The sequence below is a fragment of the Pinus tabuliformis genome, chromosome 3_2 (genome assembly GCF_031772625.1).
Source record: "Pinus tabuliformis cultivar Carrire ecotype Pingquan chromosome 3_2, CPIR1, whole genome shotgun sequence".
Lineage (NCBI taxonomy): Eukaryota > Viridiplantae > Streptophyta > Pinopsida > Pinales > Pinaceae > Pinus > Pinus tabuliformis.
Genome location: NC_142302.1, coordinates 444576544 through 444720722, shown reverse-complemented (window position 1 = coordinate 444720722; position 144179 = coordinate 444576544). Strand labels below are relative to the sequence as shown.

Below are 144179 nucleotides of genomic sequence, written 5' to 3'. Positions count from 1 at the left end.
AAAGCTCATGAGGAGTTTGAGTGCTATTCACCCGAATATTTGTCTTGTTGAGAATAACAACTGCAGCAAATGCAGCTTCACCCCAGAAGGTTGCGGGAGTTCCAGACTCATCAAGCATAGCATGAGCCATTTGTTGAACCGTTATGTTCATCCTTTCTACCACTCCATTTTGTTGAGGAGTCCTAGCTGTAGAAAATTCCCTTCTTATTCCATGTTCTTCACAGAAGTCGAAAAATTCCTTCGAGGTAAACTCCCCACCTCTATCATAACTGAGGCATTTGATTTTGTGATCTGATTCGTTCTCCACCAAGGCTTTGAATGATTTGAACTTTTCAAAGGCTTCATCTTTGTGCTTCATAAGTCCTATCCAACACATCCTGGAAAAGTCATCAATGAATAATATGAAATATTCTTCTCCTCGAGGTGACCTTTTCCTAGATGGGCCACATACATCAGTATGGACAAGTTCAAGTGGCCTGCTAGCTGATCCTTCCTTCTCAGGGAAGTTAGTTCTGGTTTTCTTACCAAATTGACATGATTTGCATATTGTATTGTCTGGAATTCTGATGTCTGGAAGACCACGAACTGCCTGGTACTTGCATGCTTTCCTTATCTGTGAAAATCTTAGATGCCCCAACCTCCAGTGCCATAACCAGTGTTCATCATTTTTGCTCAAATAGCATTGTTGTTGTCCTTCTTCAAATATGTATAAATTATTTGGAGTTCTTATGCCTTTGATCACTGTTTTTCCTGTATCAAGATCACGAACACTACATCCATTTGATCGAAATATTACCTCAGTTCCTTGGTCGCACATCTGACTGACACTCAGTAGATTATGCTTCAAGCCATCAACATACAAAACATTTCCAGCTTTGACTTTTTCTTTCAACTGAACAGTGCATTTTCCTTTTATGACTGCAGGGGTATCATTTCCAAAAGAAACTTTCTTTCCTTTTTCTAAAGCACTATATGATTGAAGTTTTTCTTTATCACCTGTCATATGCTTCGAACATCCACTGTCGATGTACCATTAATTTTCCTGTCCTTCTACATATAAAGCTATCCCACATCTTTCTGGTTGCGGTTCCTTCATTCTCCATGTTCTGGCACTTGAGGTTTGTTCCTTCTGAGTTGTCTTCCGAAACCTGCTCCAACATTCAGAATCTTCATGACCGAAGTTATTACAAATAGAACATTCAATTTCATTTTCAAGGGCGGAAAAATTGTTATAGGTCCTTTTCGTGATTCCAGTCATACTTCTTTGTTTTTGAACTTTGTTTTTGAGCTTCTCTAGTCATGATTGTCTTATATGCAACACATTGAGCTACTTTGTGGCCAAAGTTATGGCAAGAGAAACATTGGCCATTGAAGAAACTTCTGTGATCAACCAAATGATTGTAATTTCTATTGACATCCATTCTTGAGGCAAATTGAGAAGGTTTTACCTGAGGCTGGTTGTAGCTTCTGTTTGTCCTTAAAGTAGATTTCCCTCGATTTACCTGATAATCTTTGTTCATTCTTGAGGTAAATTGTCCCTGATTTACCTGATGATTTCTATTAGGCCTTTGCTCGCTCCTCCTTGCTGCATTAAGATAACTTTTGGAGGTGGATGCTTGAGATGCTTCTCCATTATATCCTAGACCTGTCTTGATTAGTGGAGAACGCTGCACATTGATAATCTCATCCAAAGTTTCAGATCCTTTAACAAATTTAAGATTAAGAACTTTTGTTTTCTCAATCTCTTTTCTAAGACCAACAATTTCACATTCTAACTTTTCATGAAGTTTTTCTTTTTCAGCAAGTTGGAATTGAAGAGTATCAGTGATCACATTCTTTTCTTCTAAGCATATTTTGAGTCTAGAAATTTCTTCATAAAGACCTTCTTCATCTATAGCATCCACAAAATCATCATCTTCAAAAGCCATTAAGAGTCTATAATTGTTACCTTGTTCATCTTCGTCACTATTTGAAAGTCCATCACTGTCTTCATGAGTGTAGTAACTTTTCTTAGTTACATTCTGTTTCTTGTTCCATCTAACAGGTTCCTTCCCCTTGTCAATCTTATCCTTATGAGGACATTTGGCAGCATAGTGACCGACTCTTCCACAAGCAAAGCATTTGAAAGGTAACTTACCTCGGAATCTTCCAACACCCCGTTGAAGGTTCTTGACAAAATTTGATTCTTCTTCTTCTTCTGACACGTGTCCTGACTCATAGTAGTCTCCTTTTCCTGAAGCCTTGAAGGCAGCTTCTCTCCTGTCTGATGGTCCTCCTTTCCTCATTTCATAAGCAGTTAGAATTTTGTGCAGTTGTGACATGGTAAGGTTTCGTAGATTCTCCTTTTCTTCTATTGCAGAAACTTTAGATTCAAACCTAGGGGACAAAGATCTTAGAACTTTTTCAACCACAACAACCTCTTTTATTTCTTCACCCAAGTTTTTCATACAATTAACAATCTCATCTACACGAAGGAAATAGTTAGCCACACTTTCATCATTGTGCATTCTGAGATTTTCATACTGAATTCTGAGGGTTTGAAGTTTTGCTCGTTTTACCTGTTCATCTCCTTCATAGCTTAGAACAATCTTGTCCCATATTTCTTTTGCGGATTTACACTACATAACCTTGACGAATTCTGATTTAGATAGACATCCTAATAGGGTATTGACAGCCTTTGCATTTGTTTCATATTTATTCTTCTCAGTTGGGTCTGTAGGAGTTGTTGATGGAAAGGAGTACCCTGTATCTATGATATCCCATACTTCTGTACAAAGAGATTGAAGATAGGCAGTAACTCTTACCTTCCAATATACAAAGTTTGTCCCATCAAAAATTAGTGGCCTGATAGATGCTTCTCTCTCGTAGTTGCTCATGATGATGGATCTTCCTTCAAGCGATCAAGATTCTTCAGAAGGACCTGCTGTGATACCAATTGTTGGAAATAATACTGAGAGGGGGGGTGAATCAGTATTATCAAATTCTTTTCAATATATCTTCCAGATTTATACTTTAATTTATTCTTCAGATATTGATCATTAATTTGTATGTCAGTACCATATAATAATGAGAAAGAACAAGAAAAATAGATAGTCACACCAAAGAACACCAGATATAAGGTGGAAACCCAATGTGGGTGAAAACCACCTGCTGCAATATGTCTCTATCTTCTTTCAATTAGAAACTTCTTTTACAATGATTTTGTACTGGTGCAGTCCTTTACCAGTACGTAGGTTGCAACCTGCTGAGAGCTACAACCCTCTCTCGTTTTCCAGTCTCTCCTGGAAGGGAGCTACAACCCCCTTAGCTCTTGTAGGTGCTGACCTACTTCTTTTCTTCCAAGGACCACGTTTCATAAATTTTCAAACTGGATCCATGAACATCAAATAATCATCAAGTACATGTGAATCAACCAATCTCCTTTTACAATCACCCAATGAATCAACCAATAACTTCTCATAATGCAGTAACCAGAAAAGCAATACCAGTAATCTAAACCCAGAACTCTGCAGCAATAGATAAAAGGCAGCCAACAAATATTTCAAGAAAATTCTGCAACTTCACCAATAGAAACCTGCGAATATCCGCAGTTCTTCTGTGTCTAGGTTGCGCAACTCCACACCTGCACTGTCTATCCGACAACGTACCTCCGCATCTGATTCGTCTTCTGCACTGCGTACCTCCGCACCTGCGCCTTCTGCTACGCTGCGTACCTCCGCACCTGCGCCTTCTGCTGCACTGCACACCCCCGCACCTGCGCCTTCTGCTGCACTGCGTACCTCCGCACCTGCGCCTTCTGCTGCGCTGCGTACCCCCGCACTGTGCCTTCTACTGCGTTGTGTACCCCCGCACTGCGCCTTCTGCTGTGCTGCGTACCTCCACACTTCGCCTTCTACTGTGCTGCGTATCTCTGCACCTGCATTATGGATCGCCTGCGGACCTCCGAATAGAGCCAAAGAATCAGTCCTCCAATGTGCCACAGACAGTCAGATCCACAGATCTGATCATGCGCCAAAGAGATCACGACCTATCAATAGGTCCGCCTTACAGTTTACAGTTTTCACCTTGATTTAGATCTAGCTTTTCAAACCGATCACCCAAAATTTCAGATCTTAAGATATTCAATTTTCACAAGTGTCTAGCCAAGTGATCTCCTTTCCTTTTTATAGGCAAGCCCTTACTCAAACCATGGAACAAAACCATAGAAAACCAATACAAGGGACCCAAAACCAGGGTTCAATAATTTAGATGCTATACCACGGACCAAAACCACAGGATCATGTACGTCGGACTAAATACCATGGACCAATCATAAAAATTCCCACGTGCGCGTGCTTCTCTGCATTTAAGTGAGTGAATTTGACACCCGCACCTTTTGATCAGAGAACCTGCGGGTATACCCGCACTTCTTCTTCGGGGCACCTGCGGGTCCGCAGCTTTTCTTAGGCTCACCTGCGGGTATCTCTTTTTCTATGATTTTGAGAGATTTGCCACTTGATTGAGTTGCCATCAAGTACAACACCTGTGCCATAGCGCCAAACCTGGATCATAATGCCAACATACAGTTTCTACTACATTTATGGAAACAATTCAAAAGCTATATGGAAACCCAAAGATTATTGTAAGTGACAGAGATCCCATTTTCACTGGAAAATTTTGGACAGAATTATTTTCTTGTCTCGGTACTCAGTTAGCTCATAGTTCATCTTATCATCCTCAATATGATGGGCAAACTAAGATAGTAAACAAATGTTTGGAAGGATATCTTCGTTGCTTTGTATCTGATAAACAAAGGTCAAATGGTTGCCTCTGGCTGAATGGTGGTATAACACTTCCTTCCATACAACAACAAAAATGACCCCATTTATGGCACTTTATGGATATCAGCCACCATCCATCACATCATATTTAAGAGAAAATTCTAAGGTTCAAGCAGTGCAACATCACATTGAGCATCAACAACAAGTCCTCCAACTCTTAAAGGATAACCTCGTGTTGGTGCAAAATAGAATGAAACAACAGGCAGATCAACATCGCAGCGAAAGAAGTTTTGATGTAGATGATTGGGTATTCCTACGGTTACAACCATATAAACAAATGTCCCTCAAGCAAGCTAAGAAGGGTAATAAATTATCACCAAAGTATTATGGTCCGTATAAGGTGTTGCAAAAGATTGGTACTATGGCATACAAATTGGAGCTTCCTGCAGCTTCTTGAGTGCACCCAGTTTTCCATGTTTCATGTTTAAAGAAGCTTATAGGCGACAAGTTCCCAGTTCAAAAAATATTGCCAGAACTTGACGAGGAAGGAAAAATTATATTGGAACCAGAAGCAGTCACAGAAACAAGAACTCGATAGCTATGAAATCGATCAATTTCGGAGTATCTCATCAAGTTGAAGAACTTATCCGCTGAAGATTCCACATGGGAGGATGAGAATTTTATACAAAAGCATCCAGAACTACTCAAGCATTGAGGACAACACTTTTTTGAAGGAGAGGGGCATGTTAGGTCCCTATAATACTAGTGATTACCCCATTACTATTGTAGTTGTATCCCTTATTAATATTGTTGTGCCCCTGTTGTCCCCATATTGTTATTACAGTGCCACATAGAATCCCTTTATTGTTATTTTTGTGCCTTTATATTATTATTGTTAGGTCAGCTGGGCTATATTGTGACTCCTTAGACTCCTATAAATAGAAAGGAGGTTTTGTCATTTGAATCATCAAGGAATCATTCATTTGTCTAATGTAAAGGAGGTTACCCCCTCGAAGAGGCTGAATTCTAGGCATTGATCTATCTTTTCTATCTTTTTGTGAGTTGGTTTCATAACAACACGTTGGGCCCTTCATACAACAACTGGTTAATAAAGGAAAGCAAGGACATGAATGTGGACACGTGGGAGACCGTAGCTCAAGATTTAAGGTAGAGCAGTTGCGAAGGAGTAATCATTTCTGAGTTCGAGGAGGAACGTCTCAGAACGATCATGTGGGATCACCACCCAAATCAAGAGGCAATGAATATCAATTCATTTGCAAGGTGTGCAATGAATTCGCAGAGCATTAAAAATGAGGGACATCTCGCGCTTGTCATTTTGAAGCTAAATTTGGCTATAAGAGCTAGGATGTGGAGAGCTCATACTATGTGGTTTTCCATTCAATCTCGTCGTGCTAAAGAAATGGCCTCCCCATCAGGAAATTGGGTCGAAGGCCCTATGAGGATATATACCGAGGGTTTAAGCATGAAGTCGAGGATATGATATCTCAAATTAGAGGGAAAATCATTTCTGAGGCACAATCTCATTTCACATTGGTCTCGAGCCATTTGGAGGGCCTAGAGAAGGATGTTGAGAATGTGCAGGTGGTTGTGGAAGTAAGATTAATGAAAATGGAGAACCTAGGCATGAAAGTGGAGAATTCAGAGGATAAGGTGGAGAATGTGATTGTTTCGGTGCTGAAAGAAGTATTCGGCCTCGGTGATAGTGGTGACCATGACTTGGCACTTGGTGAGAGAGGACTCTCCCTCAAGAACTTGCTGAATGGTTGGAGACACAATAGGAGAATGAGTAGCTAGAAGCAACGGAAGCAGGCTAGCAAGAGGAAGCAGACATGGAAGACATGGAAAGAACTAGACAACATAAAGCAGAAGGATCTGGGGTTATTGTCTTTTGTCTATGATGATGGATGAAGTGTTTATCCAAACGTTTCATCTCTACATCACACAATTCTCTCCATAAATTGTGTCTGCACTATATATAATTGTGTTGAGAGGCTTTTTGGGAAAAACTGCGATGGCGAGGGTTTCTGCGAGGGCCTATGCGATCGAGCTCCGCGATGGTGCTGGCTCGAGCAATAACGGAGAGATGGCCCGCATGAAGCAGACAGCCTGGAAGTCGACTGGTGAGAAGGCACCGTGGAAGCAGCTTGCAACGAAGGTTGCGCCGAAGTCTGTCCCAGCGACGGGAGGAGTAAAGAAGCCTCACAGATTCAGGTTCAGCACCGTTGCCCTCCGTGAGATCCGAAAGTACCAGAAGAACACTGAGCTATTCCCCTTCCAGTGCCTGGTGAGGGTGATTGCCCAGGATCTCAAGACCAATCTGAGGGTTCAAACTGTTGTCGTCTTTCTGCAATCGGAGGAGAGGAGCTTCCGAGGGCTAGATCGAAGCTTTCTCGCAGCAGGGCGATTAGATCTTGGGCCTCGGGCAATGCTAAAGCCTAGATCTGGAAACAAATCTATCTTTTTTGCCGCAGATTCCTCTTGCCATAGATTAGCCGCAGATGGGTTCCTCAAGGCAAGGCAGATCCACAACTATTTTCATGAGATCAAGGTTCTACACAGATCTGATGCAGATCTGGATGGGCCGGATCTGGAAAGTATCGAAGCCACTTCAGTGGAAAGGGAAGACCACAAAACTGGCCCCTGGACGCAGATCGCCAGCTATGATGAGATAACTCCCAAGCGTTTTCAAATTTTCATTAGAACACCCATGGGGAATACAACACTGACCTGGGTTTACGCTACAGACAGTGTAATAGATTTGAAAAACAACATTGCCGATCAGATCGGCTACTCGGCTGACAAGCAACACTTATTAGCAGGGGGCAGATCGCTACAGGACTCCAGATCCATAAAGGATTACAAAGTCAAACCAGGATCTACAATCATTCTCAATATGAGACTAAGAGGAGGTGCAGCAACAAGCAAATCAACAGAAGGAGGAAGCGGATCCAAATCAAATCACAACCCAGATCTACACCAGCAGCACAGAAGTGAAGGAACATCTTACAAGAATATTTTACAAGGAGGGAAAGCTTCTCCAACAATTCCAAAGCAGGTTGGATCATAACCAAGTCCATACATAGTGGAGCAAATGCAGCAAACTCCAGAACTAACAATCGATACAGCAGAAGCAGAAAAGGTATGTAGCAGCTATGAGAAGCTAGCCATCATATGTCGTTTTAACGGATTTTGGCCCAAACCCTTGGATCTGTTTCACTGGATATTCACAAAATGGTCTATGGACTGTGAGATCCACCTCTGTTCCAAAGGGTTTTTTATAGTTAAATTCCAATCATCAGAAGTTAGAGATCTTGTGATTCAGGAAGGACCTTGGTTCTGGGGATCTTCGGGTCTCTTTATAACTCCATGGTTCCCGGAATTTGATGCAAATACTTTCGTTGTATCTAAAATGCCTGTATGGGTACGTCTTCATAATCTCCCTATCCATTTCTGGGACCAAAAAATACTTGCAAGCATAGGGAACGCCATAGGCAGATATATCAAAATGGATACACAAAGAATAGATGAAAGAATTTTTACTTTTGCACGCATATGTGTGGAAGTAGATCTCAGTAAAGGATTACCGAGAAACATTAAACTAAAACACAAAGATCGCAGCTGGATGCAGTCATTAGATTATGAAAATACAGCTTTCAGGTGCAGAAAATGTCGGCAAACTGGACATCTCCAAAATGCATGTCCAGAATACAAAAAGAACAGTCGCAGAAAGAAGAAAACCGGCAATCAACAAAAGGGATGGAAAATTATACATTCAGATTCGGACGAGGAGGAAGAATATGAAGAGGAAGAACCAGTTCCAAATGAAACAGAAACTCAGAAGACTCCTACACAAGAGCCCATGGAATCACAATCCGGAAAGAATTCAAATCCAATGGAAATAAGTGGAACCAAAAGGCAGCATTCATCAGACACCTCTGATTCAGACAAGGAAAACCCCCGACCCGGCGATGAAAATCCACTTCAAATTGTTCCCATAATTCCGTCCCAAGGAGAATGGCGAAAGGTCGAGAAGAAAAAGGGGAGGAAGTCATGATCCCCCCAAATGTCAGCGCCTTTGTTCTCGCTGTGGTCTTTTTCACTTGAAGTTTTGTCTTTATTTTTTTTTATGTGTTTATCACCTTTGACAGACACTGGCCCGAAATTTCCTCATATGAGGAGGCCGTGTATCTGCTTAGTGGTGAATGTTCTCATCCAGTGAGCTCTATGATCAGCAAGTTATAGAGCAAATCGAATGCCTTAGCATATACTTGTAACTTTTTATCCTAGTAATAAAAAGTTCGCTTTTTTCTTTGGAAAAAATTGTGTTGAGAGGCACATTTTACAACACAATATGAGGGTGATATGTGATTTCGTTCGTGTTCAAAATGGAGTTCACACATATCCTTTTAATCCTTGGTATTATTTGGGCACCTGATATTATTAATCCATGGTTTTATTTGGAAATGTAGTATTATTAATCCATGGTATGAATAATCCATGGAGTAACTTTCTATTTTTGGGCATGTCGTATTGATAAGCCATAATATTGAAAATCCATGGCAAATTTTATTTACAACCAAGAATGTTATTTATAACCTTTTTCACTAGAATCCGACAACACAATTTCAACCAAGAATGTGATTCTTTTGTTGGTTAAAATACATTTTTTGAATGCATAAATGGATTCAATGCCCTAAAAAACCCCTAAGGCACTAGAATTCTATAGATTAAACAACTTAAACTCAAGTTTTTAAAAATCTCTCCAGATTTTGATTAAAATTAATGAGAAAATAATGTCATGAAAAAGGGCATTTCAGCTATAAGTTAGACTACGCCTATACAAATTAAGAATCTCCATGCTAAAGTGGCGTAAATCTCTATGGATAAGAATCTTTTTCCATGTTTTTGTGAATGTGTGTGCGTGTGTGTGTGTTAAAATAAAGTTATAATGTAATTTTTTTAATTTTAACAATGTGAAATGTATTGTGAGGTAGATTTGATCTCTCTCAACACATGATAAATCCATAATTAGATGGATCTAAAATGGTTATATTTCAACCAGTGTTAGCTATAAAAAAACACTAAAGACTTCAAGTCAACACACTTCCCTACATATATTTCTTATAAAGCTACACAATCCTCCCCAATAAAAACATTAAATTTCACTTAGTTGAATGCAATCAAGAATTTAAGAAATCCACTTTCATATAAAGATATAGTTGCATTTGAGATCAAGATTAATGGTAAAGATCAAGCTTCTTTGAAATTTTGAGTTAAATTTTACTGAATTTTAAACAACTAATTTAGTATATTTAAAATTTTTAAATAATTTTTGAATAGTTGATTACTTTGTAATATTATTATTAAATTAAGTTAGTTATATAAATTAGTATCAAAGCACTTATCTCATAATACATCTCATTTTGCCAACATTAAAAAAAATATATAAAAATTAACTAAATTAATTTAACTTATTATTATTACTAAATATAAAACGATAAATATATAAGTTAAACATATATACATTTAAAAAAAACATGTAACAAGGTTCTTATACATAAAAGTTCACACTACTTTATCATGGAGATTCTTAATATGAAATATACTTGATTGCAATACTATGGGCCAATACCATGGCTTACTAATACAATATGCCAAAAAAATGACATATGTTCATATGGTATTTATTTTAATTAATAAATTTAATTAAAAGTGCAAAAAAGGCATAACTAGTTTTGAAATTAATCTCAACCTTTGATTGGTGACTACTAGTAAGGATATTCTATAATAACTCTTTGTATTGACTAATTGTAAATATAAACCTAACATTAATATGGTTGTGTTGAGTGAACATATCTTTATTATTTAGAAATCTACATGTTAAAGAATCAAATAAAGAAAATATCTTAATATATATATATATATCAAATTAATTGATATTATTTTTTATTAAAGTTAAATTAGAGAGACTAAAAAAAATAATGTAATTATACACTCACATCTTGTAATCAAAGTAAAACAAATCAATAATTCAAACTAATTTTTATTAATTAACTCTTTGTATTAACTAATTGTAAATACAAACATAACATAATGTTAATATGGTTGTGTTGAGTTAACATATCTTTATTAGATCCTAAAAATTAGTAACTATATATAAATAAAACTTTTTTAATAAAATTAGGAAAGAAATGCTCACAAGATTCTAAAAACTAATAACTAATTATCATAATAGTTATTATTTCTATCCTTAAAATATTTGAAAACGAAAATATTTGAGTGAGGTTTATATAATTCGAGTCATGATTGCTACCACATAACATTTTAGGTGACAAAAAGTCAATAATTTTTAAAATATAGAAAATTTGCAGCCAATAAATCTATGGCCAACTTATTTAATATCTTCATAATGATCCAACTCATATAATCCCTTTAATGGTGTCCCAAACCTATGCTCAAGTAGTCGAAAACTATAGATGTACCATGAGGCACTATTTACATGCCCTCAAAGACCCCTTCACCAATAATAAATTTGGGTTTTCCTTTGCTTCATAGTTTTTGGGTTAGTTTATTTAGTTAGTATGTAGCTGACAGTTAGGTTTCAATGGCCTCTAGTGCCCAATGTCTGTGTGAATATAACTACATTTTTCTTTATTGTTGTTCTTGTGCAAGAAGGTTGCGTTGGGTTTGGAATCCCTACTTGTTGCTCTCCTTCGCATGCATTTTCATGACTGTTTTGTAAAGGTAAGCTTGCGTTGGGTTTGGAATCCCTACCCGCTGGTCTCCTTCACATGCATTTTCATGATTTTTTTGTAAAGGTAAGCTTACAGTTCTCTAGTCTCATCTAAATAGAAGGTGTATAAATTCAATGTCACAACATTTAATGTCTATGCACTCGGACATTCCAAGCACTATATTGATGCAATTGTAGACAATCCAGACAAAGCTTTGATAAGGTTCCTTAGTCTCCACATACACTTACCAAAGCTTGGGAAAACCAAAATCCAATGTTTAAAATACTCGTGATTAATACAATGTTCTTGTGACCAAAGTGATGTTTCACTTCTTGAATTCCCTAGATTTTAATTTTTTTTCTCAAAATTACAAGTAGATGGTAGGCATTTGCACAGGGTTTGGATAACTTGTTTCAATTAAGAATTATGATGAATTTTAGTTGAAAGTTTAAAATGAATTAACTAGTTTTGTGATGTTGCAGGATGGATTTTATAAAATCAAGAACAAACTCGAGAGAAATTCAAGATAACTAGATGTCTTCATAAAATAAAACATTGGAAGATAATATTTTATGTCAGTTAGAGCAACTCGTAGATAATATTTTATGTTAGTTAAGACTACCATTTCTGAAACTTGGAGATTTTGTATATATTTTTTTAGTTTTTTTGGAAGTTAGAAATGCATAGAAAATATGAAATGGATTTAGCTTGACTACACATCTGGTAGAGAATAGCATTTCATTCATCCACATAGCAAGAAATACATTCCATAGCTTCACATTTTCAACACAGAATTCTAAATTAAAGATTATGGATATGGTTGAATGGTAATGAAAATTCTCTGCCTTCGCTAACATGATACACAAGCGTTTTTAATATATAAAAATCTAAAACTCCATCATTATGCCTCCAAAACCCAAACCAATATCTTCTCTTGCAGTTCCTCTGATAACAACAAGCCACCTGGGCACTTGCTTACTCTCTCCATTTCTGTCAACTCTTAATCCCCCAGTGTGACAGAGTAAAGAAAGCAGGTTCGCAGATTATAATGCAGAGGAAGAAGGCGCGAGGTGTGATTTCAAATAAAGTGAGTTACTTCCAAAGATGATGACAACTAGCTTGACAAGATCTGAGATTTTATAGTGCACCTTGAATACCTCGTCAAAATAATGTTAAGTGAAAGTAAGAGAAATGTACTGCCTTTATATTTAAATTAATTCTCAGATGCTAGTCTCACATGAATTGGTCGAGGTTTTTTATTATATGGTTTAATGTATTTTTTAAAGTAATATTGTTTTATTAGTGTGTAATAAAATAATTTTATCTAATTAAAAATAATAAATATAAATTTGGTTTATTTTTGGTAAATATAATTATTAATGTATTATTTAAATTTTGTATATTTGAATATATTTTTTATTATTTTTAACATAATAATTTTATTTGATTTGAAATAATAAATATAAGAAAGTGAATTGATGTTATGTATATTTTTTTAAATAAATTTATTATGTTTATATGTATATTTATTTTGGAACACAGTTTTCATAATTTTAATTTAATTATTTATAATTATTAGATGAGTGGTAGGTTGTAATCTCCATGAAATATTTTAAAAAGCATAGCCTAGTTAATAGAAGAAATTAATTTTTTTTTGGGGGGAGAGGGGACATTTTTTTGTCACTTTTTTCGTCATGAGTTTAAGTTGTTTAATCTACAAGATTCAATTGCAACAACAAGAGCTTGTTAAGGCACTAAATCAATTAATGCAATAAAAAATGTATTTTAAATAACAAAAAATTACAATTTTGCATGAAATTGTATCTAGTAAAAAGAATCATTTTGTCTATTCATTAGACTACACCATATTAAAATATTCTTAATAATAACCACAAATTAGAGATTAAAGTTTATATCAAAGCCTCATAATTTCAACATAGAATTCTAGATTAAAGGTTTTGGATATGGTTGAATAGTATTGAACATTCTCTACCTTCACTTACATGATACACAAGAGTCTTTATGATGTATATATAAAAATCCAAAACTCCATCGTTACTCCTCCAAAACCCAAAGAAGGAAGGTTTTTATTTTGATTCATTAATATTTGCTCAAAATATATTGTATAATATATATGTTATTTTTATCTTTCTAAAATAGTATTCAATTTTGTAATCAAGATCAATATTGTTTATTGATAAAATATATTGTATTAATATGAACATAATTTTTGTTTTTATATAGAGTTCTGATTCACTACTTGAGCAATGAAAGAATTTCAACAAACCAATTTTTTAATCAATTAATTTATTCACTTCACATCTCAATTTTAAGACTATAAGATTAGATTTGTCTATTAATCACTATTAATTTAACATTAACCAATGTAATTTATAATGGTTTATAAAAATTTTCTCAAACATAATTTCTAAGTTTAGTGGCAGGGACTATGCTGCCCTATAACACTTGTTGAATATTGCAATCACATCCAATCTATGCATGTAATTAGACTATAAGTTGGATAGTTCAATATCTATAAAATTTTCATATATCATTTGTGAATTTAAACGAACTATTGGAACATCACAACTTTAATTCCATTTATTATGTCTAAATGTTTATAGATATAAATTTAGAGGATTTATGTCAATTGTGAAATTTCTTATAGAAATTTTATGAATCTTCGTAATGCCAATAATAAATGTTTCAATGTTTTTAAAATTTGGGTTCATAATAATTTTCAATAACTTCAAAATATAATAATAAATTGAAAATACATAAATACAAAGACAATTAACTCTTACATTTTCTAATTCTTATGTTTTAGAGGCTAAACATACAATCCTTGTTGAAAAATGGTCTTTGTAAAAAATGTTAGATTCACAATAAAATTTGCATATCATTAACCACCTCTCTTAAACATAAAATTCTTATTAAAAAAAACCCTAGATGTGAATAGAGAAGTTATTTTTATTTTTTATTTTATTTTTTTATTATTTCCAAAAGGAAATCCATAGACCTTTAAGTTATGGATTTCAACTGTTGATTGCAACTTCAAACCACAAACTTTCTCTTGGCATATAATATCATCGTAAGACTTGCTTACAGGAGTCAAAATCGCAAGCCCCATTCCTTGATGATCGACTACCTCAGCTTGGATATCTAGAGCTTCAATTAATGAGAAGAAACCCTCAGTGAAATAAACTTCCTTTGATCACCTCACTTTTTGTCCTTGGATTGGTAACTCAGTTGAGATTTGTTGAATCAATCAGTATGTGACACCTCTGGTACTTGTTCCCCTGATTCTGTAATGTAAAAATGTCATGGCCTAAATAATGGGACCATAAATCCATGATCTAAGAAGGAAGAAAAAAGATGAACCCACATGGGATTAGTTAGCACCTTAAATTTATGCTAAAAATAATGAAAAATAAAAGAAAAGGAAGAGTCCAAGAGGAATATGAAGATATCCCTAGGGAAATAATAAAAAGAAGAATGCACAGCAATATGGGGTTGGACCTCTTATTGGTGGAGCTAATGATATGAGGTGAGGGAATGGGATTTCCCTGAGAGAAAGAAGTGTAATCAAGAGAGAAAGAGGAAATGGAATTAAATGGCTGTTGTGGACTGATAAACTACTCATGGGGTACCTGACACAACTGAAAAACATTTAAACCACTCAGGGTGCTTTCCAGGGTTGATAAACCACATGTAGAAGGGCATGTGTTGTGGGTTGATAAACCACTCAGGGAGTGCTTGAAGCAACTGATAAACCACCCTGGGCTTTTTCTTGGGGTTGATAAAGCACTCTTAGAGTGCTTGACCCAACATATAAACCACCCTTACCATGGATTCTATTGTGCTTGACTAGTTGATAAACTACCCATTGTCATAATTTTCCATCTTTTGTGTCATGTAGAAGGCTTTCTACACAAGGTTGTCGAGAAAGAAATTATCCTTAGAACATGGATCTAGCTTGGGGATGACTGATGTAAGTAACTCTGGCTACAATAGGTTTATGGTTGGGTGGAAAATTGAAGTACCGTCTTCAATTGTCTTTGTTTTCTGAATTGTAAATGAAAGGATTTGAGTTGAGAGTCGTGAATCTAAAGAAAAATCTCTATAAAATATTGCATGAGCTTGTCTGGCTAAATTTCTTGAATATTTTATGATTATGTTTATGAGCCTTTTCCATGAAATTGTGTGGTTCATGCCTCGAATTTTTGTCCTTAAGAATGAAATGTGTGTAGGCTTGTAATAATGTTGCTTATGTGCATGTATTTATGTTTTATACCTAGAATAGGGTTGTAAATAGGGATTCCTTGTTATGTTGTGGAATGCTAATTTTTTGGCGGCTTCTTAGCACTGCATACTTCCTGCCTACTTTTATAAGATTACTATGCTTATTTGTTTCTAAGAGGAAACATGTAGATCTCAGAGCTAAGCTCGATTTGTTCTCAGCATAACATTGAGGACCTCAGGGATTGTAGAACTCCAAGAGGCTGAATGTGAAAGTCCCTAGCATGTATGGACAAGTCCCTAAACCATGCCTTGTATTCCTGCCATCAATAACCTTGAGATGGTAATTTTGCGGGAAGCTTAGGACGGATATCACCGTGTGTGCTTCATAGGACCCCAAGGGCAAGAGTCAGACTCTGTCACAGGTCCAAATTCTTATAGAACTACCATGGCCAAGCCATGGTTAAGCTCTTCATAATCGTCTCTAAGCGACTTTTGCGATCCACGTATCAGGAAGAACCACTATGGCCAGATCAATTATAACTAACTATGCACATGAGAGGGTTTCATTATTCTAATTATAGCCCACATGCTATTCATTATAGTGGAAAACTATGCACAAGAGGATTCTATAAGTGGTGCCTTATCACTAACTAGATCTCTCCCTTTTTCTCTCATGACCACAATGCAAGACCAGGAGCAGAAGCACGCATGAGCAACGACTAAGAGTAAGTGGGGATAATAATGAATCAGATAGAACCTGAGATGACGTAAGCTTGGAGGGGTTGCATACTGGAAGCCCACACAAGACATACGAGAGGAATGCACGGGCTGATGAGGACCGAACTAGTGTGGAGTGGGATCATGGAAAGGAGACTGTGCATTGGCCGATGGTGGAGCCCATTACACGTAAGCTTGGAGATCCTTGATCTTGGAAGTCAACAAGAAGCCATGCGATAGGGGGATTCTGGATGACAACACTGGGTTGTCGTGGCAAGGGCGGGACTACAGGAGTAGTTAAGCGAGGATGTAAGTTGATAGACCAATTAGGAGCTATAGTCATGTAAGAGGAGAGGCCCACCAAGGCACATAATCCCAAGCCAAGTGGTGTTGAGAGGCCGATTAGGACCGCCACATGGATGCCACATGGCGGAAGGGTGACTTGGCGCCTTCTGATTCATTTGAACTCAATTAGCTATGAATTTTTTATTCAAAGATCAGATTGAAGCAAGTTTTTATATCATCAGAATCATATTGATGAGACAAACACAACAATAATGATAAATCAAGGTTTTAAGTTAGTTGAAAAGATCGAAAATTTCAAACCTAATATCCATAACAACACTTTGGATCTTGGGTCAACACAATGACCACCTCCTTTTAACTAGTGCTTTGGTAAGGGTTAGGAAGGGGTGTGTTAAATAGTTTTACGTGGGTTGTCAAAACCTAGAGCTAGAAAACTACTAATGTTTACATGACATGAGATGATGATTGTTGTAAATCCTATGGAAATTTATGCCTTTAAATATGTTACATTAGAGAATAATACCATGGAAAAAACCATGGGTTGAGAATACGATGGGAAAAACCATGGGTTATCACAACCTAGAGCTAAAAAAATTATTAAGGGTAAATTGAATAATTTGCCTCAATTTTATTTTAATTATTAATTTCATTTTTAATTTAATTTTGTTTTAATTTATTTTTACTTTTATGTAATGACCAAGTCAAAATGTTTAAGAGAATAAGACATGCCATTACAACATGAAGTTTATGCCTTTAAATAGGCTACATTAGAGAAGAATACCATAGGAAAAACCATGGTTTAAAAATACCATGGGAAAAACCATGGGTTGTCACAACTTGGAGCAAAAAAACTATAAATTGACTAATTTACCTCCTTTTTTTTAGTTAATACTTTGTATTACTCAGAAAACAATTTTACATGGGTATCAAGTTTAATCATTAAGGGTAAAAAAACACCTCATTATGTTGTCATTGATACCTAGAGACACAAAAAATCCCATGACCATATTACATAAAGATTAAGGCTAGAGATGGCCTACCTTTCTATCAAACTATTCTAGACATGGATACAAACATAATCTCCCACGGATGGGCATCAACTACAATTATCAAACAAACAAAAGCCCATCAAAAATTCACATGAGTCCTTACAGAAAACACCGCGGCTATCGCGTAGGTAGGAAATTAGAGACTGAAGTACCATGTCCATTCATATCCAAACACTAAATATTGCCAAAAGAAGTGACAAGAGCCCAACGAAGCGGGCCCAGAACCACGATAGGCATCCAAGATAAACATAGGTTCCACATCCAACCATTACGAAATAAAAAAAGTTGCAAAGGAAATAAAAAATTGCCCAACGAAGAAGGTTAGAGCCATCACGTAAAATGCAGTGCCACAACCAACTTATGCCAACACATCTTGTAAACCAAAAGGATGACAAGTCCCCTGCGTAAAAAAAACGAGAACCACTAGGAAATCACCATACTGCACCACCCACCATTCATTCTCATTGGTCATTTTCCAAAGACAAAATATTTGTTGGAACCCTTGCAATGGAACCAAAAGGATCCATCAAGTCCCCACCATCCAAATCACAAGAAATATGGCTCTCCACATGTGCCAGGCAAGAATCAATCCTATCCAAGCAAAACCTTATCCTCTTGATATCCTCTAGGGAAGCAAAAATATTATATTTCTCCACTTGCTTATCCCTCAATACTAGGCCCAACAAGGTCTTCATTTGCCAATGAAGAGCCACAGAGTTTAGGTACTACTTCCTCCTTCCCCTGGTGTGCCCAATGTTTAAAAGCCAAGCTAACATGTCCTCCAAAAGCTTAGAATCTAAAAGGGATTTTCTTTCCTCCGCTACTTTGGACTCAAGCTCATATATTTCCTTACGAGTATCAGGTGGAACTGCATTAAAGTATGTGGTCATTGAGTCATGGGAAAAGAGTCTTGCCCCTCACTACCCTGGATGAGCCCTGCAACCTCCTCCCCTTCTACTCCTCATTCTTTGTCTTGATGGCATCCCAAAGACTCATGGAGGATACTTATTGACACTACAATGATTGCCTCTACCTACAAAAGAACAATATGATAGAATTGACCCACGTCCTATAAGACCAAGGAATTAGCAGACCAAATCATCACAAAAACACCAGACATATGACTTAGCCTTAGTAGAGGACCCACTAAATAAGGCAGAGGACGAGTCTTCCTCAACCAAGACCCATTTACCCTTGACCATAAAACAAGAAAAGAACAACACTAAGACCATAATACCTCGACACCTAGGAGAGCGCAATCAGACACCAAGTTCATTCAGAGAATGCTTATCTTGCCAAGAAAATAACCCAACATAGGAGGACCCTCAAAATGATCTCTAGATAAGACTTGTAAACCCCACCTTAAATCGAGAAAGGAGGTACCAAGACAAACCTTGATGCCAAATTAAACATGCACTCCAAATGAAATCCCCATACCAAAGAAGAAAATACACACTCAAAGATTTGAACTGTAGACACATATACGTAGATCCATTGAGACACCTAAAGAGGGGAACCAAGAAAAGTCGAGATATGATCTGGGAAGTTGTGTTGCACTTGAAATTTGATGACCCCAACATATTCCATGGAGCACAATCCTCTAGCAGCCACGAACGAAACCAGGCTTCCTGGACATCCCGAGCAATCACCCACCATTTTCACTGGCCAACATGAATTACTTGTCAACCTTCAAGACCCACCACTACACACAACACCAAAATTATCACATCTAATTGAATAGAAGAAACACACCATGAGGTTGAGGACCTAACCTCGGGTCCACTTCACTCATTGCAAACTATCTTGTTTCCCATCGAATACCTTATATAAACCAAACATCAACTGTAGCATTGCATGCCCATGCATGCAAGGGTAGGTTGTGTCCTCCTTCTTAAATGGTTGTTGTGTACTCGAGGGTGGTGGGTGCAATGCCCAAGGCCCTTATTCCATCTACCATTACACCTCCATCGGGGACTAATTTACCTCAATTTTATTTTAATTATTAATTTCATTTTTTATTTTTATTTAATTTGACTGACTCCAAATGTTAATGACATGACATTACAACATCTATTCCATACTAGGTTAGAGAGCCCTCTTGATGCAAAAGTTCATTAATATCAATTCAAACCAAAATAAATGAATCCTTGGAAAAACAAAATGTGTTGTACTTGCCTACATTGATATATAGAAATGGATTACAACTAATCTTGCATTCTATAATAGATTTCCTCAAACCTTTAAACGGACTTCATCATAACAAATACACTAGGCAAATATTATGGAAAAAAAACCATGGGTTGTCAAAATGTGGAACCAAAAAGACCATAATTTTACTTTATTTTATTTTTATTTTACCAAGTCAAAATCTTTACATAACATAACAAGACATTACAACATCTCTTCCATAGTGGGCTATACAATAATTAGCTATGAAAAAATCAAATTCTCCATTATTAATTATGGAAAATTTCTTTATAGAAAAATCAAAACTTTTTGTTACTTTGTGGAAAAATAATTTGTTTATGTTAAAATTCATTATTATCTTAAAAATTTATAGTTGTAGATTAACTTTCCAATTTTAAGAGTTGGAAAGCGGAGTAAGGCGAGTAAATGATGGTTAAAAAGGTGATTTGGGGTTAAATACCCAACAAGTTAAACCATTGATCACAAGTAAACGTTTCGATGCAAATCATGGATTTATGCCTATTAGAGTTTATCGATCATTTAATTTATATGGCTATGCTAGTTTTAACTTAAATTGAAAAATAAAAATGGTAGAACCATATTTGAGATAAATATCAACCCTTTATTTAAAAACATTCCATAGATATTTCGTGGAGGTTAATTTTTTATCATCTACCTAATAACTAACACAATAATATAAAAAATAATCAATGGATATTTTGTGGAGTTTAAATTTTTATCATCTACCTAATAACTAACACAATAATATAAATTAACTGGTTGGTAAATGCAAATAGTCATCAATCCAAAATAAGTGTTGCATGACAACTTAGTTCATGCCACTCAAGTTACAAATTTATTTTTTTTCTTCAGAAAAATTGCAAATTGATATATGAAGTGGAAAATTAATTTCCTACTAAGGGACAAAGACTGCATAAATTTTGGTGGGTAGTAACTATGTTTACACATTTACATTTTCACTCCTACTTATTAAAGTGCTAAAGAACACATAAATAATGGTGGGTAGTAAGTCTATATTTATTTACATCTTGTTCATGTCCACTTTTTATGCAAACACTTGCTTAAATTATTGTGGGTAGTAATTGATGGTAAATATGTTATATACATGAGCGTGAACTATGAAACTTAAGAATCATGGTACAAATATCTAAAAATCATGACATAAATATTGTAAATGTATTAAGAAATTATGACAAAAAAAATTGAGGTAGTTATCCACATGGCATTGTATTGTGCAAAGGTTGTAATAAAACCTTCATTTTTATTTTTTTTCATAGGGCGGGAAAACCTATAATAACTCAATTGTCAAACCAGTAATGAGGACAACCATCTCTCACTGCTATGTTGTGAATGCAGCCTGACTCATCACCACCATTCAAGGAAAACCACACACCTAGAATGACTCATCACCGTCATTCAAGGAAAACCACACTACCTAGAATAACCCATTGCTGGTCTGAAAGGGGGCAAGCTTTCACTCCTGCTAGATGCTTCTGGGTCTTGGGTTGTTAACATGTTTCCTTAGGGAGGAAGACGATCTCTTAGCCTAAAACCTTCATATAATGGTTTAATCAAATATTTAAAATATTTTTTTTAATAATATTGATAAATAAATATTTGTTTTTCAAAGTTAAACATTATAATGTGCATTGGTTGATGTTAAACTAATAATGGTCAATAGACAAATTGAATGCTAGAGTCGTGCTTTGGCAGGGACTAATAAGCACCAAAACACTTACTTATTATACATTTTACATTGCTAAAACTAAAAAAACCATAAAAGCTAACCAAATTGTAACTTTATTTTAAATTATTATTAATTTTAAAAAATAATTAATATATAAGTTAAACATATATACATTTTTTTTGTGAATCATATTTTCTAGTAATTTCCAAAAGGTTTTACATACAACACCAAAAAACTAGTGATCTCACTCTGATCGGGTTTGTCAACCATCGATAATTGATCATTACAAAATATCCAAAATAAACTAAGGGCTACTGCCCATATCCGAGAAGGCTAAAAATGCAAAAAAACCTGCAAAATACATAGCACCCTAGTCACCATGGCTAGCCATCGAAAGTGATGAACGCCAGATTATCAGGCCTTGTCCCTAAGGGGGGAGTAGGGCAATATAGGAAATCTACATGTTGCTCCAGATGAGTCAGCCATGCTTCCAACTTGTCTAGTTTTTCTGATAGTAGATTCTATCCATGCCATACCACAACCACACGCTCAAGAAGGTGGCATTAGAAATATTGCAGCTCTTGGAGTGTTGTCATGACAGCCTCATGTTCTTTCGGGCGACCTTTATCCTGAGCTTCCAACATTGCTTGAACATAATGCATTGATATCTTGGAAGAGGTCGCACGATGAGGAGGACCCCCATGCCCATCCCCAACAAAGCTCTTGCTGCCACCCTTGCCGCTACGATAGGTTGTTCCACCGCCACAACCATGACCCCATGAGAATGTCTACCTCCTCCACAACCACGACCAACCTTCACACCCCCATGTCGAACATTTCCCTGACAGCTAGGCAGAGTAGGGGTGGCTTTGACCCAACGCGAGGACTTCGGAGCCAACTTCACCTTTGCTCCAGCCTCACCAGCTCCACCAAAGAACCAACATACATGAATACAGACAATTAAACTTCAACCCCTCGAATCCACGTCGAACCTCACATGGAGTGCATTGAGCCTTCAACTAGACGACCTGTAACCACATTAAGAGGAGTAGCAGGGAGATTTCCTTTCTCGAACTGCCAGTGGCTTTCAAATTCACAATTTATCCCTAACCGGACTTCACTCCACCAATTATGCATCTGTGCACCAGACACCTAGCCTCCACAACTTCCACCATAAACAATATTTCCCCCATTTCTAGAGATCCCAAGCCAGCTCAGAGCACTGACAAACCTGGGGTTGTCGTTTCTTTACCGTGACCAGGAGGAAGAGCTCCTTAACCTGCCAAAGTTCATTAGGCAACCCAAACACTAACACAATAACCTTCCAAACTAAAAATTTAAGCAAAGGAGAGACAATTCTCTAGAACACTGAACAAGCCAAAACTCAATATGCAAATGCGAATATTGAGCCTAAAAACTGGTAATACCCCCAAAGAACCCCATGCATAGTCCACCGGAGCAACACTTGATCTTGATAAAACTAGTTCGACACCCACACCACCCCAACCTTGTTCAAAGACCAATATACAGAGAATCCAAATGGTTGAACACACCATGAACAAAAAAATCTAATACGAGCAAACTTACCAAAAGGACCCTGCCACCTTGGAGTCCAGGTTCGCCCAAGCTGTCAGAGTCTCCTGGATTCCTATCTAAACCATAGTCGGCATGCACCAACTTTCTTTCAAGACCCCCATTGGTATATAGAAGAAGTCACAAAGCTTGTTTCCCACAATGACTTCACCTCCAAATGTTCTGGCTTGGCTCCTTCCCAATCTCTTATACCCATCTTCTATATTGCCACCATCCCAAAGGGGTTCGATTTGTTGGCATTATGATACAGGTGTTGTCCTTGATGACAACTCACTCAGAGGTATGATACAAGTGGCAACTCAATCAGATGATAAATCATAGTACAGCAGGTCAAGAGAGAGGTATATGCATGTTAACCTTGATGAAAGTGTGTATACACACGGATGAGCAAAACAAAAGACGCGCAGGTTCACAGAAGGAAAGGCGCGTACATGTCGAAAAACTAAGTTTTGGTCCTTGTTATTTGGTCCATGGTATTTTGGTATTGGTCCATGGTATTTGGTCTAAAGTGTTGACCCCAAGTATTGGGTCCAAGGTATTGGGTCCAAGGTATTGGTTCTACATGGTTTTGGACCATGGTATTGAGAGAAGCCTAAACCTATATAAGGAGAAGATCATTAGGCCAAGGAGCAGGTGTGCAAGTGATGAATATCTGATGAAGTGTGAGAGCTAGTATGTTGGTTATGGGTTTGTGATGCTTTGCTTGATTTGAACTAAGGATGCACTCATGTGGATGATGATGAACGATGGATCGGGATCTTAAGGCTTGGAATGTTTATCACTATATGGTTTGATTATGGATAGACTAGATCTGAATTATTGACACATGTTTTATTGTATGAATGTTATGATCTGGGTATGACTGATGTCTGGAACAGCTGCAAAGTTATGAGTAAATATTTGCAGATCTGTATGCGGGTTGGCTTTGGTGAAAGCGCGTATGTATGCTGGTTTGGTTCTTCATAGTAGCGTATACATTATGAGATGTGATATTTGAAGTTGCAGTTGGATCTGGTTATTGTTGCAGAGTTTTGTTGTCTGTTCTGTGTTCTGTTGACTGTGTTGTTGACAGGGTTTCAGTATTGGGTGATTCAGAGATTGATGATGTGGGTGGGGTGTATTGCTGTGATGATTAATTTTGTGCTTCAATGTTGTTGATGGGTCCAATATGAAAATTGGATGAAACGTGGCCTTCAGATTATGGTGTTGTGCTTCAGGAGTATCCAGTATGAAAATTTATGAAACGTGGTCCCTGGAGGAAGAGAGAAGATCATAGAGTTTTGTAGGTTGGCGCCTACATACTGGTAAACATATCAGCCAGTACAAGAGCCAGGGGGTTGTAGCTCCCTTCCAGGAGTAGCTGGAAAACGAGTGAAGGTTGGAGCCTTCAATAAGCTGGCGCCTACGTACTAGTAAATGGATCGGCTAATACAAGAGCTAAGAAGGTTGTAGCCTTCTGCAGGTAGAAGCTTGCGTACTGGTATAAGACTGCACCAGTACATAAATATTGTAAAAAGAAGTTTCTTATTAAAGGAAGATAGAGACAAATTGCAGCAGGTGGTTTTCACCCACATTGGGTTTCCACCTTATATCATGGTGTTCATGTGTGCTCCTTATGTGTGATGATCTGTTCTGTTTTACTGCACCTGTTTACTGTTAATATGGTTAATAATGTTCTGATGCACTCATTGAAGATCAACTAACTGAATCATAAGTTTACTGGATATACGCTAGTTGCAATTAACATAGTTGCGTATATACGTGGGTATCATTAATTGAAGTAGCGTATATGAATCTGAGTATGGAAATGAAAAAGTGTTTGATTTGATAATACTGATTCACCCCCTCCTCTCAGTATTATTTCCAACAATTGGTATCAGAGCAGGTCCTTTGGTAGAAGCTTGATCGCTTGAAGGAGATCCATAGAACAATGGGAAAGAAAGCACGTCAAAAGAAGAAGACAGCTCAAAGGAACAATGACAACCTGCCGTTGAGTGGAAGAAAGTATTCAGATCCTGAATCACCTCAGATTGAAGATGGACAAGCCAATGAAGCATCAGATAAATTCATAGATCAACAAGATCTACCTAGCAAAAGGGAGAGTGCCCTTAAAGAAGAAATTATCAGCTAAAAGCTCAGCTGGAATGTGCCTTCAGAGTTCGTCAAATGCCGCAGGAGCTGAATGAAGAACAAGAAAAGGAGATTCTCAAACTAAGGCAACAAGTGGAAGAAGGAAGAAAAGCTGAAGAAAACATAAGGAAGCAATATCTTGGAAAAGGAAGAACAACATCAGGTTGAGGTAAATATCTGAAAAAGTAAATTAGAAGAAAAGGATAAATTGTCATGATTTCAAGATAGTACTAAAATTTTGGATGACATTCTTGGTAGTTAAAGATCCCCTACTATCAAAACTGGTCTTGGCTTTTATGAATCTGTTGAAGGTGAATCTAGCTCACAAGGTGAGGCAATGAACTCTAAGAAATTCCTCAAAGAAAATCCTTTACTCCTAACTATGGAAGTGATAGACGATTATTTCCTCCATTGAATAATGAATGTTATGTATGTCATAATCTTGGACATGTTGCAGCCAGATGCAGAAGTAGAATGGTTCAAGACCGTCACATAAGATCATCACATTCCAGGTACTTCAAAGGATATTGTTTTGCTTGCAATATGTTTGGCCACAAAGCAATTGATTGCAATAGAAGGAACATAAAACATGTAAGATGTTATGCATGTAACAAGTTTGGACATAAAGCAAGGGAATGCAGGAGCAAAATTCAAACTCCAAAGCAAGAGGATTATACATCATCACAATTCCAGGTATTAAAGAAGACAAAATTAGAGACAGAAAGGTGTGACATAACTCAGTCAGCTGACATAACAGACACATGGGAAATTGAAAGTGTATACCTTCAGTATTCCATCTTGCATACACTGATATAATGAAGATAAGTCGCGTATATACGCGATCTAGAGGCTGCAGAGTCGCGTATATGGAGCTCAGAAGAAAAAGGCAGCAGAACAGACTTAGGAAATGGTTCGTTCATGGTATATGATGGTTGGCACAGGCTCAGGGGGAGCATATACTTCAAATAATGCATTGTTGGCATTATGGTTAGAAAGTCCTTGGTGATGATGCTTATTGACATATCTTGCTACTGATTGTTGATTGACCAAGAGAATGGATTGCAGGTTAAGATGCTTATAGTGCAGATCATATAGTGTATGATAGCTACTGATAACTGTCATGGTCTTGTCTAGGTACTTGGTCTTTGTGAGTCATATGATGTATCTTGTTACCCCACTATGCATGGGATGGATGATGTAATGGTTCTTGTGTTTGAGTCAAAAATGGTGTATCCCCACTTGGTTGGGAGATTGATGTATGTATGAGTCTTTAGGAAGGTCATTGGCAATGTATGTATAGAGTCATGTTATGCTTTTGTAGACCTTGCATGTGCTCAGGGGGAGCATGGACGGATTGGTACAAATTGGCATGTACAAAGGGGGAGCTCAATAAGAAACTTCAGCATGTACTCAGGGGGAGCATGGATAGCAGAATGTATATCAAAGAAGAGAATATCTTGGTCTACCCTTTGCCCTTGATGTCAAAGGGGGAGAGTGACTTGGTGTGGTGGTTGCCATCAAGTCCAAAGGGGGAGATTGTTGGCATTATGATACAGGTGTTGTCCTTGATGGCAACTCACTCAGAGGTATGATACAGGTGGCAACTCAATCAGATGACAGATCATAGCACAGCAGGACAAGAGAGAGGTATACACATGGTAACCTTGATGAAAGTGCGTATACACACGGATGAGCAGAACAGAAGACGCGTATACATACACACGCAGGTTCACAGAAAGAAAGGCGTGTACATGTCGGAAAACTAAGTTTTGGTCCTTGGTATTTGGTCCATGGTATTTTGGTGTTGGTCCATGGTATTTGGTCCGAAGTGTTAACCCCAAGTATTGGGTCCAAGGTATTGGTTCTACATGGTTTTGGACCATGGTATTGAGAGAAGCCTAAACCTATATAAGGAGAAGATCATTAGGCCAAGGAGAAGGTGTGCAAGTGATGAATATCTGATGAAGTGTGAGAGCTAGTATGCTAGTTATGGGTTTGTGATGCTTTGCTTGATCTGAACTAAGGATGCACTCATGTGGATGATGATGAGAGATGGATCGGGATCTTAAGGCTTGGAATGTTTATCATTATATGGTTTGATTATGGATAGACTAGATCTGAATTATTGACGCATGTTTTATTGTATGAATGTTATGATCTGGGTATGACTGATGTCTGGAACAGCTGCAAAGTTATGAGTAAATATTTGCAGATCTGTATGCGGGTTGGCTTTGGTGAAAGCACGTATGTACGCTGGTTTGGTTCTTCATAGTAGCGTATACATTATGAGATATGATATTTGAAGTTGCAGTTGGATCTGGTTATTGTTGCAGAGTTCTGTTGTCTGTTCTGTGTTCTGGTGACTGTGTTGTTGACAGGGTTTCAGTGTTTCAGTATTGGGTGATTCAGAGATTGATGATGTGGGTGTAGTTGATGGGTGTATTGTTGTGATGATTAATTTTGTGCTTCAATGTTGTTGATGGGTCCAATATGAAAATTGGATGAAACGTGGCCTTCAGATTATGGTGTTGTGCTTCAGGAGTATCCAGTATGAAAATTTATGAAACGTGGTCCCTAGAGGAAGAGAGAAGATCGTAGAGTTCTGTAGGCTGGCACCTACGTACTGGTAAACATATCAGCCAGTACAAGAGCCAGGGGGTTGTAGCTCCCTTCCAGGAGCAGCTGGAAAACGAGTGAAGGTTGAAACCTTCAGTAGGCCGGCGCCTACGTACTAGTAAATGGATCGGCTAGTACAAGAGCTAAGAAGGTTGCAGCCTTCTACAGGTAGAAGCCTGCGTACTGGTATAAGACTGCACCAGTATATAAATATTGTAAAAAGAAGTTTCTTATTAAAGGAAGATAGAGACAAATTGCAGCAGGTGGTTTTCACCCACCTTGGGTTTCCACCTTATATCATGGTGTTCATGTGTGCTCCTTATGTGTGATGATATGTTCTGTTTTACTGCACTTGTTTACTGTTAATATGGTTAATAATGTTCTGATGCACTCATTGAAGATCAACTAACTGAATCATAAGTTTACTGGATATACGCTAGTTGCAATTAACACAGTTGCGTAGATACGCGGGTATCATTAATTGAAGTAGCGTATATGAATCTGAGTATGGAAATGAAAAAGTGTTTGATTTGATAATACTGATTCACCCCCCCAGTATTATTTCCAACACGATTGTCACACACTTGCATAATTAATGAAACAATACGGGAGGGGGAAAGCAAGGGGGCAAGGACTCACCTGCCCTCCCACCACCTTGCATTAAGCGTCGAGTTAATCTCCATGCAGGAGTGATTGACTATCTTGTTGTTCCCCTGGGCATGCACCCCCATCGGGGTAAACAGATATACATTTTAAAATATGAAACAAGATTCTTATTCATGGAGATTTACTACCACTTTAAGATGGAGATTCATAATATGTAAATAGGTTTTGTTACAATACCATGGCTTATAAATACCATATGCCCTAAAAACAATCACTCACTTGATATAACACTGATTCATATGAGTTTTCCTTCTTCTTTTTTAATTAGAGTATACATAACATAACTACTTTGGAGATAAATTTCAACCTTTAATTTGTGTATACTATTGTGAATATTTTAAAATATTTTGTAAAGGTCAAATCCCTACCATCCACTAAATAATTATGGATAATTAAATTAAATTCTAAAATCTGTTTACTACAATATATAGATATTTTCTTTCTAAAACCCTATAAAAAAATAGACACTATTAATAATTAGATTAAAATTTTGAAAGTTTTATTTTAAAATAAACAAACATAATTACCTATTAATTTGTTTATAATTTATTTTCAAAAAGATTAATAATTTAAATTAAATAGTTTCTTTAAATTCATTTCTTATTTATTTTATTATATAATTTTTTTCCTCAACAAAAAATAAATTCAACTTTATTAAAATTAAATAATAAATTATAAAAAGTTGAGGGAAACTTTTCGAAAAACACCATGTGGAAGATGTTTAATCCCGTCCAATATTTTAGTTGGACACTCCACCATTGTTAAGAACTTTGAGAATTAAATATGTGTATATCAAAGTATATTTATTATAAAAATTTAGAAATCTGTGATTCATACTTTGAATATTGATAAATATTTAGGCAATAATCAAAGATATTTTGTAGAGGCCTTTCAAACCATCTAGTGTGGTTCATCCTAGAACAAGATATAGAATTAGATCTAGGCACCAAATTAAATAAAGAGAGCAATGTAAAAAAACAATTAATTATAACGTTTCGATGACCGTTATAATTAATTATTCTCTACATTGGTCTCTACATTGGTCTCTTTATTATTATTACTACATATTACTTTATTATAATTATTAATATTTTTATTTTATTTGTCTCTAAATAAAAATATACAAGTTGTCTTTAGTGCGATTTTTTAGAAGCTTTTTGGTCAGGTTTTTCTCTACTAATTTCTCTAAAAATTCAGAGGAATTTATTGAAATCACAAGCTTGATGGGTAACCCCTATACAATAGAAGTGCCATAGGGGTTTTTCACAGTGTTGAATCCATATATACAGTGAAAAAAACAAGTTTAAATAATACAAATTAAGGTTTCACCTCAAATTTTTCTGTAATCCAAAAAATCTAAAAAATCACACTAAAAACAACTCCAAAAATATATTTTTTAATATTTAAAATTATATAAATAACTATCCTAACCCTCCACTTTCAACGTAAATGCAGTCATTTCCCCGCTCAAGATAAAACCTAAATCGAGTCATTTCCCCCGCTCAATATAAACCTAATTCACATTATAGAGAGCTTTTTCAAAAATAACAACACACTATCGATCATTTCATCCTTGAAACATTTCTATGACAACACACTATAGATCATTTCATTCTTGAAACATTTCTGAGAATAAAAGATCATCCAATAATAAAAACGCTAAATTCAGGTTCATTTGGCTGTTTTTTGGGGCTAGAATGAGCCAAAATAAATTCCAACACATATAGCAGTAAATTGGTAAATAGATAAGAGCATGCACTATTAACTTTCACCGCAAACGTTCATATTGAGTTATGTTAGTTATTTTCAATAGCCTCCTCTGGAATTTAGCAAACTTGAATTGGTTCAAATCATGAAATCTGTTATTCAACTGGGATTGCAATTTATAATGCATAAATTCACAACTTTTCATTAGTGATTTCCTATAATACATAAAGGACACTTCTACAGAAGCTCGCAGAAACTACATAAGCTATCTACTACAGAATAGAAGAATACTCCAGGGTTTTTCTGCACAAATGACTTCAACGGCTATATACAGACAGGTTTCATTAGTTCACAAGTTATCAACAGAGCTTAAATCTCAGTTGAATCTATATACAACAGTTGGTCACTCCTTCCTCCTTCCCCTCCTTTCGCACTGTGGCGGTTGCAAGCGACTGTTCAGAGCATATTGTTCTGCGTCTTAAAAGCCTTTGGTAGAGGGTCCAGCTATTAGGCTTTTGCATTTCTAAGTTCCACACTTTCCTGTAGAGAATACAAAGAGGAATACGCCAGTGTTTTCAGCGCAAACGACTTCATCGGATATATACAGACAAACTTCAATAGTTCACAAGCTATCAGAGAATAATACAGAGAATACAACACTTCCCTACAGAGCAACACTTCCCTATATAGAAGAATTCACCAGTGTTTTCAGCGCAAACGTCTTCAACGGATATATACAGATCACAAGTGCAAAGTATTGAAGTCCCAGCTTCAAAATACTATACATTGAAGTTAAATTTCATATCAGTGACCTTTATTCCGAGAACCTTCACTTAAATTTACAATCCCAAAATGGAAAACAATGGCAACAATGAAAACATTGAAAGTGGAAACAAATCACTTAGCTTAAGTCAAAATTGCTTCAGCAAATAAAACAGGGAAGTGGATTTGGGTAAATGCAAAATAGTATTGGGGCATCTTAAAGCGCAGAATTACTCGCTTTAAATGGGAACAAAGAAAAAGAAAACAACCCCAGAAAAAGAAAACAAATAAGAGCAACAAAAATAAGAACATCAAAAATAAAAAAGAGTCAATCATTTATAGTCCCACATCTACACCTCTTACTTGGTCGTCAGATCTATATGTCCAGGCACTGATGAAAGCCAAGGCAAAGCTCGAAATTTTGGAAAACAAAGAGCAAGAAAGAGACCACAAAATTTCAGAGATTACACTTGCAAAGGAAACAAGAATGAGAAAGCATGAAAACAACATGGCAAACCATGAAAGAATCAATGGCAACAAACAAAGAAGTGATAATCTTTAAAATAACTCAGTTGGATACACAAATAACTCAACAAGTAGTCATTTTCGAAAAAAAACCAAAGAGATCAAGAAGACAAACATTCCAAAGGAAATCAAAACCAAAGATGAGGACACTAATGGGTACATAAGGATGGAGAAAAAATAAGATGTAAGTGCTCATAGAGCACAGGGAAGAGAACACAAAGACAAAAATGATAGGGAAGCAAACTTTATTATAAGAGGAATAAGAAACTATGGAAAGAAGGAAATGCTCTCAATTTGACAAGAGACTTTTTGAAAGAGAAATTGCATGGTGGGGGGCAAATTAGTCAAGCAGGAAGGGTGGGACAAATATGTGAAGAGAGGCATCGACCCATAAAAGTCATCATAGCAAGTGTGCAAGACAAATACTATCTCTTAAGCAAAAAGAAACTCTTGAAAGGCTCACACTTCTTCTTAGATGAATATCTAACTAGCAAAAAACAAGAGGGGAGAAGAGAAGAAGTGGAGAAAATTAGAGCAACAAGAAACGGAGGGAAAAGAGCATGGTTGTACAATGGTAAAGCGGTTATTGGAATGTTTGAGCCTCATGACAAAGCATGGCAGCAATTTAGCAATAAAGTAAAAAACAATTAATTCTATAATAGAGAAGAAAGCAACAAGATCAACATGGATGAAAAGGGGTGAAGACTCAAAGTTGAGTCTTGTGTGCCAAGTCATATAGCAATCAAATCCTACCCAGGTCTGCCTAAGTCTAGTTTGTTGGAACTGTAGAGGTTACCCTTGGAGGAGGGGACCTAGGATATGGCCTATTGCAGAAGGTAGAGACATAATTTGTCTCACGGAAACTCATGAACATGATGGTTGTAAAACTCCTATATTTGATGGTTATTTGAAATTAGTAGTTTGGAATGAGGCAACAACAAATGGCAAAGGGTATGGAGGAATACTGGTTTTAGTGAAAGAAAAAGAAGGTTATCACATACAGTTTGTGAAAGAGGATACAAATAAACAATATTTATGGTTCAAAATAACACAAAATGAGAACCACATAAAAATTGCAGCATGTTGTTTTGCACCTCAACTCTCAAAAACTTACAAAAATAAGGGATTAGATAGCAAAGACCCATATGCAATGTTAAAGCAGGATATTGATGTATATTCTCAGTAGGGGGAATTTCTTTTAGTGGGAGATTCCAATGCTAGAACAACAAATCAACAAGCTAGTATGTTTTGTTGCAAAGATGATCACAATCCTATCTGGCTCATTGAAGAGGAGAATCCCCAATGGTTGAGATGTTCAGAAGATGACAAAGTTAGCAATCATTTTGGAGAGGAGTTGCTCATGTTGTGTGGTGCTTTCAACTTAATTATCTGCAATGGTCTAAATAAATGGAAAAAGTCTGAGAAGTTCACTTGCAACACATACAATGGGGCAAGTGTTGTTGACAACATTATTTGTTCACAAAGCTTGATAGAAATGATAGATGAAGTTAAGCTTGGAGAGCATATGTGGGACTTAAAATCAGACCATAACCCAATTTATATAAAGCTATCTTGGTTTAAAGAAGGCAACATAGGAGGAAAACCCAATGTTCTCGACAATCAATATCAAGGGGAAAAATTCTTCTAACACACAAAAAATTGCACTATCTTCAAAACAATGTTAGAGAGATCAATTCAGAAAGGGAAGAGTGGTTCCCAAAGCCTCAATAGTTATGAGTTAACAAATATAATTCAGAGTGCACTTGAGAAGTGCAAAAGAGCAAAAAAGAGGAAATTTGAATCAAATTGTTTTCCTGTAAATACGTGGTTTGATGAGGAATGCAAAATGGAAAGGACAACCTTGAGAAAGGCAAGCAAGGAGAAGATGAATGTAAAGCTATATAAGCAGATTTTAAAAAAGAAAAAAAATGAGTTCATGCAAACATGGCAAGAAGAGCTAATATATCTAGGCAAGAATAACCCAAAACTTTTCTGGGAGGAACTTCAACAAAGGAAGAAGCAAATTGAAAATAATATTACGACCAATCAATGGTTTGACTATGTAAGACAACTTTATGGGAAAGAATCAGAGGAGGATCCTCCTCCCAGGATCAACACAACTACAAAGCTTTTCACATTACAGGAGGTAGAGACACGAATTAAGAAGTTGAAAATAGGGAAGGCAAAGGACTTGGTTGAACTTCAAGCACAATATGTAAAGTGAGGAATGGACATTCTTGCACCACACATCATGGAAATATTCAACAACATCATTCGACAAGGATTCCCAAGAGATTGGACAACTAGTCTAGCAATACCCCTTTTTAAAAGTGGAGATATTAATAATCCTTCCAACTATAGAACCATTATGATCAATCCTTTGTTTGCAAAGCTCTTCAGTGGCATGGTAGAAAATAGAATCAGTAAGTGGGCGGAAGTCAAAGAAAAGAGGGCAAAAGGGCAAGCAGGTTTTAGGCCGAAGCATTCTATAGTAGATCATGGTATCACATTGAGACACATTATTGAAAAGGTTTGGGAGGGAAAAGAAGAAGTATTTTGCTGCTTTGTTGACTTCAAAAAGGCATTTGACATGGTCCCTAGAGATAAGTTGTGGAGTAGAATGGAAGAACTTGAAATTCCTTTGCATTATAGAGTTGTTGTCCATAGGCTTTATGAAGAGGGCAAAGTCAAAATTAGAACTTTAGCAAGCATTTCAGAAAGTTTTAGAAGTAACATCAAGTCAAGCAAGGCTGCCCTTTATCCCCTACTCTTTTTGGTTTATATATTGATAAATTGGAAGAGTGGCTAAATCTGCAAGGTGAGGATGGTGTTCGAATGGGGGAGTTTGTGAGAAAGCTTCTTTTATATGCTAACAACCTTGTATTGATCGCTAAATCGGCCCAAGGATTGTATATGCACTTATATGCCTTTAAGCATTTTTGTAAAACTGTGGGGATGCAAGTCAATACCAGCAAGACCAAAATAGTGATTTTCTCAAATAAAAAGAAGCAGAGCCAGCATAAGTTCTTTTTTGAAGGCAACATTCTTGAAGAAGTAAATGAATACAAGTACCTTGGGATTGATTTCAACAACAAGCTTAATTGGGAGCATTGCATAAAGAAGAGAATTTTAGGAGGGTGGAAAGCATTATATGCTCCTCAAAACAGAGATAGAGAAGCAGAGTTACGGGATTGGAAAAAAATTAAAGTGCTTTTTGGGCTCCTAGTTTGTCCAATGATATTATATGGGTGTGAATTGTGGGCTAGCAACATCCCTGTCTCAAAATGGAAGCAAGTTGAGAAAATCCAAAAACGCTTGATCATGAGCAAGTTTAAAATAAAAAGTTCGGTTTCTTATGAGATAATGTTGAGTGAAACATGAACAACTTCCATCGAAGCAATTGCTATGGTGCGTCTCATAAGGTATCTACAAATAATTGAGCAAATGAGAGAAGGTAGATACCCTAAAGTTATATTCAATGAAGGAATGAGTGAAAGAAAGAAATCATGGATTAGACAAAACAACAAATGGATGCAAAAATGGAATATTTACCTCAATTCATGTCCCACAAATAGCAAGGATTTAAAGAGTTATGTTATAGAGAAGTTTCCTATGCATATATGGGGAAAAGAGTTGGGTAGAAAGAAGTACTACTATGTTCAAGAATTCAACCCCACTTGTGATCTCCAACAAAAAGAGTATATTGGAGCTAGCATTCTATGGAGAGCAAAGATTCTTATTGCTCAATTGAGAACTAACTCGCATAAGCTACGGTGCAAAACATGTTGGTGGAAAAAACTTAAAGAAACTTAGGAAGAATGAGTGTGTACTTGGGTAGTGGAATTGGAAAAACATTTCATCTTGGAATGTGATGCTTTCAGAGGCATCAAACATAGTTATTACATTAATATTGGTTTCTTGGCATTGTCTTTTCAGTGAGAGCACTGTTAGAAGGCTTGGTCACTTCATCATTAATTTGAATGATAAGAAGATTGAATTACAAAAGAAAAAAACCAAGAAATTAATGTTCCTATAGAATATATCTAATTTCATGGATGTTAAAATTTCATTTCATTTCATAAATTTACAACTTTTGGTTACAGTGATTTTCAAGCCAAATTTGCCGGACTTGTGTCACAGTAGGAACGGTTCGAATGCCACTAATCCCATGCCCTTTCCGCCGTGTAATGAAGATGCACAAAAACAACACGTTCGATGCCGTCAGCAAAACAAAGCAAAAATGAAGACTGATATGAAAAATTACGCCCAAATAAAGCCATGGCACAAAGCATTTCTAAAATATCGTCCGGATTTCATGTAGAGTCGAACTCGTTATCACGATGACAAGTGCATTCGCGAGTCCGATCGTCTGAAAGCTTTATCGAAGCCGTTATCATTTGCGTACGTTTCTTCATTTCCGATTTAACAACTTCACCTCAGTAATTATGATCGTAGAGATAATTGAAGTCCTAGAAGTTTATTTTCCAACCACCTGCGGAAGAGAAATGATGATAGATCACCAGGTTGTATTTAATTACCTAACCGCAGCTTTTATTTTTTGGTTTCCCAAAATTTCAAAAATTCCATGAAAACCCCATAATTCCACAAGCGAGTTAAGCCTATATGCTCTTTTTCGTTCTCCGTGAGATTTGAAGTCCTGCTTTTGTGCTGAAATTGCCTAGTGTCTGACTCTAGGAAATGGATTATTTACAGCCCATAAAAGCATATTGCTCAAATGTTGGTAATGTGGTTTTGGGTTTAGGGTTTGATCCAAGTGAAAAAGTTCCTGTCAAGCGATTTTGTGAGATGCACATCTGGTTTATTGGGGCAGGGAAGCTACCATGTAATCTGACTTAGCTTGTTGAGTGTTGCTTAATTTATCTCGAAGTCTTGATAAGGCCCTGGTTTCTTTATAAAATATTTGTTCCTTTAACTTGCTTCTTTCACTGCCCTTGCGAAGTTATCGGTTAAGCAACAATCCACGTCTTGAGATTTGAACACTTGTAGTCCCCACACAACAATCCGGCTTCAACCCCAGGGCTAAACTTTGGGGCTATGTCATGAAAACGAAGGCAAAGTTCAGATTGAAATATTTTTTTGGTAATCAAAAGATCGTAATTTCCATTAATATTGTACAAAATTTAGAAAAATGAGCAACGGGTTGGCTATATAAAGGAGCACTTGCAACCTTGCAGTTACATGACAGAAGACAACCGTGAAGCAAACACATAACCTACCTCAACATTCACATCTTCCCGTAAATAACCATGATGGCAAGTAATGCACATGGCATCTCATATTCAGAAGGAGTAACAGCATGCGCATAACATCCATGATTACATACAGAGAAAAGTAAATCATTCATAATGACATCCATCCACGTTTAGAGCATAAACAGCTATTTGCATTACATGTAAAGAAGCAGGAATAACGCTCATAGATTAACATGAAATAATGAGTCTAGTGCAGAAGGTTTACATCCAAAAGTGAAAGCTTTTATATATATGCTATGTCAAATTTAGCTCATGCCCTTCTCTCTCCCCTAAACAAGATATCAAAATAATGCAAAATAATATTCTTAGAAAATATTTCATCCTATGCCTAACACAGTCCTTGACTTGCGCTCGAGATAGTTGAAAGATGGCTACCATGATAAGCAGTTCTTCTGGGCCATTTTTGAAGCAGACACTAATAGCAGGCCTCAGACTCTAATATTGTCCCTATGGATGGCGTATCCATTATTACGGTTCACTAGCTTGACATCCAGATAGTTTTAAAAAAAAGGGCTCCATATGCTATGTCTTCATCTGATGCAGGTTATGTTGATGCCAGTAAGCAGAGACAACAAGAATTCTTTTAAATTCATCCTCAAAAAGTATATTGATGAGAGCCTCCTCCAGTACCTCCAGAATCCCCTTGAGTATGGTCCATTGTTTGTGCAAAATCACCCACGGGTTGGCTATTACATTGCCTATAACTGATTCATATACCATTGGCTGCCTTATATATGAGGTGTATGCTCTAGCTGACAACTTGTATCATTGCAAAAGCCAAAAAACAGGTACTGCTATTCGTCATTCCAAAGTTTCAGTCATTATTTGACACAGGCAAAGGAGCTTTAGTTTTATCTTCACTTTCAGACAAATTTTAATAAAGTGCAAGATGGGCGTTTCGACCTGTGATAACCTCCATTATTAAGTGAACTTGTCCGTTCATTTCATTCATCTTTGGAAACTGCTTTTGGATCAGCTCCCTTTTCCCATTCATTTCCTCCTCCATCCCTTCAAATTTTTCTTCATCCTTGGGCTTCCAAGTTCCATCCAATGATACGCATGAAGGTTGCAATTGCATCGTTCACTAAATCTAACACATGCTTATAGAGCTTCTTGTGAGCCTTACAAATGGCTTTCTGATTGTTTCTTACCATGTCTCCCGTTGGCCAATCTTTAGGTTCAGGAGATAGAAATCCACCTCCACAACCAACTAATAAAAGATGAAGCCTTCCAACAGTCTGTTTGGGATAGGAAGTTGGGCAGATGTTGTCATTTTAGTGCAGGCTTGCCTTAGTCCAAACCCTATTGTCAACACTTGTCCATTCCTCAACCATCTTCCACTATTCTTCTATCCTTATGCTCTACATGTTGACCACACATTTTCTTATAATCACCTTGTGGCATTGTAGAACAATTGAATTAGGCTCCTAACTTTCACTATGTTCCCCCAGCTATGCTTTAGCTTTGCACAAATTTGAAAGTGTAGGAAATTGCCATAGTGCAGTTTCTCTTGGAAGCATTCCATTGCCTAATTTTCTATATTGAAAGCTTCAAGCCACTTGTCCTGCAACATTCAGGCTTAATTACACACCTAAAAAATATGCTCAACATAATACTTTTGTAAAAAGGGCAAACTACTTCACAGTGCACTTAGTCTCCCCTTTTCTTTGCTGTATCTTGGTAGAAGAAGGTTTTTTCATTGACCTTCACTTTAACACAAACAACCATGTAGAAAAAACTAATTAGAAGATTAGATACCAACCTCTTCATTCACTATTGATGCACCTTCATCTGCCTCGACAAGTCATTCATGTAGCATTTAGCTGCTCAATAGCGACTAAGCTCTTGGTGATCCAAGCTCTAACCCTGCAACATGCCCATAATGCTATTGGGCCTTTTTAAAGTTTGCTGGCCCAAATTTAAGTTTGGATTGATCAAAAAGTAGATATAGTGCCGGGTTTCAATAAAAGCCTATAAGAGCAATTACTTCTTTTCAAGAACTGGAATAAGATCCTTATTTCCCTTTCATTGTGAATGAGACATCAAGATAACAATGGCTCCGAGCCAAAACATCTTTGAGAATAGTGCAAGATAAAGCAGTGGGCTGTCTAAAGCAGTGTTTGAGCACGCTTAGAATAATTAAGCAATTCAGTTTCACTCCCCATCTTAAGTTGTTCACAATGTCTTTAAACCACAAGAGGAAGGTAGCTGGGTTTAGAAGTACACCATCCTCAAATTGGGGAGTGTTCGGTGAATGGTTTGTTAAGGCTGCAATAAGCTTACGCTCCCTCAAGTTGATGATCTTTAGACAAAACAATTGACTAGTGACACTTTGAAGGTGGTGAAGCATGTATATCTTTCCCATGATCAACACAGTTATGGCCTTTGGATGCCTATGTTGTAGGAATTTTGTTCATAAGCAGAAGAGATTTGATACCTAAGTTGTGCACAATATAATTGGGGATTTCTTAGAAGATCAATAATTGGTATGTGACATAAGGTGATAAATCAGCTATGTCCTAAGCTTTATCATTGAAGATTGTGAATCAAAGGAAGGTCTTCGATATGATATGAATGCACCTTCTTGCCTTGAAGCCCTGGAAAAAAACTAGACAAGCAATTAATCTATGAATATTTCATGTACTTGCAATGGTAGGCCTTATACTTTATGGTTGGGAGGCTTCTCCTCAAATCACTCTTTCTTTGTGAGACATGCGACCATATTTGGCATTGCAATTTTGTAGTGATGGATGAGAGTCAGTAGCATGTTACTAGTTAGTTGTAACCTTGGACATGTTAGAAAATGTAAATCGACAACTAATATATCTTATTTTCCTTAACCTTGATAGTGCTTGTGAATCTTTAGCTATCTTCTTTTATCTTCTTTAGTTAGATCTTTCATCAAACAATATCAAGAACAATAACAACAACAAAAGAAGACACAGATATAGGCTTTCAGCCAGGGCAAAACCCCTCCAAGGGAAAACCCAGAAACTCTTCTCTTCTTAGAATATGCTTCAAATGAGATACAAAGACCCAATCACTAGACCAAGTCCTTCTCCTAGTACCAAGTCAGCCCTTCTTCAAATCCTTCCTTGAATCTGCACCAAACTGCTACGCACTGCACCTTCAACCTGCTAGCTACAATACTTCTACTCGATCTGCAAATTCAACCTTGCAATTTCGGGCTTGCAGCTCCTAAAGAAACCCTAGATCAGCCTCCCCTTGAGACCTTCCAAGAGCGAGACAACTCTTCCTAAGGTCAGCAAGGTCTAGATAGATTTTCCTTCCTCTTGGCTACAAGATGCTGCACTTTGTCCTACTGCAACTCGGTCCTGCAACTTTGGCCTCTTTTTGCAACTCAGAAACCCTAGAGTTTTGCACGTGTGAGAGAGATAGAGCCCCAAAAACCAAGAAATTTCGTCCTTCTTCCTTCTCCTTGACTTTCACTCACCTTCTAGTAGCTACCCAACTATAGATAGAACTCTTTCTTGTAGATCAAACTTGTGAGTGAGTTTTTCTCAAATGAAGTCGAATTGCTCCTTTATATAGCCTTCTCAAGGGGCCAAATTCCCTCCTTTAGGCTTACTTGAAGATCATAGGGCTGACTTGTACTCTTGGAGATTCCAGGACTTTCTAGACTAAAAAATAATTCTTTTTAGAATTACGAATTGCCCTGAAGGGTCTTATAAACATGATGTTGATTCCATTGATTAAAGACAATAAATCTTAAAACCTAACAAGCCCTAGAAGCATGAAGAACATGCTTTTACCTAAAAGATCATCAATAATGAGAATGAAACCCATGCTTTAATAATAATATCTTTTCTTTTCTTTTCTTGTTTGTTACATAGGATACATATTGAAATGAGTACAACAATTATGAAGACCGAAACTAGTTACATTTTCAACACTTCCTCTTAACTAGGGAGGTATTCATAATTGTATAACCAATACAACATCATATCTCAAACTGAAGAGTTCTCATAAGAAGAGTTGGATTGATAAGCCATACTGTAAGCATCATCGTCATCATGACCAACACTGTCCCTAAGGCCTCACTGGACAAGGTCTACTTTAATCAAGAGCATTATGCTGGGAGGCTTTGTTGAAGAATGTAACTAGGTTTGGTCTTCATAAAATGTATTTATCAAAAGAATGAAAAAGATATTATTATTATTATTATGACTTATTAAAGCATGGGTCTCATGCTTGGGTCACCATGTTTTAGGTCAAAGTCCCCATTGAGGACTTCGAGGATTTATTCTGAGTCATTAGAGTCATTGTCCATTTAAAGAGACCCTTCTTGGGCTTTTAAATCATGTAAAAAGGTTTATTATTGAGTCAAATAAGGTAAAAAGGTTTATTATCGAGTCAAATAGGGTATTTGTCACCTCCACACCAAGTTGGCCTCAAACTGGGTAATTCGACCTCGTCGGAAGCCTATGTATTGAAGCAGTTCAAATTCATTTGAAGCACACTCACTCACTCAAGTTCGATATCCCAGAAGAAAGCGCTGGAAAAAGTGCGAAGTTGGAAAAGAAGGAAGAAAATGTCAAGATCGAAATTTTGGACTATCTATCTCTCTTTCGCGTGGATTTAGCTAGGAGATTGAAGTCTCTCTTGTCAAGTTGAAGTTGCTGCTGCTGTTGTTGCCAGTGGCTGGGTCGAAATCGTGTTGCAAGTTGTTGCTGCTAGGTCGAAGTTGTTGTTGAAGGGTTATCATTTGCAAGAAGGAAGAAAGGGCTGACTTGGTGTGGAGGAAGTCTGTGTCTAGGTCAAGAGTCTTGGATTATCTCAAAGAAGTTATTAAGGAAGAGTTGTTGACTGGGTTTTCCCCTAGATAGGGGTTTTGCCTTGGTTGTTCGCCTATATCTGGTGTTTGCGATCTTTGTGCTATTGTTTTGGTAATTGCTTGATGAACTAAAAGATAAAAGAAGGACATAACGATAAGAAAGTCACAAGTAGTTATCTATATAAAGAAAATCTTTCTGCCTTTCTGATTTTCTAACAGGCTTTATGCGTGATACCACACTACCTCTACAAGGTACATACCCTATCCGGATGTCTACAAGGTATGTCCTTTTAGGACTATTCTTATCTTGGATATTCAATCCTAAGTCCTCAAAGAATATCAGTCCTCTTCGACCACTCCTCTCTCGGATACTTGTCACATCCTCAAAGAGTATCAGTCCCTTTCCTTTCTTGGATTCTATATCCTCAAAGAAACCACAAATGCTTATCTAATCCTCCGTCATTCTTTCTTCATTACTTGACGAAGAGAATGCACATGTGATGTCCAACATCACTCCCTCTCAAACTGAGAAGACATCCCTATTCTCTCTTAATCTTGAGAATAGAACCTTGCTCCTATTCAAGGGGGCTCCTTTGCTCCCTCTTTAATCTAGAGGATATTTTCGACTTCCTTTCCATTTAGGAAGTCAATACCACAAGTCTTATAGCTTGTCTTCTTCAGAGTATTAGCTACTAGTTCTTCACAGTTACCTGTGTTGAGAAATCTAGAGCATGTAATGGATAACAATTTCTCTTCTTGATATTTGCTTGTGATGCACTTTTACTTCTTAATCTTATGTTCAATTCTTCGTTAGCTTATTAATGTGTTCTTTCATCAAGACAATTACCAATATGCATAATAAAAGAGACAAGTGACATAATATATAGGCTTCTCCAGCTAGGGCCAAAACCTCTCACCTCTAGATAAGAAAACCTAATCAAAATTCTTCTTCTTAGATCTTCAATTGACAAGTACCAAGACCATGACACAGACCCTTGACTCTAGTATCCTTCCAAGAACCTTGTCACCAACCTTGATACTTTGCCTCTTCCTTTGTTATGCCCTCCTCACACTACTGTCCTCGGCTCCTAGAGAAACTCGGTCTCTATCCTTCTTACTACTTCTCCTCGACTTTCCCTAGAGAATCTCGATCTCTAGGTCTTTCCTAGATTCCTCTAGAGAGACTTGGTCTCTAGATTACTTACTTCGACCTCCGGAAGAGTCCTTCTCTTGTTGCCCTAAATTCGCACTTCCCAGAAGAATCTGCTGCCCAGACTTCGCACTGCCCCAGAAGATTCTGTTGCCAAGACTTTGCACTGCCCTAGAAGAAAGTCTTTTCGTTGGCCCAGAAGAAACCCTAATTTCGCATTACCCAGAAGAATCCTCTTTCTTTCTTCGCACTTCTGCTTTTCTTCCTTCTTTGTACTTCTGCTTCTCTTCCTTCTTTCACACTTCTTCTTGTCTCAAGTAAGTCGAGTTTCTTGTCTTCAAATGGAGGACAAGTTAGGCTATATATACACCTCCTTTGTTGCCCTTTAGGTCGACTTGACAACTGGAGTTAGGTCGACTTGTTCTAACAACTTCTTCATTGTTTGTAGACCAACTTGAAGAGGTTTGGTGACAAGTTCTTGGAGGATACTTTACATAGATAATATTGACCTTTGACAAAGTGTAACATGACTTCATTTACATGACAATGACACTTACATTTTATGACTAGATGACAAATACATCCTAAAGACTCTCAATTGGAGTCTTGACTCAAAAACAAAATCCTTGCTCAGGAGACCTATGAAGCAAGTCAAATAAAATAATTTCATTTTTCTTTATTTACATTTCATTGCATAAAATCCTATTTACATGTCATTATGAAGACCAAACCTAGTTACACTTTTCAACACTCCCTCTTAACTAGGGAGGTATTCATAATGGTACCTTGGACTTTCTCAATCTGAAGAATCTCTTAAGAAGAATTCAGATTTGTAACTCATTTGTTATAGCATCATACCAACCAACATTGTCATATAGCAAGGCCTTGACTAATAGCTCTATCTCTCCACAAGATTAGAGCACAATGCTGGCGAGGCCAATGATTTATAGACACACTCATCATTGTCTCTCCCGGAACATACCCCGCCTGGGTTCTCTCAGGGTATGCTCCATGAGGACTATTCTTATCTTGGACTTCCCGGTCCTCAAAGAATACCGGTCCTCCACGACTACTCTTACTGTTGGATGCCCTATCTCATCCTCAAGGAGTATCAGATGCCAAATGATTACACAATCCTCCATTCCGCCTTCCCAGGTGAAGAACAAAACAATATGTCTCTCTCTCTCCTTTTTTGTTAAAATTGGCAACTAGGGCCAAACTCCACATGGGTCATCTTATTTATGACAGCTGATATTTTTCTTGGATTCCTCTCTCCGAGAGGTGTAGGATTGATCTAAAGATCATCCGATTTTGACATGTACAAATGAAGTTATGAATTTATTTTGATTATGGTCAAATTGTCAAGGTCGGCCAACAAACTTATGTAGGCTCAGAAGCCCAACAATCACGTCTATTCATCCTCAACGTTGCATATAAATAGAAAGTGACTTAGCCTCATTTAGACACACTCATCTTCACATTTCCCTGTCTCTCCTCATTGATTAGGTACGAATTTCTGGGCCTCTCTCTCTCCACACATTCGAAATTTCAAGAGCGAAATTTTAGGAGGCTGAAATTTCAGGAGAGCGAAATTTCAGGACAGTTTTGACCAAGCGTTGACCAGCATGTGTTGACCTCCTTTGATTGCATTTTTGTGAGGGCTATCTCTGTTTGGGCAGGCTGCATTTCTGGGCACAAAAATCGAGGCTAAACGTTGACTTTGACCAACATTGACTGCAGCTAGGGCTGACCGCAGGTGGGCTATATGACCAGATTTTGATTGGACCGTTTTTGGGCTGATTCATCTTGCTGTTTGGAGGCCGAAGTTGATTGAAGTTGACCGATTTGCTAAGGGTCAAATCTGCCCTGGTGACCAACGTTGACTTTTCTGGTTAGGGCTCTTTTCTTGCTGTTATAAATTATCAGATTTGTAAATTGTACTATCTCTCTCTACTAAACTTTTGAAGACTAAAAGAAGATTTGATCAAGGGTTTCCCCACTTTGGGGTTTGTCCCTGGCTGGTACCACATCTTGTGTCCTCTTGTCTTGGCTTGTCTTCTACTGTTTATGTTTGCGTTCTATCTACATTTTACTATCATGTTGATGTGATTGCTAATCTGAATATTGATAATGGGCTAATAAAGAAATTGAAGTAAAATTGCTCTAAAGCATAGAACATACCATTGTTGCCTAAAATTAACATTTTCAAACCAGGAGGATATATTCCATTAAAGGAATGTACTCATTCCATCACAAGGAATGTACCTAAGCTCCCTGCTTAGGAATTTCCAAGTTTCTTCCAAGTGAGAAACTTATTTATCAAGCTCCCTCTAACTAGGGACTTTTCACAGCTTCTCTTGTGGAGAACTTGGAACAACCAGTGGCTTGAAGAGCTCCTTCCTTTGATGTCATGAATTTCTTCTTCGTTAAGGAGTCTTCGACTTTGGGGACTTGTACATAGGGAACAATTCATTCATCACTTTTACTCGTGAGTTCGTCTTGTCTTCAACTCATTAGAAAGTGATTCATCAAGTCTTCCATCTGTCTTTGCTTCATGTTATTATGCTTTCATGCTATATTTTCGGCAGGACATTACATTCTTCTATATGGTCCACCTACATAAGCTCATCCAGATATTAGTTCAAAAATAATCAATGAACATATCAAATCAAAGTTATTTTTACCATGACATTTTCCTTTAAGTATCAACACCCTTCATGCAGATTGACTCATCTCCCACTGATATTCATTGTCAAGGGTCTTTATCTTTTTCCGACTTTAATCAGAGTCTTCACATCTTTCCGAGAGATCTTCTAGTCAAATCTTCTTGGACTTCAGATGTTGAATGCCTTTTATCTTCATTGCATATCATCACAATCTCTTCCTATCTCTTCACACTTTATTCCCAAGAGCTTCCAATCTTAGTTCTTGATCGTAGTCAGCTTCCTCATGATTCATATGAGAACATATTATGTTGATTTCATCTAGTGTGACTTATGCTTTGCTGCAAACTTTCGGAGGAGGAGATCCTTTTCTTTTCTTTGACCATAGTGATCCATATTATCTACAACCATATGAATTCTACCATAATCTGTGTATACATACCTCATCTTCCTTTCGGTCATTCAAACTTCCTGTAGCAGCTTCATTTGAACGAGGGAACTTCATCCTGCTATTCCTGTGATGTCATCATATCTTCATTCCTTGAATCCCACGAGATGGAATTCTTGTTGAAAACCTTTTGCTTCCTTTCTTGATTAGTGAATCCTCTAATGAGAATTCCATCAAAGAGACCCGAGGATGTTTCATATCCTCACTCGGCAAATGTTTTCCTTTATAGATTTTGTATGATGACTTTAGTCCATGATGACCTTCATTTCTTTCTATACATATCAATGAGGTTTTCTAAGAGCTTCCTATTCTATTGTAAACAATAAGATTTATCCTAGACATACTTTCTTCTTCTCATGTCACGAGCTCTTACTTCTAATGCTTCCATCATGTTGCTATATTCTATCATGATGTATTCTATCTTATCTATAATTTACAAGTGAAAAGTACCTTCTTGTGAGGAAGATCATCTCAGTCATAATAAAGATCTTTTACTTCTTCATTCTTTGGCTTCTTAGGCTCAGGTTCTTTCACTTCTTCGATGATGTGGGCTTCTTCCCTATTTCTCTTGTCTTTTTTTTTTAACAAAGTTGGTTACTGGTTTTTATATTTCCAAAAAAGAAAAAAGGGAGCTTGCTCCCATCACATCAAAACATACTGGAGGTAGGCTACCTGGAAGAGCAAAAGAGGGAAAACAGTCCCTAAATTCCATGCCTTTCCTCCATTGATTCTAAGATTTCCTATAGCATTTTCCTTATATATTCGGACAAACTGATTCAACAAAAATTTACATTTACAGAGCATAAGAAGCTTTTAAAGACGAGAACAAAGAGGTATGGAGAGGATTGGACTTAGATCTTCTAATTTTTGTTGACTGAAGGCTCCTGCTGTGAGTGAGGACGATTCTTGTTGCTTTGGTAGTTGGATTTTTCTCCAGTCTGATTGATTATCAACCCCTTCAAATAGTTGATAGTTTCTTCCATGTGCTTACACTTGTGTTTGAGAGCTGCTATTTCTTTCCTCTGTTCATCCAACTGTCTCTTAAGAAAGGAGTTCTCTGACTTAGTATCAAATTTAAAATCTTTGATCGTCTCTCTAATCTGATCTATCATGAATTTGTTGGCTTTGCAAACTACACAATCCGCGAAGCATTGTCCAGTGGATTCCACTCCATACTGAAGATGAATTGAAAACTAACACTCCAAGAAAGAATAACAGAGGCAAACAACAGCGGTAAGGAGGAACAATTACGAACATATAATAGACTTTCAGTGGCAGTCAACTGTGAAAGGAAGAAACAAATAAATGCATAGATTAATCTTTCTCTCCTCAGAAGGAGAGGAAGTGACAAAGGACCACTGTGGAGGTAACTCTGGAACAAGAGATGAATAGGGGAATGGGGCACAGAGAAGACTGAGAAGAGGATCATTATGAAAGAGAAGACCCCGTCGAAGGATCTGCATCTGCTCTGGCAACTTCTGGAGAGGCGGATGAGATGAGATTGAAGGGTGCAAATAACTAACAGCTGGAATAGGAATCAACTATGAAAGAGGAATGGAATGTTACTCTGCGGGATTTACTGAAAACATAGTTGAGAAAGTTCATAGGGAAGAGATAAATAAATAGCAGCGCTGGAGGCCACTTTGTAATAATGATCTCCAGAAGATCACGAGAAGCATATGCAACCTCAATTTGCTTGGGATGCGTAGATTGACTATGCTGATTGTCCATGAAGATTTTCCTGAGATTCAAATTTCTTGCTTTTTGATTTGATATGACTTTTTCCCACCTTGTTGCACTTGACCAAAGTATCATTTGCTGCATTTGGCAGCTTGTGCTCCTATGGTATTGGTTTTTGTGCTGTCTCATTGTCGATATGGGATTCTCCAGTAGGACGAGAGACTGCCAAATTAGCTTGCTTATCTGCAGTACCATTATTTTCTCTCAGAATATGATTGAATGTGACTTCTCCCAAATACTTCAAATTTTTTTCCACCCTTTTTATTATTTGGCTCAAAGCCTTATTCTTGGGATTTTTCCTCTCCACCATTGATTGAATAATAATGGCTGAATCTCCCATGATTATTGGATTCTGCATGCCTCATTGTCTTAGAATTATTGTTCCCAATAGAAGACCATAGGCTTCTGCTCTGTTATTAGATATTTCCCCTAATCCCCATTCATATGTGATTGAATTTCTTCCACCTAGATCAAAAAGGAATCCTCCAGCACCGGCCTTGCCTGGGTTTGCCTTGGAAGCACCATCAAACAGTAGACATGGTCTTTTTAAGTTTTTTGTCCATGATTTAAATTCCTCTTTTTTAAGTCTGATCTTCCAGTTCTGAGTGCTGAAAGGAGTATTGCTGATGTTTATTCTTTTGTGCTTGCTCAACGCAAACTCAATCCAAGTTCTTTCCTCTTGTTGAATATGATTGATTTCTATTGCTTTAGCTCCTTTGGAAGTGATAAATTCTGTTGTCAAACTCCATGTTCTTGCCAAAACTGTATTAATGCTTGGAGGTCAATCTTTGAATATCCTCTGATTTCTAGCCAACCATATTTGCCAACACATGAAAGTGGGCAAACTAATCCAATATCTTTTTATTGTTTCCTTATTTTTAAGAGTATATGGATAATTTTTGTTCCAAGTTGAGAGAAATTCATTAAAGGGCAGAGTTAGTTGAGTTCTGACCTCCAGGGGACTAGCTAACAATTGCCAGCATTCTTTTGCGAAAGCACACTCCACAAAGAGATGCTGTATACTTTCTTCACTTTCCTGGCATATGACGCAACGAGAAGGACCTGCATATCCTTTCTTTTTGAGATTGTCAGCTGTTAGTATTTTGCCTTTGAGGAGAGTCCACATGAACACTTTGATTTTTGGCAGGCTTTCAGTTTTCCATGCATTCCTCCAATAGTCCCAATCTTGATTTGCTTGCAGAGATTGGATAGTGGCATATCCAGATTTTACTGAATATTCACCACCATCCGGATCCCACCTGAGAGAGTCTTTTATGTCTTGACTCAAAGGTGCTGCTCCCTTGAGAAGAATAAGTAAGATCTTCCATTGAGAAACAAGGCAATGGGGAAGGTTGTGTATCCTCCAATCAACCCATTCCCCATCAATCCAATGAGTGATGTCTTCAAGAGTGCTGATTCCTTTTCCTTTCATCCACCTTCTCAAGTCATGGAGATTTTCTTGATAGGCTATGGGAGGGCTTCCCATTATACTATCCTCCCAAATTTTAATGCTTTTTCCATTCCCAAGGGTCTTGGAGGAATTTTCTTTGATGAGGGGGAGGGTTTTTTAATCAGACTCCAGATTTGAGAGCAGGGCCTTATTGGGAAACCCTTTTCAAGTAGAAGTGTTATGTTATGGTTCATGTATTTTGCTTCCAAGATTTTCTTCCACCAGCTGCTCTCTCCAGTGATAAACCTCCATGTTATTTTTGCTCCGAGTGCCAAGTTCAGGATCCCTGGAAGTCTTATAGCCGGTCCTCCTTTCTCATATGGTTGAGTTACTTGATCCCATTTCACTAGACTAAATTTTTTTGTTTCTACTTTGCCTCCTTGCTATAGGAACCCCCTAATAACAAGCTCTATTTGTTTATGAATGCTTGCTGGAGCTAATATTGCAACAAACTGATATATTGGTAGAGCTGTGAGCAATGACTTGATTAAAATCACCCTTCCTGCCAAGTTGAGCCAATTCATGCCCCAATTCTGCACATTTGTTTTTCATTTTCTCTATGTATTTGTTCTATATCTCTACCTTCTGATTTTCTTTGGATATTGGAAGACCAAGGTAATGGAAGTGACTCCATTTTTCTTGAAAAGGAATTTCCAGAATTTGGGATATTTTTTGAAGAGATCGAAGAGAGGTGTTCCACCCATAAATTCTGCATTTTTGGTTATTTAGAAGACCTCTTGAGGCTTCCATAAAGCTATTGAGCACTTTTTTTATTCTTCTTGCTATAATGCATGAGGCCCCTCCCATCACGAGAGTATCATCTGCAAATAGAGAATGGTTAATGCCTTTTACTTCAGGGGAGATTGTAAGTCCAGTGAGAGACCTATCTCGTCTACATTTCTCAAGATTTTGACTCAATGAATCAACCATGATGATATATAGAAAAGGGGAGAGGGGGCAACCTTGTCGAAGCCCCCTTGAGCTTTGGAAAAAGTCACTTGGTCTTCCATTGACCAAGGGAGCTATCCAAGGACCAACAATACATGCTTTTATTATGTCTATTGCCTTTTTAGAGAATCCAAATTTTTGTAGGACATTTGAGAGGAAAGTAAGATTGACCCCGTCGAAAGCATTTGCCATATTCGGTTTTACAGGCATTCCTTTTTCCTTCTTCAGAAGGCTAGTATGCAATGCTTCTTGGACTATTAGGATATTATCAAGTATTTGTCGACTTGGAACAAATCCACCTTGATTTTCTGAGATTATATCTGGAAGAATTACTTTTATTCTGTTAGCCAATATCTTTGTAATGATTTTGTAGGAGGAGTTACACAAAGAAATAGGCCTGAACCTGCTGAATGTAGATGCATTCGACTCTTTTGGAACAAGAGCAAGAAAGGAGGAGTTTGTGAATCCTCCTACCTTGTGTTTTCCAAAAACGTTTCTTATCATTCTTATCAGGTCTTTTTTAATGATGTTCCAATTATTTCTATAGAAAGAAATAGGAAATCCATCAGGGCCTGGGGCCTTATCTAGATGTAAATCCCAGACAACTGCGAAAATTTCCTTTTCTTCTACTTCTTTGGTGAATTCATTGTTTTCTCCATCGCTGTTTTTTTTTGGAATGTGCTGTAAAAATTCTTTATACTCATTATTTGCTGCTGTGGAAGTTAGCAGATTTTTATAATAGTTGAATGCCTCCTTCTTTATTTCCTCTTGACCTCTTACTTCTTTTCCTTCATTATCCTTTATATTGTCTATTTGATTTTGAATTCTCCTTATCCTAGCAGCATTGTGGAAGAAAGCTGTGTTCTTGTCACCTGCTTTAAGCCATAGACTTCGAGATTTTAATCTCCACTCCTCTTCTTCCATTATTTTTTTGTACATTTCCCAATATTCTTGCTTTTCCTGCGATAAACTTTCCTTTGTCTCCTCTTGCTGTTCTTTTTCCTCTTGTATTCTCTCTATTTTTTTTGTTATTTCTATCTTCCTTTTTTGGGTTTCTAATTGTCTGTTCTTTGCCCATTGTTTCAGCTCTTTTCTCAGAGCTTTTAATTTTGATTCTCAAACATAGCTTGGAGAGCCTATTATTTGATTTGCCCACACATCTGCTATAATCCTTTTTACTTCTTCACTATCATTCCAAATAGAGTTGTATCTGAAAGGAGCTGGGCCTAGGTTCCCCAACATCCCTAGAGATATCACCACCGGTTTGTGATCCGATGCTATGTTGTTGATGATTTTTGATTTTATATCACTGAAGATGGAAGCAATTTTGTCTTGGATTAGAATTTTGTCCAACCTTTCCTTTATATTATTTTTGCCAATTCTTTTGTTGCTCCAAGTATACTTCCCATTGCTTGGAGGCATGTCCATTAAATTACATGTGTCCATAATTGTTTCTACAATTTCCCTTGAGGGATCAACATGATATTTCCCCCCAAACTTCTCCTCTGCATTCAAAACAAGGTTGAAATCGCCTCCTATTATTATGCTGCTGTTTTGAGCCTATGAAAGATAATTTTTTAAGGTATTCCAGCAAACTTCCTTGTCTCTATAATGGTTAGGGGCATAAACATTAATGATGCAGTATATATCTTTTGTCTTTTTGTTTTTCATGTTTGTTTTTATCCAGTGCAGCTCTTTCATTTGCTGAACCAACTCCCAATTCTCTGTTTTCCATAATGTACATATTCCTCCCGAAGCTCCAACTACTGGAATTGATGTTCCTTCATAACTTCTTATTTTTTGGGTCATTATTCCCATTTCCTTTTCGCTTATTTTTGTCTCCTGGACCATAAAAATATTAGGTTTCTCCAATGCTATTAAGTCTTTCATTGCATTAAGTTTTAGCACGCTTCCCATTCCTATGCAATTCCAAGAGACTATATTCATTATCACTTTGGATTGTGGGTAGAGGGACCTTTCCCTCTTGTGGGATGGAAGATTTTTTCTTTGCTCTTTTCTAAGAAAGTGTCCAGAGGTTGTTGGGTACCCAATGCCATTTCCTTTGCAGCAACTTCATCTCTGATTTCTCTGTTGGATTTCCTTCCAGCTCTTTTTGGGTGGTCAAGGGAGGAGAGAAGGTCTTTAGATAAAGTTCGAGTGATAATTCGATCAAAGGAAGGAGGAGGAGGGCTATGGGAGAGAATGGGAGAGGAAGGGGAGGGAATAGAAGGGAAGGGGAGGAAGGGGGGTAGGAGGGAAGATCAGAGTCCTCCAGGGGTCCAAAGGGGTTTGATGCCAAGAGAGCTGAGGAGAGGGGAGGAGGGATAGACACAGGCAATAAAGAAGAGGAGGGAGAGGGAAGAGATTTAGTAGGAACTGGAATAGAAGGAGAAGAGGAGGGGGAATGAAGAGGGAGGTTCGAAGGAAGAAGGGAGGCAAAAGGATGGGTGGAGGATTTATTAACTGTTTTTTTCTTCTTGACTTGCTCCCATTTTGGGTCCTGAGTTTTTATTTCTTCCATTTCTTGTTTTTTAGAGCATCTATTAGCAAAATGACCATATTCGTGACATACCTTGCATTTGAATGGGATTTGTTCATAGTCCAGCTGTTGAATGTGAACCCAACTATCTACTTTGATCTTGACTGCTTCCGGTAGTCCTTTCCCTAGGTCGACTTCCACACATATTCTTGCGCATGCATGCATATTTTCCTTTGGCTCACTTCTGTCAATGTATTTTCCAACTGCATTTCCTATTGCTTTAACTGAATCATCTCCCCAACAATGCAGTGGAAGATGGGGAAGCCTCACCCAAACTGGCACTGCATTCGACACATCCAGCTCTGGATCGAAGTTCGGAGTCCATCTATTAAGATATAGCCCTCTTGAGTCCATGAAATACGGGCCATTTATGAAGATTAGATCTTTGTCCTCTTTTGTTTCGAAATGAAATGTGTAGTATCCTCTACCACAGAACCTGATTGAGATTTTCCCTTTGATAGAGGAGGCCCAGTTTCTTTCCACCCACTTTAGAACAGAATGAGGAGATGGCTAGAGGCCGGTGAACTGTCCAACCAGTCCTCGCTCAGAGAGAGAAAGAGCAGCACGATGAGGAAGGGAAGGAGGAAGAATTATTTCTGGTATTTCATCTATTTTCTTCACAAACTTGGATATAGAAGGCCTAGGTCGAGAGGGGCCTAAGGAGGAGAGCAAAGAGGCAAAAGCTTCTGCGTTTTCTCCCTACTGAGTAGAAGTTTCAGTGGAAGAGGATGGGATCGGGTTGCCATCAGGGGGAGGCTTCGGATGAGCCATCAAGAGCCCAGATGCAGGGCTGAAAGCTCTGGGAGCTGGATGCCCTGAATGCCAAGGGAAAGGGCGCGCTCAAATTTAAAAAAAAAACCAGAGCGGGAGCAACTACTGCGTTTCCTATTTCTCTTGTCCTTACCACGTTTAAGAGAATCTCTTTTATAGTGCCCTAGTTCTTGACATCCATAGCATCTAAGTTTATGCATGTTCCTCTTTTTCTTTTGAGGACCAAATCTTCCAAATTTTCCTTTCCTTCTTGTTGTAGCAGCATATGCTTGATTCTGCTCACTTGGTCCAACATCAAGCTTTGCTTTCAGTCTCGTTTCTTTGATCTTACAGAGTGACCATAGATCTTGAAATGGAATAGTGTCTTTCTTCCATATAAACTTGAAGTGAAGTTACCCCATTCTTTCGGTAGTACATTCAACACCACTGTGGTCATCTCACTGTCAGACATGACTTCTCCTAATTTTTGTAGTTGATCTTGAATTTCTGATATCCTCATGAAGTATGAGGCTATTCCATCTTCCTTAGATATCTTTAGTTTGTAGAGTTCTTGCCTTAATGAGATTACTTCTCCTGCAGTACTCATGGAAAACAACTCTACCAATTTGTCATATATAGCTTTTGCAGTTTCCAACTTTGATACATATGGGATTAGAGAGTCTTTTATAGATTCTATAAGAATCCTTTGGGCTCTCACTTCTCCCTTCATGTATCTAGCATGTGCTTGAGTATCTTCCTTCGGAGGTTGGGTTACTGATCCCTTGATGTGATCCATGACCTCATTTTCAATAAGATTTAGATCTGTCCTTTTCTTCCATGCAAGGTAATTTACAGACCCAACCAATTTATTGCTTTCCTTGCAAAAAGACATTTTGATATTATCAGATATAGTCATAGACTTGAGTGATTGTTTCTTGCTTCCTCTTTAATCTCGATGTTGATAGAGGATCTGCTTCTTGAGTGATTGATGAGGGAGAGCTTGATTCACGATCTTTCTTAAATGTTCTAGATTTCCTTCTTTCTTGAAGAGCTTCTACTTCTTTGATGATGTATAAGTGATGATCTCTGAAGTGCTTCTAGGGTTTTTGATCTTCCTTCTTGAAGATGACTTCAATATAGTAGATGTAGATCTAGGGTTTCAGATTGATGAAGATCTAGATTTCTTGCTTGGAGTACTTTGACTTGCTTTGATCCTTCTTTAAAGTTTGTCTCTTGTGTGCTCACTTGCCTTGACTACCCTTTCTTGTCTTCAGCACCTAAGCTCTGATACCATGTTGAGAAATCTAGGGCATGTAATGGATATCAATTTCTCTTCTTGATAATTGCTTGTGATGCACTTTTACTTCTTAATCTTATGTTCAATTCTTCGTTAGCTTATTAATGTGTTCTTTCATCAAGACAATTACCAATATGCATAATAAAAGAGACAAGTGACATAGTATATAGGCTTCTCTAGCCAGGGCCAAAACCTCTCACCTCTAGAGGAAAATCCGATCAAAATTCTTCTTCTTAGATCTTCAATTGATAAGTACCAAGACCATGACACAAACCCTTAACTCTAGTATCCTTCCAAGAACCTTGTCACCAAACTTGATACTCTGCCTCTTCCTTTGTTCTGCCCTCCTCACATTGCTTTCCTCGCCTCCTCCTAGAGAAACTCGGTCTCTATCCTTCTTACTGCTTCTCCTCAACTTTCCCTAGAGAATCTCGGTCTCTAGGTATTTCCTGGATTCCTCTAGAGAGACTCGGTCTCTAGATCACTTACTTCGACCTCCAGAAGAGTCCTTTTCTTGCCGCCCTAACTTCGCATTTCCTAGAAGAATTTGCTGCTTAGATTTTGCACTGCCCCAGAAGATTCTGCTGCCAAGACTTTGCACTGCCCCAGAAGAAAGTCTTTTCGCTGGCCCAGAAGAAACCCTAATTTCACTTTACCCAGAAGAATCCTCTTTCTTTCTTCGTAATTTTGCTTTTCTTCATTCTTCGTACTTCTACTTCTCTTCCTTCTTTCGCACTTCTTCTTGTCTCAAGTAAGTCGAGTTTCTTGTCTTCAAATGGAGGACGAGTTAGGCTATATATACACCTCCTTCGCTGCCCTTTAGGCCGACTTGACAACTAGAGTTAGGCTGACTTGTTCTAGCAACTTCTTTATCGTTTGTAGGTCGACTTGAAGAGGTTTGGTGACAAGTTCTTGGAGGATACTTTACATAGATAATATTGACTTTTTACAAAGTGTAACATGACTTCATTTACATGACAATGACTCTTACATTTTATGACTAGATGACAAATAAATCCTAAAGACTCTCAATTGGAGTCTTGACTCAAAAACAAAATCCTTGCTCATGAAACCCATGAAGCAAGTCAAATAAAATAATTTCATTTTTCTTTATTTACATCTCATTACATAAAATCATATTTACATGTCATTATGAAGACCAAACCTAGTTACACTTTTCAATAGCCTGGCTCCCTCTTTCCTTCACATCTCTTGGATTGAGCTTGCTTCTTTCTGAGGTATCATGGAGCCACCTTCTCTCTTTAATCTTGTGACAGATTCTAGGCCAACCTTTTTTCTCATCACTTTCTTCTTCAACATGAAGGCATTACATTGAGCCTTCTCATACTTTGAGCTTGATCATAGCTTCTACTTGAAAGTGATCTTCCTTTATCCTCCAGGTTATCTTCTCGCACTGCTACCTTTTAATCCCAAGATGTCCATATCTTGATTTCACAGTTGCCAGGTGCCAGATATCGAGCTTTCCTCAATATCCTTCATCCATACAGTTGAACTTGCCTCAACTGCCATCATATATTCCTGCAACATTCTTCCAGGTAGCAAAATAATATGTTAACCAGATAACCAACAATAATGAAAATCAGACTTACCTCACCATGGTGACCTTATCGTTCCATCAACATCCTCTTGGTCCATCTCCATATGAATCTTCCTTCATGCATCAGAGTGCCCAAGGATCGAACTTGATTACCAAGTTACAACTTTTCTTCCGGAGATTATACTGGATGTTAATCATTATTATATATATGTTCTAGAGAAAGTCTTAAATTCTTTATACATCCTTAAGTAAGTCACATCTTATCTTTCTCAAGCATCATATATCCATATACCTAAGCATAATTTATGACCAACTTTTTCTCCACAAGATGATACATATGAATCTTATCCAAAGTTTTATGTCTAGCATGCATTCTTAGGCTTTCATTTGATCATCTAGCTATTCATATATCTCACAAAGAGCCTGTGTCTTGACCCATTGAATTCTTTCATCCCTTTACCAGTATTGACTCCACATTACATGGAATGCATACTAACCTTGAGTGCTTTTCCCAAAGACCTTCCAAAATGATGGTCTTTCCTTAATCATGATGATTCAACTAAGCAGGATGACAACTTCTAACATAATGTTAGACAATGCTTGGATGATCAATATGCAAAATGGTTTATCTATTCATCTATGTAGATGATCTCTACAAAGCAACTTAATCATGTAAATTCTAGGCATGCTAATATCATATGCTTCTTTCTATGATGCTATGCAAAACATACTATCTTAAAAGAAAGATTAATTTTCTTAGAGAACTTGACGGTTAGTGAACCTTCTTTAGTAGTAAAGATCCTTCACTCTCTCCTTCTTTGCCTTCTTCTCAGGTTCTCCCACTGCTTTGGCTACATGAACTTCACTCCTTTCCTTTCTCTCGTTGTTTTGCTTGTTTGGACAGTCCCTCTCAAAGTGCGCAAATTCATTGCATCCAAAACATTGCACTTTGGACATGTCTTTCTTCTTGGACTTGCCAAACTTTCCCTTCTTCAACTTCTTGACTCGGGCTAGAAAGGCTTGAGATTGCTCATCTAATCCAATATCATCCTTGACGTTGATTCTTGATTCTTCCAATACGCACCGTGCCCACAATTCTTCAAAGGGAGTTGAATCCTTCTTGGAGTAGATGCTTGTTGCAAAGCTGCTCCATTCTGGTGGCAATGCATTCAATACACAAATGGTTACTTCTGAATTAGTAATAGGTTCCCCAAGTCCTTGTAGATGGTCCCTTAGTTGAGACTCTCATGAGAAAGGATGCTACATCCTCATCCTTTGACTTCTTCATTCTGTATAGTGTGTTTCTTAATGACATCTTTTGTCCTGTTGTACATACCGAATACAAATTCACTAGCTTGTCATACATGGCCTTGGAAGTTTTCAGATTTGCAACAAATGGAACAAGAGAATTCTTAATTGATTCAACTATGATCCTTTGAGCTCTTACTTCCCCTTTCTTGTACTTTGCTAGTTCTTGTGTCTTATCTTTCTCGGTTCAGTAATTTCTCCAGTAACATATCCCATTACTTCTTGTTCTGTGAGTATCAAGTCAATTCTTTTCTTCCATGCTAGATAGTTTGAAGCCCCAACGAGCTTATTGCTCTCCTTGCAGAAAGAACCCATATGACTTGAAGATTCAAACATAGTGTAATAATATGTTACTTACTTGAGATCACATTTTTCCTTGACGATGTCTTCAACCTTCTTGATGTCTTCAAGACCTTTGGATAGTTCTTGATGATGTCCTTGAAAGATGTTCCCTAGGATTCCTCCACCAACAACTTCCAAGATTGATGCCTTGCAAATAGACTTCCTTTTTGCGAGATCAACACCCTCCTTGTGAGATTGATGTAGTCTTGATCTTCTTCAATGTAGAAACCCTAAATTAGAAGGGTCTTCTACCAACGAGCCTTTAACCAGATCCCCTCAAGAGACAATCTTCCTTGTAGTCTTTGTCTTTTACAATTTGTGAGCTTCCTATTTTTTGATCAACAATTCTTTATAGAGTGCTTCCAGTTGCCTTTCTTGTTCACCTTAGCTCTAATACCATGTTAGAAAATGTAAATCGACAAATAATATATCTTATTTTCCTTAACCTTGATAGTGCTTGTGAATCTTTAGTTATCTTCTTTTATCTTCTTTTGTTAGATCTTTCATTAAACAATATCAAGAACAATAATAACAACAAAAGAGGACACAAGTATAGGCTCTCAGCCAAGGTAAAACCCCTCCAAGGAGAAAACCCAGTAACTCTTCTCTTCTTAGAATCTGCTTCAAATGAGATACAAAGACCCAATCCCTAGACCAGGTCCTTCTCCCTGTACCAAGTCAGACCTTCTTCAAGTCCTTCCTTGAATCTGCACCAAACTGCTACACACTGCAACTTCGACCTGCTAGCTACAATACTGCTACTCGATCTGCAAATTCGACCCTGCAATTTCGGCCTTGCAACTTCTAAAGAAACCCTAGATCAGCCTCTCCTTGGGACCTTCCAAGAGCGAGACAACTCTTCCTAAGGTCAGCGAGGTCTAGACAGAGTTTCCTTCCTCTCAGCTACAAGATGCTGCACTTTTTCCTCCTGCAACTCGGTCCTGCAACTTCGACCTCTTTCTGCAGCTCAAAAACTCTAGAGTTTTGCACATCTGAGAGAAATAGAGCCCAAAACCCAAGAAATTTTGTCCTTCCTTCTCCTTGACTTTCACTCATCTTCTAGCAACTACCTGGCTATAGATCATACTATTTCTTGTAGATCGAACTTGTGAGTGAGTGTTTCTCAAATGATCCTTTATATAGCCTTCTCAAGGGATCAAATTCCCTCCTTTAGGCCGACTTGAAGATCTCAGGGCCGACTTGTACTCTTGGAGATTCCAAGACTTTCTAGACTCAAAAATAATTCTTTTTACAACTACAAATATCTCGGAAGGGTCTTTTAAACATGATGTTGACTCCATTGACTCAAGACAATAAATCCTAAGACCTAACTGTTATGAAACCAACTCAAGAAAAGATAGAAAAGATAGATCAACGCCTTAGAATTCAGCCTCTTCGAGGGGGCAACCTCCTTTACATTACATAAATGAACAATTCTTGGATGATACAAATGACAAAACCTCCTTTCTATATATAAGAGTCTAAGGAGTCACAATATAATCCAGCCGACCTAACAATAATAATATAAAGCCACAAAAATAACAATAGAGGGATTCTATGGGGCACAGAAATAACAATATGGGGGTAATAGGGGCACAACAATATAAATAAGGGGTATAACTACAATAGTAATGGGGTAATCACTAGTATTATAGGGACCCAACATGCCCCTCTCCTTCAAAAAAGTGTTGTCCTCAACGCTTGAGTAGTTCTGGATATTTCTGCATAAAATTCTCATCCTCCCATGTGGAATCTTCAGCGGATAAGTTCTTCCACTTGATAAGATACTCTGAAATTGATCGATTTCATAGCTGTCGAGTTCTTGTTTCTGTGACTGCTTCCGGTTCCAATATAATTTTTCCTTCCTCGTCAAGTTCTGGCAATATTGTTTGAATTGGGAGCTTGTCACCTATAACCTTCTTTAAACATGAAACATGGAAAACTGGGTGCAATCGAGAAGCTGCAGGAAGCTCCAATTTGTATGCCATAGTACCAATCTTTTGCAACACCTTGTACGGACCATAATACTTTGGTGATAATTTATTATCCTTCTTAGCTTGCTTTAGGGACATTTTCTTATATGGTTGTAGCCGTAGGAATACCCAATCACCTACATCAAAACTTCTTTCACTGCGATGTTGATCTGCCTGTTGTTTCATTCTATTTTGTGCCAACACGAGGTTATCCTTTAAGAGTTGGAGGACTTGTTGTTGATGTTCGATGTGATGTTCCATTGCCTGAACCTTAGAATTTTCTCTTAAATATGATGTGATGGATGGTGGTTGATACCCATAAAGTGCCATAAATGGGGTCATTTTTGTTGCTGTATGGAAGGAAGTGTTATACCACCATTCAGCCAGAGGCAACCATTTGACCCATTGTGTTTGTTTATCAGATACAAAGCAACGAAGATATCCTTCCAAACATTTGTTTACTATCTCAGTTTGCCCATCAGATTGAGGATGATAAGATGAGCTATGAGCTAACTGAGTACCAAGACAAGAAAATAATTCTGTCCAAAAATTTCCAGTGAAAATGGGATCTCTGTCACTTACAATAATCTTTGGGTTTCCATGTAGCTTTTGAACTGTTTCCATAAATGCAGTAGAAACTGTACTGGCTTTAAATGGATGTGATAATGCACAAAAGTGTGCATACTTGGTAAGTCTGTCAACTACCACCATGATGACACTCTTTCCCTCAGACTTGGGTAAACCTGTGATAAAATCCATTGAAACCTCCTCCCAACGTTGGCTTGGAATGGATAAAGGTTGTAATAGACCTGGTGTCTTAATTGTTTCAACTTTATTTTGCTGGCAAACCAAACATTCCGCCACAAACTTTTGAATATCTGATTTAAGGCCATCCCAAAAAAATTCCTTCTTAACCCTGTGGTAAGTTTTTAAAAATCCTGAGTGCCCTCCTAAGGGAGAAGTGTGCAATTCCATAAGAATCTTTTGTTTTAGCTGGGAATTCTTACAGAGGTATAAGCGATCTTTGTACCATAACGAATCATTTTGCCAGCTAAATGTATCAGAAGTACTGGAATCTTGTTGTAGCTTTCGAATAAGTGCCCACACTTCTTCGTCATTCTTCCATTCCTCCCTTGCTTCGTTTATCCAATCTGGTTGGATAATAGAAATGGCACACAACAATGCTTCCACATCCTCATCCTTTCTTGAGAGTGCATCTGCCACCACATTTTGCTTCCCTTTTTTGTAGATGATTTCAAAGTCATAACCCAACATCTTTGTGACCCACTTTTGTTGCTCTTCAGAGGATAATCTTTGTTCTAAAAAGTATTTAAGGCTATCATGATCCGTTTTTACCTTGAAGTGTCTTCCCATTAGGTAGGGTCGCCATTTCTTAAGTGCATGGAGTATTGCCAACATTTCCTTCTCATAAATAGCTTTGCTTAAAAACTTTCCCTTGATTGGACGACTTTCAAAAGCAATGGGTCTTTCATCTTGCATTAGAACAGCACCAATTCCATTTCCTGAAGCATCACATTCCACAATAAAGGTTTTTGTGAAGTCCGGTGTAGCTAAGACCGGTGCTTGGCACATTGCCTCTTTAAGATGTTCAAAGGCCTTTGTTGCTTCCGGAGTCCATGAAAATGAATCTTTCTTCAATAATGTTGTTAGAGGTGCTGCTATTCTCCCATAATTCTTAACAAACTTGCGATAATACCCTGTCAACCCAAGAAATCCTCGCAGATGCTTTATGGATGTGGGAATTTTCCATTCCTTAATGGCTTTAATTTTGCTAGGGTCTACCTTAACTCCTTCATGAGATACAATATGACCCAAATATTCCACCTCCTGGACTCCAAAGAAACATTTGGATCTTTTTGCATATAATTGTTTCTCCTCCAATAGTTGTAGCACCCTGTCAACATGTTCAACATGATCCTTCCAAGACTTGCTGTAGATTAGTATATCATCAAAAAATACTAACACAAATTTTCTAAGGAATGGTTTGAAAATTGAATTCATCAAACCTTGAAATGTTGAAGGTGCATTGGTAAGGCCAAAAGGCATGACCAAAAATTCATAATGACCCTCATGAGTTCTAAATGCCGTTTTCGGAATGTCTTCAATCTTCATTCTGATTTGATGATATCCCGAACGAAGATCCAACTTGGTGAAGTAAATTGATCCATGCAATTCATCCAGTAATTCATCAATAACAGGAATGGGGAACTTATCTTTAATAGTGAGCTTGTTGAGCTCCCTATAATCCGGACACATGCGCCATGATCCATCCTTCTTGTGCACCAATACTACTGGAGCTGAGAAAGAACTTTGACTTGGTTGAATTATACCCGCCTCTAGCATTTCTGCAACCATACGTTCAATTTCACTCTTTTGGGCATAGGGATATCTGTACGGCCTGATGTTTGGAGGAACACTTCCTGGAATCAGATGAATAGCATGATCATGATCACGCATAGGTGGGAGACCTTTTGGAGTCTCAAATACCTTGGAATGATTGTCCAGGACTTTTTGGAGATCTGGAGAAATAGATGATTCCAATGTGGAAACATCTAGCGAACATAATTGTGCAATTACACCTCTTTGCTCATTTTTTAGAAGCTTTTTCATGCCATTAGAGCTGATTATCTTTCCTGGTTTCCCTGCAATACCCCTTAATTCAACTTCCTTCCTTCCGTAGAAAATTTGATGAAAAGTTCTTGAAAATTAAAAGCTATTGTACCCAAGGATTGTAGCCATTGGACTCCTAGTACAACATCAGCACCTCCCATTGGAATGGAAAGCATTGGGCTAGTCAATACATATTCTCCCATGGATAGCTTGATATTATGGCACTTTCCAGAGCAATTTATTGTTCCTCCATTTGCAATCATCACTTGACACTCTGGTGCTGGATATAGGAAGCAATTCAATTCTTTTGCTACCCTACAATGAATAAAATTGTGGGTGCTTCCTGAATCAATCAACACTATCACCTTTTTCTTCTTGATTTGTCCTTCTATCTTGATGGTTTGAGGAGTGGTAATTCCCGCCAATGCATTACAAGATATGGTCGGATTTATTTGTTCTTCATCTAGGCTTTGTTCCTGGAGTATATCTTCTTCTTTTGACCTTTCTTGCTCCTTTTCTTCTGTTGGAAATAATACTGAGGGGGGGGGGAATCAGTATTATCTAGCAATTTACCAAATCTTCCTTATTTGATCTTTTGAAATATTCTCGCATATCAGTACCATAAAACAATGAGCATGAATAAAGAAAATAGACAGTCACACCAAAGAACACAAGATGTAAGGTGGAAACCCAATGCGGGAGAAAAACCACCTGCTGCAATAATGTCTCTATCTTCTTTCAAGAAATTCTTTTTACAATGATTTTGTACTGGTGCAGTCCTTTACCAGCACGCAGGCTGCAACCTGCAAAGAGCTACAACTCTTTCTTGTTTTCCAGACTTCTCCTGGAAGGGAGCTACAACCCCCTACTTCTTTTCAAAATGATCAACAAGTATACAACAGATACAGTCTACTACAGATATCAGATCAGTAATTACAGAAACAACCCAGAACACCTTATGAACAGAAATATACAGTTAACAGATCATCTTGAGACAGGGACGCATATTTTCTTTCTGTGGCCTGCGACTGGACGCAGTATACCTTATGCTGTTCTGCGTGCAGACGCACTGTTCCTTTTGCTTGTCTGCGACCGACGCACACATCAACACTATCGCGCCGCGTCTTTCGCTTCAGAGACGCACCCAATACCACAGTCGCGCCGCGTCCTTCGCTTCAGAGACGCACCTGATCCTTTACTGTACTGCGTCCCGGCGCACTTTCCCTTCACTGAATCTGCGTCCCTTTAGATATAGAAGATAAGAGGACTTCAGAACTAACCCAAACACTCAGATCCACAGATCTGATTATGCGCCATATAGATCGTAGTCCATTAGAAGATTTACCCTTAAAGATATGGACTAGATCACACCAAGAGATGATCAACCAAGATGATGCCTAATCCAAATGAACTCCTTTGCTTTATATAGGCAAGCTTCTCCCCAAAGCGTGGAACAATACCACGAGCCGACACCAGAGAAACACGCAACCGTCGGCTAGATACCACACAAGAAGCCCCCACGAGTTTTTCTCTACCTTGAAATGTGTGCACTGGGCGGACGCACCTTCTGAACGGCTGGCCGGCGTCCCTAGACGCGGGTTCTGTATGGAATACCTGCGGGGACGCGCTTGCTAAACAAAATTTCCTGCGTCCTTCTTGATTTACCACCTGAAGGCGTTTGCCATCAAATACAACACCTGAATCATAATGCCAACAAACTCCCCCTTTGGACTTGATGGCAACCACATAAACTTTCAGCTTCATCATTCTCCCCCTTTGACATCAAGAGCAAAGGGTATGCTCCCCCTATGCTCATGCTTCTCCAGAATTGTAACCAGAAATCCATCATGAAGAAGACAGAGACATATTGCAGCTATTTCCAAGATCTCCTTCTCCATAATGCCAACAATGCATTATGTGCTCCCCCTGAGCCTATACCATCAATAGGAAGATGGTCAACAGTGAGATGATGCATCAACAACCCCCAGTTTTTGCCTGAGGTATTCAAAAGTGTCCCTGGGCAACGGTTTGGTGAAAATATCAGCAACTTGTTCCTTAGAAGGAACATACTCCAACTTGACCTTCTGTTCAAGTACTTGTTCCCGGAGAAAGTGGTACTTGATTGGTATGTGCTTGGTTTTTGAATGCATAACCGGATTCTTTGAGATGCTGATTGCACTTGTGTTGTCACATAAGATAGGAATAGGAGGTGTACAAGTGATTTGATAATCCTGCAAAGTCTGCATCATCCAAAGAAGTTGGGTGCAACAAGATGCAGCCGCAACATATTCCGCTTCAGCTGTAGACAAGGCAATTGAACTCTGTTTCTTGCTGAACCAAGATACCAGTCTAGAACCCATAAAGAATGCACCACCACTTGTGCTTTTCCTGTCATCCACGCTTCCGGCCCAATCTGCATCTGTATAAGCATGAAGAGTGAGATCTGGATCTCTAGGATACCATAGGCCATAATTTTGAGTCCCTTGAAGATATTTGAAGATTCTCTTTACTGCTTGAAGATGAGTCTCCTTTGGATTTGCCTGAAACCTTCCAACTATTCCAACTGCATGCATGATGTCTGGTCGGGTACCTGTCAAATATAGTAGACTTCCAATCATAGATCTGTAGGTTGGTTGATGAACTGCTGCAGATTCGTCATTTGCACTGAGACTACATCCTGTGACCATGGGTGTACATACTGGTTTTGCATCTTCCATGCCATATTTCTTCAAAATCTGCTTGAGATACTTGGTTTGAGATAAAAGGATTCCTCCTTTCTTTTGTTGGATTTGCAAACCAAGAAAGTATGTCAGTTCTCCTAGCAAGGACATCTCAAATTCTTTCTGCATGACTGAGGCAAAGCTTTGACTCATAGCTTCTTCATTACTGCCAAAAATAATGTCATCTACATACACAACAAGTATTAGTAATTTGTCATTTTCAACTTTTATATAAAGATTGCTATCTGCTGAACCTTTTGAGAAGCCTTGTTGATGAAGATATTTGTCCAACCGGTAGTACCAAGCCCTTGGAGCTTGTTTGAGACCATAGAGAGCCTTTTTTAATCGGCATACAAGATTTGGATCGTTTCCAAGAATGAAACCATCTGGCTGTTCAATGTACACTTCTTCATCCAAGTCTCCATTCAGAAAAGCTGATTTCACATCCATTTGAAATACTTTGAAGTTCTGACAACTTGAGAGAGCAAGAAACATTCGGATGGCCTCAAGTCTTGCAACAGGAGCAAAAGTTTCTTCAAAGTCTATTCCTTCTTGCTGTGCATACCCTTTACAAACAAGTCTGGCTTTGTTTCTAATTACTTCTCCATTTTCATTCAATTTATTTTTGAACACCCATTTTGTTCCGATAACATTCTTATCCTTTGGTCTAGGAACCAGCTCCCAAGTATTGTTCTTTTCGATTTGCTCAAGTTCTTCATCCATTGCTTTCACCCAACATTCATCTTTGCATGCTTCTTTCACATTTTGTGGTTCAGTAGAGGAGAGTAATGCCAAATAACTTGAAGCTTCTGCAACTGTTCTTCTAGTTTGTATACCTGCTTCCTTTTGTCCCATGATCTGAGATTCTGGATGGTTCTTTTGAACATATCTGGATGGAGTCTTTTCTTCTATTCTTGTTCTTTCTTCTGCTTCTTCGTGAGGTCCGTCTTGAAATTGTTCTTGCGGTTCTTCTTCTTCATCATTCTGTCTTTGAGGGTAGCTTTCATCTTCTTCAATGTCTTCACGATGTATTTGCCTAGGAATGTATCCTTTCTCATCAACCACTACATCAATGCTTTCAACAATTCTGCCAAGTCTTTTATTGTAGCATTTGTATGCTTTGCTATGTGGAGAGTAGCCAAGAAGAATTCCTTCATCTGCTCTAGGATCAAGTTTTCCAAGCTGCTCCTCAGTATTTTTGATATAGCATTTGCTCCCAAAGATTTTGAAGTGCTTTACTGAAGGAGTTTTACCACTCCAGAGCTCATGAGGAGTTTGAGTGCTGTTCACTCGAACATTTGTCTTGTTGAGAATAATAACTGCCGCATGTGCAGCTTCACCCCAGAAGGTTGCAGGAGTTCCTGATTCATCAAGCATAGCACGAGCCATTTGCTGGACTGTTCTGTTCATTCTTTCCACTACTCCATTTTGCTGAGGAGTTCTAGCTGTAGAAAATTCTCTCCTTATTCCATGTTCATCACAGAAATCGAAAAATTCATTTGAAGTAAATTCTCCACCTCTGTCGGATCTGAGGCACTTAATCTTGTGACCTGATTCATTTTCAGCCAAGGCTTTGAAGGATTTGAATTTTTCGAAAGCTTCATCTTTGTGCTTCATAAGTCCCAACCAAACAAACCTGGAGAAATCGTCAATAAATAATATCAAGTATTCCTCTCCTCTAGGTGTTCTTTTTCTGAATGGTCCACATACATCTGTATGTACTAGCTCCAGAGGCATACTGGCTGATCCTTCTTTCTCTGGAAAGTTAGTTCTAGTCTGTTTTCCAAACTGACATGATCTGCACATGGTGTTGTCAGGAATTTTGATATCTGGAAGATCGCGAACTGCCTGATATTTGCAAGCTTTCCTTATTTGTGAGAAACTTAGATGTCCTAATCTTCGATGCCATAACCAGTGCTCTTCATCCTTGCTTAAATAGCATTGTTGTTGTTCTTCATCAAAAATGTATAGATTATTTGAAGTTCTTTTTCCTTTGAGAACTGTTTTACCTGTATCAAGATCACGAACAAGACATCCATTTGATCTGAATATAACCTCGGTTCTTTGATCACACATCTGGCTTACACTTAGAAGATTATGCTTTAGTCCATCAACAAACAAAACATTTCCAGCCTTAACATCTTCTTTTAAAGGAGCAATACCTTTTCCTTTTATAGTTGCAGGAGTATCATTTCCAAAAGAGACTTTCTTTCCCTTTTCTAAATTAGAATAAGATTCAAGTTTTTCTTTATCACCTGTCATGTGCTTTGAACATCCACTGTCAATGTACCATAGATTTTCTTGTCCTTCTGCATAGAATGCTATCCCACATCTTTCTGTTTGAGGTTCCTTTATTTTCCATGTTTTGGTGCCTGAGGTTTGTTCCCCTTTTTGTTCTTGTACCTTTCTTTCCGGAAACCTGCTTCTGCATTCAACATCTTCATGTCCAAAATTATTGCAAATAGAGCATTCAACTTCATTTTCAAGAGCTGAAAAATTGTTATAGGTCCTTTTTGTATTCCCTGTCATGCTTCTTTGTTTTTGAGCTTCCCTAGTCATGATTGTTTTATACGCAACACATTGGGCTGCTTTGTGACCAAAGTTATGGCAAGAAAAGCATTGTCCATTGAAGAAGTTTCTGCGATTATTGAATCTACCAGCCGACTGATTGTAATTTCTATTTTCATCTATTCTTGAACCAAATTGAGAAGGTTTTACCTGTGGCTGGTTGTGGCTTTTGTTCACCCTTAAGCTGGATTGCCCCTGATAGTTTGAAGTTTGTCCCTGCTTTACCTGATGATCTTCCTTGTGTTCTTGCTCATTTCTTCTTGCGGCATCAAGATAACTTTTTGAAGTGGAAGCTTGAGAAGTTTCTCCATTGTAGCCCAGACCTGTCTTATTTAGAGGAGATCGCTGCACACTGATAATCTCATTCAACGTTTCAGATCCTTTGACAAACTTGAGATTAATAGTTTTTGTTTTCTCAATTTCTTTTCTAAGACCAACAATTTCACCTTCTAATTTTTCAAGATGTTTTTCCTTTTCATCAATCTGAAATTGTAGAGTATCAATAATCATGTTCTTTTCTTCTATACATCTCTTGAGTCTAGTAATTTCATCATAAAGGTTATCCACATCTATAGCATCCTCATAATTGTCATCTTCAAATGCCATTAACAATCTATATTTGTTACCTTGTTCATCTTCATCACTGTTTGATAAGCCATCGCTATCTTCATGGGTGTAGTAGCTTTTCTTATTTGTACCCTGTTTCTTGTTCCATCTAACTGGTTCCTTTCCTTTATCCTTATAAGAGCATTTTGCAGCATAATGACCTACTCTTCCACAAGCAAAACATTTGAAAGGTAGCTTACCTCTGAACCTTCCAGAACCCCTTTGAAGATTTCTGACAAAGTTTGATTCTTCTTCCTCTTCTTCTGGAACATGACATGCTTCATAGTGATCTTCTTTGCCTGATGCTTTAAAAGCAGCTTCCCTTCTATCTGATGGACCTCCCTTTCTCATTTCATAAGCGGTTAGAATTCCATGCAGCTGAGACATAGTGAGAACACGGAGATTTTCCTTTTCTTCTACTGCAGATACTTTAGATTCAAACTTGGGAGATAAAGATCTTAGAATCTTTTGAACTACTATAGTCTCTTTTATTTCTTCACCCAAATTTTTCATACAATTAACAATCTCATCTACTCGAAGAAAATAATTAGCCACACTTTCATCATTATACATCTTGAGAGTCTCATATTGAATCCTGAGAGTTTGAAGTTTAGCTTCTTTTACCTGTTCATCTCCTTCATAGCTAGTGATCATTTTGTCCCATATCTCTTTTGCTGATTTGAAGTGCATGACCTTCATGAACTCTGTTTGAGATATACTTCCTAATAGAGTGCTGACTGCTTTTGCATTTGTTTCATACTGCTTTTTCTCAGCTGGATCTGTAGGAGTAACTGAAGGAAAGGCATAGCCTGATTCTACAATGTTCCAAACTTCTGTACCAAGAGATTGAAGATATGCAGTAACTCTTACCTTCCAATAATTGAAGTTTGTTCCATCGAAGACGGGTGGCCTGATTGATGCTTCTCTCTCGTAGTTGCTCATGATGAACGATCTACCTTCAAGCGTTCAAGCTGTTCTGAAGGACCTTCCCTCTGATACCAATTGTTGGAAATAATACTGAGGGGGGGGGGAATCAGTATTATCTAGCAATTTACCAAATCTTCCTTATTTGATCTTTTGAAATATTCTCGCATATCAGTACCATAAAACAATGAGCATGAATAAAGAAAATAGACAGTCACACCAAAGAACACAAGATGTAAGGTGGAAACCCAATGCGGGAGAAAAACCACCTGCTGCAATAATGTCTCTATCTTCTTTCAAGAAATTCTTTTTACAATGATTTTGTACTGGTGCAGTCCTTTACCAGCACGCAGGCTGCAACCTGCAAAGAGCTACAACTCTTTCTTGTTTTCCAGACTTCTCCTGGAAGGGAGCTACAACCCCCTACTTCTTTTCAAAATGATCAACAAGTATACAACAGATACAGTCTACTACAGATATCAGATCAGTAATTACAGAAACAACCCAGAACACCTTATGAACAGAAATATACAGTTAACAGATCATCTTGAGACAGGGACGCATATTTTCTTTCTGTGGCCTGCGACTGGACGCAGTATACCTTATGCTGTTCTGCGTGCAGACGCACTGTTCCTTTTGCTTGTCTGCGACCGACGCACACATCAACACTATCGCGCCGCGTCTTTCGCTTCAGAGACGCACCCAATACCACAGTCGCGCCGCGTCCTTCGCTTCAGAGACGCACCTGATCCTTTACTGTACTGCGTCCCGGCGCACTTTCCCTTCACTGAATCTGCGTCCCTTTAGATATAGAAGATAAGAGGACTTCAGAACTAACCCAAACACTCAGATCCACAGATCTGATTATGCGCCATATAGATCGTAGTCCATTAGAAGATTTACCCTTAAAGATATGGACTAGATCACACCAAGAGATGATCAACCAAGATGATGCCTAATCCAAATGAACTCCTTTGCTTTATATAGGCAAGCTTCTCCCCAAAGCGTGGAACAATACCACGAGCCGACACCAGAGAAACACGCAACCGTCGGCTAGATACCACACAAGAAGCCCCCACGAGTTTTTCTCTACCTTGAAATGTGTGCACTGGGCGGACGCACCTTCTGAACGGCTGGCCGGCGTCCCTAGACGCGGGTTCTGTATGGAATACCTGCGGGGACGCGCTTGCTAAACAAAATTTCCTGCGTCCTTCTTGATTTACCACCTGAAGGCGTTTGCCATCAAGTACAACACCTGAATCATAATGCCAACATCTTCTTCCTCTTCACAATCTATGTAGAATAATTTCTTCTCAGCACACTTATGACCTTTAGTGTATTTGCTATCACAACTGTAACAAAGCCCTTTTGCTCTTTTTTCTTCCAATTGTTGTGGTGTCAACCTTATAGGTTGTGGAAGACTAGGGGCAACAACACTTCCGTCTTTATAGTTGTGAGAGGTATGCTTCCTCGTTGCCATAATTTTGCTTTCCATTTTTCTTGCTAACCTGAATGCCTTCTCTAATGAATTAGGTTCCCAAAGGCGAACGTCATGTTGGATATTATCCTTTAAAGACCCTATGAACACATCAATCCTATGCTCCTCTGGAATATCTTTTACCCTTATGTTCAATTTTTGGAACTCCTCAATGTGCTCCATTACTGAACCCTTTTGTTTGAGACTTATCAATTGGCTAAAAAAAGTGTTGCTTTTTATATCTTCATAATGTGCTATCAATTCTTCCGTAAAAATTGCCCAAGTGATAAATTGTTTACGAGAGCAAAGCCATTGATACCATACAAACTGATTTGGTTCCAAATATACAGTTGCCATACGTACCTTTTGTGCGTTTTGCACATTATTGAGATCGAAGAATTGCTCCATCTGTAATATCCATGTGGCGGGATCCTTGCCATCAAACTTCCTCATATCGATTTTTGGAATATGGTGATTCTTCGATCCAACATTAGCATCTATGGAATCATGATTAACATTTCTTTTGTTCTCATCATGAGTTTCCTTTACTACCTTTTCACCATTAGTGACCCTTTCTTGTAGCAACTTCTTCAATTCTTCCATGTCTGTCTTCAAATCTGCCATGTCTCTCTTCAAATCTGTCTTCGAATCATCCATCTTAGCTTCCATGCCCTTTATCTTAGATTCCACGCCACTTATCTTAGCTTCTGTTAGCTTTTGTGAGCGTGACATTTGTTGCACTTGTTCTTGTAATTTTGATATATCATGTAGCATTTCTTCCTCTTCTTCATGAGTCATGCTAGAGATTTCAGGTTCTTTACTAGGTGTTTGCATTTTCTTTCCTCGGGGCATCAATTACCGATAATAATGCTTTACTATGCCCTTTGAATTCCGTTAAACCAAGCTTACACAAAAATTTAAAAAAAACTACACACCTTTTTTCACTTTATAGAAGCCTGATATTGAATCTGATGTATCTCTGTAATTTCGGATCATCCAGTTCTGAAATTGCTACCTGTAGTAGCCTTCTACGTCCTCTTTCCAATGCCACAAGTCTGAGCCAAATTGGATTCTCCAAGGAAGAGTTATGTGAAATCTCCCACAGTGACTTGCTTTTAGACTGGTTCAGTAGAGCGAACTTGTACGACGTACCACGCATCACTGTTTCAACCTTTGAATCTGAAACACACACACAAAAAACTACAGTCCGTCCTCTTTCTGTACCTTCTTACGAAATTTCAATCCGATCCCCAGAGAGAAAGTTATGACGATTTTCCCCAGGTCACCTGTTTTGAATGTAATTCAGGAGTCTGCAAAAAGACCAACTTCCTCAGATCATATCTCCGCAAATATCGCGCGAAAAGCTCTGAAATTCGGACCCAAGGTTCAGTGCGATTTATTCTCAAATGGGTTTTTTTTGCGACTTCTGAAACGTCACAGAAAAAAAGTTATAGCGAAAATGCCACGATGACCTGTTTGGAGCAGCAAAACCCTAGAATCCAAAGCTCTGATACCAAATGTTATGAAACCAGCTCAAGAAAAGATAGATCAACGCCTTAGAATTCAGCCTCTTCGAGGGGGCAACCTCCTTTACATTACATAAATGAACAATTCTTGGATGATACAAATGACAAAACCTCCTTTCTATATATAGGAGTCTAAGGAGTCACAATATAATCCAGCCGACCTAACAATAATAATATAAAGCCACAAAAATAACAATAGAAGGATTCTATGGGGCACATAAATAACAATATGGGGGTAATAGGGGCACAACAATATAAATAAGGGGTATAACTACAATAGTAATGGGGTAATCACTAGTATTATAGGGACCCAACACTAACAAACCCTAGTAGCACGAAGAACATGCTTTTACCTAAAAGACTATTAATAATGAGCATGAAACCCATGCTTTAATAATAATATCTTTTCTTGTTTGTTACATAGGATACATATTGAAATAAGTACAACAATTATGAAGACTGAAACTAGTTACATTTCAACAGGACAAAGGACTTCTTTTCCCATGCATAATGTTATGGCTTCTTCACGCATCTCATTGTCCTTACTGTTGATAGGTTCCTTGTCTTGCTTTTTTGAGGATCACCAATCATCCGGTTGGAGCTTCTTCCCTTTTGCAAGTGAACAATTCACACTATTTACCACCAATGTGTAGAGGCTCCTTCCCTTTTGATAATTATCTCTCCCCTCATCCTTTCAATCAAGCTACTCACTATTCCGAGTTTGGTTTCATCCTTACCTTTTGCATGCTAGGAACTCCATATTGGTGACCATTAATGGGTCCCATTGGCTTCTCCTTTACCATTCACATAAGTTATAAGGTCAAGCAATAGGCCTTATATTTGATACCATCCATGAAGGTGTGAGGTTCAACCACTCAATGAGATCTCTCTTGGCTCCTTCTCTGACATTGGCAAAGTGAACTTTCTCTTCATATTGTTCGACAATGACACTGATTCTTCCTACAAGGTTGACTAGCAAGATGACATGCCATAATTATGATTTTTCCCCAAGGACCAAGCAATGCAACATCAATTATTGAAGTCTTTAGATTATTCAATCAATACAAGGGATCAAACAACCCCCAAATGTAATCAATTAAGATGGTGAGATGGTGTTATGTTGAGCAACCTTTTATGCTTGTAAGAGCCAATTGAATTTACATAAGAAGTGTTCTTGTATGAGCCTCAAAGTATTCAAGTAAGCGATTGTAATAATCTTTCTTGGTGATCAAGAGATTAGAGACTTCCTTTTCAAAGTATTACTATTGACCTTGTTTTTGCAAAATTGTGGTATGCAAATTGCGTAAGAAAGTGAACATACTATTTTGTTTCCAGGTAATATATCTTAGGGGAAACTTCTCAAGCACTTTACCTCATATTGAGGATGACACCCAGGTTAAACCCTAGATTCTTGAAGACACAAAGCTAGGTCAACAAATTATGAATATATCATATATTCAAATAAGCAACCTTGTAACAAAGTGGCTCAGTAAAAGAAAACATGACACAAAGTGGGATTTGAATCTGGGTGAACAGCATAACGACTTTTCCTCACAACCATGGTCCATTTGAGCTACACCTATTGGACAAAAAGGCAGGCATACCTATGGCATGCAGGCAAGAATGAATCTTGTTGGTCGGGCTATTTTCACAACTCATGGGCTTGTCCAATTTTCCTCTAAGGCATTTTTCTATTCCTAATGGCTTCATCTTGCTTCTCCAACATATATTCTGTTCACTGAAGAGTTGTTGTGGACCTTTACAGGCTCCTTGTTTTCCCCTTCTTTTCATTCATGCCTCTCGATGATCGCTGATCATGCTATGATCCTGCCAGTCTAACACTAGGCTTTCAAATGGCTGATTGCCAACCGAGAGGCTAACACTAGTTGGCGGATGTCATTTCAATTATAGGTGGCTTGTAATGTGATTCTATTCCACATTAGTTAATTTGCTACTTTCAGCAATATTTTATTTCGATGGTCGTGGTTTCAGGCTGATAAGATATATGTCAAGTTTTGGTTCTGTTGGCGGAAGATTCCCATGATCCGAGGTCTTTTGCTAATCAGTGAAAAAAGAAGTTAAAGCGGCTCATAAATTAATACTTACGTGTGGTGGGTTTGGTGATCTCATGGAAACTTTTCCAGAACTCTCCTCAATGCCTTAAATGTTGTTAGTTCTGGATTGCAAATGAAGTGAATAGGTCAAAACGAGACAGATCATGGAATCACACGGGAAACTAAATAGCCAATAAAATGTCCATGAAATGGAATATTATAAAAGGAGAGGCTAATCTCATAAATCTGGCAAGAACAGTAATGAAGAAAGTCCTACTATTGCCATTGCAGCTGCTTGGCAAGGAGAGAGACTACTTGCACAGGAAGATACTCAAAAGGCCTTATTAGCATCTTCAAAGCTAGAACATATTTTTTCTAGCCTTAAACTTATCCTTCAAATGATTTTTCATCTGCATTCTGACCTTTCTGATTGTATGGTTATGTCACCTGTTTGAGCATATATGGTTCTAATAATGCACATGGCTATTTGACGGAACTCTTTCAGAGATGCAAAATGTTCTTCTAGGAAGACCAAGAATAAAGATTACAGCAGTTTTGCTGCTTCATCCGATCAAACTGAAATTGATAATTGCAAGAGCTTCTTAGTTGGGAAGGGGAGCTCTGTATCACACTACATGTAGATAAGAAATCTAAGAATGTAACTCCACCACTTCAGGGGAAGAGGAAACTTATTCAGGTTTAAGGCCACAAGTCAAGAAGAAGAGGGTCCCGGGCAGAAATGTTAAAAGTTTCAATTGCTACAGATGAAGGGGCTAGTGGGGAAACAGATAACAGTAAAACAAGATGGACTACTCTGGTGGCCAGGATAGCTGCAACAATTCTAAAGTTAACTGTGGATAGCAATGATTTAAGTTGCGTGACACAATTCCCAGTAAAGGCAATCTGTTTAAATTTGCATCTACTTTTATTCAGTTTATGAAATGGCAATTTCAGAAATGGCCCGAGTCTCAGAATTTCACAGGAAAAAATTGGAAATATATTTTTACATGTAGAGCCCCAGTAGATATACTGCAGAATTGTTCTGTTTGTGTCTGGACTCTGAAGAGCTCAAGTGAGTTAGCTACTGAAGCCTCTAATGCAGCAAACAATCTTCTCAATCTCGTCATTTTGAGTCAATATGTTGTGGCCCTGTGGGATATAAGTGTATGGTATCTATCCTAGCTGCATTAGAGCCATGGATGTTGGATATTCTTCTTCTGCAAATGCTCTTTGCAATGATGGGAGTCTGCACGGTGTAAAGACAAAGCAAGGATTTGATGACTTGGCTGAAGAAGGCACACAATTTTCTTTTTGGATTGTGACACATTCCAATGTGAAACGTAGTTCTTTCAATGTCAAAAGCTTTCAAGAAACGATACACCAAAAGGTCGTTCCATAGGAGGGGCCTTTATTGAGAATGATGATTCACAAACTAGGGACAAACTCTATCATGTTATTCTAGCATATATGGGAACAACTATTAAGTTGTTGCAAGAAGAGTGTACCAAAATTCTGCATGCTATTGTAAAGATGATTGTCCGGACAACGTTGTTTTCTAAACAAAAACGTTATGGCAAGGTTCTTGGATTACTTCATTTCACGTGTAAAATTGTTATGGAACGGAAAGGAGCAGAAATGTCCAAGAGGGGCCACGATATTCTTCTGAATGAATGCTTACTGGTCTCTTTATAAAAGATAGCTATTCATATGGAAAAGGAACTAGAGCATTTGAGGAATCAAAAAGGGGTGAGAAATCATCTGGTGCAGTTCATTTTGGGATTATGTTTGCTTTCGTCTTTTTTGGCTTGGAATTTCTGTGCCTTTGGTCTTTGTGGGCATTTACTTCGGATAGAAGGAATCTTCATTTGATGATCCAGTGAAGGCCAATAAAAACCCAGGTAGATTCCACAATTAGCTTCAGATCATTATTGTTCTGTGCCACTGTGAAATTGTGCAATTAAATTACCACTGATGGTGGAGAGCTTATTTGATTGCAGGCTCCTTGGCATTTTATTTGTTTCTCATGCTTCTTTCTGTAACTTCACCAAACTGGAGACCACAATGCTTGTTTCTGAAATTCACTTTTGTAATTTTGCTATATGACCATCATTTGATACCCATTCTTTGTTTTGACCGGTTCAATGAAAAAGGGAAGTCTATGAACTAAAATTGATAAATATTCACAAAAATTAGTAAGTGTAACTTTCCCAAAGAAAAGGGCTTCCAAGAAACAGTTACAAGCTTGCACGGTTATGCTCAAATATCTGAGTCTCCATTAGCCTATTTATTAGAGATTTGTAGAACATATAAGGGTTCTTCCAGCAAATGTATGCTGGAGAAACCGTTTATAATGCAAGGTGAAGTAAACGCTGGAGTGAATGTTCAGGATTGATTGATTGCATGTGCTGTCATTTTCGAATGTTTATTTCGGTTATATTGGACAGTGAATTATTTTGTGCATTCATGTGTTACAACTTCCATTTAATGTTTTCACTGTCTATTTTCGAATGAATGAAATGCAATTAACAATATTCATTTTATTTCTGTTATTGCTGGCTTTAATGAGCAATGTGTATTTGAATGAATTACAATATGCAAGTTTAGTCTGTAACTTCTCTGATGGATTCTGTTGTTTCATAAAGTATATCATTCGTTATTCTGAACACTTAATCTTTCATAGTGTTTTCTTTTCATTACACTAAAAAGTAAAATCAATGAAAAATAAAATAAAACCTAAAAGCTGAATCCAGTATTCAGTGCCATGACACTAGAGAGTTTGCCGTTAAGGGTGGAAGTTTGAAGGGGAATTTCTATAAAGGTTTTATTTCAGTGGCACGAAAATACTTCACACAAGTTTACCTTCAAATGTCTAACTAGCTCATGATCTGTGAACAAGTTACCTCACTTATATTAGGAATGATTAGGTCAAAACCCTATTAGGTCTTTCTAGGCCCCAAGGGTAGTGACATGTCCTAGGTAGACCCATCAATCATAGGTGCACGTGATAATGTGGTTATGGAGTGGGAAAGACTTCAAGGAAGATGCCACAACTATGAGACCAACTAATGGAGGTTCAACGTCTTGAGTAGAATGATGTAAGGAAGGAGCAATCGTGGAGGCATGAGTTACCCCCTTCCTCAGCCTGCTTTTCCACCTCTCCAATGTGCCTTTTGCTTTAATGCTTCATCTAAAATAAAAGAACTCTTGAATGTCCCAACCCCGATAAGCGAGAAACTGCTACATCTATAGCTTAAGAGACCAAGGTTGCTTTGTGCTTTACGTCTTAAAGATGTAGCAACTTCTTTCTTATCGAGGTCGGGACATTCAAGGGTTCCTTTATTTTAGATGAAGCATTAAATGGTAGAGGAATTGGGTGATGGCTAATGCGGGAGGTAGAGCTCCCTAGCCCATGCGCTAAATAAGTGCTAGCCATCTCTTGCATTTTTATGTTTTTTTGCTGTGGTTGCTTTATGTGCTTTATAGTTCTTTCAGCTACACCAACGTCCAGGGCCAAGTTTTAGGGCCCCGACTCAAGGATGTGGATATAGGGTGCCAATTGTTGAAGAATCAAAGGCAATTAGGTGTAGTGTGATTCTTCTTGACTTGATAACAATTTGTGAATCACTTTTACAATTATCTTAACTTGATCTACTTCTTATCATTAGTGTGTGTGTTTCATCAAACTGCTACCAAAAACATAAAGACATGAACACAGATGTTGGCTCTCTGCCAAGGCCAAAACCTCTCTCTCTTAGAGAGGAAAACCCTTTGGTAAGTTTCTCTTATTGAAGCTTCTTATTGATCAATGCCAAACCCTAGACCCTTGACTAGGATGTCCTCCAAGCACAAGTCAAGTCCTTCCTCTATTCAACACTTTGTTCCCGACACAAACTTCCTCCTTCCGACACTTTGCTTCCCAGCACTTCGTCCTCCTTCTTCGATCTTTGTCTAGAGATAGTCCTTGCTAATGAAATATGCTTCTTCTTTACTTAGAGATGATCTTCACTTATGAAGACACCCTTCCCTTGATCCAACGAGGTTTTTCTTGAGATAGGTCTGCCACGTGTGGTAGGAACCCTAGAGAATTAGGGCTCTTTTCCTTTGCTAGAGAGAGAGACTCCTTCGCTAGACTTGGGAGGCCTTGTAGACTTGATTTCTCACCCAAACAATGATAATTCATGAACTGTTTTCTAGCTGTTGTTATGCCGCAGACTTGCCTTCCTTTTCTTCGCACGTGTGACTGTTTCTAGCCCTAGAAACAATCCTCTACACTTCAGTCTTCTTCCTCCTTTCTTTGCTTGTCTTGGAGACCCTTAGACTTGCCTTCTACCTTCACTTTCCTCGGCTTCTACCTTCGTTGATTTCAGAGCTTGATTGATGACGTTGAGAGGGAGCGGACAACCTCTATATATAGAGGACTATCCCTCCTTTAGGCCGACTTGAGGCCGACTTGCTGTCCTTAGGCCAACTTGACTATTTCTTCATTATTTTCTTTGTTTTACTTCTTTTGAAGGACGTTGCTGCATGGAGAGGACTTGCACTTGTCTTGGAGGTATTCCTTTGACCTTATACATAGTGTAACATGCCCTCTAAGGGTCTTATATAAATACATTGACCTTTTGACTTCCTAGAAGCACTTAACCATGTGCTTGACCTACTTCAATGAGCAAGAAACTCATTGACAAATAATATAAAAATAATATTTCTTTTCTTGAATAAATACAAATATCAAAAGTACATTTATGAAGACCGAACCTAGTTACACTTTCTTCAACACTCCCTCTTAACTAGGGAGGTATTCATACAACATTACAAGGTGTTTGGCTATGTTTCAATCTTGAAGAATTCACATAAGAGAAACCAGATTTGCAATCCATCTATTATAGCATCATAATAACCAACATTGTTTCCACAACAAGGCCTTGACTGACAACTCTATCTCTCAATAGATCAGAGCACAATGTTGGTGAGACCAATGACTTATAGACACCTTAGTCATTGTCTCTCAAGGTACATACCCACCCAGGTGTTCATTGAGTATGACCTTCTAGGACTATTCTTGTCTTGGGTTCCCAGCCCTCAAAGAATATCGGTCCTCTTGCCTACTCTTGTCTTGGATGCCCTACACATCCTCAAAGAGTATTGGATGCCAGATGATTACCTAATCCTCCCATTCTTTCTTCCCAAGTGAAGATAAGAATGTTGTGTCTATCTTGTGTCTATATTTCCATTCATGGCCTTCATCTAGATTGTTTTATCTTGCTGTTTGGAGGCCGAATTTGATTGAAGTTGACTGATTTGCAGAGGGTCAAATCTGCCTTGTTGACCCATGTTGACTTTTCTGGTTAGGGCTCTTTTGTTGCTGTTATAAATTATTAGATTTGTAAATTGTACAATCTCTCTCTGCTGAACTATTGAAGACTAAAAGAAGATTTGATCAAGGGTTTCCCCACATTGGGGTTTGTCCCTGGCTGGTGCCACATCTTCTGTCCTCTTCTCTTGACTTGTCTTCCACTGTTTATGTTTATGTTCTATTTGCATTTTACTATCATGATGATGTGATTGCTAATCTGAATATTGATACTGGGCTAATAAAGAAATTGAAGTAAAATTGCTCTAAAGCATAGAACATACCATTGTTGCCTAAAATTAACACACATGAAATGGAAAAACACAATTGTCACTCCTTTGTAATCAGGGGTGATCCAAAACTCCCTCTTGATCAGGGACCTGTCAAAGCTCCCTCTTAACTAGGGACTCTTTCATTCATCAACAACTTCTTCTTCGTGGGTCCTTCAGCTGCTTGATCTCCTTCCTTTCTTTGATGTCATGAAGTCTTTGTTCGAACTTCTTCCAGGTAGGGCACCATCCATTGATCACTTTCCTTCCTTCTTTGTCATTTCATTGCTTCCTTCGTGGAAAGTGGTCTTCTTGTCATATATCAGGGTCTCTTGTCATCTAGCCACTCCTTTGTCATATGTCCATGCTTCAGAATACTCTTCTCATGGATGCTTCGTTGTACTTGCTTGTTTACATGCTTCGACCTAGTAGCCCATCATGACTTCATCCTGATATTGCTTCAACATTAAATGGTGCTTTTGTTAGATGGCTTCTTCATCATGACATCTTCGTAGAGTAGAATTAGTTATCTGCATCTTTCATATCTCCAAGGCCTTCATAGGTGTCAAGAGTCCTTCCTTCCTTTGTCAGAGTTGTCCTGCCTTCTTTCGGGAGATATCTTCAACGGTTCTTTTTCAGATAGTGTTTCTTTGTGATCATGGCGTTCTTCACCTGCTTGATCTCTTTCTTCATTTGCTTCTTCTTGGATAGATTGGTCAACCACCTTATGCTCCTTGTGAGAGCACTTCTTCATTGCTTGCTTCTTGGACTAGTCAACATTTCTTCTTGCCTCTTAGTCAGCGATCTTATACTCCTTATGTGAGCATATCCTTTTGTTGACCTTCATTGCATTGCGGTACATGCCTTTGAGCATGTCATTGGTGAAAGAGATTTTTTCCTACTTGATCATGTCATAGAACTATTCCCATGACTCAATAATATACAAATGATAACATGACTAAACTTTGATGCATACATACCTCATCTTGATTCTCCTTTGATCATCTTAGCTTCATTTGGTTGTCCTTGTTGTGGCCCTTCTAGCTTCATCTTAGCTTGCCTGTATATCATCCTTTTCTTGAATCCCATGAATGAGATTCCCAATGAGACATCTGCTTTGGTTTATGAACCTTCTTTTGAATATTCCATCATAGGATCTTAAAGACCCTTGCTTTGCAAATGTTTCTTTCCTTTTGATGATGGAGGTCTTCTAAGATTCTTAATCATGATCAATTTTTTTCATTGTGGATGAGGTCCTATTCTAGGTATGCTCCTTCTACATGAATATCTTGAGCTATATCTACCATGCTCCTATATTCTAGAAGATATTTCTAACCATGCATTTTGTTCTTATATATAAATGCTCTTTCTACATGAGTATTTTGCACTCTATGTACATCATGCTTCTAGATTCTAGAAGATGTTTTTAGCCATGCAATTTTATTCTATTCCTACATGCTCCTATACTACTCAAAACTTCTAAAGAAGACTTAAGCAACGAGGTTGACTTAGTCATAGTAGAGATCCGGAGGATCTTCCTTCTTTTGCTTCTTGTCTTCTTCTTTTATTTCTTGAGTCATATGAGCTTCTTCCCTTTTTCTCTTGTTGTTGTTGTCCTTCTTAAGTTTAGGACAATTCCTTTTGTAGTGTCCATATTCTTGGCATCCAAAACATTGGATTTTGGACATATCTTTGTTGTTTGTTCTTCGTGGACCAAATTTGCCAAATTTTCCCTTTCTCTTGGCCATGGTAGCAAATGCTTGCTCCTTTGATCCCACATCTTCTTTTGCTTTAAGTCTAGTTTCCTCTGTTTTGCATAGAGACCACATTTCATTGAGTGTGGTAGCTTCCTTCTTGGCATATATGCTTGATGTGAAGTTACCCCAATCCTCAGGTAGAGCATTGAGTACTGTAGTTGTCATTTCTTTGTTGGACATGACTTCCCCTAGCTCTTGAAGTTGGTCCCTCATCTCAGAGATTTTCATGAAGTAGGGAGCTATTCCTTCCTTTGTTATCTTTATCTTGTACAATTCATTCCTTAGAGATATCACTTCTCCGACTGTGGATACCGAGAATAGCTCTACTAGTTTATCGTAGATTTCTTTTGATGTTTCAAACTTGGAGGCATAAGGAATGAAAGTCCTTGATAGATTCTATTAGAATCCTTTGAGCTCTTGTCTCATCCTTATTATACTTGGCTAAGGCTTGAGTTTGTTCCTTAGCAGGAATAGTAACATTCCCGTTGATGTGTTCTAGGAGTTCATTCTCCTTGAGAAGGGGACACATACTTACTTGATAGATCTTTAGATGTAGTGGATTTGCTTTCTCCTTGAAGACTTGATGGCTTGCCTTCCTAAGATTTTGATGTTCTTCAAGTTGCCTTCTCCAAGTGGACTTGATTGATGGCTTGGCTTGTGGTGTAGGTCCCTTCTTGATTTGCTCTTCTTTGTAGGTGCCTTTGTACAAAAGGCTTCTCCTTTTGCTTTGTAGTCTTTCTTTATGAAAGATAGATGGTAGGCCTTCTTGTCCTTAAAGAGATTGAGACTTCTTGGCTTGATGCTTCAACTTTGTAAATGTCCTTTCCTTGATGACTATTGTTGAGTTGCCCTTTCCTTGATGTGTTACCTTAGCTCCGATACCATGTTGAAGAATCAAGGGCAATTAGGTGTAGTGTGATTCTTCTTGACTTGATAACAATTTGTGAAGCACTTTTACAATTATCTTAACTTGATCTACTTCTTATCATTAGTGTGTGTGTTTCATCAAATTGCTACCAAAAACATAAAGACAAGAACACAAATGTTGGCTCTCTGCCAGGGCCAAAATCTCTCTCTCTTAGAGAGGAAAACCCTTTGGTAAGTTTCTCTTATTGATCAATGCCAAACCATAGACCCTTGACTAGGATGTCCTCCAAGCACAAGTCAAGTCTTTCCTCTATTCAGCACTTTGTTCCCGGCACATAGACTTCCTCCTTTTGGCACTTTGCTTCCCAACACTTCGTCCTCCTTCTTCGATCTTTGTCTAGAGATAGTCCTTGCTAATGAAATATGTTTCTTCTTTACTTAGAGATGATCTTCACTTATGAAGACACCCTTCCCTTGATCCAACGAGGTTCTTCTTGAGATAGGTCTGCAAACTGATGTAACTGAACAACGACCCTAGTTTTTCCACGTGTGGTAGGAACCCTAGAGAATTAGGGCTCTTTTCCTTCGCTAGACTTGGGAGGCCTTGTAAACTTGATTTCTCACCCAAACAATGATAATTTATGAACTGTGTTGACCACTACGTGTCAACGACCCATAGCAGTACACCCCCTTTTTTCGCAAAAGGGATAGCACTTGATCGATGTGTCCGTGCCATCCAGCTATCATCATCAGCTTGACTTCCAAGATGTTATGTAAACCCTTTCTGCATGTGTATAATGTAAATAATCTCAGCAGATTCGTGTCATGTATGTAACGACCTAGGTAAACCTACTTTTCTAGTGACGATCTCCATTTTGGGAGGTTTTTTGTCTCACCGATCCATTCTCGGATGGTCGGCAGAGTTTTCCTCCAGTCTTACCCCAAAGCTGGAATGGATTTTGTCGCTAGGATCTTAGGCGAATCCTAGTGTTCTAGATCGAGTCTATGTAAAAGTAATTTGGGAATAATCCTAACTATTTGGTTAGGTTATTTTATTACAAATTGCTTGGTCTGCTGGATTATATTTGTGTCGCAGAAATGGGTAGTCTGTGAGGGTCTATTACAAATGGGTTTTCCCCCTTATGATGTAAAAAATATGAAAATCATGATGTAAAGTGTCTTGAGGGTTGGAAAAATAATTTATCCCCTCATAGGTTAATTAATTAAATTTTTTGGCAAAAAATTAATTAAAATCCTAAGCCAGAAATTTAATTAATTCTAGGTCCTAAGTAAATTTAAATTCTCCAAAGGCAAAATTCGTCAGTCCTTAAAAATTAAATTTTAAAAGGTCTCGGGACTAAGGTAAATTAATTATTTTGCTAAATTTTAAACCTTTGATCCCTAGGGGTTAAGTCAAAGTCAAATTTTTGGGGAAATTAACTCAAAAATTTAATTTTTGAGTTAATTAAAATACATTTAATTAAAAAATTCGAATTTCCTCAAGAATTAAATATTTTGATGGATGAGATTAATTTTTTTTTTAATCTTCATCAATGGTCGAGATTGCTTTGACGAGGATCACTCGAACTAGTCATTGGAGGATTTATCTTTAAATAAGAAGTCATTTGTCAGTCGATCTATCCGACCTTTGAGTTGTGTGCTTAGCAAGAAGCTCTTGTGTAATATTTTTTTGGATAATAAAGAAATACTTTGGGGTTAAGTTTTGCTAGTGTTACTCTTCATGGGAATACTGTAAGATGTGTTGTTTTCATGCATAATTTTTTCTAAAGCCATTGATGATAGCTTCTAAAGAGTGATTTGAGTACAAGTATCTTGCTCAGTTGTTGGGGTTTGAATAATAATCTAAATTTTGAATGTAATAGCAGGTATCTCTATTTTTCTAAGTTTTATTATTATTTTCTCGCTCTATTTTTAATGGCTGGATCGAGTTTTGCAGGGAAATCTTGATTTTAGATCCTTGGGCGTTAGGGGAAGTTTTCAGTTGGACCAGTGAATTCCTGATCCATGTTTTTTGAGGAGCTCAGTAAAATTAATCCTGGGCTTATCATAAGATTTTCTTGGTGATGCACGAAGGGTTTCGAGTTAGCACCTCCTTAAAATTTAAAAATTTAATTTTTGTGTGGGAAATTGATAGATCTGGCTGTTGAGAGCATTAGATTATTAGATCTGGGAGCGGAGTTGGACTCATACTCCTTAGATCTAATAGATCTACCATTCTTGTACATAGATCTGTAATTTTTTTTTTGGGTTTTTTTGGGTTTTAGTTTTTTATCATTGTACATATCGTTTGGGTGTTTACTTGTTGTCATGCAGCTACAGATTTGAGAAAGAAATCTTTGTAGACTCCAGATCTAGGCCTTGGAGGGTAAGATTTGGATCTCTGGGGTTTATCAACATAATTTTCCAGGGATATTATTCAGATTTAGTTTTGTAGTCCAAGCGTTGTGAAATTCTTAGAACTGTAAATTTTCATGAGGGTTTCAGGGATAAATCTGAAGCAAAGGAACACCTCATTTTAAATCAAAAAAAATTCTGATTTTCTTTTAAGTTTTTGGGCTACCATTTCTTTGGGGATTGGTTTTCTTGATTTTCTGTCTGGTTTTTTGGGTTTGTTGCAAAATTTCGAGTTTTTTTAGGAAACCCTTATTCCTCCAATATCGTCCCTTCATCGTTGCCCTCTTGCTGTCCCTTCCTCTGCGTTGAGATTTCCTTCCCTCTATCTCGCAGCTCCATCTCTCCTCTCTGCCTGCAAAAATGGGCTTCCTTATCCCTCTGTTCGGGCTCTAAACCTTGCCCCTCTCCGTGGCCCTCTTTGCCTCTCCTTAAACCTGCAATGTTCCCTCTCCCACCGTATTCTTTCCTAGCCCATTCCTTGCTGCATCGTTGACTTGCATTTTTCGTCGCTGCCTAAACCCTCACAGCCATATCCGTCTTCTCCTCCGTCCAGCCTACAGCCCTCAAACCCCTGTTCCCATCTTCATCGCTGCCTTTCGAGCTCCCTTCCGCTGTCTCAACCTGCTGCGTCCTCCTCTCCTCCCATTTCCACCATCGACCTGCACACAACAAAAACAACAAAAATACGATTTCTCCTTGCCTTTTTTTGTTTGGTGTGTTTTAATGATTAGGGTTAGTTTCATTTTATTTACAATTCGATTCATTCGACTTTTTCTTTGTAATGTCCCTTCCTAAATTATTTTGGAACATGATTTATTTCTACATTTCGGGGCCAATTTTGGAGGAGATGGGGACCATTCGATTTCATTAGGAGACTTAAGAGTTAGAAGTAAGTTATTTTGGTTTTGTTCACACAAGGAAAGTAAACACTTCTTGAGCCAATAGTTCAAATTGCATGAGAGGGAAAGTCGATGGCTTAGTAATGGACCCACGAAGGAGGGAAAATGGAGGGAAAAAGACTCCACGAAATCTATAAAAGGAAGACAACTCTCCTCATTTCATAATTCTTGGCTTATTGAATTGGTTATGTTGCTCGCGCTGTTTAGCCAGGTCACTCGCTGTTTAGCAAGAGTTTTCTAGGCGGAGAACTCACCCTTTCTTCGGGGAACTTCGAGTGCCACCCTAGAGAGGTTCATCCATTATCATCCAAAGGAGATTTGTAGAGAAATTTCCAGCATTTGTATACAGTTCGCCCCAACAGTGCATATTTATGGAGGATGCAATAGTGTATCTAGTGTGACCATTGCAACATTCTACCGGAGGACTATTTCTTGCCAGGAGAAATAAGGGAAGTATTGGTGGAGTTGATTGCTACATTTCTGGAGTGTTTGAGGAGGATTTTTCTGGTGTATTGGCGGGCATTGTGCTTCAACAAGATTTGGAGGGCATAGGGCCTTTTGGGGGTCGAATTTGGAAGGTCAAAACCAGACCAAACCATTTCTGGGTTTTCTGGGTTTTTGACAAGGACCCCAGATATAAATTTGCAGAATTTTCTAAGCACTGGAGGTGGGGTTTTCAGCCATATCTTTGCAGCAGACAGTGCAAAATCGCTGGGGATTGCACAGTACCTTTGGAGACCGAATTTGGAAGGTCAAAATCCAGCCAAACCATTCTTGGGTTTTTCTGGGATTTGAACAAAGATCCCAGATATAAAGTTTCAGAATTTTCTGAGCACCGGAAGTGGGGTTTTCAGCCATATCTTTGCAGCAGATAGTGTAGAATAGCTGGGGATTGCACAGTGCCTTTGGGGGTTGATTTTGGGAGGTCAAAATCAGGCCAAACGATTTCTGGGTTTTTGTGGGTTTTGGTCAAGGAGCTTGGGGCTGAATTTGTAGCATTTTCCGAGTAGCGGAAGTGGGGTTTCTTGCAGTTCCTTTCCAACCAATAATGTAGTTTTCTAGGTAGCGCAGAGCATTAGAGGAGCAGACATTTTCCAATACTTGATATCATTGTCTCATCACCTGGATTCTGTCATGCTTGCCATTGAGGCAAGCCCAGGTGCATTCATCCATACTATTGTACTGCTCCATTGATTAATAAAATGGCTCAGCTGGTTCTTACTTCTGGAGTTTTAATAAGCATTTGTTGATTGTTTTTATTTCCTGTGTCACAAATCGATTTTGTTTTGCATATCATTGTTTATTTAAGTTTGGAACATTACATTCTTTTTTTTATTTGTATTATGTATGCTTTAGGTTAGGTTAGGTCTTACTTTTTTATTTTTATTTTTAGTTTAGTTAGTTTCCTTTTGATTTTGATTTTTTTTCTTTTTAACTTTGGTTGAATGATCAATGTTTTATAAAAAATAAAAGAATAAAAAATTATACTTTTGCGTTTAGGTTTCATTTTTAATTTCTTTTAATTTTTTATTTTTGTTTTGTTTTCATTTTAAAATTTTTGTTGTTTTGATTTTGATTTTTGATTTTTTGCTTAAATTAAAAATTTTGAAAAATATAAAAAATCTAAAATTTAAAAATTTAAAAAATTTATTTTTTTTTTAAATTTTGGTGACTTTAGAATGGCTAAGGAATTAAATTAAAAGAGGATTTGCGCTTTCACATTAAAATTTTTAATGTGGCCTATGGCCCATTAAAATTTCAATTTATTAACCCTTTTGATTTACTTTTGTCATATTAAAAATTTAATTTCTTCATTTACCACATTAAATTGATTGCCTAAGGGATTATTAACATTCAAATTTAAAGTTCCTTGGTGTCATTGGTGTTAAGTGTAAAATTTTGATTTTTGTGTTATTGATTTCTCTATTGGCAAGTGCGATTAATGTTTTAAAAAATTATATTGCCTATTGGAAAATGATAAATTATTCTAGATTTGAGCTATTAATGAAAATTATTTTAAATCTAGAATATCCTGCATGTTAAAGTCTTGACCATTCACGCTAAATTGTTCATGATCGTCACTTTGCCACATTATAAATTGCTTTGGGTAGCTTGTTTTTATTTAGTCTTTGGTTAATTAAATATTAAAGCACTGGTCTATAATCATTTCTATCTTGTGGTTGTGTCTTGGTCATATTAGTGTTTGATCTATTTATCTTAGTTAACTAGGACTCATTTACATTCATCAAGTTGTCCATCTTTAAGTCTCCTAGAGCCTGTGTTTCATAGGCTATCCTCATTCATTCACCCCAGAGACGACCCCCCTTGACTTGTCTAGGAGAGATTCTAAACGGAGTGAGTAAGGATTAGAGTGACATCCCTTACTCTGAGTGTTGTTGCGGTGCCTAGACACTTTGTGTGACAACAGACTGTTTTCTAGCTGCTGTTATGCCGCAGACTTGCCTTCCTTTTCTTCGCACATGTGACTATTTCTAGCCCTAGAAACAATCCTCTACACTTTGGTCTTCTTCCTCCTTTCTTTGCTTGTCTTGGAGACCCTTAGACTTGCCTGCTACCTTCACTTTCCTCAGCTTCTACCTTCGCTGATTTCAGAGCTTGATTGATGACATTGAGAGGGAGTGGACAACCTCTATATATAGAGGACTGCCCCTCCTTTAGGCCAACTTGAGGCTGACTTGACTATTTCTTCATTATTTTCTTTGTTTTGCTTCTTTTGGAGGACATTGCTGCATGGAGAGGACTTGCACTTGTCTTGGAGGTATTCCTTTGACCTTATACATAGTGTAACATGCCCTCTAAGGGTCTTATATAAATACATTGACCTTTTGACTTCCTAGAAGCACTTAACCATGTGCTTGACCTACTTCAATGAGCAAGAAACTCATTTGACAAATAATATTTCTTTTCTTGAATAAATACAAATATCAAAATTACATTTATGAAGACTGAACCTGGTTACACTTTCTTCAACACCAATCCCATTGACCAATGACAATCAACCCAAAAAATGGATGTGCATAACAGGGAAAAATAGAAAGTGACAACTATTGGTTACCATGGACACACTATATCAATCAGTGCCCCCTATTAGTGCCCCTTCTAAACCCATAAGGCCGTAGAGGAAGTCCCAATGGACTAGGGTCAAAGGCTAGCCTCCTAGGTGAAGTGTGGGAACAAGGATACAATCAAGAGTGGTCAATCATCGTCTTTGCCCCATGATTCATATTATATGCCCTCAACATTAAAGGAAAGCACATGATTGCTAAAATGGTTAAAGTACCTGTTGATAGATGACCCACCTTCCTTCTAGAAGATTGCTAGATGGATGATAGCATTGATTGGAATCATAGGTGGAGAGCTTTGACATGAAGCTATCTGAAGACCATCATAGGGTTGTTGTGTTAAAATTGGCAACTAGGGCAAAACTTCATGTGGGTCATCTTATTCATGGCTGATAATATTTTTATTAGATTCCTCTCGTCGAGAGGTGTAGGATTGATATAAAGATCATCCGATTCCGATAAGTATTCATGGAGATATGAATTTATTTTGATTATGGAATTATTATCAAGCCGACCTACAACTCATATAGGCTCAGAAGCCCAACATTCGCATCTATTCAAACACCAACATTGTGAATAAATACAGGAGGACTTTTTCTCATTTGGACTCACTCATCTCATCACATCTCTCTCTCTATACTGCGCAAAAAAGGGTCTCTCCCTCACACATGTGAAGCTGGAAGCTGCTGAAACTGAAGCTACAACTGCAGAAGTAAAGATTGACCTGCGTGGACTAGAATATCTCCTCATCTGAACTGCGCTGTAGGTTCATCTGAACCTCCTCTGAAAGCCGCAACTTTTGGTGGTGGAATCAAGTCAATCCGACGGACGGTTTGCAAGATATCGACTGCCCTAGTTTGAAGCCGGAAGCTGCCGAAACTGAAGCTACAACTGCAGAAGTAAATTTTGACCTGCGTGGACTAGAAGATCTCCTCATCTGAACTGCGCTGTAGGTTCATTTGAACCTCCTCTGGAAGCCGCAACTTTTGGTGGTGGAATCAAGCCGATCCGACGGTCGGTTTGTGAGATATCGTTTGCCCTAGTTTGATGATGAAGCCGCTAATGCTGATGCTGTTGATCTAGGGTTTGCTACTGTTGATATGAATCAAATTTATTGTACTATTTCTCTCTGCTGAATTATTGAAGATAAAAGAAGATTTGATCAAAGGGTTCCCCCCTATGTTGCAGGAAACGTGGGGTAGGAGGGCGTTTCCGTACAGAAACGAGTACGAAACGCTGAAACGCGTTTGGTACGGCCTTGAAACGCGTTTCAGGCCGTACTGCCACGTTTCACGAAACTGAAATGTGGCCAGTATGCCTTGAAACGCGTTTTAGGGCCGTACGACCCACGTTTCAGCATTTACTTGTGTTTTTTTAAATTTTTTTTATTTATTTGTTTTCTAGTCTATTCTTACGTTAGCCTAGTGACTTCTAGTTGCTTCCAGATGCCTGTCTAAAGTTATAAAAGTGAACTTTTGCCCTAGTGTTGATATGCAGTTCATGGTAATGTTAAATTCTTAAAGTAAAAGTGATATTCTCCTTTATTTTTCATTTTCATCCTTTTACTTAAATTTTTAACATTACCATGAAATGACTTAGGATGTTTGAGAGTGGTTTCGCCGTCATTGGATTTCATATGGAGAAAGTAGAATTTTAGATCTCACTCAAAATCCAGCAGAGTTATCTGTTTTTCAAGATTTCAGGATTGGGGGGATTGCAATGTTTCCATTGGATTTTATCATGTACTAGGGTATGGAACTTGTATTTAATCAAGAGAACCAAGCCCTCTATGCAGGGGAGACTCCCAATAATCAAGAGAATATAGGGTACTAGGGTATGAAACTTGTATTTAATCAAGAGCATTAAGGTCATTCGACTATGTAGGAGGAGACTCCCAATCAAGCACGAGACAAAAAATTAGAAATTTCTCATGGCTGATTTTGAATATTTCTATTTTCATTATGTGATTATTCATGAGTAAATGTGATGTAAATTTAGATACTTATAGTTTATGCATTGACAATTGACAATTTTATCATAATGTAATAAATTAGAATGTATCATATATGCTTTATGATTGCACATATTTCTTAAATGTCCTAATATATACATATTCACGTTTCCCCCTTTCAAAATTTGGGGAGGTCGTGTTTCGTATCGCTTCCCGTTTCGGAAACTCGTACCCGTTTCCCCGTTTCGTGCAACTTTGATTTCCCCACACATTGTGGGGTTTGTCCTTAGCTAGCCGCCACATCTTGTGTCTCTTGTCTTGGCTTGTTCTCTGTCGATCATTTAATGTTCTATCTGCACTTTACTTTATGTACATGTGATTGCTAATCTGTGGAATATAACAAGGAAAGGAAGTAAACTGTTATAAGCATAGAACATACCATAACTTAACATGCTGGCTCGCTAACTGTGAAATGAGGAGAAAATTTTTCTTGTATGGGTTACCCACTTTTGGTGGGTAACATGACACATGAATGTTTGTAGTGTGCATGCACTGTCTTTAGAAGGAAGAGTTTATTTTTAGATGTTTATGTTTTAATAAGGCCTATTTTTTCTTTATTAGAAAGTGTTATTTTTTATCTCTAGTTAGATGCAGTTTACTTCAGTTTAGAAGGTGTTCTTCCACTTTTCAATCATGCGCTGTGCACAAGAAAGGTTTCCATGAATAGCTAGGACATGGATTCCTCAAGAGAGATGCATGAATGCATGCTTTTCTTCTGTTCTTGTGGGTGCTATATTCTGGGTAAGTTAGCCATGCATGGGGCGCACTGCTCTAGGAGAAGAGGATTAGGATTAGGGTTTATATTATTCTCTAGCTGAAACACACCTAGGGATGGTTCTCATTTATTGTAAACCCTAACTGTCCTAGTTTATAAAGGAGAGAGAGGGAGCACCATGGAGATTGGAGATACAGACTTTTTGAACTATTGCATTGCAATTCTTCTAGTGCTGCTATCTACTTGTCATAATTTCCAGAATAGTTCTTTCATGCAGATTTAGGGTTAAACAGTTTGCTGTTTTGATTTTCTGCATCAGGCAGTGTCTATGCTTTTGAGTTTACAATCCAGATTGGTCTGCTGTTTTAACCCTGAGAGGTTTAAACAGTTAAGATTTTGTTCATAAGAAGTGCAGATCTGTGTATCATGAAGTGAATTTCAACCCATAGCATCCATGAATAAATACAAAAGAAATGTAAATCATTCATAAGCACATTCATTGAAGCTTAGAGCAAAAAGAGCTATTTCTATTACACTAAAAATAAAGCACAAGAAGTTCTCATGTCTCACCATGAGATAGTGAGTCTAATGCAGAAAGCTTCCATCCAAAAGTCACAACCTCTATGTATAGGCAATTTCGAATCTAGCTCATGCCCTTTTCGCTCTCCTAACATGATATAAAGTAATGCCAACTAATATTCCTAGAATATCCCTTCCTATGCCCAACACAACCCTTGGCTTGCCCTCAAGATAGTTTGAAGATGACCACTATAATAAACAGTTCTTTTGGGCCATTTCTGAAGCAAATAGCATTAACATGTCGAATAGTGCCCCTATAGATGGCACATCCATTATTACAGTTTACCAACTCTAACAGTACTGGCATAAAATATCTCGACATTTAGATAGCAACAAATAAAGGCTCCATATACTATATCTTCATCTGATGCAGCTTTTGTTGATCAATGATGATCAGAAAGCAGAGAAAACTTGAATTTTTAAAAATATTTCTCAAAATTATATTGATGAGAGCATCCTCCCATACCTCCATAATCCCTACAGGCATCTTCAATTGTTTGCAGAAAATCATCCGAGGATTGCTATTGCTTTGCTTATAATCTATATTCTGATACTGCTGGCTGCCTTATGTACAAGCTGTTTGCTCCATCAGACAACCAATATCAGTGAAACAAGCCACAAGTGGGGATAATTATTCCTCGTTGCTAAGGATCTGGTCATTATTTGATATCGTTGAATTTTACTAACTCATGGCACAAGTATGCACTCTCTGAAACAAAATCCTAACAAAAGCTGACTACACACCTCTCAAAACTGCTGTTGGCGGTTACTCAAATTCACCACAGTAACCTCACGTGTACAAACACTGTATATAAGTGGAAAATCAGAAAATCAAACTACTCTGTACCGAATTTGCACATATAACAGAGTTCCAAAAATTTATAGCAGGAAGAAAAAATTGAACTGTCCATCACACATCCTTCTTTTAGACTTTCTAATGTTGGACACAGATTGTCATTATGGCAATATTCAAGGAGAAAACAGAGCTATCGGAGGAGCCAAGAGGAGCAGATAGAGCCACATATGTATATGTCATATATATATGCCAAAGAAGAGGAGCACACAGGGCAGACGAAGGAAACAGAGAAACAGAGCCATCGGAGAGCTTATATGCATAAGTTTAACAGCAAACAGAGCCATCGGAGCCACAGAGGAAGCAGACAGAGTTATCGGGAGCCATCGGGAGCAGAACTCATATATATATATATATATATATATCCATTTACGTTATCGGGCCTGTAAAACCCATGTATGCATGCCTTGGCCCTTAACACTATCGACGGAGAGAAAGCCCATATATATAGGCTTAACACTATCGGTGGGCAAACTATGCATCTATGGCACATTACACTATCGGGAGTGGCGATATGCCTCAAACTTATGTATTTACCCATCGACAGCAAAAAACCATGAATATATGTGTTTAACACTATCGGAAGCGCAAACGGAGGCCAAGGCATATACATAGGCAAATACACTATCGGAGGTGGAAAGTGGACTTGAATTGTTTATGAACGGGAGCGTTGAGTTGTATCGGGTCCGGCACCTCATATCGCATCGGCACTTTGGGAGCAGCGTTACAATATGTCCAGTGGACCATTGCGAGAGCGGAGGTAATACAGTGTTAAGCGGCTCTTTTTCTTGCGATCGCCAATAGTGATACATATATATATATATATATACGCGGACCCGATGCAATATCACAGCTGACCTAATATAATATCGCGTCCATTGGTGGATCAGCTGTCGGCCATCGGCGATGCCATGGTCTTGATGCATAAAGGACCTCCGGAAGTTTAAAGCGCCGATTGCGATTTCACTATGGATCCGATACAGGAATAGGTGCGATTGTAATATTTCCTCAAGTCCGCCTTTTAGTCTGTTTGACTGTTTTTCTCATATTCTCTGTGTAATGGAGTTTTTGGCTTGTGCGGGGTGTTTTAAGCCGAAAGGCTTATGATGGCTGTTCCGATGGTTCAAAAGGATGAACGTCAGTTGAAAGGGGTGAATCATGGCATTATGATTGCGACCGGGACAAAACATCTTCGTTTAACTGAAAGAACTTTGTGTATGCCCGCAATCATTGCCTAAAGGAACACTGTTAAGGTAAACCGGGAAGATGTGTTCTCCGTGGATTGTTTGGACCTGTATAATGAATCTACGTGTCCCCAGAAAGTTAGTAAACTTGCACAGTGCAGAGGAAGCTGCAACGACCGAGGAGGAAGCCTAAGAGGCGGTGTAAGAGGAAACGAATGGACAGAGGTATGGGAATGAATAAAACAGTAAAAACAAAGAACTATTGTTGCGATTGTAGTGGTGAAGAACCAGAGTGTGAGGTAGCAGAAGCAGTAGAGGCAGCAAAGGCAGGAGAGTAGGAGTGAAGGAGAACCACAACTGAATAGAGATTAGCAACATACCAGTTTATACCAAGGTTGGGTTGGAGCCCAAGAGATTGGAGCCTCAGAACTGAACAGGATTGAAGTCTTTATGGGTAGGTGCTCCTAAGTGTAGAACCACTGCAAAACAGAGTTGGTGCTCTGGAGGTTGGAGCCTCATTGAAGTCCAAGTTGGAGCTTGGCAACTAATCACAATCACATATATACTTATATTGTATTTATTTCATTGCACTGTGTTGTGTTCAATAAAAGCATTAATTCCAGCTGTTGATTTCTGTGTTATATATATATATATATATATGCTTTTGGTAATAACTAGAACAATTAAAAAAAAATACTGATTCACCCCCCCTCTCAGTATTTCCAACAATTGGTATTAGAGCAGGCTTCTTCATACTAGCCTAACAGCTTGAAGAAGGATCTGCAGCCATGATGAGAAATCACGAAGCATCAAGAAGACCTCCTTTGTTCGATGGCACTAACTTTGGTTTCTGGAAAAAGAGGATGACCTACTACTTAATGTCCCTTGGACCTGAAGTCTGGCATTTTGTTCAAAATGAGTATCATATGCCTACCACTCTTCCAACGGATCAAGACGAGAGGAAAGCCTACATTGCAAATGCAAAGGCCTTAAACTCCATCACTAGTGGAATCACTGACTCCAAGTTCACAAAAGTCATGAACTGTGACTTTGCCAAAGAAATGTGGGACAAGCTAGTTGGCTTATATGATGGAGACTCAAAAGTCAAGAAGGCAAAGCTTTAAACTCACAGAAGACAATTTGAAAGCCTGAGGATGGAAGATGAAGAAGATATAGTAGCATACCTTCTCCGAGTAGCTGAAGTGGTCAACTCCCTTAAAGGATTGGACGAAAAAATTGAAGAAAGTACCATTGTTCAAAAAGTATTAAGATCTCTTCCAGATAGATTTGGCTCCAAAATAAGCGCCATAGAAGAAGCAAAGGATCTAGATACCCTCAAGATGGATGAACTCCATGGAATCCTCACTGCCTATAAGATGAGGAAAGGCGGCCCAAGCTCCAAAGATGCAACATTCAAGGCTTCAAAGTTAAAGAAGGGGAAAGAAAGGAATGAATGTAGTGATGAGTCCGATTTGGAATCCGAATTGGCTCAATTTGTACGAAAGCTGAAGAAAGGATCTAAGCTTAAAGGCAAGTACCCTTTTATTTTTTTTAAGTGTGGAAAAATAGGTCATTATGCAGCAAAATGTCCTCATAAACATGATAGTGATGATGAAGAAAAGTCTAAAAGAATGGCACACAAAAAGAAAGGGTTCAATAAGAAGAACTTCTTCTCTAAGCAAGATGAGTCTGATGAGGATGAGTTTATGGTCATCAAAAAGAAATCAGATGAGGAAAGTGACCATGATGAAAGCCAAGAAACATTATTCATGGCATTCATAAATGATGATGACTCAGGGCTGGAAGGAAATGTAGATGAACTGTTAATTAGTGCCATTGAAGAAAATGAGAAACGACGAAATAAAATCATTTCTCTCAAAGTGGAAAACAAGGAAACAAGAAGGAGAGAAGATCTCTTGGAAGCAAAGCTAAAAGAAAAAGAAGAGACTTGTGAAGAACGTGAGGCCGAAATAGTGTCTCTGAGAAAGGAGTTGGAGCAAATTAAAAAGGGCTGGAAAAGCTCTCAAATACTTGAGACAATTCTAAAAAGTCAAAAACCCCAACATGACAAGTCTGGAATAGGTTTCAAAGGAGAATCCTCAAGCACTAAGAACAGTGCGAAAAGCTATGCCGATGCACTTTCCTGCAATCCAAAAGAAGAAAAAGTATGTTATCAAAAGCCCATTCTAGATCCAAAGAATGAAGAGAGAATTATTCCAAAGAAGAACGTGGAGTCGAATCATGGACACTACAGCAAATACAAACCTGTACTCCACCAAGGGCCCATCTCAAATCCAAAGAATGAGGGAGGAGTAATTCCTAGGAAGGAAATCGACTCAAACCGTGGCTGCTTCAACAAGTACAAAACCATCTTTCTTGGACACTGTTTTCACTGTAAAAACTTCGGTCATCAAGCCAGACATTGCATGGCTTGCAGAAGTGAAACGCCAAAGCTAAAGGACTGAATAATCAATTCAAATGCCCCCAAAAGGCAGGGACAAATCAAAACCTTCAATTCATTTGATCCCTTGACCAAATTTGATCTGATTTGCTCTTTCTGCTACAATAATGGACACTATGAACAAGACTGCCCACTCAAAGGAAGAAAGACGAGTAGTAAGAACTCCAGCATGGATAAATGCGACCTGGCTCTATATGCTCAAAATAATGGAAACCATTGGTTTGTGGATAGTGGGTGCTCCAAACACATGACATGAGACAAAAAGAAGTTTGTCTCATTGAGCAAAAAGGAAGGGAATGTGTGCTTTGGAAGCGGATTTGGCAGAATTGCAGGAAAAGGAACTGTTACTCTGATCAATGGAAAAGGAAAAGCTCAAGATGCTTTGCTAGTTGACGGACTCAAACACAACCTCCTGAGTGTCAGCCAAATCTGTGATCAAGGACATAAGGTTGTCTTCAGCACCAAAGACTGTGAAATAAGGAACTCTGCATCAGGGGAACTTGTGGAAAAAGGGGTGAGAACACTAGACAACATTTACATTCTGAACAAGATTCAAGAAAATAAATGCAACCTGAGTCAGATAGATGAAAGTTGGCTGTGGCACAAGCGACTTGGACATACAAGCTTCGAAAATCTAATCAATATCAGCAAGATCAAAGCTGTACGAGACATCCCAAGGCTGTTCAAACCAAATCAAGGAGTATGTGGTCCATGTCAACATGGAAAGCAAACCAGAACCAACCACAAGACAAAGGAGCTCTCTACATCGAAGCCCTTGGAGATCATTCACGCTGATGTGTGTGGGCCAACTAGAAATCAGCCACTCCAAGGAGAAAGGTACCTTGTGTTATTTGTTGATGAATATACTAGAATGATGTGGATATATTTTATAAAGTATAAATCTGAAACTTTTGAGTGTTTTAAGAATCTAAAAGCCCTTGTAGAAAATGAAAAAGATTAAAAAATTAAGTGCCTCAGAACAGACAGAGGGGGAGAATTCACATCAAACGAGTTTAGTAAGTTCTGTAATATTCATGGAATTAAAAGGGAATTCTCTGCTGCCAGAACACCTCAGCAAAATGGGGTAGTTGAAAGAAGAAACCGAACAATCCAAGAAATGGCAAGAACAATGTTACTAGCAGCAGACTTGTAGTCGAAATTCTGGAGAGAAGCAGTAAGGACAACTGTCTATATGTTAAATCAAACTCAATTGAGACCAAACTGTGAAAAAACACCTTATGAGTTATGGAAAGGAAGACCAGCTTTAGTAAAGTACTTCAAGATCTTTGGAAGCAAGTGCTTCATAAAAATCAATGATGGCTCACCAAGAAAGTTTGATTCTCGGGTTGATGAAGGGATATTTCTTGGATACTCTACACGGAGCAAGGCTTACAAGTGCTACAATTTTCGACTGAAGAAAATAGTGGAAAGCATTGATGTAAAGGTTGATGAAGGACTTCCAGAAAAAGAAATTGAAGAATATGAAGATGATCTTTTCATTGAAGAAGAAGAAGGACCTAAAGAAGAAGAACCTGAAGAAGAAGAAATAGATGAGGAAGAAGAAGAGGAGAAAGAACCACCTCATACCCCTTCAAAGATGAAGTTTATCCAGAAATATCATCTAGAAGAGCAGATTATTGGCAATAGAGATGAAGGGATGCAAACCCGAAGAAGGGTGACCATTACACCAAAGAGAAATGTTATTGCTCTTCTATCTATGACAAAACCAGAAACATTTGCAGAAGCAAGTAAGGATTCTCATTGGGCAAAAGCCATGGAAGAAGAAATGTCCCAAATTGAGAAGAACAAGACATGGGAGCTGGTACCTCGTCCAAAGGACAAAAACATAATAGGAACCAAATGGGTGTTTAAAAATAAAATGAATGAGGAAGGACAGGTTATCAGAAACAAGGCAAGGCTTGTCTGCAAAGGCTATTCACAAATTGAAGGAATTGATTTTGAAGAGACATTTGCACCAGTAGCCCGTATGGAAGCTATCAGGATGTTCTTGGCATTTGCTTGCTCAAAAGGATTCAAAATCTTTCAAATGGACGTGAAATCAGCATTTCTAAATGGAAAATTCAAGGAAGAAGTCTACATGGAGCATCCAGAAGGGTTTGATCTAATAGAAGGAAAGGACTTAGTTTGTAAGTTGAAAAAGGCTTTATATGGGTTGAAACAAGCTCCTAGAGCTTGGTATGCAAGATTGGATCACTATCTACAACAACAAGGCTTCAAAAAGGGAGTGGTTGGAAGTAATCTATACATAAAGACAGATGAAGGTAAGTTACTAGTTACTCTTATTTATGTCGATGATCTGATTTTTGCTAGTAATAATGATGAAATGAGTCATGAATTTTCTCAAAACATGTCAAAAGAGTTTGAGATGTCAATGATAGGAGAACTGTCTCACTTCCTTGGACTTCAAGTATCTCAAACCAGAGCAGGATTGTGTATATCTCAAACCAAATATCTAAAAGACATGCTCAAAAAATATGGAATGGAGGACTGTGCACCCATGAGCACACCTATGACCATAAACTACAAATTGAGCAAAGATGATGACTCCCCTCTAGTAGATGCAACTCATTATAGGTCAATAATTGGAGCCCTTCTATACTTAACAGCTACAAGACCAGACATAATGCAGGCAGTAGGAATGGTGGGAAGATTTCAATCTGCTCCCAAAAAATCCCATTTATTAGCTATAAAAAGAATTCTCAGATATTTGAAAGGAACTCTTGATTTCGGTCTTTGGTACCCAAAGAGCTCAACACTGACTGTAACTGCATACACCGATGCTGATTGGGCTGGAAGTATAGATGATCGGAAAAGTACTAGTGGAAATGCGTTCTTCCTAGGAGACTGTTTAGTATCCTGGCTCAGCAAAAAACAGTGATCCATATCATTATCCACAGCCGAAGCCGAGTATATTGCTGCAGGGGACTGTTGTACTTAGATACTATGGATGAAGGAAGCTCTAAAAGATGTCAACATATGTATAGATCAACCGATTACCGTTTATTGTGACAACACAAGTGCTATTAGTCTCAACAAAAATCCAGTGATGCACTCAAGAACCAAACACATACCAATCAAGTATCATTTCCTCCGTGAGCAAGTAGCTGAACAAAACATCGTCCTAGAATATATCAGTACTAAGGAGCAGATAGTTGATATTTTCACAAAACCTCTTCCTCGAGAAGCATTCGAACATCTGCGTCAAAAGATGGGGGTTATTTCTTTATCATCACTCAAGTTCATTCATAAAGATGTAGCGGGACAGGGGGAGCAGTTTGACAGGGGGATTCCATATGCATTCCTTTGCCATTTATGTCAAAAGGGGAGAGTAGAAGAATATTACCATCAATAACAAAGGGGGAGATTGTTGGACACAGATTGTCATTATGGCAATATTCGAGGAGCAAACAGAGCTATCGGAGGAGCCAAGAGGAGCAGACAGAGCCACATATGTATATGTCATATATATATGCCAAAGAAGAGGAGCACACAGAGCAGACGAAGGAAACAGAGAAACAGAGCCATCGGAGCCACAGAGGAAGCAGACAGAGTTATCGAGAGCCATCGGGAGCAGAACTCATATATATATATATATCCATTTACGTTATCGGGCCTGTAAAACCCATGTATGCATGCCTTAACACTATTGGTGGAGAGAAAGCCCATATATATAGGCTTAACACTATCGGCGGGCAAACTATGCATCTATGGCACATTACACTATCGGGAGCGGCGATATGCCTCAAACTTATGTATTTACCCATCGGCAACAAAAAACCATGCATATATGTGTTTAACACTATCGGAGGCGCAAACGAAGGCCAAGGCATGTACATAGGCAAATACACTATCGAAGGCGGAAAGCGGACCTGAATTGTTTATGAACGGGAGCATTGAGTTGTATCGGGTCCAGCACCTCATATCGCATCGGCACTTCGGGAGCGGCGTTACAATATGTCCAATGGACCATTGCGATCGCCGATAGCGATTATTGCATCAGCATTTTGGAGCGGAGGTAATACAGTCTTAAGCAACCGTTTTTCTTGCGATTGTCGATAGCGATATATACATACATACATATATATACATATATACATATATACATATAGATATATATATATATATATATATATATATATATATATATATATATATATATATATATATATATATATAATATATATATATATATATATATATATATATATATGCGGACCGATGCAATATCACAACTGACCTAATATAATATCGCGTCCAGTGGTGGATCAGTCGTCAGCCATCGGCGATGCCATGGTCTTGATGTATAAAGGACCTCCGGAAGTCTAAAGCGCCGATTACGATTTCACTATGGACCTGATACAGGAATAGGTGTGATTGTAATATTTCCTCAAGTCCGCCTTTTAGTCTGTTTGACTGTTTTTCTCATATTCTCTGTGTAATGGAATTTTTGGCTTGCGCGGGGTGTTTTAAGCCGAAAGGCTTACGATGGCTGTTCCGATGGTTCAAAAGGCTGAACGTCAGTTGAAAGGGGTGAATCATGGCGATTATGATTGCGACTGGGACAAAACATCTCCGTTTAACTGAAAGAACTCTGTGTATGCCCACAATCATTGCCTAAAGGAGCACTGTTACGGTAAACTAGGAAGATGTGTTCTCCATGGATCGTTTGGACCTGTATAATGAATCTACGTGTCCCCAGAAAGTCAATAACCTTGCACAGTGCAGAGGAAGCCACAGCGACCGAGGAGGAAGCCTAAGAGGTGGTGTAAGCGAAAACGAATGGACAGAGGTATGGGAATGAATAAAACAGTAAGAACAAAGAACTGTTGTTGCAGTTGTAGTGGTGAAGAACCAGAATGTGAGGTAGCAAAAGTAGCAGAGGCAGTAGAGGCAGCAGAAGCAGCAAAGGCAGTAGAGGCAGGGGAGTAGGAGTGAAGGAGAACCACAACTTAACAGAGATTAGAAACATACCAGTTTATACCAAGGTTGGGTTGGAGCTTTGGAACTGAACAGGATTGAAGTCCTTAGGGGTAGGTGCTCCTAAGTGTAGAACCACTGCAAAACAAAGTTGGTGCTCTGGAGGTTGGAGCCTCATTGAAGTCCAAGTTGGAGCTTGGCAACTAATCACAATCAGATATATACTTATATTGTATCTATTTCATTGCACTGTGTTGTGTTCAATAAAAGCATTAATTCCAGCTATTGATTTCTGTGTTCTATATATATATATATGCTTTTGGTAATAACTAGAACAATTAAAAAGAAATACTGATTCACCCCCCCTCTCAGTATTTCCAACATTTAAACCATGGTAAACATATTCTAAACTGTAAAATAGTTCCTACAAGAAACTAAACAACCTAAACTAAAAGACCTCTCAAAACAGCTTTCTCTAATAAATGCTAGAATCTTTTCTTTTTCCTTGGGAAATACATCACTGGGAAACCCTTGAGCACTTCCCCTCATTCCAAGAATGGTGCCCAGTGTAAAATGGGCCGGATAGACTATAGTATGCTGATGTGGCAAGGGATATCAAGGAATGCCCATGTAGGCAGAGGCAGCCAGCCTGGGGAATCGATGCTGAGACCTCGTGCTAGCTATTTACAGCTGTCAAGTGCTGGAGAAAACTGACTGGGCTAATACATGATAGAAATATTTTTTTTACCATGGAAAAGACATCCCTAGCAAAACCCTGAACACTTCCCGTCATTCTGAGGATGGTACTTAATGTAAAGTGGGCCGCATAGATTACTATATGCTGACCTAACAGAGACATTGAGGTCCACGTGGGTAGAGGCAGCCAGCTCGGGGACTTGACCCTAAGACCCCCTACGTGCCATTCACATCTCTGAACTGCTCAAGTCAACTAACCAGGCTAATAAATGCTAGAATCATAAACACAGAATAGAAAACAAACACCAAAACTGACAAAACCTATCACTATTTTTCATTAATTTGAACATGAAAATCTACTACAGGAAAACAGTAAACTGTTTAACACAGAACTGTATCTCAGATCCCTAGCCCTGCTTTTATTTTATAGAGATGATGAATGAATCTGGAGACATGCAAAACATTGCCTAAGTTGAAGATGATCTGAGGCATGCAAGCATGCATCCTCCTAGAGATCTGCACCCTTATCTATATACATGCTTCTAACTAAACTTAGAATAAAGCTACAATTAGAAAACTGCTAAATAATCTTAACCTAACACATGCAATTGCATTTGTTCTCTTTTACTTAACTTAGAAAGGACATGCAATCTTTGAGAACTGAAATATAAGGGTGACCTTATCCTATCCTATCTATAGTTTGCACATGCATGCATGCATGTGCCTTCAATTGATAGAAGCTACATATATTGATGTGCCCTAGCCTTCTTTAATGATCCACCATCATCTACAAACCACCATAAGACCCATAAATCAATGCTGTTACGCTGTAGTGATTTTCTCTGTGTGATGTATCATGTTGTTGTAATAAAAAAGCAATAGATCAACCACACATATGTTGTTGTGCTTTAGAAGACTAATTGTGGTACACTTTCTAAAAATTCCTCTTAGCAATGAAATTGTTCTCTCGCACATCAAGTTGCTCCCCAAACATCTTGAACTTTCCTTTTTGCAAGGGGCTTAGTTAAGATTTTAGTGACTTTCCTGATCTGTTGGAATGTACTGCAAAACCACTACTCCCCTCTGAACCTTGTCTCTAATGAAGCAATACCTAATCTCAATATGCTTGGATTGATCATAAAAAACTGGATTTTAAAAGATTTTGATACAACTTTGATTAACACAGTAAATCATGGCAGCATCCAAAGTTTGATCTATCAGCTCTTCTAATAACTTGCAAAGTCAGATGGCTTCACAAGTGGCATAACCAACAGTGGCTTTTGCGGAATGGAGTGCTATAGAAGTCAGTTTCCTATTGAATGGAGAACCAAGAAACCATACCTGAACCTAAATTGAACCAACACCCTGAAGTGCTCTTCCTATCACTAGCACTACCTGCCCAATTATAATTTGAAAAACCTTGCGGCACCACCTCTCCATCACCAACATACCTTAGTCCAAATTGCACTATGTCCTTTAAGTGTTGAAACATGTTTTTTGCAGCAACTTATTGAACTTGCCTGGGCTGCACCATCTACTGATTCAAGGTGTTCGTTGCAAAACAAATTTTGGGTTTGGCATTTACGAAATGCATGAGAGAACCTATCAACATTATGTACATTGATGGATCAATCAATTTGAATTATAATCAACAAAGGACTTCAGATTTGTTACGATAGGAGTAGTCATGGGATTGTAGTTCATCATCTGAAATCACTTCAAAGTCTCAAGTCCATACTGAGCATATTCAAGGAAAAATTCATCTAGATTTTGCGACATCTCTAGACCCAAAAAGCATTGCATCAAGCTGATGTCCTTCACGTCAAATTTTCTTTCCAACTTTGTCTTGCACCATTCTATGAGTTTCTTTGAACTTCCTATAAGTATGAGATCATCAACATACAAGAATAAAACAATTAGATTAGAATGATCAACCATATAGTAGTAAAGATTGGAATTTTCATCTGTCTTAGTGAAAGCCAATCCCGAAAGACACTTGTTGATCCTGGAGCACCATGCACATGGTGCCTATTTCTAACCATAAATGGCCTTGTTCAACTTGAAAACATGGGTCTCATGGGCATGGTGCCTATTTCTAACCATAAATGGCCTTGTTCAACTTGCAAACATGGGTCTCATGCCCATGCACCTCTAAGCATTTTTGATGGTTTATGTATATACTATACCTACTCCTCAATCCAACAATTAAAAAATGTTGTCTCTACATCCATTTGATATAAACTCCAATTAAAGACTGCTACTAAACACATAATGAATTTGATAGAAGTATACTTAGCAATAGGAGCAAAAGTCTCCTCATAGTCATATCCCTCTCTGTTAAAATTGGAAACTAGGGCCAAACTCCATGTGGGTCTTCTTATTCATGGCAGCTGATATTTTTCTTGGATTCCTCTCGTCGAGAGGTGTAGGATTGATCTAAAGATCATCCAATTCCAATATGTATTCATGGAGATATGAATTTATTTGTGTGTTATGTGACAATTCGTCAAGGTTGACTAGCAACCAAATTAACCCCATCTATCCTCAATGTTGCACTATAAATAGAGGTGCCTTGCAAGTCATTTTAGACACACTCTTGTGATCTCTCTCTTCATTCTGTTTTGGGTTTAGATGAAGGAGACTAGAGGGAGTGCCCTAGGCTCTATGCTGCCCTAATGAAGAAGCCCTAACATAGTCATTGAGGAGTCTTACAAGCAGCCATGAAAGAGTCTAATATACTGGCCTAATGATGCCCTAATCCGCAATAAAGGGAAGTCTAATACGCAATCATGAAGGAAAGATCTTAACATTGCCAAGGAGAGATCCTAACGCTGCCATGGAGAGCCCTAATTACAGTCAGGGAGAAGCCCTAGACGTGGAGGAGAAAGGGTCTTGTAGGAATCCTTATGCTACCCTAAATGCAGTCATGGAAACACAACAAGGAGAGGCTAAACGCAGGTCTATAACAGACCCTAAGACGCTGTCCTTAAATGCCCTAACACTGCCCTAAACACAGTCATGGTGAAGAGACCTTAACGCTGTTATAAAGAGACCTTAACACTCCCTGAAGGAGTCCTATAGCTGCAAAGGAAGAAGTCACCTAGGCCGCAGTTAATGAGGGTTTCTATGTTGCCCTAGCCACAGTCCTCAAGGGAGATCTAATCTGCAGTAAAGGGAGATCCTTACATGCCATATAAGGAAACTCACAACAGCACATATGTGCAGTCAAAGGGAGGCTTTGATCCGCAGCAAAAGGGAGCATCTAGTCACTGTGCTGACTGCAGTAAAAGAGACCTAAGAAGAGGCTCTTATCCGCTGTCCTAAACGTTCTCTAAACTCAGGCCTAGAAGAAACCATTATTCGATGTAAGGAGAAGCTTTAGCTGCTGTGAGGAGGTCTGGCCGCAAGCTAATGGAAGATCTATGAACTGTCTAGAGTCCACAGCTAGAAGGGTTGCTAAGTCACAGCCAAACGAAGCTTCATCTCATCAAGAATAAGTATAGTCAGATAGTTGTAGGTGATAGCTCATTGACTATAGAAGTTAACACTATGGTAAAGGCTATTCCAGGTATGAGAATGCTTGCAAGTGGAAGTCACAGTGATGAGGTAAAACTGTGTGGTGAAGGAGTCTGCACTCAGACTTATCTCAGAGCTTGTAAGGCTAACTTCAAATACAGATTGGATGGTAATATTTAAAGCATTGGTGATGAGTATATATCTTTTTTAAGGACATTTACTTCTGTGTTGCTATGTGCTAGGCCATAGGCCATAGCATCATAACAAGGATTTCTTAGAGCTTCTCTATTGGACGGTTGGGAGATTATGGAGGAAGATTAGTACAGTCTCAGGTGCCCTCATCAAATCAACAACTCTTCACTGTCAAGGGACATGCTATAGTACTATCATTGGTTGAAGACTGTCATGGCAATTCAAGATTGCATCTCAGAACTGTCATCATTAGTGGAATGACTATCTTACTACTGCTGTCATAAATATCAGTTTTATGTATTTGTACTATCTCTCTCTCCGCTGAACTATTGAAGAATATAAGAAGAATTGATCAAGGGTTTCCCCACATTGGGGTTTGTCCTTGGCTGGCGCCACATGTTGTGTCCTCTTGTCTTGGCTTGTCTTTTGCGATTATGTTTATGTTCTACCTGCATTTTACTATCATGCTAAATGTGATTACTAATTTGGAATTGATATTGAGCTAATATGGAAAATTGAAGTAAATTTGCTCTATGCATAGAACATACCAAAATTTAACACTCTCTCTGGGAGAACCCTCTAGTCACAAATTGAGCTTTAAATTTTTCTATGCTGCCATCCGCTACATGCTTGGCCTTTTACAACCACTTTGACTAATCATTGACTTCCCATTTGGTCTAGGCACTATCTCACATACATCATTCTTCATGATGAAGTTGTACTCCACAATCATGCGATCCTATCCAACATGCTAACCTGTTGCCGCATTAAAACTAGGAGGCTCTGCATTAGTGATGAAAGACATAAGTGCCACAATTCCAAATTTTCTTGGGAGGATGAATTACTCAACAATTAAAATGAAGTCAAAGAAGCTCCAACTTGTTCTTGCACCTCTTGTAGTGTTTGGGTTAACCACCTAGTCTTCCTGGTTGAACAAGATGGTAAAGAGGCAACCCCTGCACCTCCAAAAGCTTGTTTATTTGAATCTGCTTTTTCTGATTTCTGCAGATCAATTTTTGGGGCAGCAAGCTCCTTTATCTCTTCGGGCACCACTGGAGGTTCCTAAGTCTTGGAAGACCATCCATCCTCATCAAACTTGACGTCTCTTCTCACAACTACCTTTTGTTGAGATGCGATGTGGACTCTATAAGCTTTCAAGGTCTCATTGTAACCTACAAAGATACCCTTCAAACTAGAAGGTTCCAACTTGGTCCTTTTTTAATTGGGAATACAGATGTAAATATGACAATCGAAAACATGAAGATCTGCTACTTGAGGCTTCTCAATTGTGAATGGATTTTTTGGTGTTTTGTCCTTCAACACTCTGTGATGACACCCAGTAAAAATATAAACAATTGTAAGACATGCTTTTACCCCAAGACACATGGATAGATTGAGATCATGGGTCATAGATTTGGCTGTCTCTAAGATGGACCTATTTTTCATGTTTGCAATCCCATTTTGCTGAGGGTTGTAAGGCATTGTTAGCTCCTTCTTGATTCTTGTTTCCTTGTAAAAAATGTCAAACTTCTTGGAGTTATATTCCCATCCATTGACAAACTTTAATACCTTGATCATATTTTGTATTTTATTTTCTAGAAAAACCTTAAGTTCTTGAAACTTCCTGTTAGGATTCCTCTTTTCGAGAGGTCCAATTTTGATATAAAGATCATCTCATTTTGACAAGCAGAAGTGGAATTTTAAATCTATTTTCTCTCATGCACAAATTGTCAAGGTCGGCCTCAGTCAAATGTAGGCTCAAGAAGCCCAATGGATGTGTCTCCTTACCCTCAACGAATTGTATAAATAGGAGTGACCTCTCCTCATTTGGGCATCACTCATTACATCATACATCTCTCTCCTCTCTTGATTGGTTCGTACAACTTGGGGACAACCTCTCTCTTCTTCGCACGTGTGGTAGGAGGCCGAATTTTCCTAGGACAGAATAGGCCAAATTTCAGAGGAACAGACCAGCATTGACCAACGTTGACCAGGGCTCATTTGACCTTCGTTGACTTCAGTTTTCAAGGCAAAATTTTGATCTTTTGAGGCCGCATTTATTGGCACAAAAATCGAGGTGTTTGGGACATTTTGACCAACGTTGACTTCAGGTTGACCTCAGATTTGACTGCAGAAAATTACAGCAGTGTTTCTCTCTCTTTTGATTGGTTTTGACCAAACTATTTTGCGCTGACTTTGACTCTCCTTGAAGGCTGAATTGGACTCTTGTTGACCGAGCTGCTTGGAGGATATTTAGGTGCTGATTTGACTAGCATTGACTTTCTGGTTAGGGCTGCAATTGACTATTGTTGACTACTGATTTTGACAAGGCTGTTTTGGGCAAGTAAATTTGATTTTGTACTCTCTCTTTCTGCTGAACTATTGAATAATAATAAGAAGATTTGATCGAAGGGTTTTCCCCACATTGGGGTTTTTCCCTGGCATCCACCAAATCTTGTGTCCTCTTGTCTTGGCTTGCCTTCTTCACATGTTTTCATGTTCTATCTGCATTTACTATCAATGTGTTTAAGTTAATGTGATTGCTATTGGAAATTGTCAATGGGCTAATAAAAAACATTGAAGTAAATTGTGCTGAAGCATAGAACATACCATTGTTATCTAAAATTAGCATGGTATCGGAGCTCAGGTGAAGACAAAGCACAAGCAAGAGTGAATAAAAGCAATCACTAAGGGACACTGTTGGACTAAAACTTGGAACTAGTCCCAATGACGACTACATCTTACTTCAAATCCAAGGACAAGCTTAAGGACAAATCCGACTATCATGCATGGAAGATGTCTCTAGATTTGACATTGGAAGAAAATGATGCCATGGACTATGTCAAAGGAAGAGTAGTGGAGCCTCCTTCAAATGCATCCACAACTGCACAAACAAAGTACAAGAAAGGTGAGGTTAAAGCTAAGAAAATTATTGTTGATTCTATTCACAAGCCTTTGGTTGCCTATATTTCTGATTTGGAAACATCTAAGGAGATGTATGACAAGCTGGTTGGGATGTTCAAAGTAAATAATGCAAATCAAGTTCTCTTTCTCAAGAACAAGTTGAAAGACATCAAGATGGATAGAGGAGAATCCATTCAATCCTACTTCATGAGGATTACCGAGATCAAGAATGATCTCCTATCTATTGGAGAAGTCATTGGTGATAGGGAGCTCACTCTTATTGCACTTGGAGGCCTTACAAGAGAATGGGATGTGTTCAACACTACCATCCTCAACAATGACAGGATTCCGGGATTTGATGAATTATTGGCTAGATGCACTCAAGAAGAAATAAGGATGATGGAAAGAGACAAGCCCTCAAATGGAAACAATCCTACCGCCTTCTCTGCTCATGCTAAGAGGAAGAACAATGCTGGTCCAAGAAGACAAGGTCAAGGGTTCAAGCCGGGATTCAAAGAAGGAAGAAAAGGAAGATGCTTCAATTGCAACAGGTTTGGACATTTTGCTAGAGAGTGTCCTCACAAGAAGGATACTCCAAGAGATGATGACAACCATAACAACAACTACAAGGGCAATGGCAATCAAAGGAACAACATGTTCAACAACAAAGGAAAGAGGAATGCTCCCGCTACTTGAAATGGAAATGGTCGTCCTCCCAAGAAGTCGAGAAACTCCAGGTATGAAGAAGTTAATGTTGGTGAAAAGCAATTTTTTTTTTTTTTTTGTTCTATATCTTATTTCTACCCTCACCACCGCCTCTCCTCTGGATACATTAGATCATTGGTTGATTGATAGTGGTGCCTCAAGGCACTTCACTGGGTACAAAGGGGCTCTCTCAAACTTGATTGAAAAGAAGACGAATTCAGAGATTATACTTGGGGATAATGCCACTTATCCCGTGAAAGGAATTGGGACTGTTACTCTTCACTTAAATCAAGGTCAAACCCTTCATTTACAAGAAGTGTTGTATGTACCTGATCTGAAAAAGAACCTGGTCTCTATTTCTGCGATGGAGGACTGTTGTAAAATGTAACTAGGTTTGGTCTTCAGAATGACATGTAATTGTGACTTTTGTAAATGATGTAATGAAGAAAATCAAATTATTATTGTAAGCCTTGCTTCATGGGTTTCATGAGCAAGTTATGGGTTTCATGAGCAAGTGATTTTATTTTAGATGGCTCCCATTGAGAGCCTTAGGATTTGTCAAAGAGTCAATGTCATGTCAAATGTAATCTAGTAAAATAGCCCTCCAATGACTAGCACACAGTCCTCTTCCTATGTCGGCCTCAAGATGAATAAAGGAACTCATGTCGGCTCACTCAAAAAGACACACCTATTCGAAGTATCATGTCGGCTTATTAATATGCACCAACAACTATAAATAGCAACCTCGACCCAGTCCACAAAGACAAAATTTCGGTCATATCTCTATGAAGTTTTTGGTGGCAACAAAAGTTCAGACTTCGCATATCTCTGAGAATTCGCAAGAACAAAAGTTCAGATTATCCTCTGCATTCGGATGGGCAATCAGTGTATAGTTCAGATGATAGTGCAGAAGAAAGTTTGAGGAAGGTACAACAACGAAGAAGTGAGGAGCTGATCTTAGTCAACAGAATTCAAATCTCTCTCTCTCTGTATTTTGGATGGGCAGTGACACATGAGATAACAGTTTGGAATAACAAAGTGTTGAAGGGAAATCGGATCCCTCTAAAGAGGCAACAAAGCTCGGATCACAGTGACAGTAATCTATGAAGTGGATATAATCACAATATAGATGTTACCTTACAATACCTCTGTCTCGGTGTTATATCAAGTGCAGTAAGGTATTTTTGATGACATGACAATTCGTTGTCATGAGAAGAGATGATCTTAGTTTATGCTATGAAGAAGGTCAAAGTGGAAGAGAAGACGAGAAGATGGAAAAAGGATGTGTGTCTTGGTCTTGGAGAGGCTACTAGGTCAAGAGTCTTGGTCTTGGTATTCGTCAATTGGAATCTCTATAAGAAGAATTTGTGCGGGTTTTTCTCTCAAAGAGTGAGAGGTTTTGGCCCTGGCTCATAGCCTACATGCTGTGTCTCTTTTCTATTTATGTTTATGCATTGGTTACTGTTTGATGAAGAAGAACACTAATAATCTAACATGAAGAAGATCCTAATCTAAACAAGTAAAAAGCATTCACAAACAGTAATGAAAGAGAAATCACCTAATGCTAATGCCCTAGATTTCTCAACATGGTATCGGAGCTAAGGTGTTGAAGTCAAAGGAAGGGCATCTAATCAAAGAGACACTCAAGGATCGAGTTTCAAGAAAGTCATCAAAGCAAGTCGAAGGTTATCAAAGAGAAAAGATCAAGATCTACATTGAAGAATCAAACCCTAGATCGAAGAAGCAGTCTACAACAACAAAAGTTTTGGATCCTCTAGTCATCATCAAAAGACCACAAAGACCCTCATCAAGTTATCTACAAAGCAAGGTAGCTCGAAGTACTTTAAAATTGAAGATTACATCATCTTGGAGAGAATCAAAATCCTAGAAGCATTTCTGATCTACACTACAAGAGAAGTCGAAGTATCTTGAAGGCGAGAAGGCATTATCATCATCTTCAAAGCTATAAGGCAAGCTCCCTATCATTGCAGCAAGGATCCCCTCCTTATCCTTGTAGAAGATCATCTGAGGAAGCAACAAAACATCCTCATCTATCACCATCAACAAAGAGAGCTAGATCTAAAGGCATTGTCATCATAAAAGGAGCAATCTCCTCTCACTGAAGAAGGGTTTTTCATTTGGAAGAAGATCATCCAAAAGGAGCACTAATACATCTTCTTCAACCATCATCAAAGTGATCAAGTTGAAGATTTCATCTTCACTTGTCAAGTATCTTTCATTCTTTAATCAATTTGGTAAAATGACTTCGTGTTTGCAAGGAGATCTATAAGTTGGTTGGGTCATCGAAATTCCTTGCATGGAAAAGGAGGATAAACATAGTTCTCGAAGAAAGTGAAGTCATTGAACATATCAATGGAAAGGTCTCCTCTGAATACATGGAAAGGGATCAAAGGGCTCAAGGGATTCTTATGTAATCAGTCAAAGATCCCTCATCCCTATATAATAGTATTGGAGACATCAAAGAGATATATATGATAGGCTGGTAGAGCTATTCTTTGAAGATGCGATAAAGAAGGTCACATCACTTAGATCTGATCTACACAAATTGAAGGTATCAAAGGATAAAGGGCTATCTTCATAAGATCTCAACTGTGAGATCTGGGAGAGATGATAAGAAGATAATCATCATTGTTCTAAATGCACTAACTGATGAACAAGGTAACAAATATCCATGGGGATAAGAAAGTTACCTCATTCAACAACTTGTGGTTTCTATGCAAGATAGAAGAAGACAAGTTGAGGGCAAAAGTGTTGAAGGTTAAAGGACTCAAACATTTGCAGGAAGGAAAGGGAAGTTTGGAAAATTTGTTCCTTAGAAAAGAAAGAAGAGCATAGCTGTCGTCCTAAAGAGACAATATCAAAAGAGGAAGAGAAGAAGCCCATATCACCGAAGAAGTGGAGCCGAAGAGAAGAAGTCCAAGAAAAGAGGAAGTAAGAGATCTCTACTATGCTGAGATAGTCTCCCTCACAAAAGGTCTTGTCATAGCTCCTAAATCTTTTGTTATAGGATATGGCTATAATAAATAATAAGATGCATTGTGGCATCATGGAAGCATTAGAAACAAGAGCTTGTGACATCACCATAGGGAATCATGAAGGACAGACGAAACAAAATCCATGGCAATCAAATATGAAGGATATAGCTCTTGGGAACCTCATTGCAAACTTAAGGAAAGGAAGAAGTCATCCAGGACAAGGCTCATCATACATCAAGTCAAAAAGGAAACATCTGCCGGATAGGGATATACAAGATCCTCAAGATTCTCTGATGGAATCCTCATCAGAGGGTTCACTGATCTAGAAAGGAAGCAAGTGTTTCATCAGGGACTCCAACTTGTGGAGTTCATGGGATGATGGTATGATGACATAAGAGATGTAGCAGATAAAGGGGTTGAAGATATTTTCAATCAAGGAAGCTGCTGAAAGAAGCCTAGATGACCTAAAGGTAAATGAGGTATGTATGCTTGTATTTAATATTATAATGTCATGTCATATGGTTGCAGGTAACATGGATCACTACTTCTATCTTGAGAAGCATGATCAAGGGAAAAATATCTCCTCCTCTGAAAGGATGTAGGAAGGCATAAGTCACACTAGATGAAATCAACATAATATGTCCTCATATGAAGTATGAGGTGGTTGACTACAATTAAGGAACTTTGATTGGAAGCTCCTGGGAATGAAATGTGTGAAGAAAGGAAGGAAGAGATCATGAGATATGCAACCATGGTAAAGGAACCAACATCCAAAAGACCAAGAAAGATTTGACTAGGAAATCTCCCAGAAAGATATGAAGACTTTGATGGAAGTCTGAAAAAGATGGAGACCCTTGACAATGGATATCTTTGGGAGATGTGTCAACATGCAGGATGCTGATGCACACTGGAAGATGTCATGATGAAAGACCATCACAAAGGTAATTTTGATTTAAGTGTTCATTTCTTATTTTTGAACAAATATCTAGATGGGCTTATGCAGGATTGCCAAAGGGAAGAACTGTGGATGACTTCCAAGAGGACCATATAGAAGGATGTAAGATCCTTCCGAAAATATGGCATGAAGAAAGCAACATGACATGAAGCAAGGCCAGATGAAGATTGATGGATCACTTTCTGATGAAAGGAATGATGACATGACTGACTCATGGATGAAAGTGATGGATGGTCTGTGCCCTATGTAGAAGCCACAAAAGATGAAGACTCCTGGACAAAGAAATTCATGACATCGAAGGAAGGAGCTCTTCAAGCAGTTGGTCAAGGAGTTGTTGTAGGTCCCTAATTAAGAGGGAGCCTAAAAGCAAGTTTCTTACTTGGAAGAAACTTGGAAATTCCTAAGCCAAGAGGGAGCTTAGGTACATTCCTTCTGTAGGAATGAGTACATTCCGTTATTGGAATTGATATGTCCTCCCTAATTGAGAGGGAGAGATAGACACATCATTCTGGTCTTCACCTAGGAAGACAGAATAGAGGATTGGGTAATCATCTGGCATCTGATACTCTTTGAGGATGAGATAGGGCATCTAAGATAAGAGTAGTCATGGACCGATATTCTTTGAGGACTAGCTATCCAAGATAAAAATAGTCCAAAGAAAGTCATACTCTGTGAACACCCGGGTGGAGTATGTACCTTGAGAGAGAGTGATTTTGGTGTCTTTGAATCATTGGTCTCGCCAACATTACGCTCTGATCATGTGGATAAAGCTGTTAGTCAAGGCCTTGCTATGTGACAATGCTAGTTGATATGATGCTAGACAGATGGGTTACCAATCCGATTCTTCTTATGAGAAATTCTTCAGATTGAGAATGACCAAGTACCATTATGAATACCTCCCTAGTTAAGAGGGAGTGTTGTAAAATGTAACTAGGTTCGATCTTCATAATGACATGTAATTGTGACTTTTGTAAATGATGTAATGAAGAAAATAAAATTATTATTGTAAGCCTTGCTTCATGGGTTTCATGAGCAAGTGATTTTATTTTAGATGGCTCCCATTGAGAGCCTTAGGATTTGTCAAAGAGTCAATGTCATGTCAAATGTAATCTAGTAAAATAGCCCTCCAACGACTAGCACATAGTCCTCTTCCTATGTCGACCTCAAGATGAATAAAGGAACTCATGTCGGCTCACTCAAGAAGACACACCTATTCGAAGTATCATGTCGACTTATTAATATGCACCAACAACTATAAATAGCAACCTCGGCCTAGTCCATAGAGACAAAATTTCGGTCATATCTCTCTGAAGTTTTTGGTGGCAACAAAAGTTCAGACTTTGCATATCTTTGAGAATTCACAAGAACAGAAGTTCGGATTATCCTCTGCATTCGGATGGGCAGTCACAGTATATAGTTCAGATGATAGTGCAAAAGAAAGTTCGAGGAAGGTACAACAACGAAGAAGTGAGGAGCTGATCTCAGTCAACAGAATTTGGATCTCTCTCTCTCTGTATTTCGGATGGGCAGTGACACATGAGATAACAATTTGGAATAACAAAGTGTTGAAGGGAAATCGAATCCCTCTAAAGAGGCAGCAAAGCTCGGATCACAATGACAATAATCTATGAAGTGGATATAATCACAGTATAGATGTTACCTTACAATACCTCTGTCTCGGTGTTATATCAAGTGCAATAAGGTATTTTTGATGACATGACAATTCATTGTCATGAGAAGAGATGATCTCAGTTTATGCTATGAAGAAGGTCGAAGTGGAAGAGAAGACGAGAAGATGGAAAAAGGACGTGTGTCTTAGTCTTGGAGAGGCTACTAGGTCAAGGGTCTTGGTCTTGGTATTCATCAATTGGAATCTCTATAAGAAGAATTTGTGTGGTTTTCCTCTCAAAGAGTGAGAGGTTTTGGCCTTGGCTCATAGCCTACATGCTGTGTCTCTTTTTTATTTATGTTGATGCATTGGTTGCAGTTTGATGAAGAATAACACTAATAATCTAACATGAAGAAGATCCTAATCTAAACAAGTAAAAAGAATTCACAAACAGTCACTAATGAAAGAGAAATCACCTAATGCTAATGCCCTATATTTCTCAACAAAGGCAAAGGTTTCAAGGTGACATTCATTGATGGGAAGGTTCGTGTTTGGTAAAGGAACCCAAGAGATGCATTCACTCTTGGATTCAGGGTTGAAGGTCTCTATCAGGTTGGAGGAAGTCCATTGGGAGCAATGACTTGTAATACTTCTCTTCAATCCGAATTATGGCATCGGAGATTTGCTCACCTTCATTACAAAGCCTTACTTGATGTAAGTAAGATGGTCACAGGTATGCTCGAATTCAACTTAGATCATGAAGGTGTGTGTCAAGGTTGTGCAGCTGGAAAACATAGAAGGGGACCATTCCCCTCAAGTCAAAGTCAAACTGCCGATATTCTTCAATTGGTCCATCCTGATCTATCAAGTATGTTGCCCGTAACATCTTTGGGTGGATATTTGTACTATGCAATTTTTGTGGATGACTGCTCTCGCAAAACATGGATCTATTTCTTAAAGAAGAAAGACGAGGTGTTCAAATGGTTTCACACTTTCAAAGCCTTGGTCAAGAATCAAACAGAGAAGAAGATCAAAATATTAAGGACTGATAATGGGACCGAATATGAGTCAAATGGGTTCATTGACTATTGTAGAGAAGCTGAGATTAAGTGGGAGACCACTACTATATATACTCTTGAGCAAAATGGAGTTGTCGAAAGGAAGAATCGATCTATCATAGAAGCCACCCGTGCCATGCTTCATGACCAAGGTATACCGAAGTTCTTATGGGGAGAAGCTGCCAACACCCCTGTATATGTTCAAAACAGACACTCACATCAAGCATTGGACTTCAAGACACTCGAAGAAGTATTCACCAGTAAGAAACCTGATGTTTCTCACTTTAGAATTTTTGGTTGTCTCGTATATTTTCATGTGCCGAAAGAGAAAAGAAACAAACTAGATGCATCTGGGAAGAAAGGAACGTTTGTGGGCTACAGTGAAACTTCGAAGGCATATAGAATCTGTGTCTGGTCAAAGGGAAGTGGAAATAAGTCATGATGTCACTTTCGATGAAGATTCTTCCCTTAGGAAAGTCTGAGATCTTCCTATCCCTAGGAAGGACAATGATGATGATGATGCAGGAAAGCAGGATGAACCTCTGTTTGATGACTCGATGCCTGATGTGGAAGGTCCGATGGATCCCATTGATCCACCTCCTAGTGAGCCCTCTACTTCAAGAAAAAGACCTTTGTGGCTCAAAGATACTCTTGAAGATGATGAGAGACATATTGCACTGAGGGGGACATTTCATGAAAGCAAGAAGCTGAACAGGTACCAAGGGTACTTAGCTGCCATGAGTACTATTTTACAATCTGAACTTTATACATTCGAAGAAGTCATGAAACGCCAAGTTTGGAAGGATGCGATGAACGAGGAGTATGAGTCGATCATGAAGAATGATGTCTGGGATGTGGTTCCTAGACCCAAGGACAAGTCAATGGTCACTTCAAAATGGATCTACAAAATCAAACATGGAGCTGATGGAAGTGCTGAAAAGTTCAAGGCCAGATTCATTGCTCGAGGCTTCTCTCAAAAGGAAGGAGTAGACTATGATGAGATATTTGCATCGGTTGCCCGATATACCACCATCTGTTCAATCATAGCCCTTGCTGCCTCGCAAGGATGGAGCCTTCACCAAATGGATGTCAAAATTGCCTTCTTGCATGGCTTGCTTAAGGAGGAAGTCTATTTAGAACAACCCGAGGGGTTCGAAGTTCAAGATCATAAGACACATGTATGTAGGTTGAAGAAAGCCCTCTATGGGTTGAAGCAAGCCCCTAGGACTTGGTATGAGAGGATTGATAGCTATCTTATGAAGTTGGGATTTACAAGGAGCGATGTGGACCCGAAACTATACTTCAAGGTAGAAAAGGATAGACCTCTCATTCTTGTCCTTTATGTGGATGATCTCTTTCTGACATGTGATGACCCGCACATTCATCAATGTAAGAGGGAGTTGGCTTCCAAATTCGAAATGAAGGACCTAGCATTGATGCACTACTTTCTAGGACTGGAGGTCTGGCAGAAGCTAGGTGAGATTTTCCTTTCTCAAGGAGAATACATTGTGAAGCTAATTGAGAGATGTGGGATGGTGGATTGCAAGTCAGTGTCTACTCCGATGGAACTCAACTTTAAGAAACTATGTGGAAGTGCTGCTGGACCCAGATTAGTGAACCCTTTCGAATATCAACTTGTGGGGGCCCTGATGTTCTTGGTCAACTCCTGTCCTGACATGTGCTTCGCTGTGAACTCGTTGAGTCAATTTATGGTTGAGCCTCATCACATTCATTGGATTGTTGCTAAGAATCTCTTGAGATATCCCTAGGGCGCAATCCACTATGGACTGAGATATATTGCCAAGAATTTGAGGCTTCATGGATATTCAGATGCTGACTGGGCTGGTAGTGTAGTGGATCGTAAGAGCACATTTGGGTGCTGCTTCTCTTTGGCGTCTGCTTCTTTATCTTGGATGAGCAAGAAGCATAAATTAGTTGCTTTAAGCATCGTCGAGGCCGAATACAGTGTTGCGAGTATGGCCTGTTGTGAAGTTGTTTGGTTGAGGAAGCTCTTCAATGAGCTATTTGAGCACGTGCTGGATACCATCGTGATCTTCTGTGACAACCAGAGTGGGATTCGCCTATCAGAGAATCCCGTGTTCCACGATTGCTCCAAGCACATTGATATCAGGTACCACTTTATTCGGGATATGGTACAACGGGGAGCAATAAGGCTCCAACACATTAGGACGGATGAGCAGGTCACAGACATTCTCACAAAGCCTTTGGGGAAGGTCAAATTCTTAACCTTTCGAGAGAGACTTGGAGTCGTGGAATGACCCTCCTATGAGGGTCCTGTATGAGTTGGACACTAAGCTCTGGGAGCTCCTGGGGGCTTGGGGTACTTCTTGGAGCTATGAGCGACCATAGGGTGAGTGGTTCACCTTCCCCTAGTGGTGCGCTAGATACAGGGTGAGTGGTTCACCTTCCCCTGTGATACCCCATGATGGTTGACATGTGTGTAGGGTGAGTGGTTCACCTTCCCCTACCATTGCAGACACATGTATGTAGGGTGAGTGGTTCACCTTCCCCTATGATTGACATATGCATAGGATGAGTGGTTCACCTTCTCCTATGGCATATGAGCAGGATGAGTGGTTCACCTTCTCTTGCCAATGCCCCAACACACATCCTACCCATGGAGTCCGGGACTCATGGGAAGTACCTCTCATCTGGCCAATGAGTTGGGAAAAGATGGTTAGGGACCATAGCACTACCGATGGATGCATCGTGTACTGTCGTACTCCCTATGATTAGGATGCATGGTGTTCAACAACTTAATATGGGATCAACGACTAACTTTTGTTAGTGGAGAGTGGTATGATCTTATGACTCACTCTCGATCACTTCTTCTTCATTATTACTTCATGGTTTAGCAAAGCAGGGCAATGATGACAATGTTGATTTGTGTAGCTTGGGAGGTACTCCAAGCCCTAGGGTTCAGGCTTTGGAGGGAAAAGCACCACAAGGGTCACTTGTGGGCTTGGAACCCAAGTATGGGGTTTTCCACCCATTGAGATTTGGGTCAAAACCATGATGAATTTGAGCTTGGGAAAATTTGAGGTGATAGAGCTTGGCGAGCTGATTCCAATGCTCCAAAGATCACTCAAATTGGAGCTCTAGAAACGAAGTTATGAATTTTTGAAGTTGACAACTAATTATGGATAGACAAGTCATGTAGGCTTGAAGTGAATTCTTTGAAGAGACATGTCTCTTCACTAATTCATTGGAGCCCTCATGTTGTGTATAAATATGAGGTGAATTGGATTGATTTGAAGCATCCATCTTGTGTAACACATATACATCAAAGAGGAACTCGTTGGAGGAGAAAGGGAGCTCATATTCCCTAGCTTGATTGGGCCGCAGATAAAGGACAAGACAATGTGGAGAAGAGGTAGCGTGGGAGCTTCTTGGTGACTATTTTGGGTTCTATTTTTTCTTACAAGGAGGCCGAGTTACGTAAGGGCATAGGCAGGTTTTTTGGGAAACGTTTTAAGAACAAATCTCTATCATCTTGCTAGCCGTTTGCTACAGGATTGCTGTGTGCTAGTTCGTAAGCCATAGCACCACAGCTAGGTGTGCGAAGGGAGGTTTCAGTGGGTTGGTTCAAGCCTACAACAACAACGTGGTAGAGGAGGGTTATCCCAAGGCTAGGCCGAAGTTCATGAAGGTTGTTTGAGGGCTGTTCAGGGGTTGGTTAGTGGTTGTTGCAGCCTGCAAAATATGCCCTAACCAATGGCAGTCAAGGGCAGCATGAGGACAACAAACTTGGAGCAAAAATTGATGTGTTGGGTCAAAGTGTTGATCAGAATTGGATCATGATTGTAGCAGCTTGTTGGTGCCATGTGGATGATCTTCCCAGGGTGTGACGAGTCTTCCTAGCAGCAGATTTGACAGTGACATCATTGGGTACCATTGATCTGATTGGAGAGCAGTGTGTTGGCTATCCAAAGTAGCCCTAGAGCAACAGATAAGAAGGACATTGTTGGTGCATGATTGGGTGAAGTATTGCAGCCTTATGAGTAGCTCTTTGATGGACGAAAGAGGCTACTAGAAGGCAGATTGGAGCTCAAGTATTGGCCAGCCTAGAGAGCAGTTTGATGAGCCCGTGTACATGCAGTAGAAGTGACTTGCAACATTGTTAGGTGGCAGCCCTCTTGGAGTCTCGATGTGTAGTGGCCTTGATGGACTAAGGCACTACTAGTGAGCAGTACGGGAGCGAAGGACCGACAGGACAAGATATGACATCGAAGTTGCGCAACAAAGTTTGTCATTGTATCTTGTATACCATAGACTGTTGTATTATTCAGATTTGGTTTAATATAACGAAGATTGGGATTGTACATATTGTACAATTTTGTTAAAAACCGTGTATATTTGTGCATATGTGATTTACTGCTTTATATTTCCGCTGTGCAAAGTAGTTTATGGTTGAGATTCTTGGTTTGGTAGCATCAATGATTTTAAGACTCTAACCTAGACCCAAGGTTGTGGAAATTCAACATGGTATCAGAGGGTGTCTGAGCTACTTTGGAAGTAAGTAAATAAGAGTTGTGCGCAACGAAGTACAACGTGAGAGGGAGTTGGTCACATTGTAAGTGAAGGGCTCACTACAATGTCGAAGTTGTAGGCAGGTCTCCGATATGAAGACAGGTTGGAGTTGTTGTCCAACTATAGTCCTTGGAAGCAAAAGATCAAGTTGGTCTTGCAGGTCAACAGACTCTGGGAGTTCGCCGAGAAAGAGATCAAGAAGCCAACAAACCCTAAGGAGCTGGAAATATATGAAGATTTGGATGCGAGGACGAGATTGATCATCCTAGATGGTTTGAAGGATACCCTAATACCTCATTTGTCCGGGAAGAATAATGCACATGAGATGTGGATGGCTCTTCAGAATTTGTTCCAGAATAAGAACGAGAACTGGGTACTGGTATTGGAGGATAAGTTGAAGTCCACCAAGATGATAAAGGGTGAAAGCATGACCTCGTATTTGACAAGATTGTCTCAGGTCAAAGATGAGCTTGTTGCCATCGGTGTGTCTACCTCAGATGGAGATATGGTAAGGATTTCCTTGAAAGGGTTCACCGAGGATTGGAAGCCCTTCATCAAAGGGATTGTTGCCAGGGAGAAGCTGCCAGACTGGGATAGGCTATGGGATGACTTCATTTAGGAAGAATTGCGAGACAAGGATCTTCATCCAAAGAAGAAGTCTTTAGATGATGACATGGCACTTGCAGCGCAAATGAAGGGTAAGCAAAAGAAGGACTTGAGTAAAGTCAAGTGTTTCAACTGTGGCGAGATGGGTCATTATTCGTTGATATGTCCGATGAAGAAGAAGGGAAATGATGAGAAGAAGAAAGGAAAGCATGTCGTCGGTGTTGCCACTAAAGCTGAGATAGATGCAATGTTTTAAAACTCCGACTCCAGTTTAGAAATGGCTGAGGGTCAGCTGTGACTCTGACTCCGACTCGGTATTGACTCAGCCGATTTGATTTCAATGACTTGGTCGTTGTAAAAAATACATTAAATATTTTTTTTATAAAAAGACATAATTTTAAAGATTTTCATTCATGTTTCCAAACACAAAGCTTTAGAATATAGAGAGAAGACAACACATGATCAAAGTAGGCTCATGAATATATCCATTATATCCAAATGGCATCCAGTGCACTGTCCAATACATACATGAATGATGATATAGAGATCAAAACAAAAACACATAACCAAGGAGGCTAGAAATGGCCTCCACAACAAAAGTAAATTGTGAAACATCACTAGTCACCACTGACCAGTACTACTGGCTACTGCTAAAGGAGCCAACATCATCTTGTTCAACCTCTGAATCAGAGTCAGACAAGGAAACCCATGGCTCCTCCTCATCATCATCTCCAACTGCAACTGTAGAAGTGGTAGCACTAGTAGGCTGTGCAACAGCTGCACGCTGAGATAAACGAGAAATGTGCTTCCGTTGTGGCTGAGCAGAGGAAGCGCCTGCAATTGGAGGACTTGGGGCTGGGCCTGAGGTTGGTACAAGTGGATCTACGTTCAACTAAACATTTTGTTCAAGTGATGCCTCCACCTGTAAATCCAAATCAAGATTCTCATCAGAATCAAACTCTGCTAGATGACTCTCCACTACGTAATCTAATGTTGGATCAATATCTTCCAATAGAATGGGATTTGAATCAGGTCTTTTGTTCAGCAATTGGTTGCGTCTAAGCCAGAGGTTGTATTGGACATAGACTACATCATTAAACCGTTTTGATCCAAATAGTTTCTCTTCATCATGTGAATCCTCTCAAAGACAGATCAATTGCGTTCACACCCAGTGGCACTGCAAGTTTGACTCAAAATACGAATTGAAAACTTCTGCAATTGAGGACAATGGCTACCAAAAACCTTCCACCATTGTGCTGCAAAAAACATAGTAGTGTAATGAGTTAGCTCAACAAATTATATCCAACTTTCAAATTATAAACAATTTAACAAAATGAAAATTGAAATTTTTGTTTACCTGGCTCATCTGCTTCCCTTGCAATCTCTGCTAGGTTCTTTCCAAAGGTACCTGTGGTTTTGCTGAAAGTTGTGACCTATTGGTGTATCTCCAGCTGATAACACTCTAATGGGATCATGCGACCATTGTAGTCAATCAATCCATCTCTGTTAATTTTTGGTATGTTCTATGCTTAGCGCAATTTACTTCAATTTTTCATATTAGCCCAATGACAATATTCAGATTACCAATCACATCAGCATGATAGTAAAGTGCAGATAGAACATAGACATAAACATCAGAAGACAAGCGAACACAAGAGGACACAAGATGTGGCACTAGCCAGGGACAAACCCCAATGTGGTGAAACCCTTGATCGATTCTTCTTATATTCTTCAATAGTTCAGCAGAGAGAGATAGTACAAATACATTTGAAGTCAACACTTTGACTTGACAAGATAAGAGATCAGACATCAGAGGTCTTCACCATGAAGATGACCCAATGAGGTTGCAGATCTGATGACAAGGACTGCAGTCCTGAACTTGGGTGAAGGCAAAAATTCTTCCACTGATTCTCCAAGGTGATTCCATCACCATGCTGCACCTTGCTGGTTGAATCAACCTCAACGCAGTCCTTCCAACATCATGTTGCTGGCTATGGCCTATGGCCTAGCTCAGCAAGACTGAACCTGAATAATGTCCAAAGTACTGTCTCCTAACAGTCCCAAAATCTGCCCAGATTTGTCTGCAATTGTCCTCCAAGGAAAGGCTGTCCCCTTTACTATTCAAAGTAGCCTTCAAGCCCTTAACAGTGACTGAACAATGGCTATGCCCTCTTCTTATTACAGTGACATCCAAGTGGCATACAACAGCCCTTAGAACAAGCTTATGACAGCCTATTAGAGTGACTGATAACCCTCCAGCAAGTGCTCAATCAAACCTCCTAGCCTTGGCCTGCCAACTAGCAGTTCAGCCTTCTAATTGGACCCCTGAAACAACCCTTAAATATCCACGCTGATCAGTCTTCTTCTTGTTGTGGTTTAGGCTCTTTTGGCTACTGATATAGGCCTCCTTTGAATGCAGCCAGAACTCCCTTCCACAGCAGCTACATCTCTCTCTTAATGGTTGCTAGGGCTCTCCTCCTATTGTGGCTAGGGCATCCTTTATGGACTGCGTTTAGGACTGTAAGTAGGGCTTCCTTATTACTGTGTATAGGACTTATGTTTCAGCCCTCCATTGCTGCGGATAAGGCTTCTTCATAACTGCGGATTAGGGCATCACTAAATAGCAGATTAAACTCCTTGTTTGGACTGCGGTTTAAGGCACAAATTGACAGCTGCTAGAGACCTCCATTTCCGGTGGCTGGAATCTTCTCCTTTCACTGCGGCTAGGGCAGTTAGATGCCTCTTGAGACTGCGGATTAGGTTGAGGGTAGAAACCTTCCTCTTGACTGCGGCTAGGGTTCTATTAGAGCCTCCTTTGCCAGCGTATATAAGCTCCCTAAGACCGAATTGAATCCTCTCCTTGCTGCGAAGAAGAGCTTCCTTTAGGACAACAAATAGGTCTCCTTCATGACTGTGATTTGATCTTCATTAGGGCAGCGTAGAGGATTCTTCATGACTACGTCTAGGGCACTCTAGAACAGCAACATAGGGTCTCTTCTAGACCTGCGTTAAAGCCTTTCTTCCATAACTGCGTCTAGGGCTAGGGCATCTCCACTAGGGCAGCGTATATGCCTTCTCTTCTAGGCCTCTCTTTCCACTAAAACCCAAACGAGTGGAGAGAGAGATCTCAAGAGATGAGTGACCAAATGACATGAAGGCCACCTTTATTTATAATAAAACTTTGAGGACAAGTGGGGGTAATTTGGTTGTTGGTTGACCTTGACGAATTGTCACATAACACAAATAAATTCATATCTCCATGAATACATGTCGGAATCAGATGATCTTTAGATCAATCCTACACTTCTCGACGAGAGGAATCCAAGAAAAATATCAACTGCCATAAATAAGAAGACTCACATGGAGTTTGGCCCTAGTTGCCAATTTTAACAATCTCTAACCTCCCCACCCAAAGCTCCTGCCTCCAGAGCTTTATAATGATACTGTTGGTTCAAAAAATACCCAGCTGCATGTATAGGGTGATGGACTTGATTGTTCCATCTTTCATCAATGATTGCCCAAATGGGCCCATACTTAGCCACTCTATCCTTGTATGTCCTCTTTATTTGCTCCTTTGCTTGATCCATAGCCTCATAAATGAAGCCCATAGCCAATCTTTCCCCATCCACCAACCGCAACACCTTAACCAGTGGCTCAGCAACCTTCATAATCTCTGCTGCCTTTTTCCAAAGTATTTCTTCATTCACTTTCTTTTTCAAATCTTTGCCTTCATGTTTGATTCCAATCATCACTGGAAAACATCTTTTGCAAGTTTCTATGTTGTGAAAGCATAGATTGCACTGTCAAAAAATGAGTTGTAAATTTAGTGATGGCAGGCCTAATAATATCTCTGCCTCCTGTGTGTCTCCTCATCAGGCTCAAAATCCATGAATGATTGTAGATAAATTTTGTTACGCTTTTGGCATGATCTACAGTGTTCTTGACCCAATCTAATTTGCCAATATCCTCAAGCATGAGGTCTATGCAATGTGCAGTACATGGGGTCCAAAAGATGGTTTTGTGTTTTTCCTCTAACAGTTTACCAACAAGAAAATAGTTAGAGGCATTATCTGTGATGACTTGAACAACATTAGCCACCTCTACCTCCTCAACAACCTCATCCAATAGCTGAAACAACAATTGTCCATCTTTCACCCTAACAGATGCATCAACTGATTTTAGAAACATGGTTCCCTGTGGGCAAAATATAAGAAAGTTTATGATGGTACGGTTCCTTTGATCAGTCCATCCATCTAACATGATGGTACATCTTGTTTTTGCCCATGAGTTTTTGAAATCTTTCAAATACTTATTGATGGAAGAAATTTCTTTCTGCAAACGATACCCCTTTAACTCATGCATAGTAGGGCCTCTGAAGCCCTTTCTAGCAACAAATATGGCATCAAACATAGGTTCATTGTTGGAATTTCTAAGTCTAACTGTTGGAAATCCTTTCTATACTTTCTGATTTATTTCTTCCTACTTGTTCTATTAATTAACAAGTTATTTACCATGTAAATACTGAAAATAAATACAAGTACAGTCTCAACAGATATAGATCATCAACTGAAGAAAAAACAAGCACAAAAGTGACACCGTTATTTTTGGACTAATGTCCCTGGAAAAACCCAATGCGGGAAAACCGGTTCAGCTATCTGAGGGTTTTATTATTAAGCAGTTTCAAAATACAATCTGGGAGCCAGAAATGGCTCACCCAATAGAGAATGCCCTCGGCAGTAGTACCTCGGTGGGAGACAGATATCAACCCCAATCTACCCCAAAAAATCTCCCAGCGTCAACCTCTACGGACTATGTTAGCCCTTTCTAGCCCAACGTCTGCCCAACGTCACCCTAGCTTGCCTTGTGTCAGCCTCTATAGGCACTGCTTCAACCCTTAGAGCCTCTGCGTCACCCACGCTGGCTCTCTGAGGCACTGCGCAGCTCCTGGCTGCCTCTGCGTGAGCCCTGGATGGCTCTACGTGAACCTCTGGTTGGCTCTACGTCCCTCTCTCCCGACTTCTACGCTGATCCTCCTAGTACTATCTCTACCTCTCTGCTTCTGTATTCACTGCTCCTCAGCTGCAACTTTGATCACTCCTTCGATTTCCTCAGCAAACCCTACCCCAGAAAATCGAATTCTTGATCAACTCGGTGTGTTCTCCAAGTGACCCTCAAGCCTCCTTTTATACTTTTCTCATTGACAATTCAACGACCGAGATTAAGTCCCTAATCAACGGCTAAGATTAGATCTGGCTTGATCCATGACTTTTGGACCATTCTAACACAGTTTTATATTAATTCACATTAATATTTGATTTTCCCTAAGTTTAGACTTAGGGACTCCATTAAAAATATTAATTATTTTAATATCTGCCAAACTGTTTAGAATCTACCCAAACCCTTTCTGGGTATTGGAGATCTCACGTGCTTTAGCCTCTCCACCAATTTTCGTGTCTAGAGCACATTCGATGCTACCCCAAATCAACACTCCCTCTTAGCAAGGATTGTGCTCTAGCAATACTCCTCACTAAGTATCACCTTGATCATTCGGCATCGGTCCCTGTGCTAATGCTAGGCCTGCTACCCATCATCTGCACTGCTGCATCCTATATTGCTACCCATGGCCCTGCCACTGCCACTGCTGCATTCGTACTGCAACTCCCTCTCATCCTGTTGCATCGTGTTGCCCATAACACTGTCACTGCTAACTGTTGCACTGCAACCCAGTTACTGAGAAGTAAGTAACTGATCTCCCAACTCTGACATCTCCGTTAGGCTAGAGACACCCATGATGCTGAAGCTCCCTCTGTCACTGACAAGTGCTCCCTCTCTGACCTTTGCGCTGCTGCAACTATTCCATGCATCTCGCACCGTTGCACATCTCTCTGTGCCATCTTGCACTGGTGCAACACTCTCGTGCTTCTTGCACTGCTGCCTCACGCTGTCTTGGGAATCCTACACTGTATCTCCCTTTGTTGCTCCATCTGCATTCGTCTCTACTGACATCTGCCATCATCGCTACTCCTCTTCGGGGCTCTCGTAGCAAGGTATAATCCAAGAGGTTGGGTACCTCAAGGATCCTTCCCCTCATCACCTATAGTCCATCTGACTACAGCTCGATGTCTCCCCACTTCCGCTCAAGTGGCGTGTGCACTCATGGCACAGTCATCGTCTGTCTCCACTTCCTTCTCTGCCCTTGCTGGCGCAGCCTTGGTCTTGGAGGCCTCGCCCTTGCTCTTCTTCCTTGGACACTGGGTCACATAATGACCCAACTCCCCACAATGGAAGCATTTGACCTTGGAGAGGTCCTTCTTCTTCTTCCGTTTCTCCTGCTTTCCCTCAGATGCTAGGGCAACATCCACCTCCTCCTCCTTCTTGATTCTGATCCCCTTGCCGCTGCTTCCTACCTTGGTTAGCGTTATGATCTCTTCTTGGCGAAGAGTCGTCCACATTTCCTCCCAATCTGGAAGGGTCGCCTTACCCAGTATGCTCTGGACAAACACCTCCCAGTCTTCTGAGACTACGTTCAAGGATGTTCTCACCATCAATTCTTGATCCGGCGTGGCCCCTATGGAAGTCAGCTGATCCCGGATCTCCTTCAATCGACTGAGGAAGGTGTTGATCTGTTCTCCCTTCTTCATCTGGTATGACCGCAACTTATTTTCTAGTAGCATCTTTCTCTGCACAGAAGTACGCTGATACAACTTTGTTAGGGCCTCCCACATCTCATTTGCTGTATTCTTCTTGACAATATGTGGTACTACATGGTCCTTGACCCCGTTACGGATGATGCTCTTAGCCCTTGCCATTGCATCCTCATACCTATCGTTAGCAGCCGGGTCAACTGGGACTGCTATTGTCCTCAAGGCGAATTGCTTGAGATGGTCCCTGTCTAAAACAGATAAGATTCTGGCCTTCCAAACTACAAAGTTTGAGGCTCTGTCTAGTCTGTCTTGGCCTCTTACCCCGTTCACTGCCATCTTGCTGCTCCTCTACTTCCCTCATGGAAGTTCTTGGTGTGACTCTCTCTGAGCCTCGATTTCCCTCCTGGAACCCTTCTGCCAATGTCAAGATGCCCCCACTCCGATCGTTAGTGCAATTGCACCACTAATCCAGATTTCTTGGCTAGAAATCCTCGGCAGCAACTCCCTCCTTGGTCTTGCCCTGTTAGGTACTGTTTTGACTACAGTACCCCACGAGCTTCACTCTGCAACTTACCCACAGCCTCCTAAGCCCCAACAAACTGAAGGTTAGAGATTGTAGGTTTTGCGCAATCTCGGCACCAGCAAAATCGCACCTCCTGGCCACAGGGGTCAATCCTTCCTGACTGAGAAAGATGAACGGGCACTGCGTAGGTCGAGTTTGCTCCCCTCTACCACTGCGCTGACCCTTTTCCCGGCTCAAACTTGATGACACAGGCACTGCGTCACCCCTTCTTTGCTACTTCTCTGCTAGGAACAACTTCTGTCACTCGGGACAGTTGTTTTCTGTTGTTGCTACTCTGCTCGGCTAATGTCCTCAATTCTCCTGTGATCTGCAACCACGCTCCGATACCATGTTGGAATTTCTAAGTCTAATTGTTAGAAATCCTTCTTGTACTTTTTGATTTATTTCTTCCTACTTGTTCTGTTAATTAACAAGTTATTTACCATGTAAATACTGAAAATAAATACAAGTATAGTCTCAACACATACAGATCATCAACTTAAGGAAAAAAAAGCACACAAGTGACACCGTTATTTTTCGACTAATTTCCCCAGAAAAACCCAATGCGGGAAAATCGGTGCAACTATTTGAGAGTTTTATTATTAAGCAGTTTCAGAATACAATCTGGGTGCCAAAAATGGCTCACCCAATAGAGAATGCCCTCGCCAGTAGTACCTCTCTGTCGGAGACAGATATCAGCTCCAATTTGCCCCCCAAAATCTCCCAGCATCAGCCTCTAGGGACTGCGTCAGCCCTTTCTGGCCCAGCGTCTGCCCAACATCATCTTAGCTGGCCCTGCATTAACCTCTGGAGGCACTGTGTCAACCCTTAGAGCCTCTGTGTCACCCACGCTGGCTCTCTGAGGCACTGCGCAACTCTTGGCTGCCTCTATGTGAGCCCTGGCCTTTGACTGGCTCTACGTGAACCTCTGGCTGGCTCTACGTCCCTCTCTCCCGGCTTCTGCGCTGATCCTCCTGGTACTATCTCTGCCTCTCTGCTTCTGTATTCACTACCCCTCAGCTGCAACTCTGATCACTCCTTCAATTTCCTGAGCAAACCCTGCCCTAGAAAATCGAATTCTTGATCAACTCGGAGTGTTCTCCAAGTGACCCTCAAACCTCCTCTTATACTTTTCTCGTTGAAAATTCAACGGCCGAGATTAAGTCCCTAATCAACGACTAAGATTAGATTTGGCTTGATCCATGACTTTTGGACCATTCTAACACAATTTTATATTAATTCACATTAATATTTTATTTTCCCTCAGTTTAGACTTAGGGACTCCATTAAATTTTTTAATTATTTTAATATCTCCCAAATTGTTTAGAATCTACCCAAACCCTTTCTGGGTATTGGAGATCTCATGTGCCTTAGTCTCTCCACCAATTTTCGTGGCTAGAGCACATCCGATGTTATCCCAAATCAACACTCATAATATGGTGAACGGGAAGCATTGAAGGGGATATCATCATCATACCACCATCTAGATATATAATCACAAGCAGTCTCCCTCAATTCTTTCTTCCAATGGTCATCTAAAGTGGGCTGCAAATTTCTACTAGCTTCAGGACCATGTGCATCTAATGGAGAGAAGGGTGTGACAGTGAAATAACTTTTGATATTCATATCACCCTTCTTTTTCATTTTACCCTTACCCTTTTCTTGAATAGACTCCAAAGAGGGAGGAACATAGTGGAAGGGGTTGGATGCATCAGTACAAGGGATAGAAGAAGAGCCCTCAAAATCAAAATGGGGGTTGGTAGCCATCATTTTTTGTATACTCCTCTTCCTCCCAATTTCAACCTCTATTTCTTTTTGCCTAGTTTTTTCTTCTTGAAACTTCTCAAAGCTATTTAACAACTCCTTCCTAATCTCCTCAATTTGTGGTGATTCACATGGAGTAATTTGGCCTCTAATACCTGCCAAGTGTTGTTTCAGCCTATGAATGCCCCCAAGACCCTCCTTAATTTTTCTATGGCAAAATTTGCAATGCATTTGACTATCAACCATTTCAGCATATGCCCAAGCAACATCTTTCACTCTAGGAGCCATTTTTTGACTTGGAAATGAAAGGAAAAATTCTGAAAATGAAAACAAAAAAAATAGCATTGCTTCAATGTTCATTTCTTTTACAAAAAACACTCTTTTCAATTTCCAGATTTGCACAAAAAAAAAATAAGCAAAAACAAATTTTAGAAGTGAAAAAAAAATACCTCTAGGCACAAACTGCCTCCTCAATGTTGCTCCAACAAACCAACTCCTCAATGTTGTTTCAATGGCTGCCCAAGATGCTCCTCACTCCTGCTCCAATGCTTGCCCAAGGCTCCTCACTGCTGCTCCAAAAACAAACTCCACAACTCTTCACAAACTCCTCACAAATTCTCACTCAAATGCAATGAGATAGTTGTGAGGAAATGAGAGGGGTTGGGTAGCTTTTATAGGGTTTGGGAGAGGTAAATGGACCCCAAATAACCCTAAGGCAAAATAGAATGGGCTGTGGGGTCCTTAATTTCCCTCCAAAAAAAATCGCAGCCACTTTTCGGCCGCGGCCACTAAGCCGACCGAGTTAGCTTGTGCTTGACCGAGCCGACCGGGTTGTTACTAAGCCGACCGAGTCGGTCATCGGCTCGGTAACAACCCGACCAACCGAACCGATTCGGCCATCGAGCCGACCCAGCCAGGATCTGGCTCGGCCGTTTCAGTTTCGAGCTAGTCATTTTTAAAAAACAGTGGAGAGATGATCTCTCCAGGAGATTGGAAGAGGACGACTTTTCTATGATTTCTCATTTCTCGCAAGGTACTGTCACTGAGGATGGATGGTACGTGGACAGTGGTACGACGAAACATATGACAGGGTCACAGGGGGTTTTTGAGACTCTAGCTGAATGGGACTCGAAGTTGCACATGGTGTTGGGCGATAAGAGTCAGTTGGAGATCCGAGGATCGGGTGTTGTGCCATTAAGGATGGAGACATGACGTGTGATGCGAGTCCAGGATGTACTATTTGTACCAGGACTCAAATATAGCGTGATTTCTATCTCGATGATCGAGAGGAAAGGGTTTGAGGTCTTGTTCCAAGATGGGAAGGCAAGATTTAGGCCCAAAGGCTCCAAGTCCGATGGGATTGTACTCGAAGTTAGAGAGCATGGTCTCTACAAGTTGATGGGCAAGCTTGTGGATCATGGAAAGAAGCAGGTGGAGTAGGTATAGGTTCCAGAGAAGCAAGAGCAGGTGCAAGCTTTAGAGGAGCAGGTACAGGTTCCCGACAAGAAGGTACACCTTCCTGAGAAGGTCCAGGTTCCAGAGACTCAGAGGGAGTCGAGTTTGAGAGGGAGCTTGCAGATTTAGAGGGAGACTCTGCAGTCCAAGAAGAGCGCGTGGTCAGTGGGGAGCAAGGGTGCTCCTACAACTTCCAAGAAGGAATCATGGAGAGAGTGGAAGAGGTTACAGGATAAGAAAAAGAAGCAGGGTGCTTTTAGCAGTGACAACGACATTTCTGAGAAGGTCGTAGTTCACCGTACAGGGATTGCTATGATTACGAGTGGCAGGAGTTGGGCAAGTGTTGCAAGCAGTGATGATGATGACGAGAGACTTCCTAGTCTTGGAAGTACTTCCCTCGCTAAGAGGGAGTGTTGATTTGTGTAGCTTGGGAGGTACTCCAAGCCCTAGGGTTTAGGGTTTGGAGGGCAAAGCACCACAAGTGTCACTTGTGGGCTTGGAACTCAGGTATGGGATTTTTCACTTATCGGGATTTGGGTCAAAACCATGATGAATTTAAGCTTGGGAAAATTTGAGGTGATAGAGCTTGGCGAGTTGATTCCAATGCTCTAAAGATCACTCAAATTGGATCTCTAGAAACGAAGTTATGAATTTTTGAAGTTGACAAATAATTATGGACAGTCAAGTCATGTAGGCTTGAAGTGAATTCATCCAAGAGACATGTCTCTTCACTAATTAGTTGGGGCCCTCATGTTGTGTATAAATATGAGGTGAATTGGATTCATTTGAAGCATTCATCTTGTGCAACACATATACATCAAAGAGGAACTTGTTGGAGGAGAAAGGGAGCTCAGATTCCCTAGCTTGATTGGGTCACAGATAAAGGACAAGACAACATGGAGAAGAGGTAGCGTGGGAGTTTCTTGGTGATTGTGTTGGGTTCTATTTTGTCTTGCTGGGAGGCCGAGTTAAGTAAGGGCAAAAGAAGGTCTGTTGGGAAACGTTTTAGGGACAAATCTCTATCATCTTGCTGGCCATCTACTACAGGATTGCTGTGTGCTAGTCCGCATGCCATCGCACCACAACTAGGTGCGACGGGAGGTTTCAGTGGGCTGGTTCAAGCCTACAACAACAACATGGTAGAGCAGGGTTATCCCAAGGCTAGGTCGCAGTTCATGAAGGTTGTTTGAGGGTTGTTCAGGGGTTGGTTAGTGGCTGTTGTAGCCTGCAAAATATGCCCTAACTAGTGACAATCAAGGGCAGCATGAGGACAACAGACTTGGAGCAGAAATTGATGTGTGTTGGGTCAAAGTGTTGATCATAATTGGATCGTGATTGTAGCAGCGTGTTGGTGCCATGTGGATGATCTTCCGAGGAGGTGAAGAGTCTTCCCAGGAGTAGAATTGATAGTGACATGATTGGGTACCATTGATCTAATTGGAGGGCAGTGTGTTGGCTACCCAAAGTAGCCCTAGAGCAGCAGACAAGGACATTGTTGGCACGTGATTAGTTGAAGTATTGCAGCCTAATGAGTAGCTCTTTGATGGATGAAAGAGGCTACTAGAAGGCAGATTGGAGCTCAGGTATTGGCTAGCATAGAGAGCAGTTTGATGAGCCCATGTACATGCAGTAGAAGTGACTTGCAACATTGTTAGGTGGCGGCCCTCTTTGAGTCTTGATGTGTAGTGGCCTTGATGGACTAAGGCACTACTAGTGAGCAGTACGACAACGAAGGACCGACAGGACAAGATACGACATCGAGGTTGCGCAACGAGTTTGTCATTATATCTTGTATACCATAGACTGTTGTATTATTCAGATTTGGTTTAATATAACGAAGATTGGGATTGTACATATTGTACAATTTTGTTAAAAACTGTGTATATTTGTGCATATGTGATTTACTGCTTTATATTTCTGTAGTGCAAAGTAGTTTATTGTTGAGATTCTTCGTTTGGTAGCGTCAGTGGTTTTAAGACTCTAACCTAGACCCAATGTCATGGAAATTCAACAGACAGAGATGGATAGGATGATAGGATGGCATGATGACAGATGGATTAGCAAGTGGAATTCTCCCTAGTTGAGAGGGAGTGTTAATATTGGCAACTAGAGCCAAATTCCACCTTAGGACAACTCATATGATGGAGATGATTATTGCATTGGATTCCTCTTTTCGAGAGGTCCAATTTTGATATAAATATCATCTCATTCTGACAAGCAGAAGTGGAATTTTGAATTTATTCTCCTCATGCAAAAATTGTCAAGGTCGGCCTCAGTCAAATGTAGGCTCAATGTCTCCTTACCCTCAAGGAATTGTATAAATAGGAGTGACCTCACTCCTTATTTGGACATCACTCATCACATCATACATCTCTCTCTCCTCTCTTGATTGGTTCGTACAACTTGGGGACAGCCTCTCTCTTCTTCGCACGTGTGGCACAAGGCTGAATTTTTCTGGGACAGACTAGCGTTGACCAAGGCTTAGTTGACCTTCGTTGACTTCGGTTTTCAGGGCAAAATTTCGATCTTTTGAGGCTGCATTTATTGGCACAAAAATCGAGGTGTTTGGGATAGTTTGACAAATGTTGACTTCAAGTCGACTTCATATTTTGATCGCAGAAAATTACAGCAGTGTTTCTCTCTCTTTTGACTAGGTTTGACCGAATTGTTTTGGGCTGACTTTGACTCTCCTTGAAGGCCGAATTGGACTACTGTTGACCGAACTGCTTGGAGGACATTTAGGTGCTGATTTGACCAGCGTTGACTTTTTGGTTAGGGCTGCAGTTGACTGCTGATTTTGACAGGGTTGTTTTGGGCAAGAAAATTTGATATTTGTACTCTCTCTTTGCTGAACTATTGAATAATAATAAGAAGATTTGATCAAAGGGTTTTCCCCACATTGGGGTTTTTCCTTGGCATCCTCCATATCTTGTGTCCTCTTGTCTTGGCTTGTCTTCTTCACATGTTTTCTGTCTATTTGCCTTTACTGTCAATGTGTTTAAGTTAATGTGATTGCTACTGGAAATAATTGGAAATTGTCATTGGGCTTATAAGAAACGCTGAAGTAAATTGTTATCTAAATTTACCACTTCTTAAAGACCTCATCCTGGGTCTCCATGAAGTCAATCTAGGACTTCCTAGATGAATCATCAATAAATAATGCATAGTAAACGTTACCTAATAAGGATGCTAAACACATGGGTCCACATCTAAGTTATCGAAAATGCCTGAAGGATTTGCCAGAAACGCAGATCCCTGTTTCCGAAACGGAAACAGATACGCTCCTTGTTCGAAACGTCATAAAAATGTTTTTGTGCCGTTTCAAAATATCAAAAACTTCAGATTTGGAATTGGATACATTTCCAAGGGTTTTAAATTCTTTTGGATCCGTTTCCGGCACGAAAATTGTGATTGGAATCCACCCTTAAAATGTTAAAAAACATGAAAATTTGTATAGCCATAAATAAATAATAAAAATGGAGAAAGCAGATTTGCAAATAAACTCACTATAAACACAGTCTCATAACATCTCTTCTAAATCTTTAGAAACGACAACACTCTATATATTTATCAAGGATTCTTACTAAGAAAAAGTTAGATGTTCAAAAATGCAAATAGAAGGGTTTGATGAATGTCTTCGTAAAGAGATTTATTTGAGCGATTAATTTTCAGTTTGGTTAAGGTTTGGTTAATTGTCATTGATTTTTCTCTTGATTTCATAAATCCCTCCAATATAACAATTCTTCTCTAGCCGATCTTTTGCCTGCGTATAGTCAAGCGACCAAGCTGACGTTGAGAAGATTGAAATGTTCAAATAGGTCTTGACAGAATATCCCAATGATCCCATGGGCCATTTAATTGCTTTGCAAGGAAGATAGATACCATTTGCCATGCATGGCACGTTCTTTGAAGGAGTTGGGCCTGAAAGCACAAAGGCTGTAGCATTTCTAATTACATTACTAATGATGATGATGATGATATGTTGAATGCTATAATAATCACTAATGATGATGACAATGTTTATGCTGAATTGATGATGATGATTTGTTTATGTTGAATTCATGACGATGATTATGTATTTTTAGATATAGAATCTAGATTCTAAAAGATGAATGTAAATATGAAATTCTTATATATATATATATATATGCCGTTTCCTTGCCGTATCGTATCCAAAATTTTTGAAAATTTGTCGTATACGTTTCAAACCCCGTATCTGTTTCAGTGCAACTTAGGTCCACATACATCTGAGTGGATTAGGTCAAGAATCTCTCTTGACCTATTCTCACTGCTAGGAAAAGCAACATTCACATGCTTGCCAAGTGGACAACCCTTTCACACTCTATTCTTAACTTTGGAATCCAGCAATCTTAATACCATGTCCTTCAAGATTGGCAATGTGTTAAACACACATGGGCAACCAGAAATATGAAAGATAAAACATGCAAGTACATTTTTTATTAACATGAGATATACATTTATAGTACATTGTTGTGACCGTTGGGTTTCACATCTCAAGGTCTCTTGGACTCCTTTTGTCCATTCAGCTTCCACACTAACCCATTGAGGATTAGGTGTCCAACATTCCCCCCCTTAATTCGAAGGGTTATGTATGAGTCCAAGAAGAGAGCTGAAATACAAAATGTGCAAAAATGCATGGCAGCACTAGGCTGAATGTGCTCTCTGAAATGTTGGTATAAAGGGCGGTGGTTTAAGGATGACCACCAACACTGGAACGCTTAGTGCAGTTCCCAGAACTCTTCCAAAACTGGCAAGAAAATGAAGTCTTCTGCTAGAGGAAGTGATCCTATTGTTTTAAAGAGGGAAACCTTCAACCATGAAAGGGAGGCCTCACCTCGCATAAAAGGGAAAACTTCAACCTAAAAAGGGAAGTCTCAACCTGTGATGGTTTAAGGATGACCAACAACTCTGGAATGCTTAATGCAATTCCTGGAACTCTTCCAAATCTGGTAAGAAGCTGGTGTCTTCTGCTAGAGGAAGTGTTCTCAATTGTGTTCCTGGAATTCTTCCAAAACGGGCAAGAAGCTGAAGTCTTCTGCTAGAGGAAGTGTTCCAGATTGCCAACTGAAGGCATGTTCACAGGCATCTTTGTTTCTGGCTACAACTCTGAAACTGGTGTGGCAGGTTGTGGCTCAGGCTCGCTTGATGTGGCTTTGAAGCTTGTAGATGACCATCATTTCCCCCCCTGTCAGATACAATGTGAGATGATGGAGAAAACTCAACTGCAAGACTGTTCAATACTCTGGAACAAGTTCTAACATGTGTTTGGAATATCTTCTTGGCTGTTGATGCCCATTGCCAAGAAGCGATCCATCCAAGATGAATCTTTGTTCTTGCAGGACGTTTGTTTATGAAGCATCTGTGTGAAGAATGGCTGGTTTTATGACAATGCTTACATGGATGAAGATCAAAACAGTGATCTTTCAGATGGCCAACTCGGTCACAGTGTTGGCATTTTACAATCTGTTGTTGTTGTTGTTGTTGTTGTCGCTGTGGAAGAAGGGCAGAGTCTGGAATAGCTGAAGCTGAACTGTCATGAGGAGCAGGTGAACTGTCATGAATGAATCCAGCACTCTGAAATTGAATGGGCTTGGCGTAGTCTGGAATATGAAAGGACAAGTCCTTGTCATATCCAAGACCAGTTCTGTGCTTGTTGTGGACAAGCTGTTCCCAAGGTCTAATGATGGGCTTGGGAAGTGCAGACTGAGTTTCTGCATCTGCATGTACAACTGCTGTTTTATGGGGTACTAAATCTGAACCAACTGTAACATCATTGACTTGCTGCTGATGGGTGGTTGTCTCAATGTTCTGAACAAAAACAGGTTCAGAATGATGTCTATTTTGATGTAACTCTTCTTGCTGTAGCTGTGATTCACTCTGCAAAAAGTCGATCTTTTCCTGTGCATTTTGTAGACATGTTTGAATTTCTGAGAGAGATCCTTTGTTGATTTGTAATGTGTCATCAACAATAGATTGTATAAGAGTTTTCATGAACTCTAATACTTCACTGATTCTGGCCATTTTTCTTCAATGTCAGATTTACACCTTAAAAACTGATCACAATTATTACTTAATGCAGAAAAGTAATATCCACTTACAGTACACAATAATATCTTGTATAAATGTGCAGCAAAGGAATCAGGGAATCAATGCATAAATATATGTAGACAGAAACTATAATGGGTTTTAAATACAATGCCACACTTGGGGCAGCAGCAACTGCAAACTTGCTTGGATCCTTCAAGTACTCCTTCACTTTCAAACAAGTTCCCAGAATCCAGGTTCTTTAAAACGGACTAGTAGTTACCGAAATTGATGCAGGGCCAACTCTGCTATTACCCAGAATTTTTATCACATGCATATAAACATGCATCTCAGCTTTTTTTTACCCAAATCAAAAACCTCAATAGCTGGCAATTTCACCACTGTACCATTTGCATGCGGAAGCTTATCTTTCATGTGGTTCAAAATCATTCACCACTGATTTCATACTTTCATTAAAAACCATCATATATGGAATTATCTCAATTCCAATATCTACTCATCAGCAGGCAAATTCATAACTTCTTAAACCCAATGACTCAAATCATTCAAATGCTCATCAACCCAATAAACATCATTCATTTATGACCAAAATTCAATGAAACAATGTGCCCATGTTTTAATATTCAATTTAACATTATTTTAATCAATGAAAGGCTTGGACTTGTCCTTACTCAATGCGCCCTTGATCTTTTAGCAATGGTACAAATGATCGCCAATGAATCTCAGCCTCCTAAAATGATGAAGAATTCGGAAATCCAGGCATCTGGAACTCCTATATAATATATATGCCCTTGGATTCAAATAAGGAAATGCTTTCGGCCTGCAAGAATGAATGGCTCTTGCCCTATCAAGAATGAATGATTCTCGGATTTGTTCACAGAGTGAGGTTTTTCTGGCCTTCTTCTAGGGCATAAACAAAGGGACAGAACTCGTCCTCCTTACTCAACACAAATTGAATACTCAAACAGCGTTAATGCAGCAATCAAGACCTCATTATTTTCTTCGATGTAGTTCAAACAACCATCGTTGGGAACAAAGGCAGCAATCTTCTTTCCATTCTTGATAAGCTGAACTCTTGCACACTTACGGTGTGTACCATATACACAAGCGGTTCAATTGTTATGGACAGGTGTATACCATTCAATAAAACCGCAGTTCAATGTTATGGACAGCGTTAATACGCATTCAACATTCAATAAAACTCAACAGTGTTAAAACCACAACGTTATACCATTTTTTTAACAGCGTTCAAGCCACAACGTTATACCACAGCGTTCAAGCCACAGTCAATGCAATATGCATTCAAACTTCGAACATAACTTCATAACATTGATACCAAAAACGCATTCAATAATTCAAACGCAGTTCAATACCATATATACGCTGGACCAAACAGCGTTAATACAATACAGCGTTCAAATACCACCACAGCGTTTCAAATACCATTATACAGCGTTACCATACAACGCAGTTCAATGCCATTCAAAGGGACAGCGTTACCAAACAGCGTTACCATACGTATACCATTCAATATATGCCAAGAGCGCTTCAAGCGTCGACAAAACCTGTTTCAGTGCCCGTCCAAACATATGGCAGCGTTAAACAGACAAGCTCAAGCGTTCAAGAGACAATGAGACAGCGGTTAAAAAATACAGACAGACAAGGAAACATATGGGACAACGTTAAAACATATGGCGTGGTTTGCAAATTAATGGTGCGACGGAATGGTATACAGTGTTAACACAACGTTTCAATTGAACAGCGTTCAATCCAACGTTGATGCCAATACCATAACACAGCGTTCAATGGAATGGTGCGACTGGAACAAATCAGAGCAGCGTTTCAATGAACAGAGAATATGAAACGTTTATGGAGTCTGAGCGTATTCAAATGAACAGGGCGCAGAAATCATAAATAGAATATGTCAGGGCAGCGCAGGTGTGGCAGACAGAACGTAGGTATGGCAGACAGAATTATAGAGAGCAATGGAGCAGATCAGGAGTTGGTGGCGTATCTCTGCAGTGGCACTGTCAGGCCTCAGCGCTAAAACAGGAAATGACAGTATGGACAGATGTGCAGTGCTGGCAGAGGCAGGTTATTTCAGGTCTGAGGGGAATAAGGCAGAGTTAGAGGTCAGGTAACGCAGAACTGACATATATATAGAGACCACAAAACAAGTGGCTCAAATTGGAGCAGGACCAGCAATCGCCCGCTCTGATACCATGTTAAACACACATGGGCAACCAGAAATATGAAAGATAAAACATGCAAGTACATTTTTTATTAACATGAGATATACATTTATAGTACATTGTTGTGACCGTTGGGTTTCACATCCCAAGGTCTCTTGGACTCCTTTTGTCCATTCAACTTCCACACTAACCCATTGAGGATTAGGTGTCCAACACAATGGTCCATTAATGGAAGTGACCTAGTGTCTTGTTCTAAAGCTCAGACTAGTTGTTACTTTCATGCACTAGATCTCTCACAAAATCCCCTTGCAACCCAAACCCTCTTGAACACCTCTAGCCAACACCCAACCAGGATCTGGGCATCTCTTTCAGATGTCGACTTGCTGATTATCAAAATCAGCTATATATCTGGGATCTTTCATTACAGATACTGAAAGGAGATTTTTAGTTAAGCCAAGTACATAGAAAATGCCAGCAAGCTCAGGGGTTTCTATTTTTACATTCCATTCATACTATTGATGCTATTGAAATAAATTGACAAGAAAGAAACTTACGGTATTCTTCCAACCAAAAATAACGAGGAATAATGTTTTAATGGAGTGTACATGCAACAGCTATTAAATAGCTTGCTAGAAAGTCTAATTTTTTTCTGAAATAATAGTTCAATTGGATGAGAACTATATCTTAGTGAACTGTATATATTTATACCATTTGATGTATAACCAGGATAACCTTAATCCAATCTATAGTCATCAGTATAGGCTGATTGAAGCTAGATGTTTGATTTACAGGTAAAGTTGGAGTTCTATTCAATGGAGGCTTTCAGAATTTATAGGAATCTCTTGAGGGCAGTGGAGACACATATTGGTAATTCCAATAAAACACACTTCCGAGAATATATCATGGCTGAATTCAGAAAGAATAAAGATCCTCAGGACTATTCCTTTGTTCAACAGAAGCTGCAGCTTGCACATAATTATGCGTTACTTCTTAATAGTATCCACCATCATAAGGTAATTATCATTTATTGGTCAAGTGCAACTTTAAGCACTACTGTGGGATGCTATACATGATATGACAATGTCTTTGCCCCTCCCATTGACCATTTTTCAATCATTCATGGCCATTATTATTATTTTGTTATTTGTATTGAAACCATTTTTTTAAATCCTTATGGCAATCTGGTTTGTTAAACGTTTACTTTTCATGGTCTCTGCAGGATCTACTATTCTCCTACAACATTGCCATAGATCAGGAAGCAGAAAAGAATTTGACACTGGAAAGATCAGCTGCAAGTGTTGGACTTCAGCTTCCAAAACCTTATAATGATTAAGATCACAATGCCTTTTGTGGATGGCTTTGGAGATTTTAACCTGCATGGACCTATTTGAAGTTCTCTTCTATTTCATTTATTACCTATTCAAAGTATACAAAGCATGCTCATAAAATTTTAATCTACAGGGAGATGAGCTTTGAATGGCTAATGGAATTCATGGATATTTTCTAAATATTTTGACATGAACAGCTAATGCAGAATAGAGATATGGTTGTTTATAAACGATATCAAATGTGCATATATGTTTAGATTATTCTCTTGCCTTGTAATCCTCACAGGCTCACACTGTAACCATAACAAGCTTGTCTATGCCCTTTTTTTTACTAGTTTGTTTAGAGGAAAGAACTCTTCAATTTTTAAGGACCAAAGGTTACATTATTAAATGATGAAGATCACACATCTCATTCATCTGTTATTCCTCTTCCTCAGCTTAGAGATGAGTCCTTTTACATCTGTTACACAACTATTTTACGCTTAGGTTTCTGCTACTTTTAAACTGCATTAATTCCAGCCCAAAGGCTAGCTTGCGGGCTATATACTCTTAGGTGTGAATTTGTTGAATCACTTGATGAAGCTATTGTTTTCTATCAGTTTTCATTTTCGGTTGAACAAAAATAAGGAGACTGCAAATTTCCACATGTAAATTGTTGCAGGAGGTTCAACCTAATGAGGCAAGGATCAATGAGGTTTTAAAGTAGCAGATAAGGAGACTGCAAATTTCCTTGTGTAGATTATTGCAGGAGGCTGCTGGTTCAGCCTAAACCATACGAACTCATCCTTTGTCATGGTGATACATGCAAATTCAAATGCCGATTAAGCGTAGTGTTTCTGTAATATCCCCAATTTCCTTAGTCACTTGGAAATATTACAATTTTGTCATTTTGATATTGGCAGCAATTTTGGCAATTTTGACTTGGGAGAAAGGAGAAAATGAGAAAGGAGAAAATTGATTCCTTAGAGGGTTGTGGGGGCCACAAGGAGGGAATTCACACTCAGGAAAAGTGCACTTGTGGGAAGAGGAGAAAGAAGAGGGAGTGTGTACCAGTGTTACTTGGGAGCGGGAGCGGGAGCGGGAGCGACCATTTTCAGAAGCTCCCGGTTTGGGAGCGAATCCCGGAGCGATTTTTTAAAAATATATATATTTTTTTATATTTTTTAATTTTTGATACATATATGTCAACAAAAACATGTAGAATGATGAAATAGACATAAAAAACATAAAAAAACATAAATTGATCATTGAACCATATCACATCAATCATCTAGAAATTATAATCGTCATCAACCTTAGTAAAATAATAAATTAAAATAACATTCAATTCAATAACATTTATCATCATTGATCACCAAAGTAACAAGTTGTACTTGTAAGCCAAGTTTAACCATTACAAGAAGTAATATCGAAGATATTTCTAAGTCCTAACTTCTAACTGTTAACATGATATGAAATGTTAAAAATTTATAAAATGAAACATGAATAATGAGATGAAATGAAACAACTTTAGTCTTTCACAAAGCATCATATTCATAATTCACAATCATTACCAATGAGTTATAATTGCCAAGGCCCAACTTCAAACTTCAAATTTTCATTGTCACAGTGATATAATGTTTACAAAAAATATCATAATGTCATAATGATATGAAAGAGTCAAGAGTCAAGAGTCAAGGACTCAAAACTCAACACTGAACAGTTATGAAAACTAAAGTGACAAGTCTAATAGAAACTAAAAAAGACAAGTAAACTGTAAATCTACAAGTGGCCCTTGCCACGAGAGTCTCCAGGAGTATAAGTAGGTCTTGGCGGTCTTCTAGGAGTCTCCCGCCCAGACCGACGACCAGAACTAGAGCCTCCACGCGAGGGTGTTGATGGAGGTGGCGACAGCAATGGAACAAGACTCGGGCCCCGAGAACTGCTACTGGATGGTGGAGGTGGAGGTGGCATGGCTGCTGCAGCTGCTTCAGCTTCATCCCGTACAAGCTCATCTTCTAGTTCTTCCATATGTACAATGCCATCCTCTAAATTGTCGTCCTCAGGGTGATTGTCCCAAATTTTATATGTGGGATCTTCATTAGCCCGATCACAGTAATGGCTCAACAACCTCAAATTGTAGTGCACATAAACCAAGCTTTCTGCTCGGTTTTCGTTGAGCCTGTTTCTTTTCACATTATGTATATAACTGTAGGTGCTCCAACACCTCTCTGCAGAAGAAGAATTTACAACCTGTGCAAGAACTTTCAATGCCAATTTTCGCAAAAGTCCGTCGCCGCCATATGTTTCCCACCATGTGAGAGAATCAAATTTATCTTTGTCGTCCATTGCATGGAAGTTACCATACAAACCACTGCCAGTGAAGTACCTGCCTATTTCAAGGCGCACAGCTGCACATTCCTCCCTGTCAGGCACCAACTTTTCTAATGCATCCAGATATCCTTTAGTTACCTCTCGATCTAAATGGGGTTTGGTCCTAACACCACCCCCTGCTGCAGGTTTGCCCAACCAAGAATCTGAGTAGTATTTTGGCGTA

General features: G+C 39.0%; 2 protein-coding genes across 4 annotated transcripts; both read left to right on the top strand.

The window, feature by feature from the left end:
- Positions 1–6826: 6826 nt before the first annotated feature.
- Positions 6827–8932, top strand: LOC149181215 (uncharacterized). Its single transcript, XM_089418289.1, has one exon. The coding sequence runs from the start codon at positions 6865–6867 to the stop codon at positions 7846–7848; it is 984 nt and encodes a 327-aa protein (XP_089274415.1). The 5' UTR covers positions 6827–6864; the 3' UTR covers positions 7849–8932.
- Positions 8933–35897: 26965 nt separating this feature from the next.
- On the top strand, positions 35898–141889 carry LOC149181214 (uncharacterized). 3 transcript variants are annotated; one of them, XM_089416491.1, is made up of 3 exons: positions 35898–36124; positions 141107–141328; positions 141535–141889. In XM_089416491.1, exons 2-3 carry the CDS (start codon positions 141128–141130, stop codon positions 141646–141648), a joined length of 315 nt encoding a protein of 104 aa, XP_089272617.1. In that variant the 5' UTR covers positions 35898–36124; positions 141107–141127; the 3' UTR covers positions 141649–141889. The 3 variants fall into 3 exon arrangements, with proteins under 3 accessions (XP_089272617.1, XP_089272616.1, XP_089272618.1); XM_089416490.1 differs by having other exon boundaries at positions 36117–36246; XM_089416492.1 differs by lacking the exon at positions 35898–36124 and adding an exon at positions 74379–76361.
- The last annotated feature ends 2290 nt before the right edge of the window (positions 141890–144179 follow it).

Excerpts from the sequence above, each read along its gene's own strand:
- LOC149181215 (XM_089418289.1), top strand. The coding sequence starts at position 6,865 with ATGGCCCGCATGAAGCAGACAGCCTGGAAGTCGACTGGTGAGAAGGCA.
- LOC149181214 (XM_089416490.1), top strand. The coding sequence starts at position 36,169 with ATGATCGTAGAGATAATTGAAGTCCTAGAAGTTTATTTTCCAACCACC. Across the intron at positions 36,247-141,106 it reads AAATGATGATAGATCACCAG|GTAAAGTTGGAGTTCTATTC; the intron begins GTTGTATTTAAT and ends TTTGATTTACAG. Across the intron at positions 141,329-141,534 it reads ATAGTATCCACCATCATAAG|GATCTACTATTCTCCTACAA; the intron begins GTAATTATCATT and ends TGGTCTCTGCAG.